The sequence below is a fragment of the Canis lupus genome, chromosome 4, assembly GCF_003254725.2.
Source record: "Canis lupus dingo isolate Sandy chromosome 4, ASM325472v2, whole genome shotgun sequence".
In the NCBI taxonomy this organism is placed as follows: domain Eukaryota; kingdom Metazoa; phylum Chordata; class Mammalia; order Carnivora; family Canidae; genus Canis; species Canis lupus.
Window position 1 is genome coordinate 29929333 of NC_064246.1, and position 139540 is coordinate 30068872.

General features: G+C 51.6%; 3 protein-coding genes and 4 long non-coding RNA genes across 18 annotated transcripts in view; 4 read left to right on the forward strand and 3 right to left on the reverse strand.

Annotated features, from left to right (window-relative positions):
* The window catches only part of PRXL2A (peroxiredoxin like 2A), a 19904-nt gene extending 12443 nt beyond the window's left edge, over positions 1–7461 (forward strand). For all 4 annotated transcript variants that reach the window (XM_035715416.2, XM_025434328.1, XM_025434329.3 and 1 more), the window contains 4 exons: positions 1–76; positions 2774–2914; positions 3549–3713; positions 6718–7461. The exon at positions 1–76 is cut by the window's left edge and continues 16 nt beyond it. In XM_035715416.2, coding sequence (XP_035571309.1) covers positions 1–76; positions 2774–2914; positions 3549–3713; positions 6718–6831 — 496 coding nt within the window. In that variant the 3' untranslated portion in view covers positions 6832–7461. The remainder of the gene's footprint in view (positions 77–2773; positions 2915–3548; positions 3714–6717) is intronic.
* A 2835-nt stretch (positions 7462–10296) lies between these two features.
* Positions 10297–13359, forward strand: LOC118354534 (uncharacterized). The gene is made up of 2 exons (XR_004815224.2): positions 10297–10424; positions 12900–13359. It is a non-coding gene; the product is annotated as an uncharacterized LOC118354534 (long non-coding RNA).
* A 6809-nt stretch (positions 13360–20168) lies between these two features.
* Positions 20169–27785, reverse strand: LOC112651610 (uncharacterized). Of its 5 annotated transcripts, none has more exons than XR_004815222.2 (4): positions 27284–27785; positions 24245–26736; positions 21569–23637; positions 20169–21445 (listed from the first exon to the last, which is right to left on the reverse strand). It is a non-coding gene; the product is annotated as an uncharacterized LOC112651610 (long non-coding RNA). The 5 variants fall into 5 exon arrangements; XR_003130926.3 differs by having other exon boundaries at positions 24245–24362; positions 26531–27785; XR_004815223.2 differs by having other exon boundaries at positions 21569–22417; positions 23327–23637; positions 24245–27785.
* A 383-nt stretch (positions 27786–28168) lies between these two features.
* On the forward strand, positions 28169–83484 carry TSPAN14 (tetraspanin 14). 4 transcript variants are annotated; one of them, XM_025434283.3, is made up of 9 exons: positions 28169–28302; positions 57029–57126; positions 71372–71422; positions 73013–73159; positions 74710–74880; positions 77111–77236; positions 78396–78440; positions 80510–80629; positions 81659–83484. In XM_025434283.3, exons 2-9 carry the CDS (start codon positions 57046–57048, stop codon positions 81728–81730), a joined length of 813 nt encoding a protein of 270 aa, XP_025290068.1. In that variant the 5' UTR covers positions 28169–28302; positions 57029–57045; the 3' UTR covers positions 81731–83484. The 4 variants fall into 4 exon arrangements, with proteins under 4 accessions (XP_025290068.1, XP_048965042.1, XP_048965041.1 ...); XM_049109085.1 differs by lacking the exon at positions 28169–28302 and adding an exon at positions 28756–28779; XM_049109084.1 differs by lacking the exon at positions 28169–28302 and adding an exon at positions 37795–37930.
* Positions 30949–35263, reverse strand: LOC112651257 (uncharacterized). The gene is made up of 3 exons (XR_003130696.3): positions 34611–35263; positions 32161–32263; positions 30949–32054 (listed from the first exon to the last, which is right to left on the reverse strand). It is a non-coding gene; the product is annotated as an uncharacterized LOC112651257 (long non-coding RNA).
* Positions 71469–74710, reverse strand: LOC125754960 (uncharacterized). The gene is made up of 2 exons (XR_007410179.1): positions 74491–74710; positions 71469–73631 (listed from the first exon to the last, which is right to left on the reverse strand). It is a non-coding gene; the product is annotated as an uncharacterized LOC125754960 (long non-coding RNA).
* A 16309-nt stretch (positions 83485–99793) lies between the features above and the next one.
* SH2D4B (SH2 domain containing 4B) overlaps positions 99794–139540 on the forward strand; it is an 83885-nt gene continuing 44138 nt past the window's right edge. The window contains exons 1-4 of one of the 2 annotated variants that reach the window (XM_025435046.3): positions 99794–100038; positions 124518–124680; positions 126195–126342; positions 139377–139524. In XM_025435046.3, the coding sequence (XP_025290831.1) occupies positions 99855–100038; positions 124518–124680; positions 126195–126342; positions 139377–139524 (643 nt within the window). In that variant the 5' untranslated portion in view covers positions 99794–99854. The remainder of the gene's footprint in view (positions 100039–124517; positions 124681–126194; positions 126343–139376; positions 139525–139540) is intronic. The other variant, XM_049109086.1, reaches the window with a different exon arrangement.

Sequence of the window (139540 nt, forward strand, 5' to 3'; positions counted from 1 at the left end):
AGCAAAGGAGCTCTGGGAAAAGAATGGAGCTGTGATTATGGCTGTGCGCAGGCCCGGCTGTTTCCTCTGTCGAGAGGTGAGTACATCAAAGATCCTTTCAGAGAAAACGATCCTAGCAAGTGGGGCCAACACGTTCCCAGCCGGGACCAATGGCCTGTGGACCTACTCTGACCTTCGATCAGCACGGTTATTTGCTCTAGATTATTTCTTTTGACTTATACCCTGTTTGTATTCATTTAACAACTAGCCGCATCCTGGGGTTAGCACACGTTCTTGACTCTGTTTGGCGCTCTCAGGCCCTCGCACTCTGATGGACTGTCTGTGTCCAGGGCCGGCTCCCCATTTAATCCGGGGTGGGGACCAGACCTGATTCCGTGTTCCTCATGCTCAGCACAGGCCCCTGCTTACTGAAACGCAGAGTCTGGATCGTTACCAGACAGCCGTCACCTGTTCAGTGAGGAAGCTCATGAAGGGTCCAGCCTTGTCACTTTACAGTGGGATAACCTGAAGGCCAGGGTGGTTTGGTGACCTGCCCGGGTCACACAGTCAATGGCAGACTTAGATTCCGCAATCTGCCCTGGCTGAGGGAGAACTGGGAATGAGATAGCACTGCTTCTCAAGTGGTGGCGTTGGCCCTGTCTACATAGTCATCCGCCTCCCTTGGTTGTCCTTGCTGAGCCTGGGGGCATTCCTTTCAGCCTTGTGATCTCTCCCCTGCTTGTGTGGCTGGCTGACAGAGAGGGTCCTCCCTTCAGGGCACTTCAGCGCCTGTGTCTCCCTCGCATATCCCTGGAAAATATGGCTTTTTTTTTTTACAGGGGAAGAAATGGAGGTACGGAGGTGCAGGGGCGGCATCAAACCACAGTGCCGTGGGGCGGCATGTTGATTTCCAGTTAATTTCCAGTTGCTGCTCTAACAAATGATCACAAACTTGATGGCTTTTAACAGATTTATTAGCTTACACTTCTAGGGGTCAGAATTTTGAAATTGGTCTCATTGGGCTAAAATCAAGGTGTCAGCAGGGCTGCATTCCTTCTGGAGGCTCCAGGAGATAAGTGATTTCCTTTCCTCTCCACTTGTTGTGGCACCTACGTTCCTTGGCTCACGGCCCCTTCCTCCGTTTTTACAGCCAGTGATGAGTCCAGTCTTTCTCACACTGCATCACCATGTCACTGACTCCGGCTTCCCTCTTGCACATTTAAGGACCCGTGGTTAAGGACCCAGATAATACAGGGTCATCCCCTTTAAGATCAGTCGGTTAGCAACCATCTGCTGCCTTAGTTTCCCCTGGCGCTGTAACAAAACAGACTCACAGCTTCCCGTGGTTAGGGTGTGGGTAGCCTGAGACAGTATTATTCCACCTGCCATGGCAAGGGAAGTCTAAAAACTCAGGGCTCTTGGTTCAAAGTCTGTGAGGCCTTCAAATACCAACATGGAAGCCTGTTGTGACCAGATTTCCCTAGGCCGGTTAAACCCACGAGAGCCCAAGAGCAGCTGCCCTCCCTAATTACAACCTGCCGGCCTGTGCCCTGGTCTCTGCCTGGCAGGACGTTTTGTGAAAACTGCGTGGTGGAGGGTGGTCTGTGTTATTTTCGTGGCCCAGACCAGAGGCGTAGGACTGGGTTTCCACTCCATGGCTTTGTATAGTGACGCAGCAGAGTACAGAGCCCTGGACCAGGGAGTTAGTCCTTTCTTCCCACACACAGGTGGCCTTTGGCCACAGCAGACATCTAGTTCTCTCTGCTGTGGGGCAGAGCTTGCCACTCACTGAGGCTCTCGGTAAGTGCATCATAAGGGATCCTGCGTCATAGAAAATAAACAAAATATTAAATGTAGCTGCTCCCGTACAGCGACATACTTCTTTTGGAGGCAAGTGGGCTGCTATCTCATCTCGACCCCAGACGTGAAGAATCTGTTCTGAAAGGTGCAGCCTTGCCACGTCACGTGTAGTTTCCTTTCTCTGTCAGCGTGTAACTCATGAGTGCCAGCGATGTCTGGATTTCTCAATTCGGCTATTCTCCACACTGCCCACCTTCACCTTCACATCTGTCCGCCTGGTATGTAGTAGGTTCCACGTATCCAGCCATGTGCGAGGCACGGAGGGCAACAGGACTTGGAGGATGCAGTGTCTATGAGATAGACACCCTTGGGAACTTAAGTGACTGTACTCAGCTTGGTGGTCACACACAGACTCCGTTCCGGGAAAGTCTCCACGCAGAAAGATTGGATAGGCACAGAGAGATTTGGAGCTTTCCTCCAGGGTGGACTAGCCCAGGAGAACTTTCAGAACAGGGACCCCTTTCTAGAGGGTGGGATTTGAGCGGGAGAACAAGGAAGGTTGTCGTGGGGTGGGGGATGCCGTGGGGAGCCGGCTGAGCGAAGGCCTGGAGGCAGCTACTGGCTCGGCCTCCCCGGCTGTGCTGGTTCTGGTTCAGTCTAAAGCAGGGGCAGGGTGTCGTGGCTACAAGTGCAGGACCACGATGGGGTGCAGTCTTTCTGTGACTGGATGCGCCCCAGGCCATGGTCAGGACACCCATCCTCGGAGCCTTGCCTCTGCGTTCCCTCATGGAGAAAATAAGAGGCCTGGGCTGAGGAGGGGACCGGACACCCTGCACCTGAGACCTAGTGCTGAGCCACACAGGCCTTTGCTGTGTTGGGCATCCTGTTGCTTTTGTTCTTTGGCGTCCAGTGCCAGCCCACGCGGGGCCTGTAGGGAAGCGGGTATTGGCTGGTGGCAGCAGCACAGGACTCCCAAGTTGCCTGTTTTCTGCAGGAGGCTGCGGACCTGTCTTCCCTGAAGCCCAAGTTGGATGAGCTGGGAGTCCCCCTGTACGCTGTGGTGAAGGAGCAGATCAGGACTGAAGTGCAGGACTTCCAGCCGTATTTCAAAGGGGAGATCTTCCTGGATGAAAAGGTGGGTGTGCTGTGAGCCTGTTGTCACAGACTGGCGGGCATCGTGCTCAGGGGCAGAGAGCTCGCTGGCCCAGGGTATGTCTGGCCTGCAGCTGACATACCCAGCCAGGGCTCCCCGGTCCCTGGGCCAAGCGTGCTGGGACACTTGGAAGGTGTCCTCTCGGTTGGTACTGGAGCCCTTCCTGAGCTGTCATCTGGGCCTGGGAGCCGAGGAGATTGCCGAGGCCCCACTGGGTTCTCAACCATGTGGGTGGGGACCAGCACGGGCCCCCGTCCCTTCTCCGTGGGTGTATTTCTCTCCCCTCTCCTCCTGTGCAGGATGCCGGACTGCTACCAGCCTGTTGGGCCAAGAGCCCTGTGGGTCCCTAGCAAGGGGTTAGAGCTGGAGTTAGCTGCATATCCGTCCCTGAGTGCGGGCCTGCCCTGAGGTCAGAAGCTGCCCGCAAGCTTCTCATTCCCCGGGCAGCAGAGAGTGCTCCTGAATGGGAGCTGTGTGTGGGGGCTAGGTTGGGGGAAGACATGAGACAGCAGCTGTGGGTCTTTGAGAACGAATGCCCTCCTGGGAGACCTGGCCTCCTTGGGGAGGCAGGCATACAGGTGGCTCAATGGGGCTCCGGTGTTTCTTGCTCCTACAGAAAAAGTTCTACGGTCCCCAAAGGCGGAAGATGATGTTTATGGGATTTGTCCGCCTGGGTGTGTGGTACAACTTCTTCCGGGCCCGGAACGGAGGCTTTTCTGGAAACCTGGAAGGGGAAGGCTTCATCCTCGGGGGAGTGTTTGTGGTGGGACCAGGAAAACAGGTAAGTTCCTCGTGTTCATGTGTGGATCTGTGGGTGTCTGCGTCTGGGGGCACAAGACCCCGGTATGGGGGGAGGGGTGACCTTCCCTACTTGGAGGCTTACGGTCTTCTGTCCAGAAAGCCAGGAAACATGTGGAAGGGGAAGGGAGGGGAATTACCGTTTATCACACACCTGCTCACAGGCCACCTCCCACTCATCAGTCGCATCCCTAGATGGCCTGGGAGTTTTGTAGGCAGTACTTTTCCCTGCGGGGTGCCTCTCCCCGAGAGGTAACAGGCTTCTCTGCAGACAGGGTGCTCGGGGCCCTGGCTCTGAGGGCCCAGAGTCACACAGGGACCCTGTGGGCCCAGGAGGCAAGGGGGTGGATGCTCCATGTCAGACTGGGCAGCCTGGAGCTGGGGGCACTGCCCTGTGCTGGGAGGCAGTACCCGCACATGCCAGTTGGACACAGAGCAGGGCTGGGGTGAGGATGCACAGGGCCCAGCAGGACCTTGACCCTCACGGCCTGACTTCTAGTCCTGTCTCTATCAACTTTGGGCATGACAGTCATGCCTGTCCTCTATCGTGACAGTAGTGGAGCTCCCTGCCAACGTTAACGATTGCAGGCTCTTCTCAACTGGGGAGGAATACAAGTTAACAGGATTAGAAGTCTTTCAGTTTGAAGCTGTACTTCTCGTCCCTTCCTTCCGAGCCTCGGTCACTGCTGTTGCTCTGCTGTGTTAGGATCTAGCATGGGTTGGTGTCTGTAGAACAAACCTGGTTGCTTCCTTTCTGGTAAATACATCAAAATGTCTTAGTGACGATGGCTGCCAGCGAGGGCCTGCCTTGTTCTGGGTCCTCAAATGCGTGATCTCCTATCTTCCTCACTTCCTAACCCATCTAGGATGTTAGGTATTTTTATTCCCATCTGCGTGTAAGGAAATGAATTGTGAATGATACGAAATAACTCAGCCAGCAGATAAACAGCTGCTAAGTGGTACAGTGGAGATGGACTCAGGAGCTGAGATATGACTGCGCCAGAGACCCCACGCTTCCCTTGCCCATAGCCTCTCTTCAGAGACAGTTCCCAGAGACCCCTTCCAGATGCCCTTGCACTTGGGCAGGCCACTCCCTGTGAGGATCAATCACTCAGCCTCTTCTGGCTCTAGCGTACGGGATTCCTTCCTCCTCCCTACCTCGGCCTTCCCTCAGCCTCCAGGGCAGGGCATAGCTCACCTGGCAGCCTGGCAGTGACGCATCTGGTACTCACAGGCCCCCCAAGCCTCGCTGGCACAGTCCTGGTGTTGCTAGGTGTGCTGTTTGGCTCTGTTAGTGCTCCCTGGAGTGCTGCCTCCTTTCTCCTGGTGGAGGGTGGACCGGGCTGGCTGAGCTTCAGTACTTGCCTCCGTGTTTATGGAGAGCAGAGGTTTTGCAGTCCCTCTGAGCCAGCTGCCACCCAGTGGCGATTCCGTTTGTAATAGTAATCTGTATTTTTATTTTTTAAAGGGTGTATCTATTTATTTGAGAGAGAAAGAGACGAGATGAGCCAGCAGAGGTGGAGGGCAGAGGGAGAAGCCGACTCCCTGCTGTGCAGGGAGCCTGATGCAAAGCAAGGCTCGATGCCAGGACCCCGAGATCATGACCCGAGACTAAGGCAGTTGCTTAACTGACTAAGCCTCCCAGGTGTCCTTGTAATAATAATCTTTAAAGCACACTTACTTTAAAGAAGTAATGTGTTTCAACATAGAACATTTGGAAATGCAATGGTAGAAGGTGAGGAGAGCCATTCTATTAGCTCAGCCACCACGCACAACCCACTGGAACAGAACAGCTCAGCTGAGAAGCCTTCTGTCTTCTTAGAAAATGGGATCTTAGTAAATTAGATTCTGTTTTTCATTTAACAGTTTTCATGAACATCTCCTATGTCATTATATGTTCTTCCTCAGTGTTTTTAATGTCAGGATGCTGCTTTTTTTTTCTTTTCTTTTTTCTTTTTAAAGACTTTATATATTCATGAGAGAGGCAGAGACACAGGCAGAGGGAGAAGCAGGCTCCATGCAGGGAGCCCGACGTGGGACTCGATCCCGGGAGCCTGGGATCACGACCTGAGCTGAAGGCAGATGCTCAACCACTGAGCCACCCAGGCGCCCCTGTTTGTTTATTTAAAGATTTTTACTTATTTATTTGACAGAGAAAGAGGGCACAAGCAGGGAGAAGAGCAGAGCAAGAGGGGGAAGAGCCTCCCCACTGGGCAGGGAGCCCGGCCCGGGGCTCCATCTCTGGACCCCGGGATCATGACCTGAGCTGAAGGCAGGTGCTTAACTGACTGGGCCACCCAGGGGCCTCACTTTTGGGGTTTTTATAAAAGTCTTTATAAATAGTGGTACAGCAAACATATATATTAGATGTTTATTTAGTTAGGATGAGTTCCCTGATGTCCTAGGCCAAAGAACTCTTTCACAGGATTCCTAGATACTGATCTCAAACATACTATTTTGTGTTTTTTTACCACTTTGGGGTACTTTGGTGTATCCTCTCCTAGAGCATTTTGCCTCCCAGTAGCAGGAGTGGCCTCCACTTTTTTAGGAAGACCCAAGAGAGGCTCTGTCTCCCTTTGCAGATGGTCAGAGTGTGACCTCTGAGCTTCATTCACTTCCACACCTTGAGGCTTTTCTCCGGAAGCTCATCTGGCGTAAACGCTCTTCGTCTGGTGTGTTCTTTTCCTTTCGTGTGGTTGCCTCCCCTGCTGTATCCTCTGTGAAGCCTTCCCTGATCGCCCCATGGTATCGTATCACCGATGGCACTCCTGACGTCTGCTCCCGGCGTGCTGCTTATACGGCCCAGCCCTTGTGACGTAGCCTCTTCCTGACCCAGCCCTGCTGCCAGAGCTGAACCCCTCAGGAGCAGAGCCAGGCCTGGCTCGGATCTCCGGCCCCTGCTGTCCAAGCTGCCGCTCCGTGTCTGCCCCATGAACAAGCGACTCAAGAGTGAGTGAGGACTGATGTTCCCTCTTGTTTCCCTGTAGGGCATTCTGCTCGAGCATCGAGAGAAGGAATTTGGAGACAAAGTGAACCCAGTGTCTGTTCTGGAAGCTGCTAGGAAGATCCAAACCCAGACTTCCGCCGCAGAGACAAAGTGATTGTGTGAAACCGCCCCGCTCAGGGATAACCAGGGGCACTCACCTGTTTCCTGGGACATGTTGTGTCTCCACTCATGTCCCCAGAGAGTTAGAAACCTGCTCATGCCATCGTGTCAGTAGAGATCATTCACGTATTAATACTGTGCTCTCTTTAGGCCCAATGAGGCAAAATTATTGAGAAGAATCTAAGAAACCAGTGAGGGTAGTTTCAGTTAAAACCTGGAAAATAGGAGGCTTAGCCTTGTCATGACAGCTGCGCCTCCCTACAACGTACATGGTGTGTGAGTGCCACTATTTGAAATGGCTTTTATTTTCATGTCTTCAAAAATCTTAGAAGAGGTGATGGACTTGAAGATTCAGGATATGAAGGTCAGGGGCTTGTGTTGTCTACTGACCCGTTCTACAACGTTAAAGTAATATTCTTGCAGAGGATTGGCGGGCTCCTGATGGCTTACTAAAAGTAAATTATAAAGTGAAATCTGTTTTTTTTTTTTTAAATCTTCCATTCTAACCTCAGAAGTTTGTGTGTCTAGAAGAAGTGATCATCTCTGGCTCTAATAAAATGTCCCATAAACTGCCTGTAATTCAAGTTTTTCTGATAAAACTTAACAATAAAAATATTTACTGTAACGATGGCTGAATTTAAATCACTGGTGCCAAAGACGCTGAGCATGAAAAAGCAGCTTTCTCCGTGTGTATGAGGGAGGGGTAGCGGCGGGGGATCTCCCGAGCTCACGCTCTCCGAGGCCTGCAGGTGCCCGGGTAACCTCATCCTGCCCTTGGTGTTGGTGATCTTGCGGTCTCCCTGGGGGAATGACTGCTGTTTAAGGTTGGTAGCGACTTTCCTACTGATAGTCTTTCAGCCCGATGTGAGGTGAATGAGCAGAAGGGACACCAAGAGGGTGAAATATAATCTAATTCACTTACGTGTTACGTTTGAAGTTTTGTCCCACATGTAAGTCTGAGCCCGAAGCGGGGGCTCTGCCCTGGGGATGGGAGGCCAGAGAAGCGGGGAGCAGAGCAGCAGGAGGGGAAGGGAAGCAAGGGTGGGGACAGTGGGAGGTGGGGCTGGAAGGAGAGCAGCAGCAGTGAGTGCAGTGCGGAGGCCTGGGTTCTGCGGACTTTGAGACAGGCCCCCTCTGTCTCCGAGTGGGTCGGTGGCTGTGCTCCCCGGGACTCCAGACATTCGGATCGGAATTCGCTGGTGCCTACAAAATGCTTGCAAAAACGGTTCTCTTGCAACTAAGGAAGAGTAGAGCCTGCAAGGACACGGCGGGGATGGGGCGTGAGGACAGGCCCGCTCCTTCCCCGCCATGTGCTGTGGCTGCTGGGCCCCGCTGGGCTGGGGGCTCCTCTCTCCAGTTAGTGCCGCATCGTGACCCGACATCGTGACCCAGTCCGTTCCGTGGAACCGTGTGCCGGCGGGGCTCCAGCCTCAGCAGAAGGGGCATCGTGATTCCTGCCTACTGCTCATTCGGGGCTGCTCATCGGAGGCTGTGAGGGAGGGGCGCCCAGGGGCTTGGCGGCTTAGCGCCTGCCTCGGGCTCAGGGTGGGACCCCAGGGACCCCAGGATCGAGTCCCACATCAGGCTCCCCGCAGGGACCCTGCTTCTCCCTCGGCCTAGGTCTCTGCCTCTCTCTCTGTGTCTCTCATGAATAAATAAATTAAAAAAAAATCTTTAGGAAAAAAAGTCATTGGGGGAATGATGAGCATGACACAATGCTTCTCAGACTTTCCTGTACATGCAAAGGGCCTAAGAATCTTGTTAAGATGGAGACAGTTAAAGAGAAGCTGGACGCTCGTTAAAGGCAGGAAAGACAGATTTATCCAGTGACCACTGCAGGGGGGGAGAGGCCTCCATCTGGGACTGAGCTCGGCGGGGCTCTGTGCAGAGGTTACTGGAACTTTAAAGAGGGAGGGGGGCAGGAGACCAACGATGCCTTGAGCAGAGTCAGAGAAGTGGAAAATTACCGAAAGTGGGTGGTGAGGGCTGGTCAAGGTGACGGGCTGGTCTCTGCTAGCTGGCTAGCTTGCCAGGTTAGGCTTCTGCCCCCCGCCCCCAGAGACCGAGAGGTGCAGTCCTGTGCCTTGATGGTTGTGCTGCAAAGGGATGACTCTCAGGTCTTTGGGACAGACAGACACTCTTGCATTTCAGGAGATGCACAGACATCTCAAAGGGACAGAGAAAGGAGTTGCAAGTATAAAAAAAACATTTCTTTAAAGTAAATACTCTAAGAAAAGGGAGGTCAGAGGGCTATGGTCAGGTGTTTGGCTGGAACAAACGGTAAATTCTTTTTGCAGCGTTGAGCTTTCCCAGGCAGGGACTCGAAGGGTGCTGGGTTGTCTCACGGAGACAGTCTTGAGCTGCTAGAAACTATGCTAGTGCTTGTTCAAGTCCCCTGGGGAGGGGGGGGTGGGTAGACAAAATCATTTATGCTCAAGGTTTTACAGTTCTCACGCCGGGGCCGGGGCTGGGGTTTCCGCATTTCTAACAAGTTCCTGATGGTCTCAAGTGTTCTCTTGGTCCATGGCTCACACTCTGAGAAGCAAGAATCTAAACGCTGCTAGAAATCAAAGACATTAGTATCTGTGGGCTTTGGCCATTGAAGCTTCAGCAGCCTTTGACATGCATTAATTAGCCGGTTCCCTTTTCTTTATTTGAAAAGGAATTGAGCAGCCCGGGGGTGGGGTGAGGGGGTGGGGTGGGTGTTCAGCGGTTTAGCGCCGCCTTCAGTCCAGGGCCTGATCCTGGAGACCCAGGATCGGGTCCCACATCGGGCTCCCAGCATGGAGCCTGCTTCTCCCTCTGCCCTGGTCTCTGCCTCTCTCTCTCTCTCTCTGTGTCTCTCATGAATCATAGTAAGTAAGTAAATAAGTAAATAAATAAATAAAATCTTTGAAAAGGAATTGGCAATCCAGAATAAAGCAAACTACCAAAAGAATCCAAGAAAGAGTCCTTGCTGGAAAGCTGATGGTTCTCAATATAGATACACAGTAAGACCACCTGATGCCTGTTTACACCCCCAAGTCCATTACATCAGAATCTGTGGGCAACAGGATTTCTCGAAGCTACAGGATGATTCCAATATTCCCAGGTTGAGAACCATCCCCAAAGAGGTCAGGGTCAAGTTTGGAAGACCAGCAGTCACAGCTTTAGGAGAACTGACACGGAACCAGGGGGCTCCTGATAATCTCTGATGAGTTTGGAAAATAGTCACTCAGTTGGTAAGGGTCAGGGGTGCTTTGGATGTGGATGTGTGGGGAGCTGGGCTGGAACTGAATTTTCAAGGTGGAGATTTGGATAAAGAGGTCATTTCAGGCAGGATCAAGTCCCTGAACCGAGGTGTAGCCAGAGGAAAGGTAAACAGTAGGTATGAGGGAACAGGGAGGAGTCTGATCGGTTTTGCTTACCTGATTCAACGTCCTCTTGCCCAATACACGGATTTCTCAAAAGGAGTGTGCCCTTTCCACATGGGTGACTATTTTAAAATAAAATTATTTTACTGGGGGGTGGAGGTGGGGCACCTGGAAAGCAGTACCCGTTTTCCCAGAGCCAGGCATATTTGGGGGTGCTGGAGGGCTGGTGGAGAAGGTGAGCTGCGGGGAAGAGGCTGGAGGGGGTTGTGTGTGTGGAGGGTGGATTGGATTCAGAGGGTCCAGACTGAACTCTAGGCTGAACACTGCTCCTCGGCCCTGGCTACCTTTCCTCTCTTCTCAGTGCGTATGTCCCACGGGGCAAGCAGGCAGGGAAGTATTTGTGAGTTTATGTTTGGGAACGGAGGGGATGGATAAGTTGTCTTGTTCTAGTTTAATCCCTCAAATCCTTTTCTAGGTCTAAAGGAGAAGGGTCTCTTTTGAGGTTGGTTTGTTTTTAAAGCAATTGCCATGAAGGATGATTATGGGAGGGGGTCCCTGGATTTGGCGGGGGCGGTGTGTGGAATCCATTCAAGGACTCTTTCCCTGGTAGACTGGGCCACTCTTCTGTGTTATGTAATGATGGTCCAGGCCAGCCCAACAAACTTGTTGAAAGTAGAAGTCAGGCCAGCCCGGGTGGCTCAGCGGTTCAGCGCTGCCTTCAGCCCAGGGTGTGATCCTGGGGTCCCGGGATCGAGTCCGACGTCGGGCACCCTGCATGGAGCCTGCTTCTCCCTCCACCTGTGTCTCTGCTTCTCTCTCTCTCTCTCTCTCTCTCTGTGTCTCTGAATAAATAAATAAAATCTTAAAAAACAAAAGAAAGTAGAAGTTAGTTCTTCCCACAACTTAGTAAGAGCACAGGGGCTGATGGGATGTCTGTACCTACTGGAGACAGATGATTAGAGGGGGCCTCTTTCATAACATATTTGGGCAGAAACTTAGAAGCAGAAGAAAGTAGGTTTTGTTTACCTCAAAAATAAGTTTTTAACCAGCAAAGATGGGTTTATTCAGGAGAATTGCAACTCATGACCTTATAAGCTGTGGCAAACCCATAGGCGAGTCCAACAAACAAAAGAAAGGAATGCTATTTTGTGGAGAACAAGGAGGAAGTGGGGAGGGGTTGTTTTGAACTAAAGTGTATCAGAGGAAAGCAAGGTTTCAGGGAGACAATGTTTTCTCATTGGCTGGGTTGCAAGGAGTTGTCAATTTCTTTTCTTTTCTTCTTTCTTTCCTTTTTTTTTTTTTTTTAAGATTTTATTTCTTTATTCATGAGAGACACAGAGACATAGGCAGAGGGAGAAGCAGGCTCCATGCAGGGAGCCGGATGTGGTACTTGATCCCAGGACCCCAGGATCACGATCTGAGCCAAAGGCAGATCTCTGCCCCAGAGTTGTCAAGTTCCTGTAGGAGCTACAATATACACATTTTCCTGTTGGGGCCTGAAATTGATTTTTTTTCCTGTTGTGGATTTTGTTATTGACCATTTTTCCTATAATTGACATCGAGTGCTATGGCTCCCCCTTCTAGCTTGCCGACTCTCCTTTAGTGAGATTTCTTCTTATTAATTTTTACAGTCTTAGGGATATTGGAAGAAGAACATTCCAGGTGGAGGAAACAGCAACGATGTACAAAGGCCCAGTGGTGGGGATGGGATTGTTACGTTCAAGGTGTGCGAGAGCAACAGGAGTAAGGGGGGGAAAGTAGGAGATGACAGCCGAAGGTGGGAAGATGGTAGACCGGCATGCCATGTTGCTCTGACAAGTCATGGTGAGAAATTCTGAATTTTACTAAGAGAGATGGGGATCCATTGGAGGGTTCTGAGAAGAGGACTAACGATCTGATTTATATTATCCTGACTGCTTTGAGATAATGATTGTACAGGATCAAAGGTTCCGTGAGGGAGACCACTTAGGATACGGTTGCACAAATCCAGGTGAGATAATGATGGGTGGACCTGGGTAGCAGTAGAGGGGTGAGGAACTGCCAGATGCCAGCTATCTTTAGAGGCGGAGCTAAGAGGATTTCATGAACAACTGGAGGTGGGATGAAAGAGAAAGTCAAGGATGACTCTAAGATTTGGGGCCTGTGCAACTAAACTGCACATGAATTTCGGAGACGAGGGGACAAAAGATGATGAGTTGGAGGAAAGGCTTTAATGTGCTCCAGCACTTACAGCGATCAAACCAGAGGTGTTAAGTATCAACTCGGGCTGCATATAAACAGTGTCAGGGTGAAGAACAAGCTTCTAAATGGTACACTCAATAGGATGCAATTTTCATAAATTTTTCAGATGTACAACAGTACTGTTTAGAGCTCCATACATACATAGTGAAGTGTAAAAACACATACGGAATGATAAACGGTGTGCAGCCAGGGTTGAGCACCATCTGGTTGCTTTACACTCTAAAAAATCCTATTGCTCAAGACAGATCCCAGAATGTCTGGGGATGGACCCAGGCATCCTTTTTTTTTTTAGCTCTCTGGGGAATCCACTATGCAGGCAAGGTGGAAAACCAATGCCTTAAATTGAGAAATGATTGTGAAATCTGAGAAGCACAAGGAACTTTCCCTTTTTATGTCTAAGCCTTGGACAGGGTATGTTTTATTTATTTTTATTTTATTTTATTTTATTTTATTTATTTTATTTTTTAAGTTTATTTAGGTAATCTCTACACTCAATGTGGGGCTCAAACTCATGATTTGGAGACCAAGATTCGCATGTCCTCCAACTGAGCCAGCCAGGCACCCCTGGACAGAGTATCTGTGTTAGAGTTAGGCAAGAGACACCCATGCCCTGGTTTCCATGTTGTTCAGCCAGGAAATGTGAAGAAACTTTGCCTTGGGACAGCCAAGCTCAGCCTGGAGCCTTCTGATATCCAATGGACTCCTTAGGGAAATGGCTGATTGTGGGCTTGGGGCAGAAAGTGTACAAGAGAAGCCTGGAACATCTTGTACCAAATGTGAATCAAGCTCTCCAAGACCACTGAAGGCTTGTGGAAAGAAAGGACTCAGGATCCACCCTGGGAGAAGATCCTTCCTTGCTAAAGATGGGGGCAGTTTGGGTATCATAATTGTGATGGATTAAAGCATGTCATATGTGTTTAAAACCGTAAGTTCATAATGATCCTTAAAAAAATGTTTTGGATATTGATAAGAAATCAGTTCATTTTAAAAGTGGGGATGATAAAAAAAAATAAATAAAGTGGGGGTGGGGGTGGGGATAGCAGTAAGCCTCTAACTTGCCCTTGTCACTTCAGAGTAACCAAAGATTTCAGGAGCAAAGTGTCTCTTACAGAAGTGCTCCTTCAGGGTTGGTCTGGCCACAGTTAGAAATGGTGTGGGAGAAGCCAAGCCCCTGGAAATGCCTGCGGGCTTGGTCTATAGGGCAGCTGCCTGCAGAGCTTCCCCTCAGCAGATGAGGCCTGTATCTGCACTGTTTATCCAGCAGGATGTGGCAGTCTGCTTCCTACTCTAAATATTCCTGAACACAGATGAAATCAGTTAAAATCTTGATCCTACCCCTCACTTTTTTAGAACGAAAATAGAATTCTGGGGTGATGATATTACAAGACCCAGCGCTGGTCAGGAACAGCTTTTTTTTTTTTTTTTTTTTTTAAGATTGATTGATTGATTGATTGATGATAGACATAGAGAGAGAGACAGAGACACAGGAGGAGGGAGAAGCAGGCTCCATGCCAGGAGCCCAACGTGGACTCAGTCCCGGGACTCCAGGATCGCGCCCTGGGCCAAAGGCAGGTGCTAAACCGCTGAGCCACCCAGGGATCCCAGGAACAGCTTTTTGATAGAAGAGAGCTCTAAGTCTCCAGAACTAGACCACCAATTTGCCAGGAAACCTTGGTCTGGTTTCTTCCTCTGGGCCTGTTTCTCCATCTGTACCACATAGGGACTATTCTAGACTTTGTAGCCACAGGCCCTACAATTCCTTCATCAGGACCAAACCTATAGTCTCGATCTTGGTGCTGTTCCATCTTCCACTGGATTGATGGACTGGAAACTCCAGGAAAGCAGGGAAATGCTGGTTTTGATCACTCAGGTTTCCTCTGCAGGCAGGACAGAGCCTGGCACTCAATAAATAATAGAACTTGGATGGCACAAGAACTATAAGCAAAGTCAAAAGACCCACAAAGTATTAGGGAAAAAAACGATTTAACGGGAGCATAACCTGATGCAGTTTTGTCAGAGCCTAACTGACCCAGGGGAAGAGAGATAGAGTGGCCTTATCTGTGGTTTTGCTTGCTGAAGTTTCATTTACCCACAGTCAACCACAATTTGCAAGCGGATGATCCTCCTTCTGACCTATCATCAGATGGTCAACAGTAACCTAACGCTACATCACATGCTAACATCATGACCTTACTTCCTCTCATTGCATAGGAATTTTATCACCTCACATCATCACAAGAAGAAGGGTGAGTACAGTGCACTAAGATACTTTGAAAGAATGAGACCATATTCATATAACTTTTCATCCAGTATGGCATTATAATCATTGTCCTATTATTAGTTATTATTGTTAATCTCTTACTGTGCCTAATTTATAAATTGAACTTTATCATATGTATGTATGTACAGGAAAAAAACATAGCTTATATAGAGTTCAGTACTATCCATGGTTTCAGACATCCGCTGGGGGTCTTGGAACATACCCCCTGCCAAATGGAGGGATTACCACAGCTAACGCCAGCGGGCTCTAGCGCCGTGTGGGAGAAGGGAGATGCTGAACTGTGACCCACTGTGGCCATCTCGTGCCACTTACGGGGGCTGGTGAGAGTTGGGGTGCACTGAGGAGCACTTATGAAGTTCACAGTCCACAGAAGCAGGCTCAATAAAAGACTCACTTAATCAGGCTCAATAAAAGACTCACTTAATCAGGGGACTATAGGACAGTCTCTTGCCAACACACCCGTTACTCAATTCTCCTGCCATATTACTAAAGGACCTACAGCAATTCCTTTTACCCAGCACATCATGTCCACCCATCATCATGTCCATCAATGACAAGGTATACTAATTGGCAAAAGTCCAAGTTTACAGAGACAAAATGAGCATCAGGATCAGACTCAGATATGGTAGGGATGTTGGAATAATCAGATTGGGAATTTAAAACAATTATGATAAATATGCTGTGTCTAATAAAGTAGACAGCATGCAGGGTGCCTGGGCGGCTCCATCAGTTAAGTGTCTGTCTTTGGCTCAGGTCATGATCCCAGGATCCTGGGTTCAAGCCCCATGTTGGGCTCCCTCCTCAGCGGGGAGTCTGCTTCTCCCTCTCCCTCTGCCTGTTACTCCCCCTGCTTGTGCTCTGTCTCCATCAGATGAATAAATAAAATCTTAAAAGGAAAAAGGAGGATAGCATGCAAGAACAGACAATGTAAGCAGAGAAATTTATGAAAGTATAAAAAAGAAAAACTAGAGATAAAAAACACTGTAATAGAAATGAAGAATGATTCTGATGATCTTGCTTCCAGACTGAACACAGCTGAGGAAAGAATCTATGAGCCTGAGGATATCTCAAGAGAAACTTCCAAAACTCAAAAGCAAAGAAAAGAGACTGAAAGTAATAGAAAAGAACATCCAAGAACTTTGGGACAACTAAAACTGAGGTATAACACAGGCATAATGGGAATATATACAAAGAGGAGAAGAGAGAAACGAGGTAAATATTCGAAACTATGGTGATTGAGAATTTCCCCCGAATTAATGTCAGACACCAAACCACAGAAGCAGGAAACCCAAGGAACACCAACCAAGCAGGATAAATGGCAAACAAAAACAAAAAACAAAAAAACCACAAACAATAACAACAAAAGCCGTACACCTATGTATATCCTATTAAAATTACAGAACATCAAAAGTAAAGAAAAAAATCTTGAGAAATCAGAGGAAAAAATACCCTACCTATCAAAGAACGAAGATAAGAATTACACCAGACTTCAGAAACCATGCAAGCAAGAAAAGAGTGGAGTGTAATTTTTCAAGTGTTGGGGGAAAAATTAGCATAGCCTAAAATTCTGTATCCTGTGAAATTATCCCGTGAGAATGAAGGAGAATTACTTTCGAAGACAAACATAAATTGAGGGACTTTTTGCAAGTATATCTGTTTTAGAGAGAAGGAAAATGATATAGATCAGAAACTCAGATCTACATAAAGAAAGAGCATTAAAGGAATAAGGGAAGGTAAAATAAAAACACTTTTCTTATGTTTAATTGATCTAACAGATAGGTTTGTTCAAAATAATAGCAGTACCTTCAATTATATATACTTATATTTATGCTTATGTATAAGTAAAATCAAGGACGGCAATGATGCAGTTGGTGGAAAGGAGGAATTAGGATTATTTTGTTATTAGAAGGTACTCACAGTGCTCATGAAGTAGTGTGGAGTTATTTGAAACTGGACTTGGATTAGTTGCAAATGTATACTTCAAACTCTAGAGCAATCACTGAGAAAAGTAAAAGGAAGAATAACTGATAGGCTAACAAAGAGAAAATGGAATAAAAAAATAATCAGTTAAAACCACAAAAGATAAAAAAAGTAGAAGACAAAAATAGGAACAATAACAAAAAAGGCAAAATATATGATAGATATATTTTTTAAAGATTTTATTTATTTATTCATGAGACACAGAGAGAGAGAGAGGCAGAGACACAGGCAGAGGGAGAAGCAGGCTCCATGCAGGGAGCCTGACGTGGGACTCGATCCTGGGTCTCCAGGATCACACCCTGGGCTGAAGGCAGCGCTAAACCACTAAGCCACCTGGGCTGCCCCAAATATTATAGATATTAATCTAACTCTATCAATAACCACTTTTTTTTAAAGATTTCAATTATTACTTGCGAGAGAGCGAGAGAGAGAGAGAGAGAGAGAGAGTGCAGAGTGGGAATGGGGAGGGGCAGAGGGGGAGGAAGAGAGAGAGAATCTCAAGCAGACCCTACGTTGAGTATGGAGCCCAATGTGGGGCTTGATCCCACCCCCGAGATCATGATCTGAGCCAAATCCAAGAGTTGGATGCCCAACCGAATGAGTCACCCAGGTGCCTCTATCAGTAACCACTTTAAATGCAATGGTCAAAATACACCAAGGAAAGAGATCATCACAGTGGATCAAAAGACCTGGCCCAACCATATGTTATCTACAAGAGACCCACTTTAAATGTAGAGACACATATACATTAAAAGTAAAGAGATGGAGAAAGATACACCATGCTAACAGAATCCAAAGAAAACAAAAGCAGTTGTATTAATTTCAGACAGAGCAGACTTCAGAGCAAGGAAAGGTATCAGGGATAAAGATGGGTATTACCTATGATATAGGCATTCTTCTCCAAGAAGACAAAATAATCCTAGTGTGTATGTGTCTAACGAGAGAGCATCAAAATACATGGGGCAAACATTGATAGAACCACAGGAGGAATGGATGAATCCACTATTCCAGCTGGGGACTTCAACACCTGTGCATCAGAAATAGAACCAGCAGGCCGAAACCAGTAAGGATATAATTGAACTCAACAATAATCATCAATCTACTGGACATATGAGCATCTATAGACTGCTTCATCCAACAGCAACAAATACATATTCTCCCCCCAGCTCACATGGAGCACTCACCAAGACCAACCACAGTCTGAGGCATAAAACACAACTACACAAATTTAAAAGAATTGAAATTCTACAATGTCTCCTCTCAGACCACTGTGGAATTAAACTAGAAATCAATAACACAAAGATAGCTGGAAACCCCACAATACTTGGATATTAAACAACACACTTCTCAATAACATATGGGCCAACGAAGAAGTCTAGAGAGAACTACGAAAATATTTTTAGTTATGTGAAAGTGAAAATGCAACTTATCAAAATTTGTGAGATGCAGTGAGGGGAGTGATTAGAGGAAATTTATAACATAGAATACATGTGTTAGAAAAGAAGAAAGATCTAAAATCAATTAATCTAAGCTTCTGCCTTAGGAAAGTAAAAAAGAAAAGCAAAGTAAATCCAGAGTAAGCAGAAGAAAAGAAACAAAAAGTAGAGTAGAAATCCAGGCAATGGAAAACAGAAAATGAATAGAGAAAAACCAACTAAGCCAGCAAGTTAATTTTTTGAAAAGATCCCTAAAATTAGCAAACCTGTAGCCAGACTAAGAAGAAAAGAGAGAAGACACAAATTACTATCATCAGAAATGAAAGAATGGACATGAATACAGTCCCCTCGGACATGAAGAGGATAATAAAGGAATACTGTGAATAACTAGACTCACAAATGTGGTAACCTACATAAAATGAACAATTTCCACATAAGACATAATCTGCCAAAACTCACATAAGAAGAAATAGGGGACACCCGGGTGGCTCAGCGGTTGAGCATCTGCCTTGGGCCTGGGGTGTGATCCTGGGGTCCTGGGATTGAGTCCCGTGTCAGGCTCCCTGCATGGAGCCTGCTTCTCCCTCTGCCTGTGTCTCTCATGAATAAATATATAAAATCTTTAAAAAAAAAAAGAAAGAGCACTCACTTGATAAATAGTTGTGTGCGTCCTAACTGCTGCTTCCACCGGCCATTGCCCCATCTCTCTCCCTCTCCTTGGGGCTCTCTAGTCCCTGAGACACGACAATATTGAAAGCAGGCCAATTAATAAGCCTACAGTGGCCTCCAAGTGTTCAAGTGAAAGGGAGAGTCGATGGAGGTTAACAAACTTCATTGTTGAATTATGTTAAGAAATTGCCCCGGGCGCCCCCCACCCCCATAAGTCTCAGCATCAACACGGAGGCCAGGCCCTCTACCAGCAAAAAGATGGTTAGTGTCCTTGGGCAATAAAGCAGTTTCTTTCTTTCTTTTTTTTTTTTTTTTAAAGATTTTATTTATTTATTCATGAGAGAGAGAGAGAGAGGCAGAGTCACAGGCAGAGGGAGAAGCAGAATAAAGCAGTTTCTGATGAAGGCATGTCCACTGGGTTTCTTTTCAGACATAGGCCATTGCATCTTTTATAGATGCAAGTGAGAGACTGTGGTGGAGACGTGACGTTTATATGCACCGGGAAACCAGAAACTTCGTTTCACTTGCTTTACTGTGCAGCCTGGAACGGAACCACAGCATCTCCGAGGTGTGCCTGCCCGTGAATATGCAGAGCGAGGCGGTTTCACTTTCCCTCCCTTGCACATCACACGAGGTGTAGAGCTCCGTGCTCCTCTCTGTGCGCAGAGCCCCCTGGGTGGTAAAGAACAGCGGTGGGGAGCCCCACGGGGGGCTGGGAGCCAGGCAAGGGCGTGGGACCTGCACTGTCCGTGCGGGGGACAGGAGGGTGTCCGTCCTGTGCTGGGCCACCTGGCCCAGCTGGGACCCGTGGGAGGAGCTGGCCCTGCCCTGGGTTGAGGGGTTCGCTGCTGTTGGCGCCCCAAACCCTCACTGCGCGCAGGCCTGAGGTCTGCCCCACGGTTCTCTTGAGTCATGAAGCCTGAGGGGAAGATGAGAGCCGGATAAAGGCAGCCGAAGGAAAGTTCAGGAGCTCCTTGCTTCAAAGGGCCAGCAGCAGCGCCCAGGCCAGGAGCTGGCTGTGTCTCTGGGCCCGAGGGAGCGGGTCTCCTCCTCCAGCCTGCACCTGCCGAGGGGAGGGCCTGGGCGGCAGAACCCGCCTTCCCTCCCCCAGGCAAACCCAGCACCGTCGGGGCGTACACGGAAGGCTCCGTTCCCCTAGGTCTGCTGGTTCCAGGGGGGCAGCTCTCCCACAGGCTTCTCTGAATTTGCATTTCCCCTAAAGCCTCTGCCCAAGCAGGCCAGTGGGGCTCCCCAAGCTCCTCGGACCATTAGGAATTTTGTGCAGCTTGATGTGACCTGAGTTTCACACCACACCTGGAGCCCTGGGGGCGGGGGGGGGGGGGGTACAAAAACTTCCGGCCAGTGAACCAGCTGCTGAGGTTTACTAAGCACACAGCCTAGTGTGTGCTTTTTCAGTACTTTGTTTGAAGTTTTTCAGTACTTTGTTGAAAATGTTTAATTAGTCAATGTGTTCACATGGAACAAATGCAAGTTTTTTTTTTTAATTTTAAGATTTTCTTTATTATTTATTCATGAGAGACCCAGAGAGAGAGGCAGAGACACAGACAGAGGAGTCCCTGTAGGGAGCCTGATGCGGGACTCAATCCCGGGACCCCGGGATCACACCCTGAGCCAGAGGTGGACGCTCAACCACCGAGCCCCCCAGGTGTCCCGAGAGTCTGTCTTACATGGGCGTCGTTTCGAGGCACCCAGAACAATGCCAATAATAACAGCAAAGATCACTAATCGCAGATCAGAAGAACAAATACAGTAATAATGAAAAACTTTGAAATATTATGAGAATGACTGAATGTAACAAGTGCACAAGTGCTGTCAGAAAAAACGGTACCTACAGAATTGTTGGATACAGGGTGGCCGCAAACCTTCAGTTTGTGACGAATGCAGTATCTGCAAAGCCTCTGAAAGCAAAGCACAAGGCAAAGGATGCCTGCATTATTTCTACAACTAATAAATTGAATTTTTATGATTTTAACAAAGTAGATTTCCCCGAACACTTAAACATTACATGTAATCAATTACGCTCTTCCTAATTCTTTTTTTTTTTAAACTTTGTCCTTTTTTTTTTTAATTTTTATTTATTTATGATAGTCACACAGAGAGAGAGAGAGAGAGGCAGAGACACAGGCAGAGGGAGAAGCAGGCTCCATGCACCGGGAGCCCGATGTGGGATTCGATCTCGGGTCTCCAGGATCGCGCCCTGGGCCAAAGGCAGGTGCCAAACCGCTGCGCCACCCAGGGATCCCTCTTCCTAATTCTAATGATTCAGAGTCTCATAAATGTTTCAGCCACCTTCCAAAATCGAGGAGAACACAGGCATCACCACACCGGATCTGCACACTCATACTAAGACTGGTTACAAAATGCTACTGCACGGATGTAAATTTGTTTCTTATTATCTGTCTGTCTGAGCAGCCCTAAGAGGGGACAGGATAGACATGTGCCCGTATGCCACGTGTCGCCACCCTCTCCTGGGGACCTGCGAGAGCTGGCACGCTGCACCTCCTCCAGGAGGCCCCTCTCCGGGTCTCTTGCCACCAACCATCCACCCCGGGCACAGTGGATCCGAGGACCTGGGATGGGTTCCGGACTCCGAGTAGGACCTCGTGGGCTGGCCGGGCACCTACGAGACTGGCACAAAAGTTCTCCCTAAGAAAGGATGTGGGTGGTGACAGCTGAGCAAAGCAACCAGTAACTCACTTGGGGCACCGGCAGGTGCCACTCAGAGGAAGAGGGCGAAAGCCAAAGACTCACCACGGAGGCAGTGGGCAGATGCCAGGCAGGAGCACCAGGGAGGCCGGTGACCAGCTGGCCAGTGGCAGCTGGAACAGCAGCAACAAAGCGAGACACACCAGTGTCAGGGTAGGAGGGACGCTGTGGGAGCCAGGGACGTGGCTGCACCTCCAGGCGTATTCTGAAGAACCTGGCTAAGGGACCAGCCTGAGTGGCTTCTACGTCGCTGCAGGTCTTCACACCGTCAAAGGGAAGGGACAGAAGAGGTTCATAGCTGAGGTGATGGCACATGAGGAGGCCAGGCACACAGGAAACAGAAGCAGATCCAGAGACTTGTGTGCAGGAAGTGAGGGGAAGTGCGTGTCTGGGGGGGTGGGGGTGGGGGATGAACTAGGAGGCCCTTCCAAGGAAGGCCTTAACTGCTCCAGGGGGAGGCAGGGGCTGGGGCCACTCATCAGTTGTCCAGAAATGACAGAAGGGGGCTTTGGTGAGCGCTGGGCCCCCCAGCCCTGGGTGAAGCAGCTTCCTTCTGCCAGGGGGGCAGTTCCCTCCTGAGAGACCCGATTCCCACACCTGGTCCTGAAGGGCCGTGCGTGCAGCTGCCACTACACCCAGGCGCCAGGCGGGGTCAATGTGGGAGGGTGGCCTGTGGTCAGAGAGGTGGTTGCAGTGACCGCACCTGGTCAGTCTCTGTAGAACATTCAGTGAAAACAACTTTACGAGTTTAGAGGAGGCAGCTGACGGCATCCGATTTCCATTCTAGACTGGGATGGTGGCCCAGGAGAGGGAGCAGGACTGGCAGTAAACGTGGAGCGAGGCCAGTGCACAGAAGAGGCCTAAAGACACAGGAGGGGCTGAGACCTCACAGGCCTGTGGAGGCGAGAGGGCAGGGGGAAGGCTTAGCGCAGAGCCTGGGAAGGGAAGCAACACCTACGAGGAGGGGAGATCAGGAGGCTCCAAGGAGTTGGTGTGCAATACGTGGACCTTCCTGGGTGGCTAAATAGGAGTGCCAAGGGAACAGAAGCCCCTGGAAGGCGAGCTCCACAGCGTCAGACAAGGACTGAGAAGCCCTCCTCCCTTCCCCCAACACACGCACCAGGCAGGGGCCTGATCAACCCAGGTCAGCCAACTGCCCCTAGATGGCAGTGTGCGCACATGACAGGAACTGCCCAGCAGAAGGGGGGCAGCGGGGCTCTCCCAGGGGACCAGCAAGCAAAAAGCTGTGAGGGGCCCGGAGTCACCCACGATGCCTGCAGCATCCACCAATGCTCTGCTCTGCTTCAGGCGTGTGTGGGTGCTTCTCTCTCCCCTTTCTGGGAAGAGAGTCCCAGGATTCCTTCTGACAGGGCCTGAGCAGAGAGATCCCTGGGGCGCAGCAGCAGATCCCCAAATCCCTGTGTTAATGATTCCCCAGGGGCACAGTGTTGGGGGGGAAGATTGGACATAAAGCTGATGGTTCTGCTTCTATCACTTATGGGCTGTGTGACGCCCTGAGACCACTTACCACATTTGTTTCATAAATGCATAGCTTTGTGAAGGTCAGTTCACATGAGATTATTCCCGAAGGAGCACTTTTTGCACTTCCAGGTGACTTTCACTTCTGTGTCTGTCCCTTACATCCCAGCTGTGAGGGACAGAGCTGGGGGGCAGGGCAGGCAGCCTCACGGGGGCCTTGTCTTAGCCTCTCTGACATGCTCCCTCCCTCTCATGTCTCATCTGGCCACATCTTGGCAAAGCCATCTTCTCTCATTTGAAGTGATTCCGGTATGGGTGACTCACGGAGGGGCAGGGCTGGAAGGGCACTGGGAGGTCATCTCCGGCACAGGCTTCCATTCAGGCCCGTCGGCTCCGTAGGTCTGCTCGGGCTCTCCTTACTGAGGAAGCGGCCCTCCTCACAGCGGCTGGTGGTCCCGGGAGGGCTGCTCTAGCTCTTTCCCACGTGCACTCGACACGGGCAGAAGGGCAAAAAGCAGAGAGCAGCGGCACATGTGTGAGGGAAGTGAAACTTTCCTGAACTGGATCCCCCCCACACCTGCTGGGGTCTTCTGGGCCAGGTCGGGCCGCGTGGCACGTCTTAGATCCAAGGGAGGCTGCGGAGTGTAATTTTGAAAAAGCAGGTTCCCACGCGGGGTTGAAAGGAGAGGATGCACGTAGGGAAGAGGGAGCACCTGAACACTAGTTAAGACCCTGGGGGCAGAGGGACTGAGCCTGGGGAGATGTGACGGGATAAAGACCAAGGGAGAATTCTGAGGCACAGGGACTCGGGGAAGCAGGACGATATCTATCGAGGACAGGGCCCTGGAGGCCGAAAGAGTGGCCTGTGGGGCCCTAGCAGGGCCGGGAGCCCGGTGTGCATACAAGTCAAGCGCACGGAAGGTTTCAGGAAGGAAGGGGTGATGCCCAGCTTCCTCCTGCAGCGGAGAGCTCTGACCGGCCTCGCCCCGCTCACCCAGGGACTTCTCGAACACCGAGCCCCACTTCTCCTCAAGTGCCTTCCGCCCACCTGGCCGTACACCGAGGGCAGCACCAAATGGGAACTGGATGGAGCCAGTGGGGGGAAGGAGGAAGTCAGAGGACAATAAAAACCAAGCTCTGCCATTTAAAATTTTACTTACAAAAATAAATAAATAAAATAAATAAAATAAAATAAAATAAAATAAAATAAAATAAAATAAAATAAAATAAAATTTTACTTACAGTCGACTGCAGGTCCAGGAAAAGGAGAAGAGCCTGGAGCCTGTCTGTCAGCTTCTTTTTCTTCCTTCCTGTACTGGTTTTTGTTCCCATAATCCACAGCTCAGGCTTCTAGTCTGCACTGTAATTCAGCCATATTCTCGGTAATTACAGACTTGGAAACCAAGTCACTGGTCATAATACAGTCGGCCCCTTTACGGATTGGGGCTGTCCATCTCTGGATTCGTTTTATTTTTTTAAAACAGGAAAATAAAATGGGCCTGCTCTGTTTTGTGTATCCCCGATGCTCTGAAGGCACCCAAAGTGGTGACCCATAAAAACGGGTCAGGTAAGGCTTAGTGGGTCTCATTTGGCAGGGGAAATGGCATAAAGGAACTGTTAAGTGAGGCCGGGTGGTGGGGTGGGTGGAGGCCATGGTGGCTCTGTGGGCATTTCCTCCACCCTCTTCACAGCTAGTCCTCATGCTGTTGAGGCTGGCGGGACCTCCACCATCTAGTTCCTGGTGCTTACTGGTGGCTTCATCCTCTCTCTCTCTTCCTTGCTCTAAGCTCACAACGTCCTTCACATCCAGAATTCAGCAGCTGTCATCAGGTGTGAATGACTCTCTTTTCAAGGCCAACCTCACTGCCAACATCTCTGCCTCCACTACCCCCCTCGAGAATGGTGAAGGTGTCTGCCCCTCTATCAGAGGTGTCCTCTCATTAGGGCCCACGCCCCATCTCCCTTTCTTCAGAATCCTCACACCTGCCTTTCTCTTGGATCATTCCTATCAGTCCCTAAACTTGCTCTAGCAACTTCCATATTTCAATGAACCCCCTCTGTATTCTAAAAGTTAAAACTAGATATGGCTACAAGTATCAGAAAACAAAAGATTAAACAAGACAGAAATCTCTTTCTTTCACAAAGTCAAGAGGCAGGTCTTCCAGAGCAGGTATGGTGGCTCCCTACACATTAGGACCCCGATGTCTTCTAACCTGTAGCACTGACAACATCCTTAACACATGCCTTCCACTTTGAAGTCTAATATGGTTGCTTGAGCTTCAGCTACACATACACCTGACGCTGCCCCGCCTTGCTGCTAGTTGGCTAGAACTAAGTCGTAGGACCCCGCCTTGCTGCTAGTTGGCTAGAACTAAGTCGTAGGACCATAACTAGCTGCAAGGGAGTCTGACAACTTGCTTTTATTCTGGGGGAGCCACATGGCCAGGGGGAGAATGGCTATCAGGGTCACCTAGCAATCTCTGCCAAAGTCTCCTGTGATTCCACGTCCATTTCGAGACCCCTCCCAGGTTCTCTTGTTCCCTGCTACACAAGCTGTCCAAACACGATAGCTCCACCATGGTCTGGCTTCTGTCCCAGGACTCCAGGCACGCTGTCCTTATCACATTCGCCAATGTCTTTCATGCTGCCAGAGTCAATGGATCCCTCCCTGTCTCAGCTGGTCTGAGCTCTAAGTAGCATCTAACTCAGCCGACCACTCTGTTCTAGAAATTCTTTCCTTTCTCCCTCTCTGGGACATAGCAGTCTCCTGGTTCTCCCCTTGCCTGCTCAGCCTTTCCGTCTTCTTCCCTGCTCTGGCTCCTCTGGGTTCCTCGTGAGCCCTCCCTTCCTCTGCAACTACCGGCTCACCTGAGGTGACTTCCTCAGATACCACAGTTTCTACGTCTTTAAGATGATGCCTCCCAAAGGCCCACCTCCAGCCCAGGCTTCTCTTCTGAGCTCCTCATCTCAACAACTGAACTGAGTCTCTGGCGGGAATCTCAAAGTCAACACTGCTAAAGCAGAATTCTCGACGCTTCTCCCCGAGCTATAGAGTGCCTTTCATCTAGGTAACCTCATCCAACAAATGAGGCCCTGTCTACCTGCTTACTCCAGCCAGAAATTGCAGTTATCTTTGGTTTCTCCCTCTCCTCCCGACATCCGTCCTCCCTATGTGTCCTGTTGAGTTCATGTCCAAAATAGTTTCTCTCAACTACTCATCTTAGTGTGGCCACAATTTGGTCCAAACCACCATTATCTCTGGCCTGGGCTGCCACAACAGCCTAATTGTCCTCTTGCTTTTATTTCTGCCTGCCACCCCCCACCCCCGCAATGTCTTCCTCACACAGTAAATCAGAACATGTTAGTCTTCTGCATAAAACCCTTCAATGGTTTAATATAAAGCCTCCATGCGAGACAGTCTCGCATGCCCTGCCCACCTCCCCACTTCATCCTGATTCTCCTTCACAGGCCCGCTATTATTCAAGCCACACTGTTTTCCATCAGCTCCTTCCCGCATCCAGAGCTTACCTTTTTTTTTTTTTCAGGGCCTTGGCACATGCTACTCTCAACCTGGAAGGTGTCGCCTGGCTTTTCCCCAGGCCGTCTCCTCATCCATTTGACTTCAGCATCTTCTTCTCAAAGACCCTCGCTGCCAGCTCCATTGAAAGTGGCTTTGTGGAGCAAGAGGCTTCGGCTGCACGTTTACTGTTGCATCCTCAGGGTCAAAATAGGGCCTGGGACAGATAACGCCCTCAGTCAAGCACTCACTATCTGCCTAAGGGTGACTGAATGGACAGGTTCCCTGTGCAGGTCCCTCAGCTGCCTGGGATGTCACAAGCAGGCTGCCTTCTCCTTAATAAGAACTGTCTTCCTTGCAAGATGTCCTCCTTATGGAGAAACCAACCTGTTGGCTGCTGGCACCAGAACGTGGCCCAGTTTCGATAGCTGCCACCTTCCTGTTGCCCACCTCACCCTCTTCCACTTGAAGGAGTTGAAGAATCAGAAGTGTGCCTGCGCCTCCTCACACAGAGGCCGGAGGAGACCGCTGAGGTCAGCCTTTCTAATCTCAGTACCAGGCAGCGGCGTGACCACCCCTGTGCAAGCCATACCTCGGGTCTCCCTCCTTCCTCCCAAGAGTGCTCTCAGCCATGTCCCCAGGACAGATTTTAGGAACAAATCTCAGCAGGCGGTCCAAAGAAAGCTGGGTATTTTTAGCACCGAGACTAGAAGGAGCAGGTCTTTGCTGCCCAGTGTACAAAGAAATGCAAAATGTTAACTTACTGCCCTTCTCTTGAAGCACCCTCCCGCCCGGCCTCCCAGGCCAGGCAGGAGCGCCTATTTTTTTCTTTTTTTCTTTTCTTTTCTTTTTTTCTCTTCTCTTCTTTTCTTTTCTTTTCTTTTTTTTCTTTTCTTTCTCTCTCTCTCTCTTTTTTTTCTTTTAAAGTAAGCTCTTTGCACAACAGGGGCTTGAACTCAGGACCCCCCAGATCAAGAGTCGCACGCTCCGCCGTGGGAGCCAGCTGGGCGCGCCCCGCCTAGTTGCAATATGGTCATTTTTCTAATCCTGCGCTCCCTCCCCCCTACCGGTCACCCCCGGACCCCCGGGGATGTGGGCTCCCCTCGGCCTCCAAACTCGGGTTTCTCCCGGGCTGGGGGCCCGCCGAGGCGTGGGCAGGGCGGTCGGCGCCTCCGCGCGGGGCACCCCCGGTCGAGCGCCGCCCGCGGCCCCCAAGCCGGACAAAGGGGCGGGCCCGACGCGCGGACCCCAGCGGCGGCCGCCTCGCGGGCGGAAAGGCCGGGTGGGCTGGGGGCGGGGCCGGGGCGGGGCCAGGAGGGGGCGGGGCCTGGCGGGGGCCTGGCGGGGGGGCCTGCAGGGGCGGGGGGGCCTGCAGGGGCGGGGCCTCCGCGCGGGGCACCCCCGGTCGAGCGCCGCCCGCGGCCCCCAAGCCGGACAAAGGGGCGGGCCCACGCGCGGACCCCAGCCGCGGCCGCAGCGCGGGCGGAAAGGCCGTGCGGGCGGGGCGGGGCCTGGCGGGGGCGGGGCCCGGCGGGGGCGGGGCCCGGCGGGGGCGGGGCCTCGGCGCGGCGCAGGGCAGGGCGCTCTCTCGTCGGCCGCCGCCCGCCGCCCCGGCCCCGCCCGCCGCCCCGGCCCCGCCCGCCGCGCCCCGCCCCCAGCGCCCGGACGGCTGGAGTCGCGCCCTCCCGCCCGCGCCTCCGAACTTGCTCTAACTTCCTCGGCCGACCGGGCCGAGCCGCTCCCGCCGCCGCTGCCGCCCCGCCGCCGCCGCCGCCGCGCCCGGGTGAGTGGGGCGCGGAGTCCCCGCTGGAGCGTCGGGCCCTGCGGCCTCATTGTCTCGGGCAGCCCCGCGCGCCCTGCGGGGCTGCCCTGCCCCCGGCCCCCGGCCCCCGGCCCCCGGCCCCGCCGCCCCGCGTCCGCGCCCCTGCCCCGAGGCGGCCCCGCGGGCGGCGCTGGCTTTGTCTGTGCGGCGGCCCGCGGGGGGCGGGGGCGGGCGCGGGCGCGGGCGCGGGGGCCGGGCCCGGCCGGGCGCCGCGCGGGGTGGGCGCCGCCGGGGAGCGGCCTGGCGCCGGGGCTCCTGCCGCCCGCGGTGGGTGTGCCCCGAGGAGCGCCCCGCGTGCCCCGCTGTGCCCCGCGCGGGGTGGGGGCGGCCGGGGGCGGCGCGGCGGGGACCGAGGCTTCGCGCTGTCCGTGGAGGCTGTGCCTGGGGGCAAAGCCCGACTCCGGACGCCCTGGAGCTCCGGGGGACTTGGGTCTGCGGGTACGGAGTTGCCTGGTCTCCTGTCTCGCCGCCGCTCCTGCCGCTGGGGAGGGTGGTGGTGCGGGCGGGAGGTGTGTGCGTGGAGGGTGGTGGTGCGGGTGGGTGAGAACTGTGCGTGGAGGGTGGGGGTGCGGGTGGGAAGTGGGTGCGTGGAGGGTGGCGGTGCGGGTGGGAGGTGTGTGCGTGGAGGGTGGTGGTGCAGGCGGGAGGTGTGTGCGTGGAGGGTGGGGGTGCGGGTGGGTGAGAACTGTGCGTGGAGGGTGGGGGTGCGGGTGGGAAGTGGGTGCGTGGAGGGTGGTGGTGCAGGCGGGAGGTGGGTGCGTGGAGGGTGGCGGTGCGGGTGGGAGGTGTGTGCGTGGAGGGTGGTGGTGCTGGTGGGTGAGAAGTGTGTGCGTGGAGGGTGGTGGTGCAGGCGGGAGGTGTGTGTGTTGACAGTGGCGGTGCAGGCGGGTGGGAGGTGTGTGCGTGGAGGGGTGGTGGTGCAGGTGGGAAGTGTGTGTGAGGACGATGGTGCAATGGGTAGGAAGTTTGTGTGTGTGTGTGTGTGTAGCAATGGTGGTGCAGGTTGGTAGGAAGTGTGTGTGTAGACTTCAGTCCTGGGACCTCTGGGATGTGTGTGGAGTTGGTCTCCTGCTAGAAGCAGTGCCTGCTGGGGGGAGTCTGGGGGAAGACGTGGGCCCTGGTGGGGGCCTGGCCTCTGGCTGCGGGCTGTGACGAGCGTCTTGGTATGTGCAGGCTCAGTGGCTGTCCCGTCCAGCGTTGCTGGTGTCCGGGGGCATCGGTGTCTGCTCTCTAGAGGTCTCCCTTCTGGGATGGGGATTGCTTGGGCCCATAGGAGTGGGTGTAGCTGCCTGCCAAATCCTCAAAAGTAGCCTTCCTCATACCCTTTAACCTCAAATTAGGGGAAGTTAGTGCCTACTGAGTGTTTAGGCCACCCTTCCCCATTTGTGAAGGGAAACGTGGTGTCTAGGCCATCAGAGCACCCCCAGCATCCTCTATGCTTCTGCATTCAACTAGCCATGTGGTTGGCAGAGGCACCCTTCCTTCCAGGGATCCTCCTGGGCCCTGGCACCCTCAGAATGCACACTCTTCCATCTTGGCCCCATATGTCCTTCTAGCTCCTCTCTGCTATTTCCAAACTTTGTCCTGGTCTGAGGATCCTGTGTGTCTGGCAGACAGGCCACCAGAGGGATTCTCCTCCTCCCCTCCTACTGCCTCATCCTTTGTTGCACTCCACTTTCAGCTGGAGCATTTCTTGATCTCTCTCCATTTCTCCATCTTCAAACTGCACTGCTTGGACCATCAAATGTGACCTTCAGGTCATTTAACAAAAGCATGATTGAGAGTCTATGGGATGCCAGAGGTGCCAGGTGCTGATTGCAGGCACTGTTCCAGGCCCACAACCCTCTGACTGACCTGTAGGAAAGGTCTGTGTGGTCTTAGAGCCCAGGCCGGACACAGGTAGGATGTGCTTGGGGGGGGGGTGGTGGTGGTTATTGATCTGCCCTTGATCTCAGTCTAAGCGGCATTATTCAGGCAAGCAGGAGGGCAAACCCAGTGGGGCTTCTGGAGGTGGCTGCCCAGAGGAAGAAAAGGCATGAAGAAGGGCCTGTGGAGGGTTGGTTGCCCAGGCAAGTTCCCCTTCTTTACCAGCTGGGCAGCTGTGCTAATCTCCCAGGACAGGTGAGGGTGCCTCCCTTCCCATGCTTGAGTCCGGGAGGATAGAGCTCATACACATGTAGGAGGGGACGGGATGTCATAGTGATTGTGGAGGCCAGGGTGTTTTGGAAGCCCGGTCACCAGGTGCTCAGGGATTTGACGCATTGTCAGTTTGGCCGAGCCTCCAGAGTGCCCTTGTGCCAGTGCTGGGCGACCTGGGCTGGATTTAAAACCTAGCAGAGGTTATGGACAAGCTTACAGCAGTTCTCTGGAGGGTTTGAGAGTAGTAACAGGGGCGCCTGGGTGGCTCAGTCGGTTAAGCGTCTGCCGTTGGCTTAGGTCCTGATCCTGAGGTCCTGGCGGCAGGCCCCTGCTCAGTGGGGAGTCTGCTTCTCCCTCTCCTTCTGCCTCCTCCCCTCCCCTCATGTTCTCTCTCTCTCAAATAAGTAAGTAAAATCATATATATATATATATATGGTAACAAAGAGTTTATTGAGACTTGCTCTTCATGGACGCGTACACCAAGTGCCATCCTAGAAGCTTCACTCGCATTAACTCACTTAACCTTTGAACCGACACAGTATGATAGATAACATTTATGTCCCATATGATGGAGGAGGACACTGTTCTAGAGAGGTCACAGAGTGACTTGCTCAAGGTCTCCATGGTAGCAGCTCTCGTCATTTCTAATCGAAAGGTGGTCAGTGTGCTGCCCATGGCCAGTCCACAGCGGAACTGGTAGGTGCTGCAGCGCAGGATCCTTTTATCCCCTGCTTCTGAAAGCGTCTCGTCTGTCTGGGCACCTAGCAGTCACCCTTGACCCCTGTTGCATAATTGTTGACATCGATTTTGTCTCCTATGGGCCTGGGAATGGGAAGCCCAGCACTGCCGTGTAGAGAAGATTGGGGAGTGAGTCACGGCCTCTGTCTGTCTAGATAGATCAGGGTCTGCTGTGGTGACAGTCCCCAAATCTCGGAGGTTTATTTACTGCTCACACCCGATCCATTGCATATCTTTCTGTTGTTCTCACTGTGAACCCCTACCGATTAATTGGAATATTCCTGGACACTTGGATGGAGGGACAGAGAATGTGATCAGTCTCCCCCTGGTTCTTAAGGCTTCCGCCCAGAAGCGGCATTTTGCTGGCCGAAGCAGCCATGTGGCCCTAGTTATACGTACAGTGTGGGGCGAGGAAGAGGACTGGGGACATTTGGTGAACAGCACTGGAATGCCTCCCATCTGCCTGCCCTTGTGTCCTCCTCTGGGACTTGTTCTCGAGGCCTGGGTTGGAGTGTCACTGGAAACGTTGATCATAAATTAAAGAAACACAGTTGAGGCAGAAGGTGAATTGAGGTGCCACGGTGGGGTGAACGAGAGTGCGCGTCAGGGTGATACCAGGTAGTCTGTGGAGGCAGCCTGCTTTCCGACCCTGGGCAAGTTATGGGAGTTCCTTGGGTCTTCTTTTGCTCATTCATTTATTTGTTCATGGGCCCAAGGACTCGTGGTGAGTCCCAGGCCGTGGATTCCCCCCAAGCACACGTTCAGCTCCTAGCCCCGTGCTGAGGGCTGTGCACTGGGATGATGACCCTGGATTTCTGTTGCTGGGTCCTGGTGGCCTTTAAAGAGGGATGTTAATGCCCGTGGGAAGGGAAGTGGGCTTCCGCTCCCCATCACAGCCCTGGCACCCCAGCCCTGAAGATTTTGGACATCCCCATGCTTTACCTGTGTGTGGCTGGTAGGGGCAGCCACCTTTTCTAGAAGCAGTAACAGGTAGGTCTTGCTCTTCCTCTTCCATTTCTGAGACCTTGGGGCTGAGCTTGTAGGCCTGCTGGCATGGAAAGGAAAGGTAACAAGGGCACTAAAAGATGGAAACATACGGAGAGCAAGTTTGATTGAGTGTGGGGCTCGGATGGTTCTCTGGCCTAGCGAAGGGGTCAGAACCTCTCTGTTAATTGCAGTTTCCCACTCGAGTCACCCTTGCGGGGTGTTAAAGAGCTAGCCACACTATGGACCTTGCTTTTGTGCTTTGTCACCTGCATGGTCTCTGGTGACTTCCAGCAGGGCCAGGAAGCACTGGAGGTGGAGGTGGTGAGACCCCAGATTCTTCTGTATTGGGTTCACTTCCTGTCCTTACTCCTAACTCCTCCTTTTCCGGGGCCTCTCTGCTTTCCCACCTGGAATAGAGGGCGAGGTCACGGGGGTTTACGGCAGTGGTTGCACTCTTGGCTGCTCAGCAGAGTTCCCAGGGTACTATTTGGCCTAGGTGGATGCCAGTGTTCCTGGTTTGTCTTCTCTTCCGTTACAGCAGTGTCCTCTCCGAATCAGTGTGGGGTATTCATGATGTCTCTACATCCATTTTCTACCTAAGAGCATATTTTTTGGTTCAGACAAGGGCAGGTGCCTGTGTTGGAATAGCACAGGCCCTGGCTGGTGGTGGGAAGTGTTCAGTGCCTCTGCCAGTCAAGCACGAAGACGAATAACATTGTCTGGCTTGTAGGGTAGACAGTGGGGAGGCCAGCTTTCAGGTTGTATCTGCTTTCTAGCTGAGTGACTTAGAGTATCTGTCTTTAATCCTCCCTCCCCCGTATGATTTTCTCCTCTGTAATGAGAGAAGAGTCTGCCCTTTCTGTCTCTCGTGGGGTTACTGGGAAGCTCCCGTACACTAACCTCAGGTCTGAGAAGCAGGACCTGAGCCCCAGGATTAGTGAGGCCCGACGCTCTGGTTGGGGGCTGCTGCTGTCACAGTGACAGCTCTCGGCAGAGTGTTCACTGGAGCTGATTCCGGGAACCCCACTTCCTCTACTCTTGGGCTTGGTGGAGTTGGGTAGGGCTGGGCCGGGCTCTGTTGTGCTGTGGTTTCTCTCTTGGAGGCCTGGTCAGCCGAGCTGCAGTGGGCCTGGGCAGGGTGGGGTTAAACCCTTCACTTCTTGGGGTCTGTTCTGCTTCCCTTGCTGAGCAGCCAGGGAGAAGGTTTCGAGTCCTGGTGTCCATCAGCTGGATAACTGGAGGGACCGGCCCCGCTCTTGTTGGGCTCTGTCAGCGGGCGCCATGTGGCTGCGAGCCGCGGCAGTTGGCTCTAAAGTGGCCTCTGGGATCGTGGGTGAGAGGTGAGTTCCTGGTGCTCTCGGAGACTGTGTGTTCCCTGGGATTTGGGAGAGCTAAGGCTAGGCTTTCCTGGGGGTTAAGACTTGGGGAGACGCAGGCCAAGACAAGGGGCTGGGCAGGGCTTGAGCCGAGAAGAGGTCTGATGACCTTTCTGGGTTTTCCCTGACTACGTGTACCAGCTGCTGGGGCCTGTGCCAAGCTATCTGCAGGGCCCAGAGAGCTTTTAAAAGAGAGGCTTTGAGGAATTCCTAGTCCTGACACCCAGGAGAGAGTCCCTAGCAGCTGCTGGAATGAAACGAGTGTCCCCTGAATCGGTTTCATCATCTACATCCAGAGGTCTGAGCCGTGAGCCTGGGAGGGCCGAGAGCTGGAGCATCTATCTCCCAGGACACATAGCCCAAGGCAGGGTTTCATGCTCACAGTCTCAGAAGCCAGCCCTCTGGGCCACCCGAGAAAAGCCTGGCTTATCAGAAGGTGGCATTAAGGAAAAGAGCCACCTCGTGCTCAGATGTGGGCCTCCCGGGGAGGGGTGACTGGGCCCCACACACCCACTGCAGCAGTTCACGCCACCGTGTGACCTTCAGCAGCAGGAACGTCGTGATCCTCCATCTGTGCCTCCCGGCTGCTGTCACCAACTGCTCTGGAGACAGGCTCTGGTTGCTCATGGAGTGGCTTTTGCCATGAAGAGACCTCCCTCCTGCCTGGCCCGCCTGCACATTGGCGGTCTTATTTCAGGCCGATGGGTCTGTCCCTGGGCCTTGGTGTGGAAGGCCAGCCCCAGCCCCAGGCCAGGTGGGTCCCACCTTTTTGGGTCCCCGAAGGCTTGGAGCTCCATGTTGCTAAAGAGCATTACTCTGACACTTGTTAAGACAGCAAAGCGGACTTGATGTAGGACTACTGCAAGAGAGAGGAGGACTTCTGCTTGGGGTTTTGCAGCGGGGAAGAGAGATTGGGCTCCACCTCAAATACAGCCTGGAAAAGCGGAGATTAATAGCCAAGGGGCAGAGTGGAGGGGGTTGGCGGATGGGGCGTCTCGGAGAGGGTAGGGTGATCCTTCGATGACTGACCTCAGGAAGGCAGGCTAGGGTGATCCGCTGTTACCCCGGGGTTCTTAGAAGCTGAGGTGCTCAGGCATGGAGGGTGAGGGCTTCTGGGCTGAACAGACTCAGCAGGAGTCTCGCGGCAGCTGGCCTGTGCGAGGACGGAGATGGCAGCCCTGGGTCAGGCCTGGCCTCGCGGAGGGCTCCAGAGAGCCTGGCTAAGTCTGGTCGAGGAGAGCCCGTCTGTCAGGGTTCCGAGGCTTGCTCCTGGTCCTCGCGCTGCCCTGAGCTCCTCACTGTCCACTCTTGTTCCTCAGGAGTGGTGGCTCTCCTTGTTTCCAGAAACCTGAGTCCTCCTCTTTAGCATCTCCCGGCTCCTTACTCTCGGCTGCTGGATCACCCCTCAGCACCCGCGAAACAGCGAAGCCCGGGGCCTGGGTTCCCTGCAGCGCCCCCCACCGCCCACCCTGCCACTGGCTCCTGTTGCCAAAGTTGTCGGGGTGCCAGACAGCAGCCCTTTAGGGCTGGACGACCCTCCCTGTCTGGCCCTTGTTCTTTGGCCTCTGTACCCTGTATTTCCTGTTCTCTCCATCCTGGGCCAACCAGTCTGACAACTTTGTGGCTCACCCTCCTCCTAGGGATTGAGCTGCCTCATTTGTCTGAGTGGGACCCAGGGAGGTGCTGTGTGTGGGGGGTGTGGGGGGAACTGTGTACTCCAGGGCCTTCTGGTGGGAGCCCCGCAGCTCCTCCCCCTTCCCCGCCCTTCCCATCCCTGTTTCCAGCCAACCACTCATGCTGCTGTGCTACTCCTTGTTTTCTCTCTGTCCCTCCTCTCAACCTGGTCAGGCCCCACACTGATGATCTGGTTTGGTGTATCTTCTGCTCCTGGGACAGCTCCTGCCTCAGCAGCCAGCTGCTTAGGAAGGAGGCCACCTGCTACTGTGAGAAAGAAGGGGGTCTGAAGAGCACCTGTTGACTGTGGTTTGGGGGCCATCCTCACTCCTGAAGGCTCCAGGCCAGAAGCTGGCCCTGTACCCTCATAGTCTCCTGAGTCCTAGGTGTTTTCCGTGAAATACAAGCAACGGTGTAAACGTGGACACATTTGGAGGGGGCATGTTGACAAGGGAGTCAGGTGGTGGTAGTGGCGGGGTTTTCATTCCCAGGGGGCAAGGAGGAGGGAGTGGCATGTACCCAGGTGCCGGGGTGGCTCAGGGCCCCTCTGGGTGAGGGCAGACAGATGACGTAGTGGGGCAGGTGCCAGTTGAGGTGCCACAGGACTGGGTGTGTTGAGGATTAGTGCTTACTTAGGGGTGGGGGCCTGGCCCACTCACGCAGGAAGATGCCTGGAGAGGGGCTGGGCTTGGTCTGATGGAGGGTTCTAGTATTCAGGGCAAGAGCTGCTGAGGGGTTGCGGAGGGCTCGCTGAGAGGGGCAGGGACTTGTTTCCTGGCAGCTGAGGTTTGACGGCTCCCAGTGCCAGCCTGATTCTGCTTGTTGTGAAATCTCATTTGTGCTCTTTAATTGGGGGGCTACTAGTTGAACATTGAGCAGCCATCAGAGAGCATTTTCTGGAACGGGGGAGCCAAACATACACTTCGCCCCTTTGCAGCCTTCTTTCTCTGAGGCCTGGGCAGCCTGTGAGCTTGAGGTCATTAGATCTTTGCGGTGGCGGCCTGGGGGTGGTGGCACTAAGTGGGGGCCTAGTTCCGCTCTGGAGGAAGAGCTCCATTCACGAGCCACTCCCTGCCTTCCAAATGGTCTCACCCAAACAGCCTGGCCAATCGTGGTGGTACTAGGCATTGTGTCATACCCTTCAGAAGCAGGAGAGACTGGGATGGTTATTATATTGTTCCTTAGGGGTAAAATCACTTGGAGGAAATACATCAGTGCTTCTGAGTGCAGAGTATTGACATGCAGTTAAGGGAGGCTTTTAAACAACATGTGTGTATCCCTTTAGTAAGAAATAAATATACAGACCCATCTCGCCGACTCCATTTTGCAGTTCCCATTTCCCGAAAGGTATATGCATGGGGTTTAGTGGCTAAGGGATCAGGGTTTTGAGCTGGGATTTTGGAGAAACTGTTTTTAGCCTGTACTTGGAGTTGGGCCAGGCCTAGAAATCTGTTGAAATAGCTTTCTTTAGCTGCTAAAATTGGGATGGGTTCTTACCACTAGGATCTTGAGCCTCACCAGCGGCTGGGGAGGGCCCTGAGAAGGGTCCGTGTCTGAGGCCTGGGATGCCTGAGGCTCAGCCCCACATGCGCACATTGCCTGAAGCTTGGGGTCTTCCAGTCTCCCCAGAGAGGAGACCTGCCCCCAGGGGCCCTCCTTCAAGTGTCTTTTCCGCCTTTGGCAGAATCTGCTCTTGGTCTTCCTGGGAAAACTTCTATTTTGGGACCCAGGGAGGAGTTGTGAGCAGGGACCTCTCTGAGTTGGTCCTCTTTTCTTGATGACAGAGGCTGGCACCCCTTCCCCCTCCTCCCCCCACTTCTCCCCCGTCCTCTGTTCTGGGGAGATACCAGAAGCTGCAGGCGGAGAGCTACAGGTGTGTTTTGTTTTGTTTTATTTTGTTTTGGCTTACAGTCACAAACGTGAGGGATTTTAAATGTCAATTTAGGTTTGACTTTTTTAATTAAAAAATGTATACATGATAAAAAAAAAAACCCGCCACATAAAGATACACAGTGAAAATTAGCATTTCCATGCCTGACCCCTTCAGTTCTGCTCCCCTGAGGCCTCCATCACCAGCTGCTGGCTTGCCTAGTCAAGCGTCTCCTCTCTGTACTCCTCTTGTTTATCCCCTTGCTAGTATACTAATTACTCTGTTCTGTACTTAGTGATTTTTACCCTAAAGCTTATCTTGGGATTGCTCCATGTCAGCCCAGTACAGTCCACTCTCCTGTAACATGTTCTTTTGCTGCGTGGTAAACCGTGATTCACTTTGTCAGCCTCCTATTGATGGACGTTGAGGTTGCTTTCAGTACCAATTCTGTCTCTGGAAGCCAAGCTGCAGGAGTGCCTCGCACATGCTCACAGGTCTGTAGTAGACGGCTGGAAGAGGAGTCCCGGCATTGAGTGCTTAACGAGAAGAGAGGCACGTTGTTTTGATTCCAAGAGGGAGAAGGAAAGTTTCCAAGCTTTTTTTCTGAGGGATCTTGTATTTATTTCTGCAGGCAGAGCCCGGAGCTGGAGGGCACACTGTGGGGTGCTGGTGGCCTGGTTCCCAACACGGTCTGGTTTTGGTTCAGCTCAGGTTAGCCTGTCTCCACAGAGCACCTGTTGTTTGCAGCTTTTGGCTGGGCCCTGTGCATACCCAAAAGTGTGTAAGAGGAGGCAGCCGGAGCCAGGTAAGGTCTGGGGAGGGAGGAGAGGCTTTGCAGATGTGGGTTTGTGCTGGACTTGGGTAGGGGTTTGACCTGGGAGTCTTGGCTGAGAAGCCAGGAGGGGCTCTCGCATCCACTTCCTCCTTCGGTTTCAGGGGTTGGTGTGAGAGTCAGGCCTCCTGTCCTGGCTTCACCAGAGCCTTTGTTGTTTCTGGGATGCCCCCTGCGCCCCTCCCCGTCTCTTGCCTGTTCTGCACTTTAGGCCACTTTGTGTCTGATTGCCACCCTGTGATTTTAAAAAGCCAGTGTGGAAGGCACCTGGTGTAAATAATAGATGGGTTTTCTCAGACGGCTTCCTTTCAGAGCAGAAGCGGGGTGGGGGTGGGGGTGGGGGGTGAAGGCAGCTGAGTTCTTCCTCCAGGGTTGGGCTGGGAGGAGGGAGGGAGGAATGAGAGAGAGGGTGCTTGTGGGAGCCATGGCCTGGCATCCTCTTGGGACTTCTGGGAGCCCTCCATCCGTTTCCCCATCCCCGTGGCCACTGTGTGCCTCTGAAGTGACCACAGTCATTCCGTCGGTGGCAGGGCCAGTGGGGAGATTTTCAGGCAGAGGAAAGGGGGCTGCTGCGACCCTGACGGAGAGGGTTTGCTGCCGGTGCCCTGCCCCCTCTCTCCCACCGTGGCCATCACTGGCTGCCCCCCGGGGAAGTCCAGAGCGGCCGTGCCCAGGGCGCTGCTGCCTGGGGCTTGGGGCTGCCAGTACAGAGGTTCCCATTGTGGCCTGGTGGCCGCGGGGGCTGACCTGTAGGGCCGAGGGGGTGGGGCCTGGGGAGTGACAGTGGGGCTATTCACAGGCCGCCCTGGTTTCCTGCTGCCTCCCATTGTGGGTTCTTTGCGCGGGGCAGGGAGGGGGGCGGGGGGCGGCCCGGCTGCTGTTGTCGCTGGCCCCCCCCGCTGGTTGCCTCCCCCCCCCCCCCCCCGACGGGGTGGTCACGCCAGGTCAGCCAGGTCAGGTCTCCCGCCAGAGTTCTGAGCAGCCGGGCGGGGGGCGGAGAGCCGAGAGCCAGCGCCCCCGCCCCTGCCGGAGCTCTCCTGCGCCGGCGCCCGGGCCCAGGTGCGCCAGGTGCGCCAGGTGCGCCAGGAGCCGTCGGCCTCAGGCCCCGCTGGCCCTGCGCCTGGCGCGGCCCGGTCTCTGCCCGGAGACTCCACGCCGCCCGAGCCACGGCCATTTTCCTTTGTTCTGCCGCGTCCGCGCTCTGGAACCTTCGGCGGCGGCGGCGGCGGGCGGCAGGCGGGGGTGGGGGGCAGCAGGCAGGGGGGTGGGAGCAGGCAGCAGGGTGGGGGGCAGCAGGCAGCAGGGTGGGGGGCAGCAGGCAGGGGGAGGCAGGCTGGAGGGCAGCAGGGTGGGGGGCAGCAGGCAGCAGGGTGGGAAGGCAGCAGGCAGGGGGAGGCAGGCTGGGGGGCAGCAGGGTGGGTTTTTTTTTTAAGATTTTATTTATTCATGAGACACACACACACAGAGACATAGGGAGAAGCAGGCTCCATGCAGGGAGCCCGACGTAGGACTCCATCCCGGGTCTCCAGGATCAGGCCCTGGGCCCAAGGTGGCGCTAAACCGCTGAGCCCCCCGGGCTGCCCCAGGGTGGGAAGTCAGCAGGCTGGGGGGGGGGGCAGGCTGGGGGGCAGCAGGCAGGAGGCAGGTGTGCAGCACCAGTGGAAGCCCCCAGGACAGGAATCTTCCCACTGAGGCAAAGATAGGCGGTCCCCTGGCTGTACTCGGTTCTCCCAGCTGTACCCCCATTCCCCCAGGAGTGTCAAGATCTGTTTGATTAGAGGTCACCCCTCCTTACTGGATCAGAATCTTGGTGACTTGTACAGTGGGGGCCTGGAGAGATCCCACCTGTTAGTGGCCACTGAGGGGGTGAGAAAGATGAGAGGGCGAGAAAAACACACAGCACCTCGGGAGCACAGGCCTCCTGGTCTTTGACAGGAAAAGCTCCTCCCAGGCACCCAGTGTGGTCTTCCTTGGCTCTGGCCCCCCTCCTCCGTGGAGTCCATGATCAAGTCCTGGGAGGAAGAGCTCCTGGCAGTTAGTGGCACAGGTGGTTGAGAAAGTTTCTTTCTTTTTTTTTTTTTTTGGTCTCTGGTTGTGGGGATTGTTCTCCCAGCTGCCCCTTCATGTCTGCCTGTGTCTCACCTCCCTCAGGTTTTGGTGGGCGTAACAAGAGCTCCCTCCTGGGGGGGGGGGCGATTTCACCCACATGGGGGGTTGCAGGCAATGCTGAGGGCTACTCCCTGGCACCTTTTTCTGGAGTTGTGCCCACCCCAAGCCAGAAGTCTCTTGCTTTGCTTTCTAAACCGCAGCCAGACTCTGAACAGTCACCTGCCTCTGAAGTAGAGTTGTTTTGCATGAGAACGAGTAATTTGCACTATTTTTCTTGTGTTTAGAATTTTATCTTACCCGTCCAAAACCTAGCCATCTTTGAAATCAGCCTGGCTCGTTGCAGGGGAGGAAAAAGAATTTTCCCTCTGCCCTTCTTGGTTCTTGACTGAGAGCTCCTGTAATAAGAGATAGATGAGCAGGAGAAAAACAGAAGTTGAGTAACAGGTACACCTGCTTCCGTGAGAGCGATCCAGGAGAACTTGAGGAACTCCCTGAAAATGGCCCAAGCCGTCACCTTAAATATGTTCTCCAGCTACTGACACAAGAAAGATGATTGGGGCTGGGAGAGAAGACCTGGAAACAGGATAAGATTGTTATGCAGATTTAAGTTGGGCTTTGTCTCCCGATAAGAGTTTCTTGTGATTTAGTGTCACCCTCCTCTTCCTGGTGCTGAGAGGAGACACCCTTTCAAGTGGAGACTTACCTTGTAAATGTAAATTTCCCTTCAGTAACTTCTACGTGGTTTTCAGAGCTTTTCCCCTGCTTGCTGTTTTTTTTTTTTAAATAATGAGATCAAGATAATCCTTATGCCAGAGAGGCAGATTTGGGGGTTGCAGATCCTGCTCCCCTCCTCATTAGCCAGGTCTCACAAATTAGGGAGTGAGTTCCAGCCCTGGACAGGGTTGCAGTTTGGAGTGTTTGTCATTTCGGCACATGCTGTACAAGACGCAGCAAAAAGAGCTAAGTTTCCTTTTAGATGCATTAAAACGCCGGTGCTGCCTTGATGGTAGTTGGACGCAGAGGGGTTGGGAAAGGTCATGACTGCAGCAGCAGGTGCTCTGGAAAAAGCTCATGGAGGTGCAAGGCTGGGGAAAGACAGCTCTGCCACTTGCTCGCTCCGGGTGACCTTGGCAGTTTTTCCATGGGCTCCGGTCTCGGAAAATGCAAGGGTTGGTTGCACAGATGAACTGCCGAAATTTTTTAGCTATGACTCTGAGTTCTTTGATTTCTAATTCCAAAGTGATTGGTCACTACCTTGACAGCCCCTCTTGCTAATTCAGGATCTCTTGGGGGAAGAAAGTTTATCAGATGGGATTAACGGAAGGCATTTCTTAGGTTCTTGAGGGGTGGTGGTGATGGTCAGCCTCCGCCGATGTCTGTTTTTTTATATAGAAGCCCACCCACCCCAAGGCCTAACCTGTACTGTCAGTTCTCAAGGGCTGGGTGTGGCCGAGTGAGTCCCCAAGGCCCGCATTCCCTTTTTGAATGGTGGACTCGGGAAGAAAGCAAAAGCTCTGCATTTTACCTTCCCTTAAAGTGAGGCCAGGCTGTTTTAAGGAAAAACAGAAACATTGACAGAAAGATACCCTCTGTACATAAATAAATATTCCCTCTCTTCTTCCTGTGGGGGGGGCTAGGTTTAACTTTTATCTCTAAGATAAAAGTTGTAGATCCCAGAAGCCAGAACCGTCTCTTTCGCTGGTGCCCCTTCAGGATTGGTTTCTGGCCCTTTATCTGCCTTTCCCCACCCAGCCTTCATCCCCTGGGCCTCCTGGGCCTAGCGGCCCCAGTGGCTTTCCTCCCATTGTCTGCCTCGCCAGGATCAGCCTCCGTGTCACTGCTCTAGGCAGTGTGTTCCTGCCAGACGTCACGGGAGGCCTTCTTGGAAGATGCCCAAGAGGCAGGGAGTCCAGCTTCTCTAGTCACTGGGTTACATTAGCCTCCACAGCTGTGAAATGGGAATAAAAATAACCTGTAAGGATCCAGTGGGATGCATTAAAATACCAAAGTCCCAAACTACTCCAGGAAAGCGGATTACGCACCCGGAAATCTAATCGCAACCAGGGTGGGTGGACTTTCCTCCCAGGACTTGTCCTAAGGCTTGTCGCTTTTCTCTCAGGTCCTCTCCCTTCAGAGCACTGGCCACAGGCCTGTCCTGGGCAACACCTGGGAGTTGCGTGAGCAGCTTTTGAGCTGCTTTGACATTTTCACAAAATTCCCAGGTGATCTGCATACACTTCAAGTTTGAGAAGCCCTGGCTCAGGCACCTGAGTTAGGCTGCGCCTGCCTGTTGCCTGCCTGTTGCTCTAGCACCTTCCTCAGTCTGTTTTGTGGTTTTGCAGACCGCGCCCTCTTGCCCTCCTGAAAGTCGTCGACTTCACACAGGTCTGGCAGCCCTGACGGCCCTGCCGGCCCTGCTGGCCCTGCCGACTGGGCTGTGCGGTTTCCAGCAGCTATCCCTGGGTGCGGGGAGGGGGACCCCCGGGGGGGGGCCCCCAGGAAGCCCCTCTGCCGGCAGCTGCGGGCACCTCCTCCAAGCCTGCTGGCGAGGTCATCCTTGGGGCACGGAGCCGAGGGGATAAGAGGGGGTAATCGGAGCCCTCCTTTGTGAAGGGTGGCAGGGAGCCTCCCTCAGCCATCTGGTGCCACTCGCCCCGCCCCATCTGTCCCAGCTGGACGACAGGATCAGAATCAGGTTGTAAATGTTGTTTTTTCAATAGAAACACAAAACATTCTCTAGAAGGAGGTTATGGTGTATGTTGAAGTTCAAATGAATAGTTCAGAAAGGACCACACGTTTATTTTTGTAGCAGAACAAAGTTTGAGGTCTCCCTTGATAGCACTAGGATCGCCTGCCCACCTCGTTCTGGGGGGGTTTGGGGGCGCCAGTCTGCAGGCTGGAGGAGACAGGGCTCCCTGCACAGCCACGGGCGGGGGGCGGGGGGGAGGCTGGCCTTCTGGGACTCTGCTTAGGGACTGAGCTGCTAATCTGACCCCTCTCAGCCTTTTCCAGCAGTGTCCCACCATTGATTTGCATTAAAAAAAAACTACCCCCCCCCATTCCTTTTCTCTTTGTGTTTTTGGGGCACGAAGTTTTCTTTATTTTTTTCCTAGCAGGCTTCATTTTTCTTAGCTTGTTTGGGAAGTTTGTTTTGTTTTCTTTGCCCTGTGAACCTCCCCCCCGCCCCCACCCCGGGCTGTTTGCATTGCTGGGAGGAAGCCAGAAGCCAGGCCCTGCCCTGGCCTCGGGCCTCAGAGGGCTGCGGACCCGAGCAGGATTCCGGGGTGCTCCCAGTGCTGTCCCTGGAGTGAAGTGGGTTGGTTGTCTCAAAACACAGTATTACCGTTAGCAGACTGTGCAATTTTGGGTACAGAGATTTTTGATATTTTGGAACCACAATCTTCAGGCATTTCAGGCATGGAAAGTGGGAGGAAAGGGAGGCAGTGTGTGTAATTCTAAGTCTCTTACATAGTTTTGTGTGTCGGGGGTGAGCCGGGCGCGCGCAGGGCAAACTCCTGCAGAGAGCACACTGCAGATCTGGGCAGGCCCAACCCTCCCCGGAAGGGGTGGCCAAGACGCAGTCACTGGAGCAGAGCTGACTTCTCCCCACGCGTGGGCCCCCTCATCACCCGGAACGTGTGCTGTTGGGGCCCCAGCGGGGGCAGCTCTGCGGGGGCAGCCGCGCCCAGTGTCTCATCCACAAGGCCTGGCCCTGAGCTGGGGCACCCCCCGGGTGGGGTGCTGTGGGTGGGACAGTTGGGGGGTACTCTGCTGAGCTGCAGTGTGGTGTCCCCATGTCAGGGCAAGTTGGCAGCTGTCTGGAGGCGGAGCTCTCACCTCGTTCACCTTTAATCCATCATTGCTGTAGAGCATTTCCTGACCAGCTTCCCGCCTCCTCCTCCTTCCTTCCTGCGGGCTCCTGCCCTCCAGCACCTTCAAGACTCCGGGATTCACGGAGGGTGGTGTGGCCCCAGGCCCCTGAGTCAGGCCCGGGTGTCAGGGTGAGTTCTCGGTCTCCCCAGCCTCATTCTGGGTGCCTTGCACACAGCAGGTGCCCAGACATGTAGAATCAAGTCTGGGGTGTTTGTCTCCCACAACAAAAGCCTTTGCACTGGGAGGGACTGGCCTAGCGGGTTTGCACACTGGAGGATTCCTTGGCACACCTACGCCAGCCTAGGGAGCCCTGCGCCGGGCCCTTAGTTGAGATTTCAGGGGGGCCTGGGGTGCACCCCGAGCCTCCCGAGGTCTGCACCTCGCAGCGTGTTGGCCTCCTGGGGTCTTGCCCACGTTGGAGATGTCACTGTGAACGGGGTCCAGATGCTCCACGTTGTGTGTACTACCCGCTTCTGGGGGCAGACGTTTCAAGAACTTAGGGCTGATCGGGGCGCCAGGCCCCAAGGCAGCGGGGGCTCCCCGGCGTCCGGCCAGCCCACAGCTTCACCTGCCACCGCAGAGGGGACGGCAGCTGGGAAGACAGGGAGGTGCGGGGCCTCCTTTCCCAGCTTTCTGAGAAGTTGGGGGGCAGCAGCTGTGGGTGACTAAGCCCTGCCTCACCTGGGTGGGCCTGCACATCTGGATGCTGCCCGGTGAGCTGTGGGATGACTCATCCTCAGGATCTCTCCCGGGGCCCCAGGCTGGTTGTTTGACCTAAGGTTGTAGTTCTGTTTGTTGGTGTTTGTTTCTTTGTTTAAGGAAAATGGCCACAAGCTGTACATTTTGATTTGAGGCTACTTATTTTGTAGAATCTCTCTTAATCAGGGCAGACCCGGTGACTTAGCGGTTTACTGCCTGCCTTCGGCCCAGGGCCTGATCCTGGATCGAGTCCCATGTCGGGCTCCCTGCACGGAGCCTGCTTCTCCCTCTGCCTGTGTCTCTGCCTCTCTCTCTCTCTCTCTCTCTCTGTGTCTCTCATGAATAAATAAATAAAATCTTTAAAAAAAAAAACTCCCTTAATTGGAATTTCTTAGATTTTTCCTTCGGATTAGATTCATGTTCTGTGCTTTCATCAGGGATACCACAGAAATGTGTCCTCTCTTGGAGGGACCCACGTTGGCTTGCCTCATTACGGGTGATGGAAACCGTGATGACTTAGTTAATAAGGTGGGCTCTGCTGGGTCTCTCCCCTGCTGAGTTACTTTTATGTTCTCTGTAATTAATAAGTGTCCTATGGGGAGATACTCTGAGACGACATAAACATGCTGTTTCTCATCAAACTTTCATCAACTTGTTTTTAGAACCTGTTCCTGTTTGAAGGTGTCTCCCAGATTCACATGTTGAAATCATGACCTAAGCCCGGTGACTTAGGTCATGAGGGAAGAGCCCTGGTGGATAGGATTAGCACCCTTCAGAGAAACGCCACAGAGCTCCCTTGCTTCTTCCTCCAGGTGGGGGCCCAGCCGAAGGTCCCAGCTTGGAGCCTGGAAGAAGGCTTGCTCAACCATACTGGGGCCTTGATCTTGGACCTTGGATCCAAGGATCCTTCTGGATCTTGGATCCAGAACTGTGAGAAGGAAATTTCCCTTCTTTATGAGCTACCCACTCTGTGCCACTTTTTTTGTAGCAGCTGTAACGGACCCAAACAGAACCAACGGACCCAAACACTGATGATTCTTTTTTTTTTTTTTAAGATTTATTTATTTATTCATGAGAGACACAGAGAGAGAGAGAGAGAGAGACAGAGACACAGGCAGAAGGAGAAGCAGGCTCCATGCAGGGAGCCCAATGTGGGACTCGATCCTGGGACTCCAGGACCATACCCTGGGCCAAAGGCAGGCGCCAAACCACTGAGCCACCCAGGGATCCCCCACTGATGATTCTTGACAGAAGATTCTGGACAATTTCTTTCTGTCCTGGTTGTCGAACAGTGATATTTTATTTCCATGAATTCCTTTCTACATTCATCATTTGGCATTCTGCTGTAAAGAACTTTCTCTTCTCCGTTTATGTATCCACGTATTTATGTATATCAAAGTGGACTCGCTGATTCTTATTTTACTCAGTGAGTTAAAAATCCACTTACTATAATTGATTATTCTGATGCTCAGATTCTTCCAGATTTGGCCAGCAAGGGTCCCTTCACACTGACTGCTGTGAAGGACAGCTCTTAAAAACATGAATTTCCAGGTCTGTCACAGTTCTATTGGACTAGTCTCTCCGTGTGCAGTTTGGCAAGCACTCCTTGAGTGATTCTCATGTTCTTTGGAATTTGGGATCCTCTGGGCCAGACCCCTCATTTTCAAGTGTGTGCCTCACGGAGCCTCCCCTTTTCCTCCCAGACTCCTGAGATGAGTGACCTGCTCTGTCTGTCTTCGTGCTGGGTTTCTGGGTCAGAATTTCTTTGAACAAAAACTCCTATAGCTTACAAAGTAATAAAAATAGTAAGTTTGAAAATCACTGGATGAAGTGACCTCCATTCCAGGCCCAGCATGGCTCCCGCTGAGCCCTTGGCTCTCCGCTTCCCTCCTCCGACCCACTTCTCTCCCTCCCTCTGCTTCTTTCCTGGTGACAGCACTAAGGTAGACAAAGGTCTCACCTCTCACCGGATCGACAAGGAGGCCCCTTGGTGCGCCTTAGACTCAGCAGGTTTTGGGTTGTGGGTTTTGGTGGTGGAAACTCCTAATGCTGTGTTTGCTAAAGTTCAGGGTTTCATACAGGAAACCAAGTGTTAGAACCCCAGGCTCATGGGGGAGTGTGCTGGGGCTTGGAGCTGGTGGCCTGGGCTTTTCCTGGACATCCACATGGAGGCCATCCCTTGGGCCTCCAGTCTCTGAACACTGGGAACCTTCCTTTTCCCACACCTGTGTACCAGCAGGGTGCTTGTGACCCCGTGTTAAGGGAGGGTGCCACCTTCATCCTCGTGTAGCTTTATAGTGTCTTGCCCTGAGGAAGAATCAAACTTCTGGATACCTCTGCGTGGCTGCTGCCACCATGTCAGTTCACACTGTTTCTGGCAGACCCTGGCCATGAGGAGTTGGGCCCTCAGGGGAAAGGGCTAGAGCAGGGCATAGATGGGGCTTCTGACTCTGAGCATGACTCAGAGAGCAGTTGAGAACTTGTGGATCTGAGTCCTTCTCATTGTGGGTGGCTGTGCCTTGGGGCTGAGGCCACCTCACTCTTGTGGGCAATGAGCCAGCCCACTCTGGCCTGCCTTTGTGACCCTCTCTCTCACTGGAACCTATTCCCATTCCATAGTTACCCATCCCTTCCTAGACTTGTCGCCTGAGGCCTGCCTCTTTCTTTGGCCTGAGAATGTTCCCCAGCACCCAGTGAGCCCTGAGGACTCTCTTTTCTCTCTCTCTTTTATTTTTTTTATTTTTTATTTTTTTATTTTATTTTTTTTATGATAGGCACACAGTGAGAGAGAGAGAGGCAGAGACACAGGCAGAGGGAGAAGCAGGCTCCATGCACCGGGAGCCTGACGTGGGACTCGATCCCGGGTCTCCAGGATCGCGCCCTGGGCCAAAGGCAGGCGCTAAACCTCTGCGCCACCCAGGGATCCCTCTCTCTCTCTTTTAAAAGATTTTATTTATTTATTCATGAGAGACCCAGAGAGAGAGAGGCAGAGGGAGAAGCGGGTTCCCCGATGTGTGATCCCGGGACCCCAGGATCACGCCCTGAGCTGAAGGCAGGTGCTCAACCGCTGAGCCCCCCGGGCATCCCATCTCGTCTTGGGTGGTAGGGATGTCCAGGGCTTAAGCTGTGTTACCTGGAAGTGCAGCAGGACCCCCAGCTCCCTTGGAATCCGGCTTCCCTTTCCTGGGATGGGCCTTGATTAGGCCAGATGCTGATGCTGGGGCCTTGCAAGCCATGTGGAAAGGTCGAGCCTTGGTGAATGGCTGACTGGAGAGTGAGTGAGAGAGGAGACAGCAAGGGTACTGTGGGGGGTGGGGGTCCCAGCTCAGGTTACAGGTGGACAGTGCTGCTGGGTAGAGCATAGTTCAGCTGGGACGTCTGCTTAGGGTTCTGCGTGGCCCACACCTGGGTGCTGGCAGGGTTGCGTTCCTTTCTGGATGCTCTGGGACTGATCTACTTCCAAGTTCATGCTGGTAGTTGGCAGCATTCAGGTCCTGACTGTTGCAGGTTTGAGGTCCTGCTTCCTTGCTGACTGTCAGCCAAGGCTACCCTTAACTCCTGCTCCACACGTGGCTCCTGGATCTGGGATCCAGCAACAGGGCACTGCATCCTTCTCCTGCTTGGAACCTCTCTACTTCTGCCCTCAGCTGGTGGGAAGCTCTGCTTCTAAGGGCTCGCATAAATTACATGGGACCCACTTGGATAATTTCACAGTTTTAAGGTTGATTGATCAGTTATCTTAATTACATCTGCAAGTTTTTTGTTTTTTGTTTTTTTTTTCCCTTTCTTTTATATGGTGATAAATTACGCTTCCTGGTTTTTCACTTTGCTCAGTAAAAAGATGGCAACTAAAAGTATTTTGCAGTCTTCCTAGAGATCTGGGTGTAAATGGGTGGATTGGGACACACCTAACTTAACTTTATTATAGAACTCCACAAAAGTTAAAGAGACTTTTTATTTATTTATTTTTGAAGCTTTATTTATTTATTCGAGAGAGAGAAAAAGAGAGAGCCAGTGGGCAGGGTAAGGAGCAGAGGGACAGAGAAAATCCTCAAGCAAACTCCTCTCTGAGCAGGGAGCCCGACCGTGGGGTTCAGTCCCAAGACCCTGAGATCACGACCTGAAGCCCAGGGCGCTTAACCGACTGAGCCACCTAGGTGCCCCAAGGTAAAGGGAATTTTTAAAAAGGAATCTGTCTACAAGGACAGGAGGAATGGGAGAAGAAATGACAAGAAAAAATTTGCCAGCCAGGAATAGATGGATGAGTGACCCAGTTTAAAATATGGAAGTTGGTGTCACCACATTGTTATTTTGGGTTTGGGGTTCAGAGAAGCAGCCGACATGGCCAAATGTAAGAATTAGTGGAAAGTAGCTGACATGGTTAGATACTTGGTTTACTTTCTTTCCTCCGTGATGCTTGGTGACACCCTCTCCCCTTTGCTGGACATTGGAGATTTATTCTTTAGAAGGAAACACCAGGGACCTATGAAACTCTAGGGATTTCTGGAGGTGCATATGGAAGACCACATCCCAGCCTTCTACTTCCATTTGGCTTCCAGGGAGGAGAGTCCTCATTGAGGGAACCTGAGTGGCCTAAGAGGAAAGAATTAGTGAAGCCAACAACAAGGATTTCCCAGCAAATTCTGGATCAGCCTACACAGAAACTCACCTGCCCCAGAACTCAAGGCTTCTAGCTAGTTTTTAGGCATTTACCCTTCCTCATGACAATTATTTCGTTATGAGAAATACCAACATCTGAAGAAGATGCCTAACGTGAAAGGAAGCAAAACAGAGAACAAAGAAAGTAACTTGAGAGAAACATCCTATTTAGAAAGAACATTTTGAAAAAAATTAGACCTTTTCCCAGAGATAAGAGAAATCTCCTATCCATGAAATAAGAACAGGGCCCTATAAAAAAGGATATTTTGAAACCAAAATGATTAAAAGTTTAAAAGATAAGGGCAGGACAAGAGTATCAGACTGATTAGAAGGTAAGATTCAAGGAACTAGTCTTCTAGGAAACAGATAAAAAAAAAAAAGATAAGATGAATAATAGAGCAGAAGGATGAGGCAGGGTTCCCATTACCTAATAGGAGTTGCAGAAAGAGAGAAATTCAGTGAGAAAAATGATCAAAAAAAATTTTGCCTAAAAGGATACTGGTTTCCATATTGGAAGGGCTCATCAGATGCTGAGCCAAGTGGACAAAGATGAACCCAGACCAGTACCCTGAAGTTTCAGTGTGCTGGGGAGAAAGGGATGACCCTACAGCTTTATCGAGAGAAACACATCAAACATGCGGATCAGAAATCCAAGTGGTTTCACAGCTTCTCGGTACGCTGGAATATAGAAGAAGGTAGAGTGACACTCCTGTCATTCTCCATGAAATTGATTTCCAGTTCTGTACACAAACTTCTGTTCAGGAATGAAGATAGACTAAAGCTGTTTTCAGGCATACTGTGCCTTTTGCGCTGAAACGTTTCTTCACCAAGGGGAGCAAAGACTGGATCTTTCACGGGCTGTATCCCGAATTGAGGTAAGGGGACTTCTGTGCACCAGTCCAGATCGAACTCCATAGGCTCCAGGGAAGTGTTCTTCTGGAAGAAGAAACAGAAATAGAACATCTAGTGTGAATGAACTTACTGAGAGGAGACTTGGACAACTGGCATTGAATTTGGGGTTGAATATTGAGAAGTTTAGAGGAAATCAAACAGAAAAATAAGAGAATTATTAACTCCAGAGAACAAGAAGTTGTGCAGGAAAAGTAATTATGGTTTATATGGTTCACTTTGATGGCAGAAGTGGTCATAATAATGTTAACTGTGAAAATCACTCTAGCCATGGCCAGAGTTTAATTGGGGTGGAGGTACAGGAAAGGAGAAGAGTAAAGGGGCCTGGGGGCCAAGTGGTTTCTGGGGGAGTAAAAAGAGTCCCCTCATTTCCTTCCAGGGTAGGAAGTAGGTAGGTAGTACCTAGACCTGGAAAGCCAAGGAATAGTAACACAGGCCTATTTATTGTATACAGAAATTTCTAAGAGCCATTCTATGGGGTATAAATATCAAGACCAGCTAACAATTGAAAGGGTCCCCTGGAAAGGTGAAGGGAGGCCTGGCTTAGGTTCTGTTTTTTGTTTTTTTGTTTTAAAGATTTTTAAATTTATTTATTCATGAGAGAGACAGAGGGAGAGAGAGGCAGAGACACAGGCAGAGGGAGAAGCAGGCTCCATGCAGGGATCCCAACGTCGGACTGGATCCTGGGCTGAAGGCAGCGCTAAACCACTGAGCCACCCGGGCTGCCCTGTTCTTTCTCTCAAAAAACTTTTACAGTAATTGTTTCTTAAAGGAAGTTCAGGCATGATCTTGAAAAAAAAATTGAAACAGCAAATCTAGAATGCATGACACACCATAAGAGGAGGTGTTGTTTCATGAGGCTCAGTTGCACCTGCGAGTATGTGGGCGCTGGCTTGATTTTGTTAGTGTGTTTCGTACTGTGGGTCACGGTGAAAATGTGAAAACCAGTGTTCAGTGGTTTCTCACTGCCAGTTCACTTCTTATACTTCTGAACTGTTCCAACTATTTTACAGTTGAGCATGTGCTTTTTTTTTTTTTTAATTAAAAATAAACAGGGAGCTAGGACGCCCGGGTGGCTCATTTGGTTAAGTGTCCGGCTCTTGGTTTCAGCTCAGGTCATGGCCTCAGGGTCTCCTGGGATCCATCGAGCCCTCAGTTGGACTCTGTGCTCAGCTGGGAGTCTGCTTGAGGATTCCCTCCTTGTGCTCCCCTTGCCACGTGCACACACACTCTCTCTCTCCAATAAATAAAATCTTTAAAAATAAATAAACAGGGAGAGGGAGAAGGAAGGAATCGTACAGGTTGAAATAATCCCAAGGTAGACCAGCCCTGTCTATAATGCCAGTAGAGGTGATCACGTTGGGGGGCCAGTAACCTCTGAGATTGACACACCCTCTCCCCAGCAATGGCCAGTTTGCATTGCAGAGGTGGTCATGGTAAGTACAACACTGGAGATGTTTTTCCAGAACCACTTAGAAGTCCACCGCGCCGTGCAACCATTTCCATACTTTTATATTCCATTTTGGCCTTCAACCGCATGGTTACAAATTGTTCCATAATTGCAAACCATGATGTTCAGATTTCATACTTAATGCGTATTCTTTTTTTCCGCTGTTGGTTTATTTTCTGGAGGCAAATTCTTAGTCATGACTTTATTGGATTAAGGGTGTGACTTTTTCGTTTTTTGGTTTTGAATATGGTGACCATATCACTTACCCAAAGGTAGTAGCAGTTTACTCTGCATCCCAGCAACCTGGTACGAACTTGCCCATCCTCACCATGGGCTTGTCAGTAGTAGGATGGTGATTTTGTTGGAAAGTGTAACATGAAGTAGGGTCTCTGGATTGTTTTTAGGTTTCACTTCTGGGGATGTGTTGGTTATTTTGCCGTGTATTGGTTATATTGTCCTTCCATTTCATATAATGTCCATATCCTTTGCCCTCGTGTCTAATGCTGGGAGTCTTTTAAGTATGGATTTTTATATATTGTAGATTTTTACCCTTCGTCATAATCGCTGCAGCTGCTGAAGACATCATTGGTGTTCCCTTTAAGATAATGCTACCTTTAATTGTATGGGAATATGAACACTGTTTCATATTGGTATTTTAATACTTTTATTTTTTCCTGTTGGCTCAAAAGTGAAGGTGATGTCCTGAAATGCTGTGTTGTGTGTGTGTGCTTGCAACCTTAAATATTTAGATTTATTTTGGCTTATTAGTTAGCTCCCAGACTGCTAGCCAGCTCTCTCAGCACTGTTAAAGGATTCTAACCTTCCCCCTTGTTTCGAGAAGTTGATGTTTTGACAAACAACATGCCTCCTATTTGCCATGTAAACGCTTTATTCTGTTTTAATAAGTTCTGGAACGGAGACAGTTTGAGGGCTTGGAATTAAATTTTTCTGATGGTGGTTTTCTGTGTATTTCTACATAATACAAAAGCTACAGAATAGCTTTTGGAGAGTCTTCTCTGTTGCAGTGATAATTAGTATTTGTGAAAAGTTGATTCATCTTTTAGGATATTTTGTTATTTTGCTAAAATAAGATTCTTTGCGTGTGTGTGTGTGTATTTTAAGGTTAATGGCCTTGATTGTTTTTTTTTGTTTGTTTGTTTTTTAAAAGATGGTATTTTTAATAATTTCTACACCCAGCGTGGAGCTCAAACCTACAACCCCAAGATCAAAAGTTGTATGCTCTACTGACTGAGCCAGCAGGTGCCCCTAAATGGCCTTGGTTTGAATTGAATTTGTTGCTGGGGATCTAAGTTCTGCTTTCCTCTGATGTAACTTGGTTTAGGAGATACGGTGAGCTGTCAGGGACACAGTCACTTTGGAGTCATTTCTGCTGAATGTTGAGTCAGATCTGGGTTCTAGTTGCCGCCCCAGTGCGTTTGTCCACCTTGGGGTTCTTTGTGGGTAACTCTCAGGTTGGCACCTCAGGTGTACCTGTGCGTTCTTTTTCCTTCATTGAGGCGGTGAAGCTGCTGAGCCAGACCTCTAGAGCTCAGCACTGGCCTTCTCCAACTGAGGCTCCACCCAAAGGGCCCTGTGTGGGAGGATGTGGCGCAGCCTGGGGTTTAAACAGACCTTCCCCTTGCCTCCTTCAGTTTATACTCTGGGATGTGCCCCTATGGAGACAGGATCTTTTGGTGACATTGCAGTTTAGGATCTGCTTCTCCACCCCCTGGCCAGCAGAGTAGAGAGCTGTGCAAGAGCCCGAGGCAGCTTTTTCCTTCCTGCTCCCTAGGTTCCGTAGGGGCAGGGAAGTGGGGTGACTCTCCCCACCTCGTGGTTAGTTCAGTGCCTTATCGTCCCATGGGGAGGACTAAACAAGTGGGTGAAGAAAGACTGAACTGCTTCCCCTCCCCGGTTTCCTCATTTGTGAGTTGGGTGGGGAAATAGTGTCATTGGGACATCCCCACCCCCAGGCCTCCTAGAATTATCTTGGTTCAACAGAAATGGTGTGATGCCCGGTGTGAATGCTCTGGGATGGGCCTGGCAGGTGTTTAGGGGATGCGTCGGAGTGTGGTACGTGGATGATGTGGGTGTTTCTAGTCCTTCCCGGTGTGGACCTGGCTAGCATTGTTCCAGATGGCTCAGTTTCCAGGAAATAAGGGCTGGGAGTTTATGTCCCAGTTGTTGAGATTCTCTGGGTGTGGGTTTGGAGCCCGACGTCTATGAAAGCAGAGATTTTCCTGGGCGGTTGTGTGTGTCTGTGGGGTGAGGCCTTCGGGACCACATGAAAGAGGGTGAAACCTATGGTGAGGGAGGAGAGATCCCTCTCCAGAGCCTGCAGGCCATGAAGTCCCTGCGGCCTGTGTTCTCCACCGTTAATAGGCCAGAGCTGGAGAACAGGGGTCTCTACGGGGAGAGTTCCCGTATCACCTCAGGGTGGTCCTTTCCCACAGGCCCCAAGCCGGGGCAGGGGTGAGGGTGCCAATGCTGCGGAAGACAGACAGACAGACGGGCGCTGATCAGTGGGTCTCCTGGGGGAGTCGGGCTGTGTGTAGTGCTTCAGGGCCCTGAGAGCCAGAGCCTCACCACGGTGGCCTGAAGCTGTCCAGGGCGCCCTCCCTCGACTCCTGACCTGCAGGCCCGCGCCTGAGCAGCTCTCCCCCGTGTCGGGGGGCCAGTTCCATGGGGGTACGGCCACCCACCTGGGCCTCTCTAGGGACCGTGAAGAGTCGTGCCGGATGATTCCAAGGAGCAGCCTGTTTTGCCCCTAACAGGGTTTCCACCATTTAGAGCATTGTGTTTCCTTCTAGGCCATTTCTGGCCAAGCAGACTGTTCTGTGGGATAAACTGACCTGGGTTTTAGTGTTTTTTTTTGTTTTTTTTTTGTTTTTTTAAATTTATTTATTTGTGATAGTCACAGAGAGAGAGAGAGAGAGGCAGAGACACAGGCAGAGGGAGAACCAGGCTCCATGCACCGGCAGCCCGATGTGGGATTCGATCCCGGGTCTCCAGGATCACGCCCTGGGCCAAAGGCAGGCGCCAAACCGCTGCGCCACCCAGGGATCCCTGGGTTTTAGGTTTAAAAGAAGTGTTTGTCTATATGCACGAAGACAGGCCTCTGTAGTTGGAGAAAAACCCAGCGTTCTGGGGTTTTTGTAATGTGTGAAACGTGGTTGGCTTCCTCCTGAGAGCCGTCTCGCCCGCAGGCCTGGCCCGTGTGCTGGCCGCACAAGCAGGGCCTTCTACCTGTGCAGAAGCCCCAGGCTAATGCCTGGTATGTTAGGCGTGATTGTGTGTCAGAATCGCTGGGGAATTTGTCAAAAATGTGGATTCTGGGTCCCACCCCGCACCTTGTCCGCAGAACCTGCAGAGGGTGGAGCCCCGAGGTGTGTCTGGAGTAAGTCCTTTGATGCTGCCAGCTGGGCCTCAACACCAGCGACGCTAGGGTCAGTTCTAGGTGAGGATGCTGGGGCCTCCAGAGGGCAGGAACGGCCCGGGGCAGTTGGTGTGGCCCCAGGAAGGAGTGGGGCCCTTCAGCCGCCCAGCATGGCCCAGGCTGCTTTGAGGCCTCCTGTGTGGCCTGTGACCCATGGTGTCCTTCGGTACCTGGGCTTGCCCTCCTGCTCCCTTCCTGGAGGGGACCTTTGAGCAAGTGCTGTGCTGACGGTGGGGCGGGGGGTGGGGAGGTGGGTGGTAGCTGGGTTGCTGTCCCCTTCCTAGTTGGATTTTGAGACCACAGGGGCCAGACCCTCCCGCGCCCCCCCCAAGGGAGGAGGTGAGCTGGGTGGTGGTGTCGTGGCCTGCTGTGCCCGTTGGTGCTGCACCCGGAGGGTTGAGTGGTCACAGCACCCATTTCCAGAGGGATGTGGTTTTCCTGGCCCTGCTTGTCATCACTGTGTTGATGGAATGTTCCAGCCAGGCCACGGAGGTCACTCCCAGGCCCTGGTCGGATCTGCCCCTCTCCTCACCCCCGGGAAGCAGGAGGTGAACTGAGGATGGCGGGTGGTGAACATTCCCCTGTGCGCCCTAGGTCCTGCCCACCCCCCATCCATGGGTCAGCGTGAGGCCACCCCCTCCTTCCCACCACTGAGCCACTGCTTTGGCAGTGGGTTTGGGGGGTGGAGGAGTTAGGGCCCACCTGGGTTGTTTGCTATTGGGTTCAGAATGGAAAGTAGTCAAGGTGGGTCAGGTCCTCAGAATTCCCTTTGGAGGGCACCCTCCTTTCTGTAGGATTCTCTGAGGGGCTTTGGACAATGAACACAGATTTAAAGCAAAAATGCCCCTCCCCGTCCCGCCCACTCTGTGCAGCCCTCAGAATGTTCTGTGGTCTGAGCTTTACTCACAGCCTCAGGAGGCCGAACCTGGTGGGGGGGGGGAGTTAGGCAGGGGAGGGACGGGAGGGAGGAATGGGGTGTATGCTGGCTGCTGTGGGCTCCTGGGGCCACATCACCTTCGTCGTTCTGTGAGGACAGAGCTTGGGAGGTTGTCTGAGAACATGTTAGCTGAACAAATAATGGGATGGGGCCTTATTTCTGACTTTTCTTCCCTGGCCTGGGTTAGGTCATGCCTGCTTTTCATCTCTTCTTCCCAAAGTGCCTCTCAGTGGTCAAGTCTCCATTTCTCCATTGGCTCGCCCTACCCCTGGCTGTCCTACCCCAGGTAGTGGTTGGGTGGAGGGGATGTAGACTGTGGAACCCCCTGTCCTTGGTTCAAATCCTGGGCCTCGTCGAGTATTTTTTTTTTTTTTCTTTGTCTTAGCTTTGGGCAAATCCCATGACCTTCCTTCCTAACTCCTCTTTCCTTAACTGAAAAGTTGAAAAGTCAACACCCAATGGAGAGGTGATGAGATAAATGTCTGGGAAGGCCTGGTATCTAGGAGACACTTTGAAAATTGGCATCTTCAGGGCTCTTGGGTGGCTCAGTCGGTGAAGCACCTGCCTTCAGCTCAGGTCATGATCCCGGGGTCTTGGGATCAAGCCCTGCGTGGGGCTCCTTGTTCAGCAGGGAGCCTGCTTCTCCCTCTCCCGTTACCCCCCACCCCGCTCCTCTTGCATGCTCTCTCTCTCTCTCGCTCGCTCTTTCTCTCTCTCAAAATCTTTAAAAAAAAAAGAAATAAAAATTGGCATCCTCCATTCTTTCAAAATTCTCTTTTTTTTTGTCTGTTTTTGGAGAGTTGACTTAACATGATTTTTGCCTAGTCTGTCGCTGGCACTGGTAGTAAAGCTATGCCTAGACTCATGCAGGAACACAGAAACACTTTGGAGATTTCTGGAGTCTGTGTGTGAACCTCACCTTTGCTTTTTCTTGGGGAGTGGGTTTGGTAGGAGATGTTATGTAACTGAGTTTCTCATCACTCCCATGTCTGTCCACAGATCCCGCTTCTCAGAAGATGCACTATTATAGATACTCTAATGCCGAGGTCAGCTGCTGGTACAAGTACCTCCTTTTCAGCTACAACATTGTCTTCTGGGTGAGTCACTGAGAGCGGCCTCGCTTCCTCGCTTCATCCTTTATTCAGTAGATCGTGATTCTTTCTGTACAGTTGATGTGCCAGGCCCCCTGCAAGGCTCTGGAGGAGAAGGTAGGCAAGGTTAACGAGCCCTGCCCTGGCAGAACCAGCGGCAGGTTAGTTATAAAGTAGACTGGTAAGTACTTTGACAGGAAGGCCGGGGTGACCGAAAGCCGGGTTAACGGGCCCCCGCCCCAGACTTGGAAATTCAGGAACACTTGGAGCTCTGGCCCACGTGCATGTCTGTTTTCCCCCTTCCCTGCCCTGGGAGTGCTCCCAACGAGACATCGGCAGCAGGGTGCCTCGTGCACCTTTGACTGGGGGCCAGGCCCTGTTCTAGGCTCTGAGAGGTAAGAGTGGACAAGGGCAGTAAAGCCCTGTTTCTTACGGTGCTTGTGTTTAATCAGTAATGGCATTAGCCTACTGATGAGCAGCAGAGCAGGGAGGGAGAAGCTCCTTGGCTGGGGAGTCCGGGGCAGGACATTCCAGGGAGGTGACTTAGGCAGGCAAGACCAGAATATCAGTGAAGAGGCAGCGGGTGGGGGGTCTGGGAAGAAAGCTGTGGGCTGGAAGGGCAGCATTTGCAAAGGCCGGAATGCACTAGGCATGTGCAAGGGGCCAAGAGAAGGCCATGGGGCTGGAGCACGGGGAGTACAGGGGGAGGGGACACAAGTGACAACAGAGACGTGAAGGGGGCTTATAGACTGAGAAGGGGAGAGGTGTGACTCTGGAGCCCTGGGGTGCTAGAGGTGACCCCAAAGAGGAAAGTGCACTCCAGAGTTGGCTGTGAGCAGGTGGGCCGAGGGAAGGCCGGGAGACTTGGTGCCGGAGAAGCCTTTCAAGTAGAGAGGACCAGTCAGCTGTGCCATTGGGGGTGGGGGGTGGGAATGACACAGGATGAGGATGGAAAATCGGCATGGACATTGACACAGTGGAGGTTGTTGGTGACCCTGGCCGGGGCTGCCGTGTGCTCCGGGGGGTGGAGACCCCCTGGAGCTGGCTGAGGAGCCAATGGGATGCGAGCCAGTGGAGACTGTGACTCAGGACAGTTCTTCCAAGGACCCCTGCCTTAAAGAAGAGCAGAAAACCCGGGCACTGGCCGGAGATGGTCAGGGCACCGGGGGAGGTATCGCAGCCTGTGTGTGTCACCAGTGTGATCCGTCCCGGAAGAAGCAGACGCGGAGTCTGTGCAGGTGGCTGAGGGGACGTGATTGCGCATCTTCAGCAAGCATTGCTTGTCACCTTCTGGGGGGCGGGGGTGCATATGGAGAAGGAGGGACAGGACGAGTGGCCGTGACGCCACATTGTGCTTCTACTGTGGCTGTTGGTGCGGCCTGTTTGGGCCAGAACTCTTGCAAACAAAGCAGACTTACGGGGGCTTCTCAGCTTTCACCATTGATTATTCACAGCATCATCTCCTAATGATTTATCTCAAAGTTTTGGGGGCTTTCTGTCCTAGAGAAACAAGGTGGGATTCAGTGGCTTGGCCTTTCACCCCTCATCTTTTTCTGTCCCTGAACAAGCTGTCACCAGCAACTTCATCATTTCCCTTGAAACAAGATTAATACAGGGCGTTCGATGTGGTTTCCACGGGCTTCTCTTAATGGGAGGCCTGTGCTTGCCTTATCTCCTCAGTGAAGGGCTTCCGGACTGCCATGTTCCCTCCCTGGCGCACCTGGAGGCCCCGCCCACTGGCCAGGTGTCTGGTGGAGGGTCCCCTGGCCTAGGCAGGCGGTCTGACACTTTGGACACTGGTACACCCGGCAGTCCTGTTGTTCCCTCCCACCCCCAGGCTGTGCCTGCTTGGTCTTGTGCCTTGTCCTCTGAAGATCGTCCCGAATTTTGCAGAGAGAGCAAAACTTCCCGTTGTTGGGGCAGGGCCCTGCTAATCTCCGTTTCTTCACATTCTTTGCAGAACAGATTCTTTGCAGGATGCCTGGGTGGCTCAGTGGTTGAGCTTCTGCCTTTGGCTCAGGGTGTGATTCCCGGGCCCCGGGATTGAGTCCCCCGCAGGGAGCCTGCTTCTTTCTCTGCCTGTCTCTGCCTCTCTCTCTCTGTGTCTCTCATGAATAAATAAATAATTTTTTTTTTTTTTTTTTTTTTTTTTTTTTAAAGAACAGATTCTTTGCTCTTGGGAAGCTTTACCAACTTGCCCACTAATGACACCTGGGCAGCCCAATTGGCAGAGTGGAGGTCCTGCATCTGGAATCACAGCAAGGCTGCTTGATTGAAGGGTTCTGCTGTGTTCTCGGCCTTCCACAGGACCGACAGTGCATGTGGTCAGGGTCCGTTTCTCAGTTAGTGTGCACTGGGGCCCAAGTAGTGTGCGAAGGGACGAGAAGGAGCAGTCAGGAAAACGAGGCAGGAGAGAGCTTGGTTGGGAGGATGGCCCAGACGCCTCCCTGCTGGGTCCCTGGTAGCAACTTGCTTTCATCTGCACAGGAGCTCAGTGTGGGGGGAGGCCCGAGACGTGGGGTGCTGAGCCCTCCAGAAAGCGCATGTTGGGTGCCGTGGGAGGCCCTCACGCAGGGGCTGGTCTGGCCTCGCACCCACACTGAGTGATCCTGCGTAGTGTTCGTGTTTTCATTGTGAAATGTCGGTGTCACAGGCCTGCCGCCTGCCTCCCAGGGTTTGCTGAAACGTACACGATCACATGCCTGCCTTATGTCATCAGAGAAGTTTTCTTTTTGAAATGGAAGAAATACCAAAATCAAACAAACCCCCATGTTCCCATCACCTTGTATCAACACTTAACAACTCAGAGCCAGTCCTGTTTAATTTTATATCTCCTCCGCCCATTGGTTTGAAGCAGGACAGAGGTAATTGTGTTGCACAGAGAGTTTCTGTATTTGTTCTGTTTTGACAAATTAACAGTGAGCAGAGGGACAGGGTTGCAGCCTTGCTGGCAGACCTGGGCTCAGTAGGCAGGTTCTGATATACAGAAGGCAGCCTGCCGTTTCTCTGACCAGTGCTGGAGCTACAACAAACATGAGGTTTTATTGAGCCTCTGCCTCATTCAGAATTATTTGCACACTGGCATGCTTTATAGCCAACACCTGTACACTCTAACAGGGTTTCTAAAGCTCTCTCCCTTCAGTTCAGGGCTGAGATTTTTTTCCAAGGGACTGTTAATACTCTTTTGGGGTGACAAACGGGGATGTGGCTGTCCGCCGGACTGTCAGGGAAACAGTGCTTCTAGACAACATGGCATTGTGGGAGCACTGGCATGTTCTACTTTTTTTTTTAAGATTTATTTATTTATATATTTATTCATGAGAGACAGAGAGAGAGGCAGAGACATAGGCAGAGGGAGAAGCAGGCTCCATTCAGGGAGTCTGATGTGGGATTTGATCCCAGGTCTCTAGGATCAAGCCCTGGGCCGAAGGCAGGTGCTAAACCGCTGAACCACCCAGGGATCCCCTACTTTTTTTTAATGTATTTCTCTATGTACGTATGTACGTGTGTGTATGATGGCTCCACGCCCAATGTGGGGCTTGAACTCATGACCTCAAAATCAAGAGTTGTGTGCTCCACTGACTGAGCCAGCCTGGTGTCCCTCTGCCTTTTTTCTTTAATTATTGGTATTCTTTGGTTATATTAGACCTGTTTCGAGTGCAAAATGACTTTGACTTAAGAAAATGCAAATCAAGGGGTCCTGGTGGCTCAGTCAGTTAAGTGGCTGCTTTTGGCTCAGGTTGTAATCTGGGGTCCTGGGGGGAAGCCCCACCTCAAGCTTCCTGCTCAGCAGGGAGCCTGCTTCTCTCTCTCTCTCTCTCTCTCTCTGTCTGCCTCTCCTCCCTGCTTATATTTTCTCTCTCTCTCTCTCTCTCTCAAATAAATACATAAATCTTTAAAAAATGCAAATCAAAACTGCAAGAAGATACTATTTTGCACCCATTAGGGTGGCTATTATTAAAGCGCACACACACACACACACACACCCCCCCCAAAGTAACAGGTGTTGACAAGGATGTGGAGAAATTGGAACTTGCGTGCACTGTTGGGGAGAATGTAAAATGGAGCAACCACTCTGGAAAACAGTGTGGATGTTCCTCAAAATGTAAAAAAAAAAAAAAAAAAAAAAAAAAAAAAGAATTACCATATGATCCAGCAATTCCACGCTGGGCATAGACCCAAAAGAATTAAAAAGCCGGGTGTCAGGGAGATGTTGGCACACCTATGCTCACAGCAGCATTATTCACAGCAGCCAAAAGATAGAGGTAACCGCAGTGTCTACCCAGAGATGAGTAGATAAACAAAATGTACTCTGTACATGCAGTGGAATATTTTTCAGCCTTATAAAGGAAGGAAATTGTGACGCATGCTGCGACATGGGTGAACTCTGATGCTATCATGCCAAGTGAAACAAGCCCGTCATCCCAAAAGGACCAATGCAGTGTGGTTCCACTTATATGCAGCACCTAGAGGAGTCCGATTCATAGAGCTAGAATGTACAAGGCTGGTTGCCAGCGGCCAGCGCAGGGGACAGGGGTACGTTAGTGTTGAGTGGGTACAGAGTGCCAGGTTTGCAAGATGGTGGCAGTGGTGCACCGCGCCGTGACTGTCCTGAGCGCCACTGAGCTATGCTCTCACCAATGGTTAAGATGTCTAAACTGTATATTGTGTATACTTTCCCCCCAGCTTAAGAAGAAAAAACCATCTCCTTTGACTTGCAGAAGAGGGGCTGCCCAGGGAGGTAGACCCTGGAGGAAGAGCTGTGTGTGGCCCTTTTCATTCTCACCCCACCTGGTTCCACCAAGAATGTGAGCTCTCTTGGTTTCGCTGAGTAAATCCTCTGCAGGGGATGATTCAGATGATGTCTGCAACTCATGTCTGCAACTCCGGGATTGCCTCCCGCCACCAGCATTGAGTTTAATCTGCAGAGGTTCAGATAAAGCCCTTGCCTGGAGCTGTTTCAGAGATGGATTAAAAGTGAAGAACCAAGGCCTGTTGTGGCACAGACAATGGGCCTGTGTTTCACAGACAGGAGAGGCCCCTGCCACTGGCCTTTGCGGAGACTCAGGCAGGTCTGAGCCCAGCCCAGCTCCCTGCTTGTGGAGTGTACGGGAATTCGCTTTGGAGCCCAACAGGCAGCCTGTTTCTTGGTGGTGACCCGAGAGCCATGGGTGTTTGTACTCTGTGACCAGCGAGGCTTCAGGTCCCTTCCTTCAAAGCCACAAAGGCCTCCCATGAGTAGGGTGAACCTGGAGTTGATGGTCCAAGTCCAGAGACCTTAAAAGAGAGGTTATTAAGAATTCAGCCAGAACGACAGGTGTATCCCAGGACTGTCCCAGGCAAGCTGGGACACGAGAGGCAGAGCGGGTCTGGTGCAGGAGTGGACAGTCCGCTCCCTCCCCCTGCTCCCAGCATCTCTGTGGGCAGAGGGTCTACTGTTCCTAGGCCTTTACTGTGCTCCTTTGATAGGGGCCTCCCTACATCCCGCGGTGAGCTCCTGTCTCTGGATCACTTGGACTGATGATGGAGAATTGCCTTTAGTTGAGCTGGACTCTGTCCGGGTAACACCACACCCCAAGGCCTGACCCCCAGGTCAGGGAGTGCCCCTTGCAGTCGTGGGTCAGCATCCCCTAGCACAGAACAATCTTAGGTTGCCACATAGTGTTCTTGATTGTATTTTTGGAAATTCCCATATTGGACATTTTGGTTGTTTCCAGTTTTTTTTTTTTTTTTTTTTACTATCCTAGATAAGGATGCAGTGATTAGTTTGGTGTGGTACAGATTCCTCCCTCTGGGCAAAGGAGGGAAATGATTTGCTAGGACAGATTTCCAGGAGACTAAATGGGTCAGGAGGGAGGGGTGTGTATGTTGTTTTGACCTGGCTGACATATTTATAGTCAAAGTTACTTTTCTAGAAGGGCTGCCCCAATTTATACGAAGTAGACCGACTTATCTCCTGGGTGTGTATGTGTATTTTTCCACATTTTCACTGGCCAAGGACAAGGATTGTTTAATCGGGGATTCCACTAGAACACCGTGAATGCTACTCCCTGCGGGGCTTCAGCTCCTGATCTCACTTGGGCACGTGGGAGGCTGGGACCACCAGCAGGGATTTCTGAGGAAGGGGTGTTCACGGGGCACGTATGACTATTACCTGCTCATGGGGTAGTGTCAAGGCCAGGTAGCTGGTAATGTGTACAGCTCTGCATCCTCCCCTAGTAGACTGCTGGCATGGCGCAGTCTACTGATTGGTCTTGTGTGTGGGCATGCCCAGTTCCCATCTTGGTTCCCATCTTCCCACCTTCTTCTTTCTCTCTCTCTCTCTTTTTTTTTTTTTCCCAAAAATACTTTTAAAACTATCACCTCTGGGGCACCTGGTGGCTCAGTTGGTTAAGTGTCTGCCTTTGACTGAGGTCATGATCCCAGGGTCCTGGGATGGAGCCTCACGTGTTGGGCTCCCAGCTCAGCAAGGAGTCTGCTTCTCCTCCCTCTATCCGTCTCCCTGCTTGTGGTCTCTTGCCCTATGTCAAATAAATAATATCTTAAAAAAAAAATTCCCTCTATTGGGGTGTAATTTGATAGAATAATACCCATTTTTGGGATTTTGGGGTTTATAGTTTTCATTAGTTTTAGGACTACTTTGACCATTATTTCTTCGAATATAACCCTCTTCCCCTTTTTCTTCTCCGATTCCTGTTGTCTCATAGGTCACTGAGGCTCTGTTTAATTCCTCCCACACCCTACCCTTTAGTTCAAATAGTGTCTATTGCTTTGTCTTCAAGTTGACTCATCTTTTCTTCTACAGTGTCTAATTCACCCATCTAGTGAATTCTTCATTTCCAGTGTTGTACTTTCTAAAGTCCATTTGGACTTTCTGTTCTCTGTTTCTTTCCTCATGTTTGTATTTCCCTTTATAATCCCCCAGGATATGTGCAATATCTGTTTTCATGTCTTAGCTAATTACACCTTCTCTGTCCTGATTGTATCCTTTTCTAGTTACTGAATATTTCTCCTTGTTATAGATCATGTTTATTTCCCTCCTTGATTATCTAGTAATTTTTTTTTTTTTGTATCTTAAGTAGGCTCTATGCCCAACGTGGGACTTGAACTCACAGCCCTGAGATCAAGAGTCCCACTCTCTTCAGATACTGAGCCAGCCAGGCGCCCCTGTCTAGTGACTTTTGATTAGATACTAGATGTAGTTTTTTCACTGAAGCATTCCTCCTGTTTTGGTCAGCTCAGGGTGCCATCCCAAAATACCATCGACTTGTTGACTTAAAGGACAGAGGTTTAATCTCTCACATTTCTGGAGGCTAGAAGTCTGGGCTTGGGGTGCTTGGCATGCTTGGGTTCTGGTGAGGCTCTCTCCCTGGCTTGCAGATGGATGCCTTCTTGCTGTGTCCTAACATGGCAGAGAGAGCTCTGGTCTCTCTCCCTCTTTTTTTTTTTTTTTTTTTAAAGATTTACTCATTTATTTGTTCATGAGAGACACTGAGAGAGGTAGACACAGAAAGATGGAGAAGCAGGCTCTCTGCAGGGAGCCCAATGTGGGACTCAATCCCCTGACCTGGGATCACGACCGGAGCCTAAGGCAGATGCTCAACCACTGAGCTACCCAGGCGTCCCGGTCTCTCTTCCTCTTAATAAGGATACAAATATTGGAGGCTCCTCTCTCATGACCTCATCTAACCCTATTACCTCCCAGAAGCCCACCTCCAAACACCATGTTAAGAGACTTAGGGCATCAACATACGGATTTTGAGGAACACAACATCTCGTCCGTAACACTCCCTTAATAGTCTTCTGACTCTGGCATTTTTTGTTGTTGTTGTTGTTGTTAACTATTGTGTATGCGATTCATTCATGCTGTTGTATGTAGTGGATCATTGATTCTCACTGCTGTAAAATACCGCATCGTGGAAATGTATTATTTGGAATTTTTACAGTTTTAGACTATTTATTACGACCTGTTTAGGTACTATAAAGACAGTTTAGGTTGGATACTTGAATTATAGGGGTGCCCCGGGGTTCGTGTGCCAAGCTGAAGGAAATCCTGTCTTTTGTCTCGAGGTCCAGATGGTTGCAGTGTGATAGTCCAGTGCAGGACTTGGCTGACTGTGGCCTGCAGGCCTGGTGCTCTGCCGGTTTATGTACCTACAACTTTATTGGAACACAGCCTTGCCTGTTTACTTATTACCTATGGCTGCTTTCCTGCTATAAAAGCGGTATTGAGTGGTCGACACAGAGATTATCCAGCACAAAGCTGAAAATATTTACTATCTGGCCCGTTACAGAAATACCAGCTTCTGGCCTAGTATTTTGGTCTTCTCTGCACTGTCCTCACTGAACTGTGCCAGCAGTGGTAGAGACTGGGGTGAAGGTGGGGCCGAGGCTGGTTTGGGGCTTCTTCTCTCCATGGCCTGGAGAGCTGCCTATAACCTCCCTTGGATGACTCTGCCTTTCCTCCTTCCTTCCTTTGGGAGGTCTCGGCACAGTTATTCCTGGGCGGGGCTTGGTGGGGGTGGGTTCTCTGTTATCTGGAAATGCAGAGACATCTGTGGAAACTGCCCCAGAGTCCTCTGGGTAGTCCTTACCCCTCCTCACTGGGGCCCCTAGCATGTTTGTTGGTTGTGTTGGAAAGGGCACACATGCTGCTTATTTTCAGAACCACCCTTCCGGCAGGAGGAAAAGCTGGTGTGTGATAGCTGTGTGACCCTGTGCAAGGCACCATCCTGCCCTGGGCCCTGGTTCCCTCTGTAATGAGGAAGCTGGGCTGCAGCATCCCTTCTGGCTCCCAGACCTTCCAGACTCCCACTGAGAAGTGGCTTAGTTTAGACTCTTTGAATGTGGGACTATATGACAGTGGTATTCCCTGAACTGTACGGGGTTCAGAGTGGCTACAGTCTTGAGGGATGAGGCTTCCTAACCCCGACAGGTATATCTTGAGACTCACTCTCAGCCCAGGGTCAGGTTGGGTTACAGTCTGTGCCCACTGGTGTCCTTTCTGGCCAATAATTTGAATTGTTGGTGTTTTAAGTGGCCACAGGCATCTTTGGTGTTTTTTGAACTAACCAGGTCTAGAGTCAGGATTCCCTATCCCGGAGAGTGCCAGGACCATGGGATTTCCACCTGCCTAATGATTTAGATGGCAGAGCTTAGGCAGTGGGAGGTGTATAGACCGTTGGAGGTTATTGGCCTCCCAGCTGCTCAGTTTTGCAGATTGGCAAACTGAGCTCCAAGAGAGGGATGTTTTGCTCAAAGCCACAGGGTGAATTAGAAACAGAGCTGACATTGTGTTCTAGCTGCTTCCACTCTGTCCTATTTTCTTTCCATCATTCTTTCTTACTTTGCTCAAAAACCCTTTCAGAGGCTCTGTTTCCCTAAACTCTATTTCACTGTTGTCTCTGAGATCTAATGAAACAGATGCCCCTGGAAAGGAGGACTTTGTCTTAGGACGAAGACTGGAGCTCGGAGTTATTGGGGGTGGGTGACGCGGAGAGTCTTTAGGCCAGCAAATATTGGTGGCATCTGGAAGGCCCCTCGATGTCTCTGCTCTGTGCCCCTCCCGTGCAGGAGGTCAGAGCTCCCTTGGACTGACTCCATGCCCTGGGGTAAGCAAGTCACTTGTGATACTTCCTTCAATCCTTACAGCTCTCCTATGACCCAGGAAAGGCCATTTTGCAGAGGAAATCACAGGCACAGAGGAGTTCCTGGACTTAGTACCAAGTCCAGTCACCAGGAAGTTACAGAGTAGAGACTGGAACTAGGACCAGCTGACTTGTGCTGTTTGTTCAGCACTGCTCTGGCCTTGAGTTTTGGCTTACTCTTGGGTTTCCTTCTAGCTTTTTTTTTTGTTTGTTTTGTTTTGTTTTTTAAGATTGATTGACTGATTGATTCATGAGACACACAGAGAGAGGCAGAGACACAGGCAGAGGGAGAAGCAGGCTCCTTACAGGGAGCCCAACGCAGGACTCGATCCTCAGACTGGGGTCACGTCCTGAGCCGAAGGCAGACGCTCAACTGCTGAGCCAGGGGACCCAGGCATCCCTCCTGTTTTTTACTCTGGGACTCCCATAAGCAGCTCTGTGAATGTCAACCTCTGACAGCCAGGGGGCTTGCAAGAACCAGAGGCCAATGGGGCAGACCCTGAGAGGGTCGCATTGCCACTGCTGATTTGCCTTGAGCTCACTGCAGAAAGGCCTCTGAGGCCTGCAAGAATTGCTGAAGTACCTTTATAGACGCCGAAATGCAATCATACAAGAGGCCCAGGCCACTAAATCGTGGGTGATGGGGGCTGCTTTTGAGCTGCAGGTGTTGGACCCCCCCTCCCGTCCAGCAAGGACTGGCCAGGTAAATCAGAATGGATCTACACTTCAGTTGTTGTTCTTTGACCCTATTTGGGTGAAGTGTCACAGGCTTGCTCACATGGTGAGTGGATTCCATGCAGCTTCCAGCCCAGAATGCCAGAAGAGTATCCTCACTTCCACAGGGGGGCTTTGCCTAGGGTGGAGAGATCAGTAATCTGGACAGTGACACTCAGAGGCCCTGCTTCCTGGCCACAGAATGATCTCACCACCTGAGGATATGGGTCCTTTGGCTTCAGAGTTGCACAGCCCAAAAGCCCCTTCTGCAGAACTCCCATGCCGTGGGGTCCCTGGGCCTGCTTTTTGTGCAGGAGGTCTCAGGCTGCCCTGTGGGTGTTGGGATAATGTACTTTCAGGACGGTCAGAGACACCCAGGGTTGTTTTTATTTTTTATTTTTTTAAGATTATTTATTTGTTAGAGCACAAGCAGGGGGAGCAGCAGGCAGAGGGAGAGCAGAAGCAGGCACCCTACTGAGCTCCCCTCAGGAGCCTGATGAGGGGCTTGATCTTAGGACCCTGGGATCATGACTTGAGCCAAAGGCAGACGCTTAACTGACTGAGCCACCCTGGTGCCCCCCAGGTTTGGTTTTCATTCAGTCTGGCTGTGTGACTTTGGGCAAATAACCAAATGCTTCTACATCTGAGCTTTCCTGTTTGAAAAAGAGGGTAATAGTAGCAGTGTGATGGGGTGTGAAAGGGGTCTTTTAAGTGTATGAAGTGTTTAATGCACTGCTCAGCACCCAGGAAAGAGCAGTACTGCTTGCCGTTGTGACCACCTGATGGTCCAAGGCCGGCCTCCCTTTGCCCTTAGTGGGAGTTAGGCCCCATCTTTTGGGAGGGGATTTAATCAGGTCATGAAAGAGAGACAAAGAAGGTTAGTCTGAGGCTGGAAAGCACCCAGCTGAACTGTCGCTCCCAGATGGTTGGCAGCCAGGGACAATAGCCCAGCCCTGGACCATCTGCCCCGGAGAGATCAGGGAAGAGGCCCCATTGGAAGCTGGGTGAAGCCTGGCAAGGGTCCTGGCCTGGCTCATGCACGGGGCTGTTCGGTGAGCTCCCAGACACACCACTTCCCCTGTCTGGTCCTTCCTCAGGCTCATCTCTAAAATCGGTCCCCAAAGATCCTGAACCCACGATGTGCCATGTGATTCCCCCCACCCTGCTGGTTCCTGTCATTCTGGTGCAAGTTAACGTTAGCTATTCCTTTAAATCAGAATGGAAAAAAAACATGACCCCCTTTCTTAGTCCCCAATCATTGCAAGAGAAGGAAATTGGTGCTGCAGCAGAGGGAGTTGGCCATGACTCAGCCAGGGGTCTCTGAGGAGCAGGAGTCTCTCCCCACCCTCCATGGTAGGCAGGCTGTCATAGAACTCGGTTAGGCAGGGGCTGCAGTGCTGCTGGGGACACTGGATGAGGCATAGGGCGCGACAACCTCCAGGACAGCTTCCTGTCCTGCTCCTGATGCCTCTGTAGAGGGCCTGGCTGTGCATTGGGGCCAGGCGGAGCTTTCACTTGGCCCCGTTTGCTCTGAATGCATTTGGAGGGAATGAGACTCGGCAGCACGTCTGGGAGAGAGCTGGGAGCACGGGCAGAGGCCGCCCCGGTCTTGGAGCCCTGGTGACTCACGCACTTGCACCTAGCCCGTGCCGACTACAGCCACGCCCTTGTGCAGGCTCGTGGGATGCAGCCCTGAGCAAAACAGTACGCGTGTAGGTAGACATATGGCTCGTGTGGTCTAGGGTACGTGCCACGAAGGAAACCAAGCGGGAAGGAGGTCAGGAGGGAAGGGCGGAGAGCTGTCCTAGGATGGTAAAGGGAAGCGCCTCTGAAGAGGTGAACCGACGGCGGCGTGAAGCGAGGCAAGCCCGCAAGGGACATGGTGGAGGTACATTCTAGGCTGATGGAAGAGTGTCCAGGCCTTGAGGCAGGGATGAGTTTGGTGAGTTCCAGAAACAGAAGCAATGCCAGGTGGGCCTGGAGCGTAGACGTGTGCGGGCCAAAGCCTGGCCGCGTAGGCCCTTGTGGGCCTTCAAGGAGTTTGAATTTGATCCTAAGCGTGAAAGGAAGTAACTCGGTGAGTTTCGAGCAGGGGGGTTACCTGAGCTGTTTCTAAAGGATGGCTCCAGTTGCTTGGGGAGCCGGGAGGAGGCCCCTGCAGGGTGGACCATGAACAGGTGCGAGCAGAGGGCAGGGAGGAAACCGGCCAGAGGCATTACTCGTTCTGAAGGTAGAACCAACAGAGGGCAGGGAGATTGGCGGTCAGAGGGAAAGAGAGGCATCAAGCGTGACGTGCAGGTTTTCTGATCGAAACTGAGTTGAGTTGGCTGTGGTGCCGTTTAATGAGAAGGGGGAGGGTTGGCGGAGCTGGTTGGGGCAGGGGGAGAGCAAGGCTCCGTTTGGGCACGTGGCAGGACTGAAATGTCAGCTGTCCGCCGTGCACAAGTCAGGTGGGCCTCAGGTGCTCGGTTTGGGAGGTGGATCCGTGGGTGAGCTTGTAGAGTGTCTCAAGCCATGTGAATTACGGCCTCCTCTAGAGAACCCGGCGGGGGGGGGGTGTCCCTGATGGAGGCTGAGCCGCAAGAGGGACCAGTGCTTCGTGTCGGCAAAGCTGAGCGCCTCAGGACAGGAGGGGATGGCCGGCTGTGTGTCTGGTCAGGTTAAATCAACTGGGAAAAAAGACCTGACCTCCAGGGCTGGCAGGAGGCTAAGTCACCGGGGACCTCAGGCGGTGGGGGCAAGGCTGCGGGCTGGGTGGTCAGTGCTTGGCCACACTCAGGCTTGCCTGCGTCAGACACTTGGGGCGGGAAAGGAGGTGCTCATGGGTCCCACCCTAAACAGTGGGCACGTCAGCATTTTCTGAAGTTGTGTGATTCCGAAGAGGTGGCCATCTCCTGGGGCTTTCTTGAAGGGGCCTTGCCTGCCCACCCCAGGCCCCACCCGGGGCCGGGAGCAAACAAAGGAGGCAGGGATGTCTTGAAGGGTGAGGGTGTGCCTTGGAGAGGTGAGTCCTAGACCAGCCTAGCCCTGCTGTTTGTCAGGAGGTCCTGGTGAACGGCAGGCAGGTGCCAGCGGCCTATAAAGTACTTAAGCAGAAAATCGGGCAGCTTAATTTTCAGAGACCAGGTGTTTTGTTTTATATGGAAAAACCTCTGGTTTAGGAGCCTGTGGGGTGTATGCGGTGGGGGGCGGGGAACCCTTTCCGTTATGGTGCACGTGAGGCAGCACCTGGTCCCAGTGGGGTCGGGGGGCGCCTTTTCTGGGGTGGACGCGTCCTTAGGCACAGGCCTGTTTTAATTCAGTAACTAATAACCCAGGACCATGGAGCACAGGTGTGCCCCACGCAGCGTGTAGGTGCCACGGGCCCTGCGTCCCCCGCAGTGGTGCCCAGTGCTCTGGAGAGAGGCTCACCTGGCCCGGGGAGCCTGTGAATGCACCTGTGGAGCTGTCACGGTGCCCCAGATCCTGCACCAAGGTGAGCCGAGGGGCTTTCGGATCACAGAAGAAACAGGGCAGGGCCTGATGTCTGCGACTCTGGCCTCCAGGCTCTGCTCTGGCTTCTTCCTCTCTGCTCTCTGGGGCAGGGGGCCACTGTGGGTGAAGGAGTTTGTCCAGGGGTTCAGGGAAGGTAGGTGTGGGTTATGCACAAAGCATGGCCTTCCCTCGGCTCTGGGGTAGAGTTCCCGTCACCTGCAGGGACTGGGGGCTGCCTTGCTCCTGTTCTGCCTGCAGGGACATTTGTCGGGAGCGACCCTTGACTAGTGGTGTGGATGCTCCTCTAAGAAGTACGTTCATGGTGCTCATTTCGAATCTAACCTCTCTCTCTCTCTCCCTCCCTCCCTCCTTCCCCACTTGTCTCCCCCCCACTGCCCCGTTCCTCCTCTGCTTAGTTGGCTGGAGTTGTCTTCCTTGGAGTTGGACTGTGGGCATGGAGTGAAAAGGTAGGTGTCCATGTTACCAGGACGGTAAGCATCAGGGAGCCCGGACCAGGTTTGTTCAGCTTTAATTGTTGCTTCATCCAGACTCCTCCCCAATGAGCACTCCGGCACACGGTAGTGGCTTGCCCTGGGCCTGGCTCTGCGTCCCCGTGGTGGGGTCACTGCTGGGGGCCACGGCTGGGCTGGGCTGGTTGGGCTTTTGAGGTCCGCGAGTGTGGGGAGCCTGTTGTGCTGTTCCCAGAAGCCTCAGGTGGCCTGGGGGCTTGTGTGCAGCTGTGTCCAGGGCGGGCCTGGGGCCACCTCTGCTCCTGTCTGTGCCTCCGGGAGCCAGCAGGTCCCTGACCACAGTTGTGTTGATTCCTGTGTTCTTGTCCTTCTGAGGGCAGGGGCAGGGCTGTGTTACATGCCCCGTGGGTGCCCTGAGGGGTAGAGCCAGGTCCCTACACACCTGGGAACCTCCCGGCCCAGCCTGTGCAGGAGAGGTGAGGTGGGCAGACCAGGGTCTTCCTGTCCAGAAGGACAAGGGCTGGTGTGAGGAGCATGGGGCCAGGCAGGAGGTGGTGGGAATTACAGCATCCTCTTGGGCCTCAGGCACGGAACCTTCCTTTGCTTCCAGGAGAAGGAGGCGGGAGCACTAAAAGATCTACAGGTTTTCTTGCCATGGCCTTAGGAGGTGAATAAGGCCTGCCTTAGGGTTGGGGCATCTTCAAGGTAGCCTGTGAACCCCTAAAGGTCAGGGGCTGAAGTGCAATATCGCTTTGTCCTGCTGACCGTCTCTCAACCCTGTCCCTGCAAACCGTGACTCATAGCGCCACCGTGTGGCCATCTGAGCAGCAGCAGCTCCTCCAGCTGAGCCCCGAGCCGAGACCTGGGTGCCCCCGGGTGCCCCTGGGTGCCCGGACGGGTGGCTCCTCTCTCTTCCCTCCTTTGAACCCTACAGGACTGCTCTGTCCCTTTTGGTTCTCACCAGCCACACGGGACTGTATGTATTTAAATTAGTTAAAATGAAACCAGTTAAGGTTCCGTTCTTCAGTTCCACTCAGGTGCTCACTAGCACGGGGACCAGTGGCTACCATTAGGGACAGTGCGGGTGTAGAACACCTCCCATGATCACAAAGGGTCTTGTGGACGGCGCGGCCTTCGCCTGCCTTTGGTGGGCTTTTTCCACAAGAGTGTGCGCAGGATGGTGGGGTTCTCCAAGTGGCCTAAGCCGCCACATAGCCAGAGGCCAGGGTGAGGCTCTGGCCCCTAAGGTGCCTTGACCAGAGGCCTCAGGGGTCCCCAGGACCCCTTCCACTCCAGGCCTGGCATAGGCACCCTGCAGTCTACAAAAAAAGCTTGGAGTGTGCCTGGGGAGGGACTCACAGCCAAGGCGCAGCCCAGGATTGGTGCCTGTGAGGGCCCTGGAAGCCAAGGTGGGCAAAGATCAGGGGGCAGGGGCTGCGCTCTGTGCTCCGGCCTGGCTTTGAATGAGAGGATGGAGCCTCAGAGGACAGGTCCCTGTCCTTATTTTATCTTTGGATACAACCAAGCCCCCCTCCCCACGAGGCACCCTTGACTCCCTGAGGCTGATGCTGTCTCTGCCTCTTTCAGGGGGTGCTTTCTGACCTCACCAAAGTGACCCGGCTGCATGGGATCGACCCTGTGGTGCTGGTCCTGATGGTGGGCGTGGTGATGTTCACGCTGGGGTTCGCTGGCTGCGTGGGGGCCCTGCGAGAGAACATTTGCCTGCTCAAGTTTGTGAGTAGCCCCAGATCCAGGGGTGGGGGGGGGGGGTCAGGGAGGTAGGGGTGAGGCCTTTGCTGGGCAGGCTTGTGAAAGCTTACGTGGTGGGGGGGGGTAGCTCTTGTGGGCCCCCGAGGCCCCGGCAGTGTGGGGAGGATGCAGCCCTTGTTGGTACCTTGCTTCCCACCGAATGGTAGGCCACGGGGAAGCTGTGGGCCAAGCTGGCTCCCCGGCCCTGGAGAAGCCGGGCCCCCCGGGGTTCAGCTCCCTGAGGGAAGGGGTGGCTGGGCAGCCAGCTCCTCGCCCCCTCCCCTGCGTCCTGTTTCCCTCAGAAGTTCCAGAAGTTTGAAACGAATTGTTTGTTTGCTACTCACCTTTGCCCTTCTTGGCTAAGATCAAAAGATGTTGCCAGTAAAGTTAGGAAATCGGTTCCCTCCTCCAGGGTGTGTAAATCTGTTGGGATGTGCGGTGCAGAATCCTTAATTTCCTGCCAGAACCGCCAATTACTAAGAGTTTGGTTTTATATTTAGATACAAATTCACATTGAAATGCATTCAGTTAAAATTAAATAGCACCTGGTGGGGAAAACACATAATCGTGTTTTGCAATATATTATTTGTGGAATTTATTAGATCAAGCCTTCTCTTCCCTGGGCTTAATTTAAAAAGCAAACACGTGGGTTTTTTTTTCCCTCATTTTTTTTTTCCTCCTCTTAAAAATATATTTAGTGCCTTCCTTCTCTGTGAGCGGTGATTGCGGTTTGGAGGGCCCTGTGTGTACACCCGTCTGTGTGTATGTGCGGGTGCTTTCCGTGTCCTTGACCTTCGGCTGCTGTGGCATGGCTGCTTACAGCGCAGGGTGACCGGTGATGGCAATGGTCGGGAGAACTCACGCACTGCTGGCCAGATGTCTGCCAGGTGGGGGGTGCGGGTGCGGTGGGCCCTTGCAGAAGAGCAGCACTGTTGTGCCCAGGGGCGCTGTGCTTCTGGAGAGGTCTTGCCACACACAGGGTGGGTAGTGGTAAAGAGCCCTGCCGGGGAACTCACGTGTCCCTCGTGAGCTGTGTATACTCAAGCAATCTACCTGCCTGGGTGACCCTCAGTTTCCTTTTCCTTAATGTGTGGGCGACGCATTAGATTTCTAGCAGCTTGGATGGTTGTGTGTGTGAGGAAAGTGGTCAGAGCCTGTGTCTGGGGCACAGCCCTAAAGGAGCCAATAGCCTGGTGCGGGGTAGGTTAACCATCCCTTACTGGGATGAGGCTTCCTTGTGGGGTAGGGGGGCTACATCACAGGAGAGGGGTGAGGCAGTGGCCTGGAGCTTTCTCGTCCTTTCCCTCCTCTCTTACCAGCACTGTCGTGATGTGGGTGGGGATGCATGTGTCCACTTAGAGCTGGGGCAGGGTTGCCGGCCAGGACCCAGGGATTCCTGGGGGCGCCAGCGCTGGTCTCCTGGATGTGGAGCCCACTCGCCTTGTGGCAGGCGTCGATCCTGGGTCCCGCGAGGTTTCCCCTGGCTGGAGGCTGCAGGTGTCATAACTCTCCATCGGGTTCTTGTCCTCGTGCAGTTCTGCGGCACCATCGTGCTCATCTTCTTCTTGGAGCTGGCCGTGGCCGTGCTGGCCTTCCTATTCCAGGACTGGGTGAGGGACCGGTTCCGGGAGTTCTTCGAGAGCAACATCAGATCCTACCGGGACGACATTGACCTGCAGAACCTCATTGACTCCCTTCAGAAAGCGGTAGGCACCCCTGCTCTGGGTGCCCTGGTAGAGCATGGGGGTCCCCAGTGGTGCCTGCTGCTCTGGGCACACGTGCCTGGCTAGTGGGAGGTGCGCCTCCCGGCTCTGGTCGGTTTAGCTTTGGCTGCTGGTGCCTGCGCACTGGCACAGGCGTGTTCGAAGTGTGTCTGCCCCCATCTGCAGGAGGCAGGCATCTAGCCGCCCTGGCGCCCTCCCCCAGGGGCCCAGGCCCCTCCGCCCTGGCCAGGTGGCTGCAGGCCCCCAAGCGCTGTGCGTACCCAGGGACGGGTCGTCCCCTCCCCTGGCGCGTGACTCACCGTCTGAGGCTATTCCTGTCCACTTCCTCCCCGGGACCTTTTCCCCTTCCTGTTGGAGAGGGCAGACCTGCCTGGAGGAAGCTTCCCCAGATGGCGAGGAATGTGACCTCCCTGGAATATGTCCCCAGGGGCCTGGCTCAGCCGTCCCAGGCCTTGGCCTTTACTGCAGCTGGCCTCGGTCCCCTGCGTGCGGCTGCACCTGGAGGCCTGGACCGCAGCGTCCCCGCCCCGGGGCACCGCTCCCCGCGTGTCTGATCCTCTGCGCGCTGCCGGAAAACCTCGTTTCCTCGGGGACTTCACATGGAACACTTTGGTTCTGAGAAGAAAATAATCAAGAAAGCATTAAAAATAACTGTGGTCTGCTCTCATGTTCCCTGAAACTTGTTTACCCTTCTGTCCTGTATCCCGGCATCTGGCAAAACCACGTCGGGGCCAGGGACCTTTCCCACGTTGGAATAGTGACCTGCATTCATCTGCGAAAGCCCCAGCCCCACCATTTCCGACCCTCCCTCCCCACCATCCCTCCCGAGCCTCCCCATGCCGGTCCCCATTGGCACATGGCTTCCCTGGCCTTGGGGAGAGCCTTGGGGATGTGGGGGCGTGGCTGTGCTGTGGGGGCGTGGCCTGCAGTGGGTGGAGCCCGGCCGTGGGGGCGTGGCCTGCAGTGGGTGGAGCCCGGCCGTGGGGGCGTGGCCTGCAGCGGGTGGAGCCCGGCCGTGGGGGCGTGGCCTGCAGTGGGTGGAGCCCGGCCGTGGGGGCGTGGCCTGCAGTGGGTGGAGCCCGGCCGTGGGGGCGTGGCCTGCAGCGGGTGGAGCCCGGCCGTGGGGGCGTGGCCTGCAGTGGGTGGAGAGCCCTGCTGCGGGGCGTGGCCTGCAGTGGGATGTGCCAGTTGGGTGGGGTTGCTTGGGCATGGGCGAGCCCGAGCTGTGTGATGTGCCCATGCAGTGGGGCGAACCCCCGCCACGTGGGCCTCATTGTTAGTGTTCTCCAGTGTCGTCCTTTCCTCTTGAAAAGAAATTCTGCAGGGGTATTCAGTAAATTGTGGAGACTCCTCATGCTGAAATATTCGGTATTCATTAAAGCAGCTGGAACCATGGCAGGGTAGACGGCCGGGGGAGACGGCATTTTATCTTAGAAATAAAAGAAGACAATCAGAAATCCTGGTTGTGTATTTGTTGTGATCACGGCCACAGCCGTGTCAGCAGTAAGGACACGTGTAAAAATGGGAGTCCACTCCTGGTCGGGGATGCCGTTGACCTCACACTGCTGTTTTCAGTGTGTTTGGATTCACAGTTTTTTGGACAAATGGCATTTCTCTTTGTAACTATACCAGATGATGGGGGTAGTGGGAAGGGGAGGGCAGGGACCCCAGGTTAGGGGGGCAGAGTAATGATTATGTTACTGTTCATTCAACTGCGACTGTTACGTCGCAGTTCTGTCCTTGGGGTCTAGCAGCTGTTTTCTGTAAAGAGATACATTAAGGGAACCAAGGTCAAGTTGGAAAGGTCTCTGGGAGGAAGACACTCACTGCCCACTGTCCTACGAGAGAACTGCATCAGAGGTCCTGTGTGGCCTCAGACGGGAGTGAGGAGTCCGCTCTGGGCTGAGGGGAGCGGAGGAAGGGGACGCTCCGGGGAGGCTCTGGACCGGAGTGCTGTGTCCTGGCGGAGCCAGTGCTGCGTGCTGGATCCAGGAGTGGTCATGGCTGAGGCTCCTGGTTTCCTTCTTTAAAGGCTACCTAGGTGACCACGCCCCACATCTCCGTGCATGCGGGAGGTCAGTGGGGGGCCCTGATTTGTCTGTGTGGTATGTGGGGCAGCGCTTAAACCTCGAATCCCTGATCCCCTGTGGGTGGTCACAGCCCTGGCTCTGAGCCAGAGTCCCCTGACAGCTCTTGGCTTTTGTGATCACAGAACCAGTGCTGTGGGGCCTATGGCCCTGAAGACTGGGACCTCAACGTCTACTTCAACTGCAGTGGTGCTAGCTACAGCCGCGAGAAGTGTGGGGTGCCCTTCTCCTGCTGTGTGCCGGACCCTGCGGTGAGTCGCCTGCCCGGGGCTCGCCGAGCAGTTTCTGGCTCTCTGAGCGCTCTGGGCTGCTTCTCTGCTCTGCTCTGCTCTGCTCTCTCTCCACCTACCACTGTTGGGCTCCTGCAGCTCCGAAATCCTATATGTATAAACCCCAGGCACATTTTTGCATGGCCTGCCCTGGCTCTAGTGTTCTGGGTGAAGCAGGGGAAGATTAGTAGGGTCCCTCCCTTGAGGGGCTCTGCCTCAGGGCACCTGAACGCAATGCTCTAAGTGTGGTGAGCCCTGGGACCCCTCTTCACTGTTCACTGGAGGAAATGGCCAGTGCACAGAAGCCCCCACTGGGGAGGTGGGGGTACTCTCCATCTGGGGGCGGGGGGGAGAAGTGTCTCCTTTCTTCTTCACCTGTTCTCATTTCCAGTCCATGGCCCAGGTCCCTGGGTTCCAGAAACAGGGCTCTTGGGATGACTTGCAAAGGAGCACTGAATGTTTGGCAGAACTGAGTCCTTTACAGCTCTTGTGCTCAGCTGTGCCTGGTACTGGGCCCTGGGGCTCTGGGCAGGCAGGGTGTAGCCACTGTCACACAGCTGACTCCCCAGCCCAGGAGAGGCTCGGGTTTGCTGTGGCTGCACAGCAGGCGCCCCGGGTCCCCACTGTGACCGTGAAGTATTAAGCCAGTAGAATTTACATCTCCCAGCACAGGCAAGGGCAGACTATGACCCATGCGCTGGACCCGGCCTGCTCTCTGTTTTTGTATGGTCTGTGAGCCAAAAATAGTTTCAGCCATTTTTAAGTGGTTGACAATCAGTGAAAAGAAGGATAATATTATGTGACAGGTGAAAATTTTATGAAATTTAAATTTCAGCATCCATAAACAAAGTTCTACTGAAATACGGCCACACGCATTCGTTTATGTATTGTCTGTGTCTCCTTTCATGCTACGAGAGCAGAGGTGAATGGTCGCTACATACACGGGCCTCCCTCACACACACAGTAGGCCACTTTGTCCTAGTCTGAAAGGTTAGTTGGCATTGGGATTAAAGGATATGAGCTTTAGTGGAATTTGAACAGGTGTTTGCTGATGTTCGGTTGGAACTTTTCTAGAGCCTTCTACCTGACTTCTTAAGAGAATGAGAACAAAGATGACCGTTTTTTCCTGCTTTTCTTACAGCAAAAAGTTGTGAACACACAGTGTGGCTATGATGTCAGGACCCAGGTGAGTGCATACGACTTGGAGCTCGTCAGGTTTATTCCCTGTGGTCCAACTTCCTGATTTAGCACAAGTGCAAATTGGAGTGGGTGAGACTAGGGGAGGTGCCATCTAAGCGGGGAGCGAGCTGAGTAGGAGCCGCTGGCAGTAAGACTCTGGGGAACAGTGATGGGGTGATTCCCAGCCCCGTGAACCGCAGTCACAAAATCTAGCAGTTGCTGCATTAGTGGAAAGAGGTCAGATGAGAGTTTGGGGAACAAAGGCTACATTTTTAATGGCTCCTTGGGGGGATCCCAGGAGGTGTCTATTCTATAGCAGTTCGGGATGAAGCTTCAGGAGCACATGGCTTGGTTTAGCCACCATATGGAGGTGGGGTGACAATAAGGAAGGAGATGGATCTTATGGTAGGAGAAAGGCTCAGTCCCCCAGGACTTTCTTCAGGCTGCAAGGGGCGTGGAGTGGAGAGAAGTGAGTACCCCCCACCCCACACACTGCTTGGTGGCCTTTAGTGGTATGAGTGACTACTGTTCTGAACGAGGGGACTTGGGGCATCTCCAGGTGCCCCTCCTGATGGCCATAGACACCAGGATATGTGCCTCCGGTTTGGGAGACCTGAAGCCCTTCTGTAGGGACCTCTGTCCGTTGCACAGGGGCGGGCCTGTACCAACCTCGGCCTTTCATTGTCGCTTGCATTAGATTCTAGGGCTGTCATAACCCAAGTCCCGCAGATTGTGGCTGAAACAACGAAAACGCTCCTCTGAACTTGAGGTTCGAAGGTCATCAGGGTGTTGGGAAGGTTAGTCCGAGGCCTCTCTCCTTGGCTTGTAGGTGACTGCCTTCTGTGTGTGTCCCCACATGGTTCTCCCTCTGTGTCTTGTGGGGTCCTGATCTCTTTCTTTAAGGACCCCAGTCATATTGGATTAGCACCCACCCTAATAATCTCATTTTAATTTGTTTGCCTCTTCTTTTCCATATATTTGTCGTTCTCTGATGGAGTTAGTTTGTTTAGCATCCATCCGTGTTGTTGCAAAGGGCAAGATTTCATTCTTTTTTTTATGGCAGAATACTATTCCACTGTACAAATATACCAAATTTCTTTTTTCTTTTTTTGCCGTATATCTAGGATTAGAGTTTGGTGTAGAGCCAGAATAATGGTTAGGGTTAGGGACGTTTTGAGTGTGTGTGCCTATTGTCTGGTGGTTCAGAGACCTCTCCAGAGGGAGAACTTGAGAGTTAGGGTTCTGGTTAGGGTTAGGGTTTGGGTATGTGCCTGGTATCCTGCAGTTTAGAGACCTCTGTAGAGGGGTGTTTTAGGGTTAGGGTTAAGGGTTGTATTACTTCTTTTAAACCCTGTCTCCAAGTGCAATCAGGTTCTAATGAATTGGGGGTTAGGACTGCGACATCTGAATTTTAGGGGGACCCAGTTCAGCCCCTAACCCCATTAAAACGGATTACTGTCCCATCAGTGTTGCCATGGGTGAGGCTGTATGTGGGCAGGTGGGGGTGAGGTGGGCCCTGTGTGCTGGAGGCACCTCCCCTGTGCCTACTGAGCCTCCGCTAGGGAGCAGGATCAGAAGGATCAGAAGTCCCGTTGGCTGAGGACTGTTCCTGCTGGCTCTGGAGCCCAGCTCAGCTGGGCAGGGGCCACACTCTGGGAAGCCACTCTTCCCTCCTTCCCCAGCCAACTGCTCTGACTCAGAATATGCTGAAGGCCCTTCTAGTTTTTCTCTTTAAAGGGGCATCTTCCTTCTCGGAGCCCCCAGGCCCCTCCCTGTCCTTCAGATGTGGGCTCAGGGCGTGTGCCAAACCAGTCCCCCTTTCCGTCTGGGGAGGGCCTCACAGGAGTGGGTAAAGACCACCGGCAGGGAGCCTTCGGGCAGGGTATGAGAGGTGGGTGGACACTGAGGCAGGTGGGTGGCAGGTGTCCTGAAGAGGTCGTCTGTCCTTGGCACCTGCCTTCCCGCACCCTGGCTCCCACCGAGCTTCCCCCTGCCAGCCTCAGGAGCCCTCTGGGGAGCCCGGGTGGGGACATCCTGCATGTCTTGGGCTCAGGTCGCTGTGTTGTTTCCCTGCAGCTGAAGAGCAAGTGGGACGAGTCCATCTTCACAAAAGGCTGCATCCAGGCGTTGGAGGGCTGGCTGCCGCGCAATATCTACATCGTGGCAGGCGTCTTCATCGCCATCTCCCTGCTACAGGTTCGTCCCCCCTGCCCTTCATGGCTTTCTTTGTCCTTGGGGTTCACACCTGTGTGTTTGAACCAGATTTCAAATGTGGGAGGACTGGTGGCCAAACAGTGGGTTGGCTGGCTGGTGGCTGCCAGGAGAACTGGGGGGGTGGGGGGTGGAGGCAAGAACTCGGCACGTCAGAGAAACCAGGAGGTGTCCGGGGTGCTCAGGGCTTCGGAGGAGAAGCTGGCAGTGCCCAGGCAGCCTCTGGGACAGCTGCCGCCACTGCATGGAAAGTGCATTGTTTAGCTGTTCTGTTGCCGTGTAAAGGGGGCCTGGTGTGGCCGCGGTGCCGCCAGCCATCCCTGCACCCCTTCCTCCTTGGCCCCTCGGTGTGTGTTGAGTGATCTCAGATGGAGGCTTAGACACAGAAGCATCTCGAAAAGGAAAGAACTAATTTACTTGCCAAATGGGCAATCAGACTTCAGAAGGGCTGGCTCATCAAATATAAACCGCAACTGGAATTTAAAGGGGAAATAAAAAAAGCCAATTTCCTAAGGTTTCTGAGTTCATGTTAGTCTGTTCCTGGTAGAGAAACCGTCTTCCCACGTGATGATTCTGGTCACCGAGGTCAGACGGCAGGCAGCACAGCTAAAATCAGGGAGGACCTGGTTTTTATGGTGGAAACCAGGTTTACAGGAAACATCAAGATTTATTATTTTATATCAAAACCAGTCAGGTGACCCTGCTATTTTTTCAGGTACGTGGTATTGACGTGTCTGGTCCTGTTGGAGGCCGGGCTTCTGTGCTGCCTGCCGTTTGCCCCAAACTTCTAGGCCCCACGGATATAGCAAAACAGGCCCCAGGACTTGCTGTTTCCTGGTGGGTGGGTGTTGTCTTGGCGTCGACCCAGTCATCCTCTCTGTGCCGGGTCCTCAGTCTCTGCAGTGCGGGCCTGGGGCTGCTGTGCAGCGCGGGGTGTCCTGCACACCTCGGGCTCTGCGCCTGCCCTCTCCTGCGGGCCCCACCACTGATAGGCTCTGCTGGCTTTGGTTTCAGATATTTGGCATCTTCCTGGCGAAGACCTTGATCTCGGACATTGAGGCGGTGAAGGCAGGCCATCACTTCTGAGGAAGAGAAGTGAGCAAGCAGAGCTGAGCCGTGCCGTGGAGGCCAGAGCCCGTCGCTGTTGTCAACTGGACATCCAGAGGGTGAGAAGTGGATGCACCGAGCCAGAGCCAGCACCTGTCTTCGGCATCAGCGTGACATGACCTCTCTGTTTCTGTTTGCTGCTGCTGAAGACTGAGGAGCCCCCTCTTACCTGCACAGACTTGTGATGGGGACCACTACCCCCCCACTCGGGGTCTACCCAGAGACAGAGAACATGTCTTTAAGTGAGGGTGGCGACCCTGGGGGACAGAGGCTCCCCTGGCTGTGAAAAGGGCCTGACTCAGTTCTCCCGGAGACTAAGTGTGTCTGCAGGGCACCCAGGCCTCCCCACTCGTGTCATCGGGTCATCGGTGCTGCCCCGGAGGGCAGCCACATCTGCTGTGAGCGGGACATGGGGGGGTGGCCCAGCAGACATGGACAAGGCTCGTCACAGCAGCAGCTGGGCGCTGCCTGGAGTCGGGCAGGGGAAGGGGCACAAGTGGACCATGGCACTGGGGCCTGTGGTGTCTGCACAAGTCGGGGAGTGTTTGCAGGATCCTCAGCCATGTTCAAGTGAGCCTGAGCCATGTGTGGACTGGTGCCACGGAGTGCCTCCTCTGCTGCCCCTCCCAGGGCAAGAACTGCCTCCACTCCACAGCATTATGCCCCGATGGCCCGGGGATGGGGAGCACGGGCAGGGTTCTCCTCTGAGAGTCGGCGCTCCCTTTCTTAAAGCGTGTAAATAGTTTATTTATAGGGATAAGAATGTTCTCACACCATTTCTTCATTTCCTCTGGCCTCCCCTGCAAGCAGCCTTACACGGGGTCTGGGACTGAAGCCATCCCTTTCAGTTCCCTCAAGTGTCTCAAGAACCAACCCCATCAACTTCTCCTTTTCATCCCTAACAACCCGGGTGCCCATACACGCTCCCTCTTCCCCTGTGCACCCCGGCTCACATGCATCCACTCCCCTCCCCAGCTTGGCCTCACTGTCTTCTGGTCTTGGTGCTACTGAAACCGTCACCCGGAACTTGAATCCTGACACACACACCCCTTCTCCCCCATCCCCCGGCAAGGCCAGGGAGCCCCAGCCAGAGGCGGCCAGCCCGGAACCTTCGACCAGGGCTCCCGTCGAGGCCATGTGCTAAGGGCCGCTGGCCGGCCTGGCATTTGCCTCTCCCTGGAGAGTGAAACTGCAGCCCCGCCCCTGTGTGGAGCCGCAGGCCCCAGCCTGCAGCCGTGTAGGAGCTCGGGATAGTGTTGATTTTTTTTTTTTTGCTAACTTTTGTGAAGGCCTCCCTCCACTGTCCCCAATGAGGATACCTGCCGTGACCATGTCCACCCCTCCTGGCAGGGCTATCCTGGGGCTTGCTCTTGGAAATGAAGTCTGTCTTACGTACTGAATGGTCCCCCTCCACCCCCGCCACCCCCGACCTCCCCGCTAGGGATAGCTGGGATGTTTGTGCATCTTTGGCTGGGCTACTTTCTAATGCTTTTCTGGATCTCGTACCAGTTCTGTCCTCATCGTTCAGGGATTGAGTGCTACCTTCACTTACTTGCTGACGTGTACATGCTAGTATGGTGTATACTGGTGGGTGTTTGTTGATGATGTTATGAGTTTTTGTTTTTTTACAATTTTCTCTGTAGAATAGAGGAAGAAGAATGCTTGTGTTTTCATGAAGTGAGATGCTTTTCTTTGACTGCCAAACTCTTTTATGGAATATATCTTTATATTAATGCTGTCGTCTCGGTGGTTTTTGTCTCGAGTGCCATCAGGATGGCATTAGGCATCGCAGTGGGAAACCCGGCTGCCAAGGGAACCAGGGGATTGGATGTCGCTAGACATGACAGGACGGTGGATGGCAAAGGCAATCTGTGGTTGGCACAGTCTGAAATAACTGTCATCAAGTGATTGTCTTTTATTTTATTTATTTTATTTTTTTAAGTGATTGTCTTTTAGATTCTGTGTGCCACTTTCAATTTTCCTTTGAATGGAGGTTACGACTGGAACAAGTGGGTTTGTGGGTTATGCCCAGCTAGGAGCATGAAGCAAACGTTGACTTTGTAGGCCAGAGGAAAAGCATTAGGCTACCTCTGTTCAGCCCCGGGCAGTCCGATCCAGCCAAGAGAGCTTGGGGACACTGGGTGGGAATCTGGGCCTGCTGCTCACGAGTGTGGCCTGGACCTACTGTCCCGTCTGTGAAGGGTTAGTGGCCTTGCCCACCTTGCCATGTACCTCTGACCCATCCTGCCCCGGGGAGATGGTGGCACAGACCGTCGCTGCTGGTACATGGACTCCTGAGAGCTCAGCTTCCCGGACAGCTCCTGCTGGCCCACCTGTCGAGGTCAACCTGGTGGCTGGACCCCTTGCGAGTCTTGGCAGCTCACAGCCCAGCTCAAGGTGAGGACTCCCTAAACTGTGGTAACTTGTCCTATGACTTTTTCAGAAGTTCAGTTTGTTTTTCAATTAGTTGACAAAGCTGGCCGTTTCAGCATCCCCTGTGACTCGGCGTGGTTGGCTGAGAGGAGAGGGGAGGCCCAGCGGAAGGGGTGCAGGTGGGGCCAGCTCCAGCAGACCATTCCCCGCTCAGGCCCCGCTCCCTGCCTTCCCAGACCCCAGGGAGGCCAGCGTGACCACGTCGCCTGCTCGCCCCCACGTACTCCCCGTAACCTTCCTGGCTCTTCCCTTACCCTCCCCGTGCCCCTCCTGCACGCCCTCTTCTCAGGACTCGGCTGCATCGTTTTTTCTCTCCCTCTCATACCATCACTTGTTTCCCCATCCCCTAAAGCTTGCCCTGGCCCCCTTGCCTGCCCTCCTTTCCTTTCGTGGGGAGGCTCATTGTCTGGGCTCTTTTACCCCTGTCTGCTCGTCCAGGCCCCCAGCGCTGTTGGCGTCTGCAGCACCCAGTACTCTCTCTGGACCATCCTTTGCTTCTGTAGCCCAGGCTCACCAGGTCTCTGACCCTCGCCTGCCCGTCCTTGTCACACCTGCCACTGCCCGGCTCCCCAGGCTCCAGGGGCGGCCCTTGCCCCAAGGCAAGGCTGTAGGCTGGGCAGAAAAACCATCTGTGCTGGTGCTCTGGAAGCCTGGGCTTGGTTTCCCCCACGATTAACGATAAAAATGAATTGGATACAGAAGCTCCTGGGACATAGGAAGTGCTCCGGGTACTTAACAGTTAAACTCGGTCACCAGAAAGCTCCAAGGAAGCTGTTTTCGTGCCCAAAATGTGAGACTCAGCGAAAGGGGAATTCCTGTTGAGGATTTGGAAGCTCTAGATTCAAACTCTGGAAGCCTGCCCCAGAACCTGTACCCATTAGAGTAGGTTTGGCGTCTGCTCCCTCTGACTTTGGAATTTCGGCTCCTGCTGAGCAAAGCCACACCAAGGGCAAGCCTGGGAAGAAGCAGTTTCCTGAAGGTTGTCCGGCTAACAGGGCTCTGGGGCGGCTCAACAGGCGTTTGGAGGAGGCAGGGGAGAGCTCGTTCATGCATCTGTACCTGGATTTGAGAGAATATGGGGCTCAGCTTTGCTCCCAAGACCCTGGCTTTGGGCAGCAGGCTCACTTCCCTGCAAGGCCAGAGCTGCTGTCCACCAGGCAAGCCCACAGAGGTCTTTCCGCAGGGGGTGGTCTTTCCCACGCGGCCTTCTCTCCAGGGGATGCTAGGGAGGGAGCTGGCCGTGGGGTGGTGATGGGCACGCGTAGGAGTGTGGGCCTCTGCAATCTTACAGACCCCAGGCAGGAGCCCTCCAGAGGAGGAGGCCAGCCCAGAGACCAGCAGAGAAGGGACGGCCTCAGTGTCCCTCAGTGTTGGTAGCAGGGGCCACCTGACGGCTCTTGGTCTGCAGCCTCAGAGCACAGAAAGGCGAGGTGCTGTTGCAGTCAGTCAGCCCAGCACCCAGGGCGGCGTCCTGTCCTGGGAAGGGCCTGCCCAGGCTCAGGGGCTCAGTCACCCAGAGGCGCAGCGCCTTAGCTGGCCCGGGGGAGTGGAGTGACTGGACGACCTTCACAGGTGCGCGTTTCCAACCCTAGGGTCATGCGCGGGGCCTGCCCACAGGGCCACAGGGTTTTTAGGTTGTCTGTCCCTAAACTGTGCTAACTTGTCCCAAATAATGGATCTTGGTAAAGATGCTTCCATAGGCTTGTGTGTGTTATTCCAGAGGCTGCTGCCTGGCCTGCCAGGCCCGACGGGGCACCCCGCAGTTCCCAATCACCCGGGCGCCCCGCAATCCCGAGAACCGCGTACCTTGAGTGCCGTCGTCGTCGTAGCTCCCTGTGAGCTCAGCAAGACCTGGCCCTTCCTCCCTGGACTGCATGTGTGGGCAGCTGGTTCTCACAACGAGCCCATGCCTCTGGGGTCTGCAGGGCGCCTGCAGGGGGTGCCGTGGAGGAAGGACTGGGAAATGACTTCCAGGGGAAGAAAAGGTCAAGACTGCCTTCCCGTGGATGCTGTTCTGGTGACAGTTACCAACTTCTGAGAACCGGGCTTCGGAGGAGGGAGAGGAAATGAAGTCTTCCCCGGGGAGGTCTGAGACCGTATTTCCTCACTTGGCCTCCTTGCCCTGCTCTGCATCTTGTAGTCCAGTGGGGGCTTCAGAGACTTGGTTTCATAACCACCAAAATAAATTACGGTAATTTTATCACCTCAAACAACTTTAAAACTAGTCATTTTATATGTATAGGCAATCTAAAGACGTGCTAGTGTAATGTGAAAGAGTAGGTTTCCTGTTCCCCAGAGGCAACCACTGTTGAGTACCCTTCCAGAAAATGTGGACGTGTTTTCAAATATTTTTTTTTTCAAACATCTTTTTCACACAAGTGAGCATAGTATTTTAACATAGCCTTTGACAATTAGCATTGCATCATGTATCTCAGGGCCCTCTCTCCGCGAGTGTCTACCCATCCACGGGGCAATGTCACGGTCCCACTGCCCACGGCGGGACTGGCCGGCCGGTGAATGAACCTGGCTCTATTCAGGGGATTATGTTTACAGTCGCAGGTAACAGAAAACCCAGTTCAAACTGGTTTATACAATGAAGGGGAGGTTTTTGGCTCCTGAAACTGGAAAGTCCAGAGGTGGGGTGAGTTTCGGGGTTGGTTTGATCCCAGTGGCTCATTGATGCCAACAGGATCTGGTTTCTTTTATTCTCTCTGCTGTGCCTTCCATCGTGTGGAGGCAGCCGAGGCAGAAGGCAGGGAAGACGCATCATGGGCAACCTGGGGCCTTTCCGTGATGGGAATGGAATGGCCGGGTAGTGAAGCCATGGAGGGAAGCCCCTGCCTCCAACCAGAACCCCCCGTGCCTGTCCTTGCCCTTAAACCACCTGTCAGGGCAGCAGACGCCTGTGGATGGGTGAACGTCGAGGAGGCTGCCAACAGCCCTCACGATGCTTCTGCGGTGGATGTTTTAGTTGGTGTGTTCTGCTGTTACAGGGCCTTCTAAAGACTCCATGGTGTTTTGTTGTTAGAATTATTTTGCAAGGAAAACATGTTTTTGAAGGAGTTCTCTAGGGAAGTGGACTGACACTGTAATGCCTGGGGACTCGGGGGTGGGGCATGCCCGTCGCTGCGAGGCCGTAGCTGGGGTGCTGAGGGTGCTACGAGCATGCGCATCCGTGATGGAAGTACGGGCTGGTTCTGGACCAAGGAGTCTGGGTGGTGGGGCGGCAACGTCTCTCCAAGGACTCCACCCAGGAGCCCGTGGCCCTGTCACAGCCCAGGTTGCACAGAGAGGCTGAGCAAGTCGGGCAAGGGAGCCCTCGCCACCTGCTTTGCCCTGGGAGATGGGGTCACATGGGGACAGTGTTGGGTGGCATCCTTGTTAACAAGTGGAGGACAAGCATTCCAGATGCAGTGCTGCCCCCGAGGTTGCATAGGGAGTGAGCCGCAGGGTCCGGGCAGACACAAGCCTGGCATCTGCCAGCCTGGCTGAAGCTCTAGGAGGTGCCACTTGCAGCCCCATCACCCTGAACGCCCTGGTTCCTTGCGACGGGGCTCTGGGGTCCACACAGCTCGCTGCCTGATTGCCGCCCCTGGCAGCTTGGTTGACCCTGCTCCTGGAGGAGGGTGGTGCTCACTTCCCCAGGGAATCAGGTACATGGAGGCAAAACCAAGGGAGAGGAGGAGGTCTGGGCCCTGTGGGACCACGTCCTCGGTGGAGAGGGGGTTGGGCTGTGGGGGACTCTTCTGCTTCCCCTGCACTGGCAGGCTGAGGAACCAGCGTCGTGACGTGAGAGGAGGACAGGTATCCGTTTGGGGGGATTCGTTTGGGGTAGGACCTGTGCCGTGGTGGCGAGAGGCCTGAGGTTGAGTTTGGGCTTAAAAAAAAAAAAAATTAAATTAATTTAAAACTTAGTACCCTCGTTTCCTCCCTTGTAAAGTGGGGATACTTATCTTCATTTCTCAAGGTGTCCAGGAATATTCAGTTAATTTGCAGAGATGAGAGCGCGGGGAGCCGTGACTCCCCAGCCCCCTGCGACTCGCTAGCTGTGTGGCTTTTGGCAAGTTCCTTCACCTCCTCGAGCCCTTTTTAGAATATGGGGATGGTAATTCCCCGTTGTCCTCGTTGTGAGGATTAACTGGGACGGGGCAGGTGAAGTGTTTAACACGGGGCCAGGCTCCCTAGCATGTGCCTCCTGAATTTCAGCTGATAAGATGACTGAGTCCCCCCAAGCCGAGTTGCCTGGGCTCCAAGTAACAGCTCAGCCTTCCAGCCAGGCTGAAGCGAGACGATCCATGGATCCATGTCTCCGTCCTCCCAGGAACGAGGCCTGGAGCTCCGTAGGGAGACTCAGCAGGCATTCAGAGTGCAAGGTCTGTTAGTTTTCTGTGTCATTGAGGTGGGGAGGCAGGCGAGGGTGCCGCTTCTTACCTGCAGTGTGGGTCCTGCTGGAAACCAGCACAGCTCCAGAGCCCCCGTGTCCCCAGGGGAAGCAGAGTGGCGCTCACCCCCATAGGGGACCGGACTGTGTGCAGAGGCCGGCCCACGGGAGGCAGCGTAGCAGCACAGCCTGCACACAGAGGCCCAGGAAGGGTGGTGGCGGGAGAAAGGGGCTTGAGGAGCTTGGGATGGGAAAGGACAGAGCCCTGAACCAGGTGTTGCAAGAGATCAAGCCCCACATGAGGCAGGACATCATGTTTGGACGGGGTGGACCCCACCTGGTCCCAGTCTGGTGATGAGAACAGATGTGCAGGGAAGTGCTGGGACCTGCCGAGGCCTCGGAATGAGGGCCTGAGCCGGGGAGGCCGGCTGTGTCCCTTCCACCTCTGATGGGGTGGGATGGCCCCTGCAGGACGGAAGCCAGGAGCCAGGGAGACGAGTGTGTGTGTCAGACGAGGTCATGGGCCCCACTATGCTTGCTCCCAGGAAAGAAATCTCTGCATCTAAAAACATGCGGGGGTGGAGGGCCAGGGTCAGCAGGGGGGCCAGGTCAAGGTTCTGTTCTAAGGCAGTGTGAGTCCAGTGGTCTCACCTCCGTAGTCACTGCAGTCACTGTCACTACTGCTGCCGTCTGGCCGGGGCTCCTCCTCTCCCCCTCTTGCCCGGCCCGTTCGGCCTCGCTGCGCCTCTGCACAGAGCCCCGGGTTGCCGGCCCTGTTTATAGGTGATTGTTTTAGATGCAGTCATTTTTCTCTCTGTAGGGACTGGTCCCAGGCCTTGCTTTCTTTTAATTTAATTTAAATTTTTTAAATTTTTTTTAGTTTTTTAAAAAAAATTTTCTTTTAATTTTAGATCTATTTTTCCCCTTTTTTTGAAAATTATTGCAGCTGTGGGCCTAAATGGAGAGAGGTGGAGTGGCCTCCAGGAGGGACTGAGCACCCCATCTCTGGAGGTGTGCAAGCCCAGGCTAGCCGTCTCCTGGTGGGGGTGATATGGGTCGGGCTGACAGTGGGTTTTGTGCTGCAGGGCCCATAGCCAGCCTTCCTTCCCGTCTCTGAGAGGCAGTGGTCTGTGCCTTTTGTTAGAGATAATCCATCCCCCCCAAAAAGCATTATTTATATAGTATTACATATGCATGTGTCAAAATTTTTATTTAACTCATTCATTAAATGAGGAGCTGATAAGATTAACAGTCATTTCGAAGGAGAAATCACATAAATCTATATGGAGTAAAGGAATGTGGAGACTTTTTTTTCAGGGGGAAAGGGGATAGTTGGGCTTCATTCAGATATGATGCACAGTGACGCACGTCCATGGACGAGAAGTGTCGTGCATTAACTCTACAGCTTAGCTGTGATGCTGCTCAAGGGTAACGAAAGCCTAGAAGCAGATCATTGGGAGACTGTGCACTGAACAACGCACCCTTTTCCACCAGACACACTTGGAATCTCTTTTGGCTTATTCCAGAAAAGCTGTCCTTCCGCCTCTTGTCTTTCTGGCACAGCTCACTTGTAGTAAACGGGGCCCAGGCAGGGAATCCAAAGCAGCCAATCTCTTACTGTGAAAAATGGAGTCTGGAGGTTAGGGTATCTCCCACGTGCCCTACATAAAGGTCAGCCCCCATAGGGGGCATCCTGGGGGCACTGGCTGGCCTCTGGGCAATGGGTGGATGGCTCAGGCCGTGTCTGTGGCCCCCCAGCCTGGGTGCCTGCAAAGCTGCTCCCCGGGCACCCCTACAAACACACCCAGAGCCTCATTCAAACCCGCATCTGCCTTCTCTTCCCCCAGTGCCCGGTCCCGCCCACACCCCAAACTGTTCCTGTCCGTCTTGCCCTGTCTGGCCCGCGGCCACCCAGCGGCCCAGTCCGGGAGGGTGGGCGGAGTCAACAGGATGCAGGGCGTCTGTTCCAGAAGAAACGTCTGATGGGGAGCTCCTGAGCCCTTCACTCCCTGCGACAACCAGTGTGACCGATTTCAGTGACATTGTCCCTTTTGTCCTTCTGCAGGATCCCTGGGACTCCCCTTGGGTGTAACGTGCACATTTGAGTCTCTTTTTGAGCATAACTGTGTTCTTTTTTTTTTTTTTTTTTTTTTTAGGATTTTATTTATTTATTCATGAGAGACAGAGAGGCAGAGACACAGGCAGAGGGAGAAGCAGGCTCCATGCGGGGAGCCCGACGTGGGACTTGATCCCAGGTCTCCAGGATCAGGCCCTGGGCTGTAGGTGGTGCTGAACTGCTGCCCCCCCCACCCCCCGGGGCTGCCCCATAACTGCATTCTGAAGAGAGTTTACCCTGCTCCCCGAGGGTCCCCAAGTGGTTCCTGGAAGCTGCAGGGGGCGGACGGCTCCGGGGGTGTCCTCAGGGGGTGTTCTCAGATGACAGAGAATGCAATGGAAGGTCCGGAGGGGCTCGGCGCCAGCAGCGCCAATGCAAGAGCCAGGAACCGGGTGCTGTCTCCTCAGATGGGGAGAGTACTTCCACCCCTGCAGAGGGTCGGGGCTCAGGCAGGGGTGCTGAGGTTCTCAAGGTCCCTTGACCAGCCGCGGCAGTGGCACCTGGGGGCTGCTCAGAAGTGCAAACTCTGTGGTCCCACTCCAGGCCTACGGAGCCACAAACCTGGGAGGGAGCCCAAGAGTCTTTTCGCCAGTCCTTAGGGGATCGTGATGCGTGCTCCAGTTTGCATGGGGCTAGAGTCAGAACAGGCTTCCCCTAAACTTTGGTGACTTCGAAAAACACATACAGGTCTTCGGAGTCATTTCTTTCTTTTTTTTTTTAAGATTTTATTTATTTATCATAGAGAGAGAGAGAGAGAGAGAGACACCCAGGCAGAGGGAGAAGCAGGCTCCATGCAGAGAGCCTGATGTGGGACTCGATCCAGGGTCTCCAGGATCACGCCCTGGGCTGCAGGCAGCACTAAACCACTGCACCACCGGGCTGCCCTTCCCCGTGGTTGGGGAAGAAGGGGAGGAGGGAGGGCGGGGGACGCCTTAGGAACGCAGCCCAGGTGGCCTGCACACTCGGGCTCCCGTCCCAGCGGCCGGAACGCAGGGGCTGCGCTGAATCACCAGGGGCCGGTGAAGGTCCACCCACCTGGCCAGGAAGCCGAGGACAGGTCTGACAGGAGGACCCCAGTGGTCCCTGCCCCAAGTCCCACAGCTTGGGGAAGCGAAGACGGGAACTGGATTTACTGTCTTCCAGCATCTGCAGGGCTGGCTTGCCACCTCATGCTCCACGGTGGCTGGAGGCGCCGGGCCCCTCGCCATGCTGGGCAGGTGTGTGGGCTCCCCAGGGCACGGATGTGGTCCTCCAGCGGCTCAGTGCACCGCGCACGCTGAGCTCCCCCGGGGCCCTCCAGGTCGGCCAGGGGGCAGGTGTGGGCCCAGCTCCGGGGCCCCAGAAGGACTGTCCAATTCGGAATAAGAGTAGGGGTGGGAGGGGAGGGGAGGGGAGGGCCCCTTCCAGCTCAGCATATGATGGGTTTGAGTCCAGGATCCCTTAACAGCTGTTTGGCCGGAACAATAAAGCTGAGCTTGGGATCATAGAGTTTCTTCCTAATTTTGTTCTGAGAATTAAATGAGATCCTGGAGAAAGCAAGCCCCGGCCCAGGGCCTGCTGCCGCACAGTGGGCAGGCAAGAGACCTCAGCGGCTCTTCCCTGGTTGCTCCTCTGGGGAGGCCTGGACGGGGGCCCAGGGTTCCCCCGGTGCCTGAGAACCTGCCCAGGGGTGGGGGCGCTGGGCCCCCTCGGGTTCTGGGCGTTCGCTGCTGCTCTCCGCGAGTCAGGACGGCCTCGGGGCCTGGGGGGCCGCTGCCCGCGGTGTGGCCTGTTTGCCATCTGTGTCTCTAGAGTTGCCTTCTGCCCTTTGAGTTAATGAGCTCAGCGCTGGGCTGCGCCGTAGCCAGTCGGTTGTATTTGTGCTGAGTGGCCTGGTTCCAGGGGAATTTGGAGGGAGCGGAGTGTTTCCTCATTGGCAGGGCTGGGGCTCTAGGGGAGATGGGGGTGGGGGGCAGGAGTGCAGGCCAGTGGAGGTGGTTTGTCTGTGTCAGATGGTGGGGGGGCAGCTGGCTCAGGACTCCCCCCACCCTGAGGACATAGAGCTTCCCACCCTACTAGCTGTGCACAGGCACCAATGGCTCACCTCCTCTGGAACCTGCCTCTTCCTTGGCTGTGTCCCTGGTTTCCTGGAGGGAGATGGGGGTGGGGGTGGGGGGGTGTCCCTGGCTTTCCTGGAGCGAGGATGTGGGACTGTGCATTCAGAGAGACACCCGGGTCTGGGAGGACTTCCTGTGAGAGGTGGACCCTCGGGAAAAGCCCTTAGAGATGCACCTGCCTGCAGTCCTGTCCTGTCCTGAAGCATCCTTGGCAAGACAAATGGAGAGAGAGAGCCCCCGGGTAGTCAGACACAGGGGTGGCGGCGACCTTAACTCAAGGTTATTGGTTCCTATGGCAGGGAGGGACAGGGGGACATTCTTAGAGGCCTAGGGGTAGGATGGGACCTGGCACTACCAGGGTGCTCCCTCCGTGCGGGTGTCTGCCCCTCTCTGCGTGTCAGCCTTGCTCTCTCCTACAGGCTGACCTCCTTGCGGGGACACAGGACAGTCAGCAGCCCCAGGTCCCAGCCGTGGCAGGAAAGCAGCGTGTTTCTCCCGGTGCAGGTGTGTCAGTCCCGGGCCAAGGCACATGCATGTCTGTGGAAGCCGTCGGGCAGTTTGCAGCCACAGCTCACCCCCCACCTATAGTTGGATTCACCAAGTCACTGGGGAACCAGGCTCCAGATTAAGGAGCAGGGTGGGGTTGGGTGGGGGGAGCAGAGCTCACGCTGGCGCCTACTGAATGCACGGCCCACTCCGACATCACCTGTGTGTGTGATGCTGATGCCAGCCCTGTGCAGGGCCCTGATGCCTTCTGCATACACAGGAGGAACATGAGCGGTGCAAGGAGCCACACTGGCCGGGAGGTGAGGCCGGGCTGGCGGCAGCCCTGGGCTCTGCTGCTCCTCTCACAAATGTGTGGTTGTGTCTGTACTGTTGTCTTGTTGTTTACGGTTGTCAGCGTGGTGTCCTGGCCCTTCAGAGGTACTCGGATCCCACGGATTCCCCGGTGGGGAGAGCCCCCACCCTCCCCACGATTTCTGCCAATTCCAGGGACCCTAGCCCCCCTGTGCCTCCAACTCCTGGACCCCTTGGTGGTCTCCTCTTTCCTGGAAGAATTGGATAGAGGTTAAGGGTTTGTTTTGTTTGTTTGTTTTTCCTGTAAATAAATCTCATAGTGAACCTTTTGAGAATTAAATCATTTTTTTTTTTTTAAAGAGTTTATTCATTTATCTGAGAGAGAGAGTACAGACGGGGACAGGCAGAGGGAGGGGGAGAAGCAGCCTCCCTGCTGAGCAGGGAGCCTGATGCAGGGCTCGATCCCAGGACCCTGGGCCATCACCTGAGCTGAAGGCAGACAATAGGCTGAGCCACCCAGGCACCCGAGGATTAAATAGTCCTGATGATGATTTGGGACGGGATGGTCCACAGCTGTGGAGGGTGTGGTCATCTCTCTGTCTCCTTCCCCTGCCATCTCTGCCACTCTGGAACCTGGTGTCCAGCCTGTGACACATAGAGCTGCTCAGTTCACCCCTGCGCGGCCTCCCAAGTGAGCACGTCCAGACCCAGCCAGGTTTCCAGATCCCGGGCCTTTCCTTTTTAGGTGGACCTGCTTAGTCTCCTTCGGAGGCAGTGGGGGTTAAAGTATTCTTTTCCTCGTTCATAAAACTGAGCCCATACTACACATGATTATTATTACACCCTTATTTTACACCCTGCCTTCTGCCTTAGCAATGCATAACGAACCCTTTTATGTCAACAGATATTCTTCTCAGCGGCAATTCTCATGGCTGTATAGCCTCCGATCCTGTTGACCTGCCATGATTTCCTAACCTAAACCTTGTCTATTGAACCCAACAGTTACTTCGAAATATTCCCTCTTCTGATGACTAGTGCTGCAGAACCCCGGAGTCCGTGGCCACTGAGGGACGTCCTGGTAGGATCACAGGGGACAGACAAGGGTCGAGCTCACTGTTTCTGGTCTGTTTATTGATCGGTTATCCATCCTTCCCCCCCTATTATTAAGCTGCCATTTTGACCACGTACTAAAGAATTCTCTGGACATCTATCTGGATCCATGTCTGGGCTTTCTCACTCCCATCTGCCTGTTCTTGTGTCGAACTGAGATGTTTGCTTTAGGAGTTCAAATGGGGCAGTGCCGAGTTCAGTATGCCTCAGTGTTTTTTAGGCTGTTCTCATCTATTCAGTTTTTTTGGGTCTAACTTGGCAATCATTTTTTTTTTTAACTTGGCAATCATTTTCTTAAGCTTCTCCCCCACTTCCCAACCAATTTTTAGGTTTGGCCTGAAATGGCATTAAGCGTAGACTAATTCGATATTGCATTAGTTATGCACTGCTGCAGAACAAATCACCCCAAAGCCTAACAGCTGAAAACAACACATACGTGTCTGATACCTTTTCTGAGGGTTGGGAATCTAGGAATGCCTGAGCTGCAGTGCCTCACCTGACCATCTCTGCCAACCTCACTCAGTCACGTGACTACTGGCGGGAGACATCGGCTCCCTACCAGGTGGGGCTCACATGGCTTCCCCAAAGTGAGGAAAGAGAGAGAGAGAGAACCCAAGGAGGGGAAGCACAGGGACATACCACATTCATGTCAGAGAGATCTAATGCCATAAAATGTCTAATTCACCTGTGTTAGCTGGCCTCCAACGTGGCTCCCCAGGGCTCCCCGCTGCCTGGTATCTGTGACTTTGTGCAGCCGCCCCACGTGTGTTAGGGTTGCTCTGGGCCACGAAAGGAAAACGCTGGAATGGGTAATCTGTCACTTTTGAGATTAGAGAATAAAAGGCATTCTGCTTCCCCACTTTGCCGAATTTGTTCTCAGTATTTCCTATCTGGTTTTTCTGGGAGTGGGAGCTTGTTCGCACTGTGTTTTCTAAGTGGTAGCTGAACTCCTTAGGGCCACTATGATCTTTCAGTGGAGCTTAACTGGTGACAATGCAGAACCCACTCTCGACTTTTACTGAGCCCACGGGTCGCAGAACTGAGGCCAGCTGTGATCCTAAGTGTGTTCTTGGGAGCAGCTTCCCCACGGGACTATGACAGGGGAGGTGAGTGGACATAAGGAGATACTTCCTGTCACTGATCCTGTATGGTGGCTGTGCCCAGGCTTCCCGAGGCCACAATGATGGGGTTCTCTGGCCATCACTGGGCTCTGCCTTCAAGGGACCATGTGGTGAGGACATGGCGGCGGGGGGGCGGGGTGGCGGCAACCAGGGCAGGTGGCCTATGGCAGGGCTGTCAGTCTACCTAATGCCCCAGAGACTTAGACTATCTGCTCATAGCTGCTCATGATGCCTACGTCCAAGTCTCCAGCAACCTCACTTCAGACTCCTGTTCTGGACGCCTCTAGCATTTGCACAGGCTCTAATCCATTCCACCTTGAAAGTTCCTTTGTTCATTCTCTTCCAGTAGATATTTGTCTAGTACCTGCTGCATGCTAAGCAGTGTGGCAGGCGCTGAGGACATCAGTGAAGCGCTGCGTGCTGTCTAATAGGGAGAGAGAGAGAGAAACACAAAAGAAGAAAATGGCATTTTACAGAGTAATGAAAAAAAAATCGAGCAGAATAAGAGAGGCTCAGGAGTACAGAGGAGTTAAAAGTTTGAGCAAAGAATTGAAGGAGGCTCTGGAGCCACGTGGGTTCCAGTGAGAAGAAACAGCTCCAAGACGGCCCTGAGGAGGGAGCATGCCTGGTGTGCTTGCAGAAAGCCCAGGAGGCCAGCAGGCTGGGGCCTGGGGGGAGGGAGGGGGCTGGGAGGGCTTATGGGGAGGGGGTGGAGAGAGGCAGATCCTGGAGGACCTTATGGGCCCCTGTGAGGACTTGGGCTTTGACTCTGAGGGAAATGGGAGTCCTTGCAAGGTTTTGAGCAGAGAATGCCACGATCTACATTTTAAAAAGATTTTAAGTAGCTGCAGAGAGAACCTGGGATAAGAAATATCTCCCAAGTCTGCGGCCTTGGTCCCCACTGGCAGCTCCCCAGCTCCCCTACACAGTGCTCATACCTTCTCGACTTTGGCCGAAGCCTGCAGACTTTCCTCCCTGCCTCTGCTCTTCTGGCCTCCTCTTCCTCCCAGGGCCAGAGCTGAGAAGTGCCTCCAAGCCCTTTTCTGGTCTAGGAACCTCTGATGACCTGAGCAGTTCATCCATCCCGACACTCCAACCTCTAGGTGCTGTGCCTGCCCCTCCCTCCCTCCTGGCGTGGGCGTGGAGGCCAATTTTTTGGAATCACACTTTAGGACTCTTGAAATCCGTTTGGTGTCGGTCCTAAGTGTCCTATGCCTTACGGTATAACACAGTACAGAACTGCCTATGGTGGCCTCCCTTCCCGTCGCCAGCAGAAAGCAAGAAGCCGTGTGTGTGTTCCTTTGTCTACACACAAGTCATCACATACAAATTCAAATACTGGATTATTACCCTGGGCACAGTCATTGGGGAGTCCCTTTTTCCTTTTCTCTGCTGTGGGCATCTTTGCTTGCCCACCGCACAGCTGGCCTGTCCTTTGTGGCAGGTGCAGGGTTGGGTCCTGAGCCGCCCCCAGCGTGCGGACCCCCTGGGGGTCTCCAGCCCCTGGCACAGCCGGGCTTGCATGCATACCCCCCCCCCCAAGCAACTGCATTAGGGTGCAGATTAAATCCCATGGCCGGGGCGGCCGGGGACCTGCGCCTCCTTTCTGGTCGCCCATGCTCCATCGTCTGCACGGCACTTGCCCCTGGGGTCGCGGCTGCAGCGGCCACCTGTCCCAGGGGGGCGCCTGGTCCCCGGGCTCCCTGCAGGTGGCATCCGGCTCCTCCAGGAGGCGCCCCAGGCCGGGCGGAGCGGCCTCCCCCACAGGACCCAGGGCGGAGAGGGCCAGGCTCCAGGGCCTCCCTCCCCACGGAGCTGCGCTTGGCTTGGGGTGGCCCCCGAGCACCGTGCCCCCCGCGGCTCACAACAGGCACTATGGGGTCGCTGCCTCCGCCCGCCCCCCGCAGGGTGGTCACAGGGGTCCCCGCAAGGGGCCCGGGCCCGCCCGACGGAGGCGCACCTGCCACCCGCTCCCCGGGGTCCTGCTCCCCGGGCCCTGCCCTGCGCGCCCTGCCCTCCGCGTCCTGCCCTCCTGGCCCTGCTCTCTGGACTCTGCTCTCTGGACCCTGCTCTCCGGACCCTGCTCTCCGCGCCCTGCCCCGGCCCCTCATCCTGCCCTGCCCCCCCGCGCCCTGCCTCCAGACCCTGCTGGACCCTGCCCTCCGCGCCCTGCCCTCCACGCCCTGCCCTCCGCACCCTGTGCCCTGCTCTCCAGACCCTGCCCTCCCAGCCCTGCCCTGCCCTGCTCTCCGCACCCTGCCCTCTGGGCCCTGCTCTCCACATCCAGCTCCCCGCACCCTGCTCCCCGCACCCTGCCCTCCACGTCCTGCTCTCCGGGCCCTGCTCTCTGTACTCTCCACCCCCGTCTTGCTGCAGGTGTCTGGCTGCACCTCCAACCTCTAAAGAAAGAAGGAGGCTGCCAGCTGGAGGCTGGGCTCCGTCCATGGCCTGTGCCCATTGTCTCTGCTCTGGCCTCAGTTCTCCCGCCCAGACACAGTTAGGACGCAGGGGGCTGGGCCCGAGGCGGGCCCAGCCGGGGTTGGGAGGACAGGGGACAGGGCCGAGTGGGGATGCTGCAAGATCGAGGTCACCCTGCAGCTAGCCAACCACACCCTGGCCCTCCACGCTTGCATTTGACCCTGCAGCTTGAAGCGCATCCCAACAGCCTCCTTATTCTCCTGTTGTGTGTTGACCTAGCAGCGAGAGAAGGGCACCCCATCACACTTGCGTTCCATCACCCTTGGGTGTCTGATCCACCTTTGTCCCTCATGGGGAGGGAAGGGGCCCCGAAGATCGTCAGTCCTACCAGGCCACACTGCCAGACCCCGTTGGGTGGTCCTCTCCTGGTCGGGTTACATTTTTAAGCCATCGGAAGATTCACAGTTGCCCATGTCAAATTCGAATACTGGGTAGAGTCCCAAGGTGGCAGCTTAGGGGTCGGGGTAGCCGTAGGCAGGTTGCTTACCTTCTGGAGCCCAGTGGCTTTGTTGGAATACAGGGGGCAGCTGGGAGTAGCTGGGAGCAGCTGGGAGCACCTCTTAGGCCCAGTCCTAACCCACCTGAAGGCAACATCCCGCCCTGTCCCAGGTGCTTCAGATTCAGGGCGCCCGAGAAACAGCCTTCTGTTTGGTGATCTCCAGGCACCTGCAAGCAACAACATGAAGATCAAGGCAACCACCCAAACCGACCCCTGGAGGGTTAATCTGTCAGCACAGGCAGGGCTTTACGACCTCGTTCTAGGGAAAGGAGAGATGACGTGGGGCTCCTCTGTGTCCTTGAATTCCCTGGTAAAGCCCCTTCCTCATGCCTACCTACTGACTGTCTTTCCTTACCTTTCTGAGCTCCAACCCAGTGGGAGGGCAGCGTTTTAAAAGCATTACCTCAGGATGCCAAACGTCCTGGAAAAGAAGGTTGGCCAGGGGAAGCAGGTAGAGGGAGAGGCCGAGGAGCCTGGAAACTCCTGGCTGGCTCCTCTGGCCTGTTTGAGGTTGGCTCAAAAGTCACGGAATTAGTACCGAATTAGGACCCACCACCGCCTCCTCTTACCCGTGGAGGAGAGATCAGTTCCTGGCTGGCCCCGGGCAGTGTCATCGATACAGCTGGTGTCATCGTTACCTTCCACTAACGGATCACTCAACACCTGTCGGCTCAGGCAGGGCCGGGTCCGGACACCGCCCTGCAGAGCTGGAGGCTCTGACCCTCCCCGTTGGCCCTAAACCCCAGGGGAAGCCAAGACACGGGCGCTGCTGGGATGTGGCTCCTGGTGACCCTACAGGAGGACTAGATTGCTCCCGATGCCTGCCTCCCACCCCTTGCAGGGTCCCGGCTGCCAATTGGCTTCCTGCTGCCTGGCCCCCGTTGCTTCCCGGGCAGGGGAGATGAGTCTGTCCCTGGCTGGGAGCTGAGGGAGAGTGACGATGCGACACAGAGAAGGGGCTCCCCGAGTGGTCCTGCAGTGACGAGCCGGGGGTGAGGAGTGGCCTGGGGTGTCCCACCTGGCAGGGGTTCCCTGGCTGGCTGCCCTGGGGGGTGCACTCTGGGGGACATCATGCTGCAGCAGATCCTTCATGACATGTACATCGACCCCGAACTCCTGGCCGAGCTCAGCGATGTGCAGAAGCACATCCTCTTCTACAAAATGCGAGAGGAGCAGCTGAGGCGCTGGAGGGAGCGCGAGGCGTGGGAGGCCCTGGCCCAGGCGGAGGGTCTCAGGCCCCCAAAAGTCAAGCGAGGTATGTGGCTGCGAGTCACCCAGGGGTCGGCCCCAGGCCTCCAGGAGGTGGAGAAGTTATTGGTGCCAGACTGTGTTCTTTAAAACGAGCACCCGTGTGATGAGGGCTGGGGGCTCAAACCCTTGTTCTGTGAGTGTCTGGCCACGCTAGCCTGGCCTCTGTGTTTTGACCCCAGGTCTGTGAGGCTCCAAGGCTGCAGAGGGAGCTCCTGATGGGATTGGGGAAGGGGGGCTTTGTCCTGTCGTGGGAGGCCCAAGTTCCGGGGAAGTCACCAGTGGGATCTCAGCTCGGGCTCGGACACAGGCTATGATCGCTCGCAGAGGGAGAGGGCGTATTCTTGACCTTCGCCAGCGGTTCCACCAAGGAGGGCAGGGTGCAACGGGGACGTGCCCTTCCTGCCTGCCTTGTGCGCGCCAGCACCGTGGTTCCCAGCTAGGGCCGGCCCGGGCCCCCGGCCGCTCCCCGCTATCTGCGTGTGAGAGGAAGCTTGGGGCTGTGCCTGGAGCCTTGCTGGGCATCTGGCAAGAGGCTGTCGGGGAATGTCCTGCGCAGACAATGACCCGCCCCAAAGGGCAGTAGCAGGTGTAGAGGAGAAGCAGGGGCCCAGCCTGCGTTTTGGGTGGTTTACTTTCTTTTTAAAAAAATTTATTTATGACATGGGGGGGGGGGCAGAGACGCAGGCAGGGGGAGAAGCAGGCTCCACACAGGAAGCCCAACGGGAGACTCAATTCCAGGTCTCCAGGACCACACCCCGGGCCAAAGGCGGTGCCAAACCACTGGGCAACCAGGGCTGCCCGTTTTGGGTGGTTTATATGCAGTCCTGAGCCCGCGGGCTGGTGCACCCGGGATGAAAATACCCCTGCAGGAGTCAGGACCTGGTAGAGGACTCGGGGTCCTGCGGGGGATGGCACCTTACGTGCATGTGGCCCTTTACAGTAGGCAGGACCGTCTCCTCGTCTCTCCTCGTCACTGTCCCCAACAGCCCTCCTCTTGGCCTCTCCACGGTTCAGCAGAGTGGAGTGTAGACTTGGCCTGTTGGAAGTTTTCAATCCAGGACAAAATCCTGTATCTCGCTGGGCGTGCAGGCCCCTTGGCGACCTAGCAGCGTGCAGCAGGCCACACTCACATGCATCGGGACAGGCTTGCTCTGTTTAGCCTCCGCCTGAGCACGAGTGCTCTTTCCTGTCGGGAATGTCCCCCACTTCACCCTCCTGACAAGCACCTCCAGGACTAGTCCCTGCCCCCTGGAGCCTTTGGGGGATGCTCCTGGAGCAGGGACGAACTTGCATCTTGGCAGGTGCTTGGCATGTAGCGCCCACTCCTGCCCTAAGTGCTTGCCACCCTGTCACTTATCATCATCTGCTTGCTTGGCCCTCCCAGGGGCCTCAAAGCCACGGGGACGTGAGACCACACTCCATTCTGTCTTTTATCCTTTGGCCCAGCGCACAGCTGGCGTACGGGTACATCTGTGTTTTGGCTGAGACACACAGCAGGACCCCGAGGGGGACAGCTCTGGCTTGGCACCGCATGGCTGGGGCCGGGCCGGGCCTTCCGGGCCAGGCTGTGCTGGCAGCTGCATCACCAGCTCGTGAGAATGACAGGCTGCTTGCAGCCCCACCCGGCCCGAGCCCTGGAGCCTCACGCCGTCTGTACGGTGGCTCTTCTGGGACGAAGACAGATGCCTAAAAATTTAACTGCAAAAACATTTTTATGGCAATTTGTCACACATTGACATCTACATTTTCATGTGTAAATTATACATTAAACTCATTTGGGTTTCTGGTGCAGCAGAGTCTTTTCTGCGTGATTAATTTTCTGACTTATAAAGAATGGAGAGGAGAGGGAAACACACGGGGGAGTGTGTGTGTGTGTGTCTCCAGGTCGGCATCTCGTTCAAGCCTCAGCTCTTTGCTTCAGGCCTGGCTGCGGAAGTGTCTGGGTGGATGGCGGGGAAGCCCTGGGGGGGTGGGGCTGGGGCTGGCCAGGCCTCAGCAAGGTCTGGGACGCACAGTGTGCTGCGACCCCGTTTCTGCTGGGGAAGCCGAGGCTCACGAAGTGACTCAATCCACCCCAAGGCACCTACGTGCTAAGAGGTGGAGTCGGGAAGCACATCCCGTGGCTTTGACCGTGGGGCTGGGGAGTGAGGTTTTTCCATTCATTCACTTCTGAGCTCAGACTCTAATCCCACAGATGATCTGAGCGTGCATTCACCCGTTCCCTTCTTCACTTACCCCTTCCCTTATGCAACATCCTGAAGCGCTGAGTTTGGTGAACTGGACAGAGCTTTGGCCCTTGCGGCCGTGGGTGGACAGGTCATGGGACACGGGTGTGCAGCCGTGCGGTGGCTCAGGGCAGGAGTGGGTGGGGACCTGCCCCACGGGCTGCATCCTTTCTCCTCCTGGCCTGCACCGCCGCCACCCCATTCCCCCGTGTGTCCGGAAGGAAGCCCCTGCTGTGCTTGCCGAGCTGTGTGCCAGCCCCTTGGGCTCCCCGCGCGACTTACTCGACTTACTCCGTCCTCATGAGCCCGCGGGGATGCTTTGCCCCAGTCCTGTCTTGTCCCCTAAGGCCTCCGTCCCGCTGTCTCTTTTCCGGGAGCACCTCCCAGCTCCTAGCAGACCGGCCCTTGCTGTCCCCAGGGCTCCTGTAGGCTGTGCCCTGTCCCTGAGAACTTTTCTGTTCTCCAGGCATTCCTGGCAGTAAACCCTGGGGACACGGGGGTACAGAACCCTGAGGGCTTTACTAATCTTGGACCCGCCGGTGGGGTCCACAGGGAAACGAGCTGGGGGAAAGCTGGGCTCGTGGCTGGGCACACATCACTCCCCTGGCCCCACAGGCACGTCTTTTTTGTTTTCACTTTATGCCTCGGTGAGAATCTTCCCTGCTGTGGAAGACACAGACCCTCAGCTTTGTTTCCCCATCTACCGTTGTCACATTTGCCTTTTTGTCACATTTCCGACAAGATTCGACACCTGACGGGGCTTGTTGAGACTGTGGGTACAAAGCTCCAAACTGTGGTCCTGCTCAATTCAGGCCAAGCCCCTCCAACGTTGCCAGGACCTCTGCATCCTCTCCCTCTGGCAAGTGTCCCTTCCCCCCAAAAACCCGCACCAACGCCAGGAGCCTCACAAGCGCCGGCCGCTCTGGGCCTGCTCGGTGGGCCCTGTCTCTCCAGGGTGGGCCTAGGGGTCGCCTGGGACAGGACTCGGGGCACACGTGTTCACACCGACCTGTCCTTTCTGCCTGACCCACAGTGCCTGTCAGTGTTGACTGGTTCCTCTGTGACCACCTGTTCCGGCTGGACGTCTTGGGCCCGGAGCCCCTCGTGTTCCCCAGCCGCCCCCTGGCTGAGCCCGCCGCCTGACACTCACTCTTGTCGCCCACAAGCTGGCTCAGGGCCGGGCTCCCCCCACCTCCTTGTGGCCCCCACACACTGCTGGGCTCAGGCCCCTCCGCCCCCCTCCCCTGCAGCCCGCCCATCCCAGGCCCACCTCGCTCTGTTGGCTTGGCCCGGGCGTCACCAGAGCGGCCCCATAGCATCGTGTCCGTGTCTCAGGATCAAGCCGCTCGGGCTGCACATCTGGCCCAGCCTCGGCACCACCAGGGGGCCTGGCCCACACCCCAGTGACAGCCCCCAGACCCGCTCCTTGCCCCTGGTCTGCCTCTCTCTGTGCCCAGGGAATCGTCCAGGGCCTCCTAGCCCAGGGCCCCCATCCTACTGGGCACTGCTGACCCGGAGCCCCAGCCCTGCCGGGAACCCCGCTCCCTGCACCCATCCCCGGCACGGCCCTGGTCCCCTGCCCCGCGTTCACCCTCTGCAACCCTTTCTCCACCCGGAAGCCAAAGAACCTTCGTGACACCGATGAGCTCACTCATGTCCAGACCTGCACGGCTCCCCTGTTCTCGGAGGACATAGGATGCCTCTTGCTGGCCCGTGCCCCGTCCTCCCCACTCTCCACCCTGGGGTGACTCTCTGTGGGGAGTGCTCTCCCCCACATCCTCACGGGGCTCAGTTCTTCCCTGACCACCCGCTCTGCACCCCGTCCTTCTCTTGCCACCCCTGGCAAGCTTGCTTTCCACAACCTACCACGGCTACCAGTGTGTTTCTAACACAACAGAAGATTTCCCATTTTAAAGTGCTCGTTTCAGTGACAGCACACCCAAAATGTTGTATAGGGGGCGTCCGGGTGGCTCAGCCAGTTACGTGTCTGGTCACCATCTCGGGGTCGTGGGATGAGCCCCGCCTAGGCTCCGGGGGCTCGAACTCAGCTCCTCTCTGCTTCAGATTCTCCTTCTCCCTCTGCCCCTCCCCTGGGTTGTGCTTGCACCCTCTCTCTTAAATTAAAAAAAAAAAATCTGCAAAAAAAATGTTGTGCAATCACGGCCACCATCTAGTTCCAGAACATTTTCAGCCCAGAAAGGAAACCCCTTACCCAGGAAGCACTCGCTTCCCATCCCACCCCCCTCGCCCTTGGCGACCGCAGATCTGTGTTCTCTCTCTGTGGATTTGTTGCTTTTTATTTTATTTTATTTTATTTTATTTTATTTTATTTTATTTTATTTTATTTTATTTATTTATTTATTTATTTTTATTGATTGATTGATTGATTTGTTGCTTTTTTAAAAGATAGATATCTGTTTGCTTGTTCGTGGCCTGTCTCCTCCATTAGCCTGAAAGGGCCACGAGGCTATGAGTGTCGCCGGCTTCTGTGCCAGTAGCTGGGTGCGGCAGGGGGCCGTGGGTGTGCAGCTTGCACACTCGAGCTGTGTCACAGGAGCTGAACCAGGGGAATGGGGACGAACAGGAAGGGCCATGCGCTCTGCAGCAGGACCTCCTCTAGACCCTGAAGGTCCTCAGCAAAAGAATGAAAATCACAGTGTCCTTGTGTTGGGGGATGCGTCATAGAAGCTGGACTGCGTCTATCGTCACACATCAGTGGTGGCGGTTGTGCCACCTTTTCACTCGGACTTATACCTCATGTCAGTCTCCTTCTTTGTTTCAGGATTTTGACTTGGATGTGAGTTTAACCAATATGACTTTTTACCCCTTGCGTCTTTTTTTTTTTTTTTTCTTTTGAAAGATTTTATTTATTTCTTTGAGAAAGAGAGAGCATGAGCGGGGGCAGGGGGAAGGAGAGGGAGAAGCAGACTCCCTGCTAAGCGCAGACCTGATGCAGGCTCCACAGGGGGCCCCATCCCAGGACCTCAAGACCATGCCCCCCACTGAAGGCAGATGCTTAACACACTGAAATATATATAACGTAAAATATTGTATTTATTTATTTGAAAGAGAGAGTGAGAGAGAGCACGAGGGGGGCGGAGGGGGAGAAGCAGGCTCTCCACTGAGCAGGGAGCCTGATGTGGGGCTCGATCCCAGGACCCTGGGATCATGACCTGAGCCGAAGGCAGACACTAACCCGACTGAGCCACCCAGGGCCCCTTCTTAGGGCATATTACCTCTATCTTTTTTTCCCTCTAGCTTTTTGATGCCATATTAAAGAGCACATGCTGTTTTAAAGCTTATTTTAGGGACGCCCAGGTGGCTCAGTGGTTGAGCATCTGCCTTTGGCCCAAGATGTGATCCCAGGGTCCTGGGATCGAGTCCTGCTCGGGCCCCCTGCATGGAGCCTGCTTCTCCCTCTGCCTGTGTCTCTGCCTCTGTGTGTCTCTCATGAATAAATAAATTAAATGTTAAAAAAAATAAAGCTTATTTTAGTGGGTGCCAGGATGGCTCAGTCGGAAGAGCATGTGACTCTTCATCTCAGGGTCATGAGTTCGAACCCCATGCTGGGTATAGAGATTACTTACCTAAATATTTTTTAAAGACCTTATTTTTTAAAAAAGTGCTTGAGTCCATTTTATCTGTCCTTATCAGGAATAAAACATTATATACTGATGATGAGAAATTTAAGGATTTAAAAATATTTTTCTCCGTGACTTTCTTGGTATAATCAAGCATGTTTGATTTCATTTACCTTCTTTGATCTTTCAAGATTTACATCTTCTGCTTATAGTAGGGGTTTCTTCATCAAATCATAATGACAATAATTACTTGGACATTAAATTCACTTGGTACCGGTGTCATTGCTCCTCACATTTTTTTTTTTCCTCTGAGGGGAAAGTGATGAATGTTTTATTCCCCCTTCACCCTATTGCCCAAGGGATTTGGCCAACCCAGCAGCATCGGCCTCACTGTGGGGGGTTCTCAGCATGTCACATGGAAGTCACCATCTTCTGTGGTCTCCGTGGCCTTGCTGACATAACGTGGTGGGATACCGTTGACCTTGGCAAGTTGACTTCTTCAGCTCCTTCATGAATTCCAACAGTGTGTCAGTTGATGCACTGGGGTGATGTGGGAGGCCCTGACTGCCCAGGATAAAGGTGGAGGAGAGTCAGGGGAGAGGATGCCCCAGATTTCTGGACCATAGTTGGAGCTGTTGGTCACAGCCCCCTTCCTGGGTGCAAGGGGCAGAGTGTCTAGGAAGGTGTAGTGTGTGTGTGGGGGGCACTGACAGTCTCCCCTGGGTTTCTCACGGTGTCACATTACCTGCCACTAGCGCCTGGTCCTTTTGTTAAGAACATTTTCCCATCAGTATGCAAATATTCGAGGGACAGTTCTGGGGAGGGCAATGTTGGAGTTTGTTTCAGAGAATGTACGTGAGGAGGAGAGAAGAGGTGTCTAGGGGTGAGGCAGGCTGTGCAGACTCCTGTAGAGAACACTAATTAGTGCAGGGTAGACCAGAGGTAAAAAGTCCCTTGAGTCAAGATATTTGGTAAACTGGAGCTGAGTGTGGGTCTGAGGGGTCAGTTAGGGTAGCAGATGAGCTGTGGGGGTGCAACAAGCTTCCTACTGGGAGCTCAGAAGTCCGGCAAGAAGAAACACCACGAGAAGTGTGTCCGTGGTGACCCAGGGCTGTCCACCTGAGCCAAGAGGTGTCCTAGCACCCATGACTTATAGATAGGCCCCTGCAGCTCTTGGGGTATACCTGGGGGCAGGTGGACCGTGCTCATTCTTCTAGACTTTCACGCCCGAACGGATGCTCTATTAGCTCATTTTCTGAGGTGCTCAGGGGTGGAAAATAATAGTCACTGATCAGTTCTTTACCCTTTGGTTGGGTTGATGCCTTTTTCGAAACGCCTCTAGCTGGGTGGAATGGAACCAGGTCACCTGGATTTTCATCTTGGATCTGTTTTGACCTTTGAAAGTCACCTGTGCAATGGGAATAGCCACCCCTTCTCAACGGTCGTTGGGAGGGTTCATAAAGCTTCTTCAACAAGTGGGGAAAGCTCCTGTGGAGCACCTAAGGGCTAAGTCCTATTCCTCTCTTTCCTTTCCTCCCCACTCTGCACCCCCCGGCTCTGATGGAGATCCTGTGGACACTGGCTCAGCCTCTTCCAGATGCTCCACCATTAGACCTAGGCTCTGGACCAGCTGCATCGTGGCCTGGCCAACCTCAATGTTTTTGGAGTCTTGACCGACCATAGTGGGGGTTGGGGCCTTGCCTGTGTCTGTCAAATATCACCCTTTGCGTGTGTGTGTGTGTGTGTGTGTGTGTTTAGGACCAATTGGCAGAAATTCAGTTCCTTCATTTTTTTTTAAAGATATTATTTATTTATTCATGAGAACACACAGAGAGGATTGAGGGAGAGAGGCAGAGACACAGGCAGAGGGAGAAGCAGGCTCCACGTGGGACTCGATCCCGGGTCTCCAGGATCACGACCTGGGCCAAAGGTGGTGCTAAACCGCTGAGCCACCCGGGCTGCCCTCAGTTCCTTCATTGAAAGGCTACTCTTGGTACTTGGGAGGCTGATAAGCACCCTTCTCATGGATCGGGAAAAGATGTGATGTTATAGTGGGTGCAGGACTAGTCTATGAATCGCTGTGATCTGCCGATAGTTGGAGGTGTGGCATTGGGTGGCCTGGGATCACTCTGTTTGTGAGTGTGTGGCTGGGCATGGGCCCTAGTCCTGGCCAAGGCAGTGGAACAAAGGTTAGAATTCTCGGAGAGCCGTGTGTGTGTGTGTGTGTGTGTGTGTGTGTATTGTATGTGTTTTGTTGGTGCTTTGGGGAGTAGAGTTGGGATCTAGGGCCAGACCCTTCCGTTCCACCCGCTTGGACTGAGGGGCCCAACGTGGGCTTCTACCTGTAGGTGCTCTACCCAGGTTTGTGGACTTGACTAATGGGGCCCTACTTTCTGGCTTGCCGGGAGGTGCCTCACGGTGGGACAGCTGTGCTGGGGAGAGAGCTCCTAAGGGCGATGTCACTCTGTGTCCTGGCAGCCCAGTTCCTTCACCTGCAGTGGGGGGAGGCCTGTCCCAGTGGCTGTGGGGCTGGAGGAGCAAAGTTCCGGGCCCACCCTGCCTGCAGGGCCCGGGCTGGGGGCCTCTGGTTCCGTTGTAGCTCAGCACCTTGTCCCCTCTCCCTTCCCGCCTTCCCCAAGCCGGAGGGCCTGCTGCTGACTGAGGCGGCTCCCCCTGGCCAAGGGCTCCGGGGTCCGTGGCACCCCCCCATGTCCAGGGCCAGCACTTTTAGAGAGTGAAAAGCCCAACATCACTAGTAACCGCACCAGTGCAAGTCGTCACGGTAAGGTAGGCAAATGGCCAAGAAGCGTGGCAGGAGCACTGCTGGTGCTGACCCGGGCAGAGAGGTCCCCGCAGCTTGGCCGAGGGGGCACATAAGGGGGAGCCGAGCTTGTCCTTTCCCCGTATTTCTGCACGTTCCAGAAGTGCCTGGGGCCACACAGCCGGCCAGGGCTCGGTGGCCCAGCAGAGAACTGGGCTTTGCGGGCGGATCCCCGTCCTGCCCCGGCTGCTGCCAAAGCTCAAGGCCTTTGAGCAGCTGGGTTTGCTCAGCTCTGGAGGGAGGGAAGCCCCTCTCCTGCCCGCTGCCAGGGAAGCCTGGTGGGCCGTGATCACGTTTAATTTCTCTCCCCTTGCCACGGGGGCCACCCTGCTGGCCACCTCCCTGCTCCCTACCTCCTCCAGCTCCCTACCTCCCCTTCCAGGCTGGAGGTCAAGAGGGGCAGTTTCTGAGAAAGGCCACCAGCTGGTTATCTGCGGACTGCCTGTCACCCGATCCCAGCTCTCAGCCCTGGCCTAGGGCAGCCGCGCCCAAGTAACAGGTTGCAGACGGCTGCCCGTCCCTCAGCTAATCTCTCCAAGTGGCTGGCATGACTGCTTTCCAGGTTTTTTTCTCACGTACAAATTAGCAAATGGTTTTCCCATTTGGTATGAGATTTTGCATTTGGCTTCGGGATCTGAATTCCTTGGGGGCAATTTTCACACCTGTTTCTCCCGCCTTCTTGCAAAATTATATGACTTTAGGCCTCAGGGTCTTTTATTTTATTTCATTAATTTATTTTTAAAGATTGATTTATTGTAGCGGGAGGGGCAGATGGAGAGGGAGAGGGAATCTCAAGCAGACTCCATGCTGAGTGCGGAGCCCCCCACGTGGGGCTCGATCTCACGCCCCGAGATCACAACCTGCGCCGAAACCAAGAGCTGGACGTTTAACCAACTGAGGCACCCAGGTGCCCCTGTGGTCATTTATTTTTATCCTATCATTTCACTGATATGTCCATTTTCTGATACCACCATAGGGTGCTCACAGTCAGGCTCGTGAGGTGCTGAAGATTTAGAGAGTCGTCCTACCCCGGGATCCGTGTGACCCGGAGGTTATTTTGTGCCTTGGATGCTGTTCTAGATAAATAGATGTTTTGTGCCAGGATGCTTATGCTGATAAGAAAGGAGTAAGACTGGGGTCCAGAGACCCCACTGGCCCATTGATTGGGGTGTGTCTGACTTGGGGGGTGGGCTTGAAGGTGGGCTATTGTGGATTTCGCAGTGATAGTGACACCGAGTCTCAGCAGACAGGGGCATGGTGGTCTTGGTGGCAGATCTTGGATTTGTCCCTTATTCTCACAGGAGAGGGCACGCCTTCTGTGACGACATGGCCTGGAGCTTGGGGAGCCACTTCAGGAGCCATTTTACACTCACAAGGTTAAAGTGAGTGATGGGGGGCGGTGGTTTAGTGTGACCTGACCCCAAGTCTGTCGCAGACCTATGGCAAGGACAGTTCTGAATAAACAACGTAAGCAGCCCGGCATTGTTGACAACGCACCTTATGGCCACTCCATGCCAACGTGCACACCCTTTATGCCAAAGGTGGGTTGTGCAGTGGTCAGAGGGCCTGGGTTCAAATTTTGGCTCTGAACTGTAAGTGTGTTCCACTTATTAACTTGACCCTGGCAAATTACTCAAGCTTTCCTGAGCCTCAGTTTCTTTTTACATACACTGGGGACGATGGTAATAGGACCTATATCCCAGATCTGTGGGCAAGATTAAAAGAGATGCTCCCAGCAGAGCCTGGTATGTTTAAGAACCTGATAAACATTAGCAAAAGCACATTTCTCACCTAGTGGACTTCTTTCCTGTTTGTTTTTCCCAAAAGATTAATGTTCACAGCTTAGAACAAAAAGCACTTATATTAAGAGAACACACCAGGTGTTGGGGCAACTCCTTCCTTGTAGGATTTGTTGAAAACACCATTTCATCAGAAGTGGCCCTACTCTTAGGAGATATTTATCATCTATCTATCTATCTATCTATCTATCTATCTATCTATCTATCTATCATCTATTTATCTATTGATCTATCATCTATGATTTATCTATCATCTATCATCTATCATCTACCTATCATCTATTTATCTATTGATCTATCAATCTATCATCTATCTATCTATCTATCTATCTATCTATCTATCTATCTACCATCTATCTAGATTTATTTTAAGGAATTGGCTCACATGATCATGGGCCTGGCTAGTCTGTAATCTGTAGGGCACAGCAGCAGACTAGAAACTTAGGCAGGATTTCTATATTACAGTCTTGAGGCAGAATTCCTTCTTGGAGAAGCCTGTTTTTCACTCTCTTAAGGTTTTTGACTAATTAGGTGAGGCCCACCCACATCACAGAGGGCAATCTGCTCTTAAGTCAACCAATTGTAAATGGTAATCACATCTGCACAGCAACATCTAGACTAGCATTTGCCCAAACAACTGGGCACGTGGTCTAGCCATGTTGACATGTAAAATTAACCATCACAGCTTATAATTGATTCTACCTGCATGTAGTAAGCACCTACTGTGTGCATCTACTGTGAGAGATGCTAGAAGTCCTCTGTCTGGCTGGGGTAGCCAGACACCTTGGTAAGGATGTGCTGGCTAAAGGAAGATGCTCCTAAGCTACCTCCCAGAATCCAAGAATGGCAAGTATAGTCTGGAATCAGGAAGCTGCAGCCAGGGTTGTTTTTCTCTTGGTTTCCTGTCGGTGCTTCTCTCTGCACACCACACCAGCTCCCAAGGCTGTTCATTGGTAGACACAATCCTAATGCTATCCCAGGTCTGAATCTAGGTGGCCTTTACTTCCAAGATCCATTATTATCAAATAACCCCACCCTTTCTGTCTCTCAGTTCAGATTCCATTCAGTGGGTGTCTGATTGGCCCAGCTCTGGTTCACATCTGTGAGCAAAGATGCTGGGGTCATGGGGAAGGTAAGAGTGCTGCTTCTCAGAGTGATGAGCTATGGAAGGCAGAGCTTTAAAGGAAGTTGGCTATGATGGGTAAACGTGTGATATCTCTCCTTAGGGTAAACCCTCTTGGCTTGGTCAACCCAGACTTTATCCAGTTTACAAGTGAAATGTCTGCATCTTGGGAATTTCCTTAGTTCCAGGCAAACTGGGACTGTTGATCATCCTATCTCTGGTACACCCATTCTATGTGGAGGGAAATTGTAATGTAAAGGGGATGATATTACCTTTCCTACTCATTGACAGGTAGAACATGGGCATATATGTGGGGTAAAGTATGGGTCTAGGTCCTATTTGCTGGGAAAAAAAATCCTTTCTCCTTTGAATTACCGTGGCATCTTTGGTGAAAAGCATTTGACCATATATGTGTAGGTCTATTTCTAGACTCCGTTCTGTTTCACTGCTGCATATACCTTCCTTACACAAATACCACTCTATCTGTAGCTTCATAGTAAATCTTGAAACTATAGCTTTGTAGTGAATCTTGAAACTGAATTGTGTGAGTCGTATGTTGTTCTTTTTCAACATTGTTTTGGCTACTCTAGGAGTTTTGCTTGTCAATTTTATAATCAGCTTGTCAATTTCTATAAAAAGCTTGCTAGGAATCTGGGATTGCATTGAAACTGTAGACCAGTTTGGGGTGAGTTGACATATTAATATAGTTGAATTTTCCAGTCCATGGAAAAGGTATAATGTTCCATTTATTTAGGTCTTTATTCTCTCAGCAACTTTTTAATGAAGATTTTATTTATTTGTTCATGAGACACACACACAGAGAGAGAGAGAGAGAGAGAGAGAGGCAGAGACATAGGCAGAGGGAGAAGCAGGGTCCCTGTGGGGAGCCTGATGTGGAACTCAATCCTAGGACACTGCAATCATGCCCTGAAGGCAGACACGCAACCACTGAGCCACCCAGGCAATCCGCTCAGCAACTTTTGTAGATTAGAGAACATCTTTTGTTAAATTTATCTCTATTTCATATTTTTTGATGCCATTGTAAGTGGTATCTTAAAATTTAATTTTTACCTGTTTATTGATAAAATATATAAATTGATATTTGTGTTTTGATTACCTTATTTTCTGTGACTTTGCTAAAAATCACCCATTAGTTCAAATAGTCTTTTCCGTAGATTCTTTAAGATTTTATATATAGGTGATCATACCATATGCAAATAGAGACCATATTATTTCTTCCTTTCCAATATGTGTACATTTTTAATTTCTTTTTCTTGCCTTATTGCACTGGTTAGGATCTTCAGTACAATGTTGAATAAATGTGGTGACAGCAGACAACCTGGTCTTATTCCCAATCTTAGGGTGAAATTTCAATATTTGATCATTAAGTATGATATTAACCAAAGATTTTTTCCTAGATATATTTTATTAGGGGGAGGAACTTCTCCATTATTAGTATTTTGCTGAGAATTTTTATTAGGAATGGACATTGGATATGTCAAAAGTTTTTTTTGCATCTTTTGAGTTGATTATAGTTTTTTTTAGTCAGCTCTTATGACAAGTTACTTAGATTTTTGAACGTTGAATCAACCTTGAATTCCTGGGTTAAACCTTGTATAGTCATGATACATTATCCTTTTTATATATTTCTGAATACAATTTGCTAATGTTCTATTAAAAATCTTTAAAATCTGTGTTTGTGAGGGATAGTGGTTTGTAGTTTTCTTGAAATATCTTTAGTTTAGTATCAGGATAATGTTTACCTTATAAAAATGAGTTGAAAAATACTCTCTCTTCTTCATTTTTTGGAAGAGTTTGTATAGAATTCATATTATTTCTTCCTTAAATATTTGGTAGAATTCATCAGTGGTGTCTCCTGGGCCCACAGTTTTGTTGTGGCCAGATTTTAAAGTATGAATTCAAATTCTTTATTGGACACAAAGCTATTCAGATTGTATATTTCTTCTTGAGTGAACTTTGGTATTTTATGTCTTTTAAAGAATTTCTTTATTTAATCTCAGTTACTAGATTATTGGCATTAAATTCTTTATAAATTCCTGTGTCTGTGGGATCTGCAGTAGTGACCCCTCTTTCATGCCTGATATTGGCAAATTGTGTTTTTTCTTGCAATTTTGATCAGTCAGTCTAGTGAGAAATTTAATAATTTTACTAGTGGTTTCAAAGAATCAATTTTTATTTGCCTGATTTTTTTCCCATTTTCTGTTCTACTGATTTCTATTATCTCTATTATTTCTTTCTTTTATTTTTGGATTTAATTTGTTCTTTATTTTATAGTGTCTTAATGTAGAAGGTTAGACCTTTGATTTGAGATACTTTTTTTTTTTGAGATACTTCTTTTAAAAGAAAATATAAACATTCAATGCTATACATTTCTCTTAATGCACTGGTTTAGTTACAACCCATGGGTTTTACATGTTGTATTTTCATTTTTCTTCAGTTAAAATATTTTCTAATTCATCTTGTGATTTCTTCTTTTATCCCTGGGGTGTTTAGAGTTATATTGTGTTATTTCTGAATATTTGAAGGGATTTCTTCCAGACGTCTTGTTATTGATTTCTAGATTAATTCCATTGTGGTCAGAGTAAATGCCAGAGATGACTTCAAACATTTAAAATTTGCTGAGTTTTTTTTAAATGGCTAAGAATATGATCTATCTTTGGTGAATGTTCTGTGTTCGCTCGAAAAAGAAAGAGTTCTGCTGTAGTGTGAAGTGTTCTACAAATGTCAATTAGTCTACAAATGTCAAAATTAAGTTGGTTGACAGTGTTTAGACTATTAACCAACTTATACCCTAACTGATTTTTTCCCCTGCTTATGAATTACTAGAAACAAATTTTTCTTAAAAAATTTTATTGAGATATAATTTATGCACCTTGAAAGTCACTTATGTAACGTGTACGATTAAATAATTTTTAGTAAATTCACCAATATGTGCAACCATCACCACAGTCAATTTTAGAGTATTTTCATCACCTCAAGAAAACCCATACACTTTATCACTCCCCTAAATCCCCTTCTCCCTTCTTCAGTCCTTAGCAACCACTAATCTACTTTATGTCTCTATAGTATCTCAATTCTGGGCTTTGATATGAATGGGATCATATAAGTATGTGGATTTTGTGACTGGCTTCTTGCACTTAGCATGATGTTTTCATGATCCTTCCATAGTATACCATTCCTTTTAATGGCTGAATAATATTCCATTGTTCAGATGTACCTTTTTTTTTTTAATCTGTTCATCTCTTAATGAACATTTAGGTTGTTTTCAGGGTTTTGATATTATGAATAATGCTTCTATAAATATTCAGTATAAATTTTTGTGTGGACATCTGTTTTTATTTCTCTTGGGTGTGTACCTAGGAGTGGAATTGCTGGGTCATTTGGTCACCTTATGTTTAATCACTTGAGGACCTAGCAGCCTGTTTTCCAAAATAGTTGTGCCATTTACATTCCCACCAGCTGTATGAGAATTCCAATTTCTCCACATCCCCACCAACCTTTGCTATTATCTGTGTTTTTGATTAATGCCATCCTGGTGGACGTGAAGTGTTAGATCATTGTGATTTTGATTTTGATTTCCTTGATGAATAATGATGTTGAGTGTTTTTTCTTGAGTTTATTGACCCCTGGTATATCTTCTTTGGAGAAATATCTATTTAGATCCTTTGCTGCTTTTTTGACAGGGTTGTGTTTTACTATTGAGTTGTAAGAGTTTTTATATACTCTAGGTACAAGTCCCTTATCAGATATACGATTTGCAAATATTTTCTCCCAGTCTATGGGTTTCTTTCTTTCTTTCTTTCTTTCTTTCTTTCTTTCTTTCTTTCTTTCTTTCTTTCTTTCTTTCTTTCTTTCTTTCTTTCTCTTTCTTTCTTTTCTTTTTTTTCTTTCTTCTCATCATGCATGCATGTGCACAAGCAGGGGAAGGAGAAGGGGGTGAGAATCTCCAGCAGACTCCATAGAACCCAATTCAGGGCTCAATTTCACAACCCTGAGATCATGACCTGAGCCGAAACCAAGAGTTACACTTAATTGACTGAGTCACCTATGCTATGCCCTTTTACTTTCTTGGTGGTATGCTTTGTAACACAAATGTCTTAAATTTTAGTGAAGTCTAATTTTATATCTATCTATCTATCTATCTATTTATCTATCTATCTATCTATGAAATGGTGTCATATCTAAGAAATCATTGTCTAACTTAAGATGATGAACATTTATGCCTATATCTGTATCTATGTTTTCAAATTTATTAACATAGAACAGCACATAATATTCTCTTGTAATAATTCCATGTTTTATGTTATCTTTATGTTATCTAGGTGATTTCTTATTTTGCATTTTTCAAATAACAAATGTTTGGGCTTATACATGCTTTGCATTTCACTAATATTAGCTTTTTCCTTCATTAATTATTTTCCCTAACTTTCTTTTATCTTATTTTGTTTTAAAAAATGTTTTAGATTGAAAACTTAGTTTATTCATGTTACATCTTTCTCTTAAGATTTATTTATTTATTTTGGAGAAGGAGAGAGAGAGAGAGAGTGTGAGTAAGCAGGGGGGAAGGGCAGAAGGAGAGGGAGAGAAAGGCCCAAGCAGACGCTGAGCTAAGCCTAGAGCCCTCATGACCCTGAGATCATGACCTGAGCCAAAACCAAGAAACTGACAGAGCCACCCAGGTGCCCCTTACGTCAGATCTTTATAAAATAAAACTTTAAATATTTCTCATTATAAAATATTTGAACATATAGGCAAAATAGAGAATAATATAATAAGTACTCGTGGACCCACAATATCTTTTTTCTGAGTTCCAGTACAGTTAACATACAGGGTTATATTAGTTTCAGATGTGCAATGTAATGATTCAACACGTCCATACATCACCCAGTGCTCATCAGGACAAGTGCCCTCCTTAATCCCTGTCACCTATTTCACCCATCTTCCCATTCACCCCCTCTTATAACCATCAATTTGTTCTGTATAGTTAAGAGTCTGTTTCTTGGTTTGTCTCTTTCTCCTTTTTTTTTCTTCCTTTGCTTATTTATTTTGTTTCTTAAATTCCACATATGAGTGAAATTATATGGTATTTGTTTTTGTTTGACTGACTTACTTTCTTTAGCATTATATTAGCTAGCTCATCCATGTTGCAAATGGCAAGATTTCATTCTTTTTTTTTTTTTTTTAAATAATTAAAGAACATTGGGTGCCTGGTGGCTCAGATGGTTAAGTGTCTGCCTTTGGTTCAGGTCATAATCTCCTGGTCCTGGGATGGAGCCCCATGTCGCTCTCTTGGCTCAGCAAGGAGTCTGCTTCTCCCTCTCTTTCTGCCTCCCCCATCCAAGCTTATGCTCTCTCTTTCTCTCTCTCAGATGAACAAATAATAGCTTAAAAAATAAAAAAAGTGGTTGAATAACTTTCTTCTCTCTCTCTCTCTCTCTTCTTTATCCATTCATCTATTGATGGATGACACATGGGCTATTTCCATGATTTGGCTATTGTAAATAATGCTGCTATAAACATAAGGGTGCATGTATCCATTTGAATTAAATACCAGTAGTACAATTACTGGATCATAGGGTAGTTCTATTTTTAACTTTTTGAAGAATCTCCCTACCATTTTCCACAGTGGCTGCACCAGTTTGCATTCCCACCAACAAGGCAGGAGGGCTTCTATTTCTTCACATCCTCTCCAACACTTGTTGTTTCTTGTGTTTGGACCCATAACGTTTAATATTATTAAATTAATTATTAAATGTTGACATTAGTGCCTCTTCTGTTTTTATTCAAGCCCTTTATATATGGTGAGACCTACATTGATGTCTTCCTAAAATTTTACTCCTCATATCCCTCCCAATTTGCAACCCTAATTAAATTCAATGTATATCATGCTTATATCTTTGCCATGCTGCAATATAGATTTTGTAGGCATTATGTCACTTAATCATTATATGAATGACATTAAGCCATATGCAACCTGAATTTAATTTTACGGTTCTGTATTTTTAAAAGACATATATTTAGTATGTTCAAAAGTATTTATTTTTTTTCCTGTAGAGTGTTACATTATAAAAACATATCATGATTTATTTGTCTATTTTTCTTTATTGGGTATTTATGTTTCCAATTTTTCATAGTTTGAGCAGTGTTACATTGGAATACTGTTTTCTCTTTCAGTTTTCTCTGGGCACATGTGAAAGAGACTCTGTGAGTTATATACCTGAAGTGCTATTCCTTAGTGATAATGTATAGCATTTTCAACTTAACTAAATATTTCCAAAGATCTTCAAAGTGATTGTATTGGTACTTTCTACCATCAGGAATTTGTAACTATTATTGTTGCTCTGTATTCTTTCCAACACTTGCCTCATCAGACTTTTTACAAGGTTCTTTCCAATCTTGTAGGAGTGAAATGATAGTTCATTCTTGTTTTTATAAGCTTGAATCTAATTAGTGATAAAGTAAACTATCTTTGATATGTTAGTTTATTATGTTTCCTGTTCCATGAGATGTCTATTCATATCAATAACCCGATGAAAATGTGTTAACCTGGAAGGAACAGAAAATCCACTCACCAGGGACTTTCAGGATTTGTTTTCCATGTAACCAAAAGGAGTCTAGAAATAGGCAGACCTGAACTGGGTTATTGGCTCTGTGACGTTAGTAATATTGCCGGCTCTTCTTTCCTGATTTTTAGATGGTGGCTTAGTATTTTAGGTCTTCAGGTAGTTATTGTGTGTTTTAGCATCACATCTGTGTTCCAGCCATGACGAAAAGGGGGAGGAAAGGCTGGGTGTTATTTGTATCAGGGTAGGAAACATTTCTCACAGCTCTCTCATTATCTTCTACCTATAATAATTGGCCAGAACTTTGTCACATGGGCACCCTTCCCTGGAAGGAAGACAGAAGATGAGAATTTTAATCAAGCAGATTGCTGTTTTGATTAAACTCTGCATACTAAATGCAAGGAAGCAGTGCAAGGAGGGTGGAGGGGTAATTGGTAAGTAACTGATAGCATTTGGGACAATATCTGTTGCTCTTTCTTCTGTGGGGTTGTTTGTCATTTTCTTACTGGTTTATAAACATTCTTTGTATATTTCAGATAAATATTATTACTGTTTTTTAAAGACTTTATTTATTTATTTATTTATTTATTTACTTATTTATTTATGAGAGAGTGAGAGCAAGGGAGCACGAGTAGGGGGAAGGGCAGAGCGTGGGAAAGAATCTCCAGCAGTCTCCCCCCTGAGCCCATAGCCCGACGACGTGGGCCTCGATCTCATGACCCTGAGATCATGACCTGAGCTGAAACCAAGAGTTGGACACTTAACTGAGCCACCCAGACACTCCTATTCCAGATAGTTTCCTTTTTCTCCCTTCAATCAAGATTCTGTGAAAAAAGCAGTGGTTCTTGAGCTGTGGTCCCTGGATTCCTGGAGGTGTGAGACTCTCCGGGTCAACAAGGTTAAAATTATTCTTACAGTAACACTGAGATGTTCTCTGACCTATTCACTGTGTTTATACTTGTACTAATGATGCAAAACCAAGACTGGGTAAATCTGCTGGTATCTTAGTAGCGGTAGTCATTGTATTTTTCCAGCATCATGCGCCTCAGATTAAAGTTAGTGATGGTTTCACTCCTTGATGAAACGGTAAACCTTATTCATTTTATTGTAGGACAAAATGGGAAGTATGCATAAAGCATTTCTGCTGCGTGCTGAAGTATGATGAGTTTCTTGAGGAAAAGCACTGTGGGATTTCCATGTGCTGCTCTAGCCTCTTTATCCCTAGAATATAATTTTTACTTGAAGGAAGACTGACAGACAACCCATCTTTTGTAAGACTTGGGTATTTGAAAATGAATAAAATGAACCTGTCACTTCAAGAAAAGCAACTGGTAGAATTTATGCCAACAATAAAATCTCAGCTTTCAAGCAAAAATTAGAAGTTTTGGAAAACTTGGGTCATCAAGAGTTTATTAAATTCTCAATGCATAAAGGCTTTTCTCATGAGATTCATAGTGATATCAACAAACATGATTTTCTGATATTATGAAATAAAATGTGTTCACATTTGCAATACCTGCTTGACTCAATGAAGCCATATTTTCCAAAGGATCAATGAATAATGAATAACATTGTAAGATTATGCATTAGTGACAGATTCATTTGAAGCACAAAATAAACCAATGGATTTTTATTTTATTTTGCTTTTTAAAATTTTAAACTTTTATTTTGAAATAACTTTAGCCTTAGGCAAACGTTGCAAAATGGTTCAGAGAGTTCCCACATAGCCTTCACCTAGTTCCCTGAATGGTAACATCTTATATTACCTCGATCCATTGATTCAAAAGTAGGAAATTAACATGACCAATCAGTTCTAATATAACAAAGTACAATAAATTCATTTATTTTTTTCAAGTTCCACATTACAACTTTTAAGAAACTACCATTTGAATTTCATTGTAGTATTAAAGAAAAGTATCAATAAATATCTGAAGAACTATCAATTTTTCTATTTACTTCCCTTTTCTGACTGTATGTGTGAAGTCAAAAAAAATTTTTTTATACTAAATTTATTTTTTATTGGTGTTCAATTTGCCAACATACAGAATAACACCCAGTGCTCATCCTGTCAAGCGTCCCCCTCAGTGCCCATCACCCATTCACCCCCACACCTCCCCCTCCTCCCCCTCCACCACCCCCAGTTTCTTTCCCAGAGTTAAGAGTCTCTATGTTCTGTCTCCCTTTCCGATATTTCCTACCCATTTCCTCTCCCTTCCCTTCTATTCCCTTCCACTATTATCTATATTCCCCAAATGAATGAGAACACACAATGTTTGTCCTTCTCCGATTGACTCATTTCACTCAGCATAATACCCTCCAGTTCCATGTGAAGTCAAACATTTTTTATATAAAAAAATTTTTATATACTACAACTAAAATTACATATTGCAACAGAGTGAATGTAGAAGCAGATATGAGAATCCAGCTGGTTTCTATTAAGCTGGACATCAAGTAGATTTGCAAAAATGTAGAACAAGGCCACTCTTCCAACAAAATATTTTTGTTCTAGAACAGATAGCTATTTTTCATAAAAATGCTATATGTAAGTATGTAATGGATTTGCCATTATTTTAAAGAAACATTACATTTTTTTCCAGTGTTAGTTTTGAATATGGTAAATATTGGTAGATACAACTAAAAAAAAAAAAAGCATTTGAGATACTCAATATTTTTAAAGAATGCAAAGGGGTCCCAAAAGCAAGTTAATTGAGAACAGCTTCCCTAAAGACCCATTGTATGTAATGGGTTAACTTTTCTACGATGCTTCAAGGCTAGTACTATCTACATACCATCTTTGGGAGAACCGAGGAAAATCATCATTCAAATTATGTTTTATAGGGCTTATTTTTCTCACAGGACCCCAGTAGGGAAAGCTTGTTCTAGACATTAATAAGTTAATAGATGTAAAATATGTTGAACCGTGATTAGCTGATAAGCCCTCTGTAGATGTGAGCTGTTATTATTGCTTTAATTAATTGTTGCAATCATTGGACAGTTATGTGTATTCAGCTACCTTCTCTCAGCTGGTGGCTTGATTTTTAATTGTCTTTATGGTGTGCCCTTTTGTGTAGAAATTTTAAGCTTCAATCTGTATTCAAATTTATCAGCATTGTCTCTCATAGTCTATTCTTTTAATGTCTTGTAGAAGAAATTCTTCCCTTCCCCAAAGTTATAAAGATGTGATTTTATATTTCCCTCTAAAAGTTTTCAAGTTTCCAAGGATTCCTTTTCACCAACTCACGGACCATGACCTCCATGGTGCCAAATTCAGTGGTCAGTCTTTTGTCTTCATCTTATTGACCCCTGAGCAGCCTTTGACACAGTCGATGCTGCCTTAATTCCTGAAATTCTTTCTCCTTGGCTTCTGGGATATTCCTCTTTTAGGATTGTTCTTCTGTTCATAGGCTTCTTTGTCCTTCTCTCCTTTGGGAGGTCTTCCTCCTGTCTAAGTGTTGAAGCATCCCGGACCACCAGCTTTGGACCTCTTCTCTTTTCTATCTCTACTCACTCTCTGTGTTCTCATCCAGTTTTGTGGCTTTAAATATCTATACACCGATGACTCCAAAGCTTTGTATCTTAATTCTATCCTCTCCTCTCAATTCTGTTTCCTTCAACTGCCGACGGGATGTCCAATAAGCATCTCAAACTTAATTTGACCCAAACAGAATCATTGATTTCTCCAAGTTGTTTCTTCCATGTGGCCAAACCATACATTCTGTTGCTTAATCTTGGAACATTGGAGTTTTCTCGTTCTCTTTCTCTCACAATTCGCATCCAGAATTTAAGGAAATATTGCTTTTTCCTTCAGAATATGTCCTAAATCTTAACTGCTTTATGCCTCCTCCGTTGTACCACCTTAGTCCAAGAAATGATTGTCCTTCACAGGAGCTGTTAACAAATGCCAACGGGAGTACAGGTTTTCTTGCCCCCGTCCCCCATCTGTTTTCCACCCAACGGGCAGAACGGACATTCTGAGACGTGCATGAGATGTCACTTTCTCCCATCTCCCAGTTCTCGTGGCTTCTGTTTCACTTGGGATGAAATCCAAAGTCCTTACCTGGGCAACAGTGTCCACCAGGGTTGAGGCTGCTGCTGCTTCTCCACCTTCCTTCCTTCCCACATCAGCTGCAAAAGTCGCAGCCTGAAAGTGTACAAATCACTTCCTCTGATACCTGTAGTCTAGCGTTCATTCCCATGGCCACATGGACTTGGACGTGGTCATCTGGTGGGCTCAAGGACCCCAGTAGGGAAAGCTCGCCAGACAGTATGGTCGCTGTCACAGATTGTTGTTCTGGTCTCTCTCACGTTGTGTTCTCCTCCTCCATATGAATACGCCCAGCACCTCCGTAAGGGGGATGTTCTCGAGTCTCATGCAGTCACTGTGTCCAGCTCAGTGTTCACAGTCTGCACGGCCTCTGCATTAATTTCTACAGCGTCTGGATGTGGCTGAAAAGGCGTGTTATCTAAGCACACCCCACCTCTATGACACGGTACACAGTGGAAGGGTAGGGTCAGGACGTCCACTATGGAAATGGGGAGAATGTGAGCCCCCCTCAGTCACTAGTTGATAGCATTCCTGAAGTCCTAGAGGTCAGCTCTATGGTTCTCTTGCCCTGGAAGGAGAATCAGGGTAGGACTGTGCCCTCGAGGAGGCTCCTCTTTGTGCATTGCTCCCCTTGGCCTCATCTCAAGTGAGTTTTGAGGACCATGCACTCCTTCAACTGACATAGGCTTTGAAACCCACCTTCTGTTCATTCATTGAGCTTGGGGACCCAAGGGTGGCTGACATCTTGAACAATCAAAGGCTTTTTTTTTTTAAGTCCAGACTCAAAAATTTAGTAGGTTTCTGATCTCTTTGCTTCCATGTCCCAGTAATGACATCTGAAATTCTTTTCTGGACGTATTTTGCAAGTTGACTGTAATTCTCTGCCTCTATTTCCCTATGCTTTTGTTTTCAACCCAAGGGCATCTATCTATCTTAGACTCTTTGAAAAATAAGCATGAGGGGTGGCATTCTGAATGTACTTGTGTTAGCCTGACTCCTCTGAGGAGTAAAGACAAGGGTGGGGTTACACAAACATGGGTTTTATATAGGAAATGAAACTTCCCTGTGGGAGGAAAGGGAGCAGGGTGCTAGAGGAGTGTGTGAGAGCCGTCATATTACAACAAAGTCTGGCCTGGAGTGAAGGAGGCGGGGAAGGCTGAGGTATTCTAGGTAGGGGGGAGGGGGTGTTTTGGGGGAGCCATGCAGCCCAAGGGAGGTTTGTCATCATCCTCATCGGAGAGTCTGGTGTCCCCCAGGAATGAGCCCACCATGCTGGCTCAAAGGCTGGGAGCCACCTCTGGGAAGCACGGCCTTCGGCAAACCCAAGAACGCAGGAACTGAAGCACTTGCTCCGTTACCTCCCTGTGGGTGGATGTCTGTGGAGCACATTCTCACCGTGTTCGGTGCCTTAGGTCACTTTAATTACCTTAGAAATTTTATTGGGCACCATCAGGCAAACCTTAAAAAAAAAAATCCAGTCTCTTGTAATTTGGGCCCTAGAAGGGGATGGTTTTTCCAATCCTACAAAGTCTCAAATTTCTGTGTTCTCTCTATCCCCTTTCATTTCTACTTGCAAAGCATTCAGTTCTTTCTTGAGCTCATTTCTTCCCCTTCGCAGCTGCTAGCAGCCGACACTCCCTCACGAGCCAGGTTCTGTTTTCCAGTTTCCTGCCCGAGAGCGGCAAGGTTGGGAGGTGCGAGGGTCCGCCTTCTCAGTTGCAGCGCCTGCAATTTTGTCAAATGTCTTGCTCTTGTGTGTGACACAGTCCCCTGGCTGTCCCTTGGGCCAGCTTCTCGGGCCACCTCCCTGCCAGGGCAATGCCACCCGGCTTGCATTTACCCTGCGCCAGGGATATTTTCCTTTTTAGTCCTGGGAATCGATGGCATCAGTCGCCGTGGGCAAACCGAGAAATCTCAGTGGCTTAGTAGGCCCCAGGCTTAATCCTTGCTCCCCTTGCAGGCTGATGTGGGTCCGGGCCGGGCTCTGTGTCTCTGACTGCTTGTCTGCAGACAGGGGACAGCAGGGAGGGAGAGGAGGCGCCGGCGCTGTCACCCGCCGCGCTGTCTGCGGAGCATCTCGGAGGCCGGCCTTGGGCACCGTCTACACCGGCTGACTTGGCAGCTGTGTCGCTTCCTGGGGGGGGGGGGGAGGTGGACGGCGCTCGGGCCGGCGTCCCTCTGGAATGATTTCTGCGGATGGCAGCGGCCTGCAGACAGGTGGGGTCAGCATCCGCCAACCCCACTCACTCATCCTGGGCCAATTGGAACTCACACCTGTCCCTTCCCCCTTCCTTCTGCTGTGAAGCAGTGAGTGACAAGCACATCCAGTGGCTCTTGGGGGCAGACGGTGAAGTCTGGGTCTGGATCATGGGAGAAGGCCCTGGCGACAAGCCCTATGAAGAGATCTCGGAGGAGCTGATCGCCGAGCGGGCGCGGCTGCAGGCTCAGAGGGAGGCCGAGGAGCTCTGGTGAGAGGTGCAGATGGGTGCCGGGGTGTCTGGGCGCCTAGGCTGGGTCCAAGCTGAAGGACAATAGGTTGTGGGTGGGAGGAAGAAGGTGCCAGGCAGCACCCGTTGGGCTCAGCCAAGAGTAGGGGACCACAGCATCAGAGCCTCCACTGGGTGGGTCTCATGGGTTCAAATCCTGGCCCCACCAGCCAGTAGTGAGCTGATCTGGGGTCTCAGTTGTGGCATCTGTGGTGTGGGCACACCCTTCCCATCTGGACGTAGTTGGATTTCCTGAGATAATACAGATGACCTACTTCTCCTTTCTCAGTGGCTTATCCCTGGGATAGTATATGAGTTTGGATTCACTTTTGTCGTCTGCTTGTTTCTTTCCCTTTCAGCTTGTTTCTTTCCCTTTCTTTCAATTATGCGGATAATTGAGCCCCCACTGCGATGTGGAGTCAGACGACTTTCATGAACAACTCCTAACTTTTTTTTTTTTTTTTTGCCAAACTTGGAAATCCATAGGCAGTTGATTCCAACACTCCCCACCCCCTAGCTTTTATTTTATTTTATTTTATTTTATTTTTAAGATTTTATTTATTTATTCATGAGAGATACACACACACACACACACACACACACACACACACAGAGGCAGAGACACAGGCAGAGGGAGAAGCAGCCTCCATGCAGGGAGCCCAATGTGGGACTCGATCCCGGGACCCCAGGATCAAGCCCTGGGCCGAAGGTGGCATTAAATTGCTGAGCCACCCGGGCTGCCTTCCCCCCAGCTTTTAAAGACAGTATTTTATTTTATTACTTTTTAATATATTATTCATTTATTTATTTTAAATTTATTTAAAGGTTTTTTATTTATTAATGGGAGAAAGAGAGAGAGAGGTAGAGACACAGGCAGAGGGAGAAGCAGGCTCCATGCAGGGAGTCTGACGTGGGACTTGATCCCAGGTCTCCGGGATCACACCCCAGGCTGACGGCGGCACTAAACCACTGAGCCACCGGGCTGCCCTAAAGACACTATTTTAATTGTCAAATTGTAACAGCAACTCAACACCCACCACCTAAGATAATCACAGTGAGCGTTTAGGCAGCACCTTGAAGAATTGATCGATAGAGATTCCCAGTGTTATTTGAGATCACGTATGCTTTCCTGTTACCTGAGAAACTCAACTTATTGGTCCTGTTGATGGACATTTAGGTTGTTTGCCATTTATTATGTTATAAAAAGCCTCTGCTGAACATCTTCTACCTACACCTTTGTGAAACTGAGTGAGAAAAAGGATTTCTGAGTCTTTCTTCCTCCCTGGCTTCCAGAAAAATTCAGCTGATTTGCACTACCATCCAGGACAGTGACTCTTTTTTGCCCCAAACTTTGCCAACATCGAGTTTTGCTTAGTTTAGGTGTCTGCCAGTCTAAGACCGGGAAATGATGCTCATGGTTTTTACTCACAGTTCTGTTGTTACGTGGTCCTTCGGTTTCCTACTCGGGCTTATACCTCCTGGTGTTCTCTTGGAAGGAGACAGAAGGAGGCAGAAATCACCAAGAAGTTTCGGGATGCTCTGGCCAATGAGAAAGCCCGGATCCTGGCGGAGAAGTGGAAAGTGGAGATGGAGGACAGGAAGGCTGCCAAAGTCCTGGAGGAGCGCATCCGTGAGGAATTCAAGGTGAGCCCGCGCACGGGGCATCTCTGAGCGGCCACCAACGCTCGCGCCCGGGCTACTGGCGCCCATCCCTGGTTTGGCCATTTGTTGGTACTGAGAGCTTTATTTATTTTTAAGATTCTTTTTTTAAAGATTTGGTTTATTTATTTATTCATGAGAGACACACAGAGCGAGGCCTGAGTGCTTTATAAGAACAGAAATCTCACATGTCTGAGCAGGAAGGAATCTGACACCCCATTTGGGCCAATCCACTTCTCATTGGACAGATGAGGAAACTGAGTGTTAAACAGAGGAAGAGACTTGCCAAGGACGTGGTGGCAGAGGGGACAGGGGCAGAATCAGAACTCAGACCTAAAAAAAAAAAGAACTCAGACCTGCTGTCTCCCAACCCAAGCGACCTGGAAAGGGGCCCAGAAAGTGTGGAATTTGGGGTCAGACCAGCCTGGGATCCAGTTCCAATTCCACTGCTTAGTGCTGTGTGAACTTGGGACACTTGCCGAATGTCTCTGAGCCTTCATTTTCTTGTTTATAATATTAGGGTAATAACTGCATCCAACTTGAGTATTTTGGAGGGTTCAAGAAGATGACAAATGCACATTTCTGGCCCTGGATAGGGAGTTCTTGGGAACCTTGCATCCCTACTCATTCTGGGACAGTTGGGAGCTGGTAAAGGAGCTTTACACTGCTTAGGTTGCCTGAAGAAAATTATTTTTTCCTGGTTCCTATTATGCAATTTTTTTTCCTACAGGAATAATACATTTTTTGGGGGGGGGTTTAGAAAATGCAAAAAATACATAAGTGAAAAGAAGAAAATAATAATCACGCTGAATTCCAACAATCATATTATTTTATGGATTGTATATTCATTTAAACATTTTAATAATATTTTTTCCTATACTGATAAGACATGGGGACAGTGGCCCCTTAGGATCATTTATATGGCAAATATTTTTCTCAGTTATTATTTTTTTTCTTTTGAGAGTGAGGGAGAGGGAGAGTGTGTGCATGAGCAGAGGAAGGGCAGAGAGAGAGAGGGAGAGAGAGAATCTTAGGCAGGCTGCATGCCCAGAGCCCCACATGGGGCTTGATCTCACAACCTTGAGATCATGACCTGAGCTGGAATCAAGAGTCAGATGCTCAACCGACTGAGCCACCCAAGTGTCTCTCGGTGTTGTTTTTTCTTAATTTTGGTTATTGTGCTTTCAGGTGTACAGAAGATTAAAAGTTTTATTAGCCAACTATATCAGGCTTTAAAAAAATGATTTGTTTCATGCTAAGCTCTGTGCCACCACAAGCTTCTAATAATACTAATCCACAGTGTTTTGTATATCACTCATGATTTTATTTTTTTGTACTTCATTTTCTCCCACTTTGGAGAGTGGTATGATATAGGGCTATAACTTTTTTTCCTTCCAATTCCTTAGCAAATTGTTCCATCTTTGTTTACAAAGATATAATCTATCCTCTCTCTTCTCATTGCACTTGCAGCCTCAATTCTTCTCACATACCTTTGGATCTCTTCATAGATTTTTCTCCTTTGATTATTCTAGAGCCACATTTGCTTGTTTAGTGATTGTGGCTTTTAAAATGAGTTTTCACATCTGCTAAGGTAAGAACCTATCATTGCTCTTCATTTTCAAAATGTCTTTGGCTGATTTTACCCATTTTATTCTACTAGAGGTACATTTGATTCATTTTATCACTATCCTCCCCCAGACAACAACAACAACAACAACAACAACAACAAAAATACATGGTAATTTTAATTGGAATTATATCAGTGTGATAGTTGTATTTGTGGAAGATGGACATATTTTTTTCAATACTAAATCATTCAGTTTCCTTGCTCAGGATGTAATATTATCTTCCTATTACTCAAAGCTTCTTTCTGTGTTTGGTAAAGTGTTTTTGTTTTGTTATGGGGGTGGGGGTGAATGGGTGATGGGCGCTGAGGGGGGCACTTGACGGGATGAGCACTGGGTGTTATTCTGTATGTTGGCAAATTAAACACCAATAAAAAATAAATTTATTATTAAAAAAAACCTGAAAAAAAATAAACACCTGTAAATGCACTGGCCACCCAATCCCAAACATTCACAATAATTTATATATGCTGATGTGCTTCCATCCTTTGGACTTCGGTAAAATTTATTATTTTACTTAAATGCTCCACATTTTTTTTTCTTCTTAAACTGTAGGTTTGATATTTTTTGTTTGATTGTGAATAAGATTGTTCTTGTTGCTTTAAGACCTATTGCAATGGCTGGTTACATATTTATATTGTTATTGATCTTACTGAATTTTCCCTCGAGCCATATATATATGATATACTAATGATATATATATATATCCTATATATATATGAGATTCTCTTGAGTCTGTAAGGGAAGCCATATTTACTCTCAAAACATTTTATTTAAAAGTAATTTCAAACTTGCAGCAAAACTGAAAGAAGTACTCATAGAGTTGCCACTAAAATTCACCAGTTATTAATATCTTGTCATATTTCCATTGTCTCTTTTCTCCTCTCCTCTATAACTGTATCTATCTGTACACACAGATAGATATACACGCACATGTATATTTCTGTGGCTACTGCTAAACGGTTTTGCCAAACAGTTTAAAACAAAGATGTAGACTTCATAAATTCTAGCCAGGGCTTAGCAAACTCTTTTCCGTAAAGGTCCAGATAGTTAATATATTAGGTTTTTTCAGCCCCGCTGCCTCTGTCACAACTACTCAATCAGCTGCACAGAAGCAGCTGCAGATAATATGTGAGCAAATGAGTGTGGCTGCCTTTTAATAAGACTTTATTTTTAAAAGACTTTATTTGACAAAGAAAGAGAGAGAGAGCACGAGCGAGGGGGGAATGTTAGGGGGAGAGGGAGAAGCAGATGCTTAACCAACTGAGCCACCCAGGTGCCCCCAGAAGACTTTAATAGACAGAGGACAGATCTGGCCTGGGAGCCTAACTTTGGCGACTCCTGACTAAACCCTGTGCACTTCAGTGTGCATCTCCCAGGACCGTGGACCTTTCCCTGTGGAGCCACAACAATCGTTATCACACCTGTTGAACAATGATTCCATAATCGTCTTAAAATCCAATCAATCCATAGCGGAGAGATGTTTTAGTTTATATTGTTGGAATTTGCATAGGATTATGTAAGTCTGCTGGAGAGGACAAGCAATACTTTTATGTATCTCTAAGAGCAAGAATCACCTGTTCTAATCCCTGGCCTCCCTCCTCTGCAGGGGTGAGCTGAGTCCCAGATGCTGGGAAGGTGGCTCCGTGGAACTGGTGTCCTGGGGCTCAATTCATGAGGAGATTACAGAGGGGTTTTCTGGTTGATGACCTCCTTGAGAACCTCAGTGAGACAGAGATGATAAATTGTGGGGTGCTCTGCGTGGGGGGTCATGGAGGACTTCGTAAAGCCACAGGGCTCACCAAGGGACCCAAATGCAGGCTTTTGGTATTATTTACAAGGAAGGCTATGGTAATGATAAGGTTGTTCTTGTTTCAAAAATGAATTTGATGAATGTGAAGGTTCAAACTTTATAATCCTGACTTGGTGCGTCTGCATTTTGAGGAGCCTCAGACATGCAGGCAGCACCTGGGAAGCCCTGGTGGGGGGTCCCTGGGGCAGTGTCTGCCAGGACCATCGGCTCAAGGACTCGGGGATGGGAAGGTCCAGGTTTATGAGCGAGGGTATTTTCCGTAAATGCACTGCCCTTGCATTGTGATGAGATGTTCATCACAGGACCTGTTTTGGCACCGAGCAGCATCTCAGAAGTTTCTGTGCTGGATTAACTATGGCTGGTGGCCAGTTCTTTGCCACTTCCCTCTGCGAGAGGTGGGTTTACTTCTCATCCCTTGCGTCTGCTGTGGCCTTGTGACCAGCTTTGATCTGTAGATGCAGTAGAAAGGACTCTAACTTTGGAGGACAGGCTATCAGAGATTTGTAGAATCTGCCCCCTTGCAGGGCTCACTTTTGGGAGCTGCCCCACCAGAGGCCCTCCAGCCTTGGTCCATCACTGTGTAAAGTAAGGGAACCCGGGCAAGCCGGGCAGAGATGCAGGGCCTGTGTGGAGGCCATTGAGGCACCAGACACGAGAGTGAAGCCTTGGTTCTCCTGGTGGATGACCCCAGTCAAGTCACTGACCTCAGAGGCAACTGTGTGGAGCAGAAGGGCCACCTGCCAGGCCCTGCCCAAATTATGAACCTGTGGAACCACAAAGCAAATAAAATGATTAGTGTTTTAAGCCAGTATGTTTTCTGGGAGTCTGTTACTCGGTAATGGGTGACGAGGACAGCTTCGCCGAAGGGTTTATGCGTTGGGTTAGAGGTTGGCTTAGGTCGTTTTTATTGGGTCTTTCAACCATGGGCACGAAGGAGCCCCTGCCGGAGTCTGGGCGTGAGCGGGGCCCACGTGTCCATGGGACACGGCCAGGAGGTGTGTGCAATGGTGACTGGTCTGCTGTGGGGAGAGAGAAGCACGTGGTGGGGGAAGCCAGACGGGAACCTGGCGGGGTGGGCAGTGGGCCCTCGGGGCTGTGGGGAGGAGGTGGCAGCCCGTGAGCATCTGGACACAGAGGAACACGGCTGAGTGCACCCCTACAAGAAGGCCCGGTGGCCACGGTGTGATGTTCTGGCCTGAAGGCCGGGAAGGGGGGACAGTGGGGAGATTTTTGCGGGGGCCGAGGGGGCAGCCAGTGCAGCCTGACCGTGGCGGGACTCAGAGGGACGGACACACAGGAGGGCAGAGACAAAATCAGCAGAGCTTGGCGCTGATTCGGAGCTGGGCCGCGAGGACCGTGGGGAGGCCGCGGGGAGGAGGGTGTGTGGCTGGGCCCGGTTGGGGGGTGGTGATCCGGTGCCTAACAGTGAGGATTCCCTTGAAGAAATGGGGGGAGGAACCCAGAATCCGTGTAAGGTTAAAGAGGGAACTTCAAACAACAAGATACAGACAGTTGGAAACCGGTTTTTAAAAACCATTCTGAAAAAAAAATTCTGTTAAACAAAACAAACCAAAACCCATTCTGTTGTGGCTGGCGCTGCTTGAATGCGTTGTGTGTGCACGTGAAGGTGTTCCTTTAGGAAGAAGTGGCAGCAGGAGGCCAGATATAATTTGCATATTTTCTTTGATTTCTTATTTTTTTAAGAGACTTTATTTATTTATTCATGAGAGACCCAGAGAGAGAGGCAGAGACACAGGCAGAGGGAGAGGCAGGCTCTGTGCGGGGAGCGTGATGTGGAACTTGAACCTGGGACCCCGGGGCCACACCCTGGGCCGGAGGCAGAGGCTCAAGCCCTGAGCCCCCCAGGCGCCCCTCCTCTGTTTTCTTACATCTTAAAGCTGCTTTGGGCTGCTCCTGCCTCCACTTGGGGCTATAGGACACTGATGATAAGACTTCTGCTCCCTGCCTTTGCCTCGGTCTCCCCCCTCCCGGTGCGCTCGACAAGAACCCGGCACTGGTGATGCGACTATGTCATCCTCTCGTTCTGCACCATTTGCTCTTCGAGGCCACTCACTCCCTTTTTGCTCTGTCCTCCCTGAAGCTGGGCCCTTGCTGACACCCGCACCACCATAGAAACCGCCCCATAATAGGGTTATGAGCGGTGGGCACATCTTCCACTTTCCTGAGGTTTCTATGAGAGCGTGGCAGACGTGACCTGAGCTTCTCCTGCACGAGGCAACCCGGCGAGGCTTACCCTTCCCCTCCCAACGATCAGCACAAGCCCCGTCTCACCCTCGTTTGTGCGTCCGTTCGCTCACTGCCCTGGTCAGCGTCTATGCAGCACCTGCTGCCTGCTAGGCCCCGAGCTGGGGCTGTCACCGGGGGAATGAGTGACCCAGGTGTGGCCCTGCCCTTGCAGAGCACGTCACCTCAAGAAGCAGGACGCATCTTCGGGCCCCAGGAGCAGCTGCAGGGGCTCAGGGCAGCCCTCCTGCCTCCGGGACGCGCCACGTTGGCGCGGACTGTTCTGAGCTTGAGACCCTGAGGGCTCGGGGGAAAGCCCTGCCCTCCTCTAACTCGCTGGAAGGGTCTGACCGAGGGATCGCTTCCAGAATGGGGATTACTAATGGGGATCAGTTTTAGCTGCGGGACCTCCGTGTGGCGGGCAGACGTCTTCTTACCAGGCCTCTGCTCTTCTCTTTATGCCCCTGCGGACTGCATCCCTTTCTTTTGAAATCCCAGGCCCCCACCCCCTTGTCCTGAGTTCGGGATGGCACATCCCGTGTTTGGCCTGCCGGGCTTCCCCATCCATGTGTCTGTCTTGTATGTAGACGCTGCTATGGCTGACTTTCTTTCTTTCTTTTTTTTTTTTTTTTTTAAGATTTTATTTATTTATTCATGAGAGACACAGAGAGAGAGAGAGAGAGATTGAGGCAGAGACCCAGGCAGAGGGAGAAGCAGGCACCACGCAGGGAGCCCGACGCGGGACTCGATCCCGGGTCTCCAGGACCACACCCTGGGCCCCAGGCGGTGCTAAACTGCTGAGCCACCCGGCCTGACTTTCTCCCGTGAATCTGTCTCCTGTCACTTGGAGTCCTTGTCCAGCGAGCAGAACCCTTGAAGGGGACAGGGAGTCCTGCTCCCCGACACTACCAAAATGACCGGGCCTTCCAGAAAAGCCTGTGTCTCTGGGTGAGGGGCCCGGGCGTCGGGGTCCGTGGGGTAAGCTGCTTATCAGGAAAGGGGCAAGAGGCGGGCGGCCGAGGGCTGGGGGTGTGTGGGGGGGCGCGGCTCCCTAAGGTAGGAGCAGGGGGCGCTGGTCTGTCGGCCTCTGGGCCGCTCTGCCCCAGCGGCTGCCCTTTGGGTGGACTTTCCATCAGGGCTGTGGAGGGGCCAGCGGCTTCTGAGACGTTCTTCTGGCGATGTCAGCCGCGGGGGGCGGGAAGCTGTGCTCTTTATCTGGAGCTGTGAAATGTTCCCCTGCGGCCTCCCCTGTCCCCGTGAGAAGCTTGTCCTGGTCACTTGGAAGTGGCCGGTTGCTTCCCCCCGAGGTGGAGGTGGAGGCAGGTGTCTGGCCCCCAGTGTGCCGTTCGCTCTGCGTGAAGGGGCCTGAGTGAGCAGCGGCTCTGCCATTTATCGATTTATTCATTTGTGGGTGGTTCCTGCCCCCCCCCCTCCAATTCACTGAGCTACAACTTCCAAAGAAAAATCGTACATATTTAAGATGTGCAATGTTTTCGTATACGCACACGTTGCGAAATGATGGCCATAATCAAGACAATCAGCACATCCGTCACCTTACCTGGTGACCTTCTCTGTGTGTGGCAGGAACACTGAAGATCTACTGTCCTAGCAGACTTCAAGTATACAGCAGGGATGGTATGAACTGTAGGCACCATGCGGTAAATCCAGAGGGTACTCATCCTGCATGACTGAAACTTTGTCCCCATTTGCCGAACACAACCTGAGTGTCTGCTGAGCATTGAGTGGATAAGTAAAATCTGACATATAGACATTCTGTGTATCCATCTAATCTGTATATAATGGAACGTTATTCAGTCTTTTTAAAAAAATATTTTATTTATTTATTTATTCGTGAGAGACACAGAGAGAGAGAGGCAGAGACACAGGCAGAGGGAGAAGCAGGCTCCATGCAGGGAACCCGATGTGGGACTCGATCCTGGGTCTCCAGGATCACACCCTGGGCTGAAGGCGGTGCTAAACCACTGAGCCACCAGGGCTGCCCCTTTGCTCCAGTTTTTGTTCCCGTTTCGCATCCATTGTCAACTCCCAGCTCTAGCATTTGCTACCCGAGTCCATCTCCCTCCTGACCCCACGTCCCCTCCACCTGCCACTCCTGCCTCTGCTTCTCTCTGCAGAATATGTCCCTAAAGGGCCATCTGAGGTCATCTCCACTTGCTCCCCCCCACTGCCGGATGGCTGCCTCTCCACTCCACCAGGGCCACTCTCTCATCACATCCTGAGGCCATGACCTGCCTGCCGTCCCTTGTCACTTCTCTGTCCTTATCTTCCGTGATGTCTTGGGGCCTGCAGCTCAGTTTACTGCTCCCTTTTACTTGAAACGTTCTCTTTCTTGGCTTCCCCAACAGACCTCACCCTTTCTGTGTTTTTCGCTGAGAAGGCCTTCCTTCTCAGCCTCCTTTCCTGGCTCCAGCTCTTCCTCTCAACTTTTCAATGGTGCAGTGGCTCGAGATGCTCTGGTTGTTCTCTCTCTCATTGTTATTGTTGAAGTATAATCGACCTACAGCGTTGTATTAGGTTCAGGTGTGCAACATCGTGATTGCACAATTCTCTGCATTACGCAGTGCGCACCTTGGTAAGTGGAGTCACCATCTGTCCCCCTACAACATTATTACCAGTTTATTGACTATATTCCCTGCGCTGTACTTTCAGCTCCGTACCTCATTTTTGGTTGTTTTCTCTTGATCTGCATGCTTTCTCGGTGAAGATAGCACTAGGTCCCGTGGCTGAGAAACATCTTCCCCATGCAGATGACTCCTGAGCTGGAATCTTCAGCAGATCTCCCCCGTAAGCCCTAGACTCCCGCATCCCGCGGCTAATAGCAGGCCTCCGGGATGTTGGATGGTATCTCGAACTCATCAACATATAGTTTTGACTTCTCCTCTTCCAACCACAGTGGATGACTCTATACTCAAATAGGCCAAGGCCATTTGCAGTGCTGGGCCCGTGGTGCTTGTGGTTTTCTCTGCCTGGAAATTTCATGTCCCCGATAACTCACTTATGGGCTCCTTCTCTACTGTTTGTCAGATCCCATATCCCCTTCTGAGAGGACTCCTGGTCACACGGCCTAAGGTAGCCTCCTAAATTCTTCCAGTTGTTTACCCTGTTTTAATTCTCTGCACGCTGTTTGTTTTCTGGTATTTCCTGATTTTTATTTGTCTGGTGTGTCTCACCCCCGGAAGGCAAGCGCCAGGAGGGGCCTGTGTGTGTCTTGGCCACTGCTGTGTCCCCAGAGCCCGACACAGGCCTGAGCCTCTGGGTGCTCTGCGAGTATTTGGTGAGTGACCTCGTGAAGCCACACAGCTTCTTTTGTCCTCATGCCCAACTCTTGAGAGGGATTCATTAGGAAGTGGGAATTTTGCCGATTTTTCAAGACTAAAAATTGATTGCTGAATTAAAAGAAAATCCTTAATCTATACTGTTTCAGAAGAAACAGAAAACTTTGTCCTTTTTTATCAAATGAGCGATTAACATCTCAGTTACCCACCGCCCCCCAACCCCACACTCTTGTCGATCCATTTAAATGGTAGCAAAGGACTGAAAACCTTGTAAAGCACAAGGAGATAGAAAATGAGAAGAGAGAACAGATAACATGAGAACAAGGGGGTAGTGGAAGGGGAGGTGGACGGGGGGTGGGGGTGACTGGGTGACGGGCACTGAGGGGGCACTTGACGGGATGAGCACTGGTTGTTACACTATACGTTGGCAAACCAAAGTCCAATTAAACATGTACAAAAAAAAAAAGAAATTGAAAGAAACAACAACAAAAAGAGAACAGATAAGAAAATGTTTGCCAAAGTTTGGAGGGTGGAAGACAGAGTGGTGAGAGTGGGGGGTTTGGGGGGGCACCTGCGGGAAGAGGGTAGTTCACTCTGGATTCCTCGTGGGCTCAGGACCAGAGGCATCAGGGCCTGTGAAGAGGGGATCTCAGGTTGGTGACCAGTATCTCTGTGGGATGGCTGGGCCCTCATGTCCCCTTCTCCATCCATTTCTTCTAGGCCTCCCTCCCTCTGAGCAGGAGGAGATGGGGAGAAGCAGAGGCTCAGAGCTCAGTGTGTCAGGCCGAGCGGAGAGAGTGGGCGAGGGGCGGGTGAGAAGCAGGAGGATTAAGGACAGGTCTTACTTTTAGCAGCGAGGACCTGCAGCCGGGGGTTGCCTCTGGGATGTCAAGGGCCAGCCAATATTTTTGCAGGGTGTCTTCATTTATAAAAAATTATCAGTTTGAGCCACAGGAAATCAGCCTGTTATCTCTTTTCTGGTGACGCAATCTCATGATCAGGCGATAAACATATGGTGCTGCCCGGCAGGGTTCATCTCCTTGCTAGCCCCCCTGCTGGAACCATGGCCTAGCCATTCAGCTCCAGGATGATTCCAGAAATATGAACTTCTGGGGCCATGTGGTTAACCCCTTTCATGAAGGAGACAGTCAGAGAGCACCCTGAGGAGGAGAAACAAGAGACTAGGGCTCATGCAGGACCTACTCTGGACTTAGGATGGTACCCTACCCGGATACCTCTGCTGCCACTGCCAACCCCGGGAGGACTCTTTGTGGCCATTCCTGGAGGACACCTGATGGGGATGTTTGCAGAGAAGGCATCTCAAAGCATGGTGTTCCCGTGAAGTGTGGGGCACAAGCCAGGGGTTCTGCTTGCTAGGGTCTTGGGGCTGTCCTGTCTGCAGCCTGCCTCCCCAACAGACAGGTGGTTTGCTGGTGCTCAGACTTCACCCAGGTGGGATGGAGGAGAAGACCCATATAGTCTCAGACAAAGGGCCTCTAGATACTTCCACTTGAGTGTTCCTCGGTGAAATGGCTGATCCCTCATCCAGTCATCCTAGAGTGAAGCCCACCTCCCTAGGAAGTCCTGTCTACACCCTTGAGTCTTCAGATAGTTATTTTCTCTCTTGAATACGGACAGCCAGGAAACATCAGACATCTGAGGAAAGCCTCCAACATCAGTAAGAGGCACCACAAAAAACCATATTTTAAAGAAAACAAAAAGCAAAAAACGGAGGACGTAGATCTAAATCAGAATATAGGGAGGAGGAAAGCTCTAAAATTCTAAGCAATGAAACGTCACACTCTTGAAACCAGGTCAGGGTGCGATGAAGCAAAAAGGAACAACCAGAGATAAGGAGGAAGGCTTGGGAATGACAAATGCAATGCTGAAAAACAAAACAAAACATAGCAACGGATTTAGACAATAAAATCAGTGAAATCAACCAGGAAATAGAACAGGAGAGAGAAAATAAGAGAGGAGTGATAAACCTCCTAGAGGATCAAGTCAAGGAGTCCAGCATTTGACAAACAGGAATTCTAGAAAGAAAAACAACGAGAGGAGAAAAAATTGTCCAAGAAATTGTAAGCCAAGGTGTATTAGACTGGAAAGATCCGACACTTCAGGCGGAAAGCTCCCTGAGTGCCTAGTACAATCCATGAAAGAAAATCCCCGCCACGGCACACCATTTAACAATGTTCAGAACACACGCGATAAAGAGAAAAATTAATGTCTCATGCAGGAGGTTGAGAATCTGAATGGCAGCATTGGGTGCTGGGAAGTCACGTCTTCCAAACTGTGCTTTAGGAAAGTGATTTTTAATTAAATTCTATGCTCTGCTAAATTGGCAGCTGTATATGAGGGCAGCAGATAGACGTTTTCAGACAAGACTCAGAGAGTGTCTCTCTGTGCGTCTGTACCTGAAAAGTCCTGCAAGTTATGCTGCTGCAGAATGACAAAGTGACCAAAACCCACCCCCCAAAACCCCAAACCAAACCAAACCAAACCAACCAACCAACAAAAACATGGAACAGGGAAACAAGGGCTTCAACTCAGGGAGGGCTGAGAAATGAGTGCCCCGTGGACGGATGGACAGGAGACCCGGGTAGCAACCAGCTGAGATGGCGGGAAGAAGGAAGGCTGGCATCTGGGGACAGCGGCGACCCTGGAAAAAAGATAACTGCTGTTGAGCTGCTGTAATATGAAGCACAGAGAAATTTTACTACTGATCGTAGAGAAGTTTGGGAAAATTCAATATTCAACTTCAAAATAAAACAATTGCGAACTCAGGAAGGAAAAAGCCATCGTACTACCCTATTTTACCGAATTTAAGACGCCATATGAGTTAAGCGCTTGCTTGTGAATCATTATTTTAGAAATAAAATCCCATTGCCTATTAAAAAAGGAACTTGTAAGTTGTGAGAGACACCCACGTTTCGGAGGTTATGTTAGGAAGTTACAAAACGTACTTCTTATAATTGGTGAACACAGCCCCCTGACCTGGCTTTGTGGTGAGCCATCGTCACCCTGGTCATTGATCTCACCACACATTGTGACGTTGACATCATAAGGATGAGGAGAGGAAACATCTGGGCGTGTACCTGTGCGGGAGACAGGTAAATAGGAAATCCGTACCCAAAAAAGAAAGGTGATAGTTGAATGTCTAGAATCGATCAATTGAAAAATTAGCTGCATGATTCAGGCCAAAGATGTCACCACCGAAGGAGCAACTAAGATCACTGAGCACGTGGCCTCCGGGCACCGGGTGAGGGTGGCGTAGGTTGGGGTGAAGCAGTTTAGAAAAATTGCTGGTTTTGAAAACGAGCCTTTGGCATGTATTTTTTATTTATTATTATTTTTTTGAGCCTTTGGCATTTTATGCACGTTTGACATGTGCCGGTTACTTTGTGAACAAAGGTAGACGAACACACACACACACACACACACACACACACACACACACACACGACAGCCTCCTTGGAGCCTGAAAGTGGAGATGTGGGAACCCCGAACCTGCTTGTCCTTGAAATACCTTATGCAGACACAAGGCTAAGACATGATCATAACCTGCCTCATTGGCCTCCAGGACGAAAGGTACCCGGCCCTCTCCCTCCCAGGGGGCAAGTGTGGCCAAGGATGGCCCAGCGTCCGCTTGTCTTTGCAGAAAGCTTTAGAATCTACAGATTGCTCCACATATAGATATATTTTTAAGATTTATTTCTTTATTTTAGGGTGGGAAGGGCAGAGGGAGAGGGTGAGAATCCCAAGCAGATGCCCCACCACCCAGTGGGGAGCCCAACACAGGGCCCGGTCTTGCCACCCTGAGATCATGACCTGAGCTGAGACCAAGAGCCAGCAGCTTAAGCCTCTGAGCCACCCCTGTGCCCCGATCCGTGAGTCGACCTGCTCGGTCCTAGCTGCAGCCCTGGCTAGGCCTGACTGCGGCCCTTCCACGGGCGGCCCCCGTGCCCGCCACCCCGCCGCCCACCCACAAAGGTGCTTCTCTCTCCCCACCTCATGGCGTTTGTCCCCGTGGTATTTTAGAGGAAAGAGGAAGAGGAGAGGAAGCGAGGGGAAGAGCAGATTCGCCTCCAGGAGGAGCAGAGGGCCAAGGAGCTCTACTGGACCCTGAAGCAGGCCCAGCTGCAGAGCGGCACCAGTGAGCACGAGGAGCGCGAGTGGGAGGAACAGCGTGAGTAGAGCAGCCC

What these genes read in the sequence shown, in the direction of transcription:
- TSPAN14 (XM_025434283.3), top strand. Translation starts at nt 57,046, where the DNA reads ATGCACTATTATAGATACTCTAATGCCGAGGTCAGCTGCTGGTACAAG. An exon ending in ACATTTGCCTGCTCAAGTTT is followed by an intron (nt 73,160 to 74,709) that starts GTGAGTAGCCCC and finishes GTCCTCGTGCAG; the next exon opens with TTCTGCGGCACCATCGTGCT. An exon ending in GCTATGATGTCAGGACCCAG is followed by an intron (nt 78,441 to 80,509) that starts GTGAGTGCATAC and finishes GTTTCCCTGCAG; the next exon opens with CTGAAGAGCAAGTGGGACGA.